At 39.3% G+C, this 144,179-nt stretch overlaps 4 protein-coding genes, 1 non-coding gene and 1 pseudogene across 10 annotated transcripts in view; 5 read left to right on the top strand and 1 right to left on the bottom strand.

Moving 5' to 3' along the window:
- The first annotated feature begins 7,982 nt into the window (after positions 1-7,982).
- LOC136837674 (uncharacterized) lies at positions 7,983-8,570 on the top strand. The gene has a single exon (XM_067102547.1). It carries the CDS (start codon positions 7,983-7,985, stop codon positions 8,568-8,570), a length of 588 nt encoding a protein of 195 aa, XP_066958648.1.
- Positions 8,571-33,828: 25,258 nt separating this feature from the next.
- On the bottom strand, positions 33,829-64,430 carry EloC (elongin C). Its single transcript, XM_067102616.1, has 3 exons — positions 63,035-64,430; positions 55,720-55,943; positions 33,829-35,230 (listed from the first exon to the last, which is right to left on the bottom strand). The coding sequence occupies exons 2-3, from the start codon at positions 55,926-55,928 to the stop codon at positions 35,089-35,091; spliced, it is 351 nt and encodes a 116-aa protein (XP_066958717.1). The 5' UTR covers positions 55,929-55,943; positions 63,035-64,430; the 3' UTR covers positions 33,829-35,088.
- Positions 64,431-65,857: 1,427 nt separating this feature from the next.
- Positions 65,858-91,904, top strand: LOC136837712 (G-protein coupled receptor Mth2-like). Of its 3 annotated transcripts, XM_067102614.1 has the most exons (10): positions 65,921-66,043; positions 74,707-74,787; positions 74,892-75,413; positions 76,655-76,982; positions 79,204-79,470; positions 82,553-82,631; positions 82,935-83,128; positions 85,547-85,730; positions 86,960-87,049; positions 87,494-91,904. In XM_067102614.1, the coding sequence occupies exons 3-10, from the start codon at positions 74,910-74,912 to the stop codon at positions 87,738-87,740; spliced, it is 1,893 nt and encodes a 630-aa protein (XP_066958715.1). In that variant the 5' UTR covers positions 65,921-66,043; positions 74,707-74,787; positions 74,892-74,909; the 3' UTR covers positions 87,741-91,904. The 3 variants fall into 3 exon arrangements, with proteins under 3 accessions (XP_066958714.1, XP_066958716.1, XP_066958715.1); XM_067102613.1 differs by lacking the exon at positions 74,707-74,787 and having other exon boundaries at positions 65,858-66,043; XM_067102615.1 differs by lacking the exons at positions 74,707-74,787; positions 79,204-79,470 and having other exon boundaries at positions 65,886-66,043.
- Positions 91,905-96,734: 4,830 nt separating this feature from the next.
- Positions 96,735-144,179, top strand: part of eco (Establishment of cohesion) — a 70,121-nt gene continuing 22,676 nt past the window's right edge. Inside the window, exons 1-8 of one of the 4 annotated variants that reach the window (XM_067102609.1) lie at positions 96,735-96,883; positions 115,030-115,206; positions 115,580-115,752; positions 121,426-121,542; positions 121,685-121,735; positions 133,655-133,749; positions 136,988-137,113; positions 143,444-143,681. In XM_067102609.1, coding sequence (XP_066958710.1) covers positions 115,044-115,206; positions 115,580-115,752; positions 121,426-121,542; positions 121,685-121,735; positions 133,655-133,749; positions 136,988-137,113; positions 143,444-143,681 — 963 coding nt within the window. In that variant the 5' untranslated portion in view covers positions 96,735-96,883; positions 115,030-115,043. Of the gene's footprint in view, positions 97,159-115,029; positions 115,207-115,579; positions 115,753-121,425; positions 121,543-121,684; positions 121,736-133,654; positions 133,750-136,987; positions 137,114-143,443; positions 143,682-144,179 lie in introns of all 4 variants that reach the window. The other 3 variants (XM_067102610.1, XM_067102611.1, XM_067102612.1) reach the window with 3 other exon arrangements.
- Positions 104,713-104,819, top strand: LOC136837782 (U6 spliceosomal RNA). Its single transcript, XR_010852768.1, has one exon. It is a non-coding gene; the product is annotated as a U6 spliceosomal RNA (small nuclear RNA).
- On the top strand, positions 106,328-106,443 carry LOC136837795 (5S ribosomal RNA; annotated as a pseudogene).

The raw sequence follows: 144,179 nt of genomic DNA, 5'->3' as shown, positions 1-144,179 counted from the left end.
AACTGGTTTCCTCAGTAACCGACAAATGATGTGCTAAGAATCTGTTGTCTTTTGGAATTCAAGAATCCAACTGAGCCAACTTCTCACAGTGTATAGTGTATATTGTTGTATTAATCCCAATCTTATCCATAACAACTGACTGCTCAGTTGCTTGTTTCATTCAAAGAAGATTTGCTTAATATTATTCTTTTTTATATACATTATTGTATTGTATCATAGTGCAGTACTTTTGTTGTTGCAATTGAAGGCCAGCCTCATGCATCCAGAAGTTTATTTGGGTGTTGAAGTTTGACAACCCAATAAGCTTCAGGTTATAGATCTAAATAATTTTCATTTTCTAGTCATTCATGTATTGTACAGTACTTCAGTGTGAATTCTTCTGATGGTTTAGGCCTTTCATCAAAGAAATGGAGTATATTATTTTCTATTAATCTGTTGTTCTTTATTATGCACGTGTAATAATATACAGTACAGTATGTACATTTTATGTGATAATGCTGAACTATTTTATTTTTATATTTCTTTTGGTAGTAGATTATGCTGTGTTGAGGTCTAATTTTTAACTACCAGATCTGTTGTTTAGTTGACAGAAAATTTAATTAAATACAAAATAGAAAGCTGAATGGACAAAAGACTGAAAATACCTTAGATTAAGTTCATGGCATTCTTATCTCTGTTCAGGAGAGTACATACAGTCGACCCCCTGGTTTTCGTGGGGGATAGGGACCACAACCCCCCAGCAAACAGCTAAAATCCGCAAATACTTGACACCCCCCTAAAAACTTTAATCGTTAAAACACTAAAAGATGCCCCATAAAAGTGCTTATAACTGCCTATTTCATTAGTTGAAACACCAAATGTACCTTAAACTATCATCCTCAGAAACTTTAATAGCTTTTTAATATAATTTCAATATTACTTAATATAATTTTATATTTCGATCACTGTAATTTCATTTCAATACGTATCATTTCTGAGCATCATAACAGGGTTCGCTATAACAAGGTCCCTTGGGTCCTATAAAGGGGTCCCTCCTGAACCTGTGGAGGGGACAGAACCAGTTTTTTACTAGTCAGAGCTAGTTATTTAATCTTATTATTACAGCAAAATCCTTGAGAAACCCTGCAGAAGTGGTTATGTTTATTTTTTTATGTAATTTATGTTTTCATGCTTTTGTGTGTAAAATTTGGATGAAAAATTTTATATTTTTATTTTTGTATGTACATAAATACTGTATGATCTAAAGTTACAAAACAGCTGTCAAAGTAAACATTCTGTCTGTCTGTCTCTGTCTCTCTCTCTCTCTCTCTCGCTCAGTACTTTAATGTTTGCTTTTATGGATAAGTTGTATTTTTGCTCTCTCTCTCTCTCTCTCTCTCTCTCTCTCTCTCTCTCTCTCTCTCTCTCTCTCTCTCTCTCTCTCTCTCTCTCTGTGTGTAGATAACTGTGACATTATTTTGTTATTAATTTTTTTTATATTTTCCATTCTATAATTACAATATTTATGCATTTCTGTGGCAGATTATGTAAAATTTTAAAAGAATACACATTGATTCCCAGTCTCCTCTGAAGCTTCAGAGCGAGGGGGGAATGTAACCTAACTGTCAGTTAACTTGACATTGACTGCGAAGGGTAGAAAATGTTGCCAATTCCATGGTCAAATAAATATCGCTACAAAGGATACAGAAAAATCTCTCTCTCTCTCTCCCTCTCGCTCTCCTTTATAATTCACGAATTTCCATCTTTTGATACCTAACACAAGCATAACCGCTCTCTCTCTCTTTCCAAAGTTATTCTCTCTTTTTCTGTTATAAATCATGAATAATTTACTCTTGATATTTAATAAGAACAAACTCCCCCTCTCTCTCACATGTCATTCTCTGTCTTCGTAATGGTTCATGAATAGTTTCAAGAGATATTTAACATAAGGGCAACCCCCCCCCTTCTCTCTCTCACCTTACATGAGGGATTCTGGAACCTTATATTACTGTACTTACTATTACCTGTATCATTAGAGGGACAGTATTATTATTATTATTATTATTATTATTATTATTATTATTATTATTATTGTTATTATTATTATTATAATATTTAATCCTTAAGGGACATGCTAAATATATACTAAACACACCCCAGACCAGGCAAACTTTAAGGTTGCCCAATTTAAGAAAAAACACATCATTGGAAAGAGGAAGATATGCAAATGCATATGTTGTAAGAAAAAAATTCTATAAATTTTTCCCTATCTTCCATGGGAAGTTGAAAGTAACTATTTACAACCCTGTGTGGGGCCTCTTTTACAAGGAATTCATAAAAATATGCTAATTTTACCAAGTTATAGATTTTTTTCTAATAATTTACTTTATTTTGTAAAATTATAATTACAGCTCACACAGTATTGTAACAGATAAGAACTAAAATCAGTAAAAAATTCTGAGTATATTTGTTGTAAAATATTTACAAGAGTTACTGAGATCGGGAGATGCAGTAACTTTTTGTGAGGTATTTTGTGGTGATCGATCCAGGGGTAGTAACCCTGGCATTATGGATAGCTTTTTTCTCTGGTATATTTAGCAATATTTATACCTACAGTAGAAATGTGTGCTATTGGAACCATTTCACTGGGTGACACAGGTCTTCCCCCAGAAATAGATTTTTCCTTTGTCAAAATCCCTTTTCTAATATTTCTTTTCCCTTTTCTTTGCAAAAATTATAGCTGATAAGAACTAAAACCAATAGCAGTCCCTGGGTATATTTATGAGCAAATAAATAAAAAGATGTCATGGGATACAGAGGGGCAATACATTCCCTCATCAAGTCTCAAGGCACACTAATCCCGCCTCTGTCCTGTGCTGAGCTACACAGTTGCCATAAGTCATTTATGGACCATTGAAGTGCTATGAACATCTTTCCCGCTAAATTCATCCAAATCATGCAGCGCATATTATTAATACTCATATAAGCTAGCCTGTCCATCACTCAAAACCTATTATAGATACTCATATAATGATGCCCATCCATTAAGGGTTAATCTTATTAATCCTGATATATTTGAAAATTAGTAAATAATTTTTTTATCGTACAAAAATGTATTTAGTCATGAAAATAACATCAGAATGCACTAATTATTGAATATTTCTCGACGACAAAGTTTGCAAATTGCCAAATTTTCGCGAATAACTTGGGAATAAGTTCCACAGAAAAATCCACGAATCAGTGAGTCTGCAAATTGCAAGACCGCAAATAGCGGGGATTGACTGTACTACCAAAGTAAAACCAATTAATGAAACACTGTTTCTGTATCTCATAATAGTGTATTTTCAAAAATTTACAGTAGAGTACTTTAATTATATGACACCTTATGTTGCTGTTCTTATATATTAACTTTGGTAATTGTGTTTTAGTCCAAATTTGATGACAGAAGATAATAAATACAGGCTTTTTGTTACTGGCAAATGTTAGAAATGGTAATTGTGTGTGACTGCATTTGATGGCATTAAAAATTGTAGCATTCCAATGTTGGAACCAAATTATGATGAGCTGGATAAAAATCTGACCCCCAAGGAGTCTAGGTAAACTGTATTATAACTGACCATAATATTTTGATGTTTTTAAAATGAAATAGGAAAGAACTTCTTGAAACACAAAGCCCCAATGAAGAGGGCAGGTAAATGAAGAAGACCAAAGTAACACTCGGCAACAGTAACTGAACAAACTGTCAAGGGTTAGGAGGGGGAAAGTCTTCTGTGCCTGTCAGGCTGGAGAAGATGGAGTTTGAAGAATTCAAGTGTTAGTGTAGAGATTTATGTCTGTGTGCATATTAAAGGAGGCTTGAACAATCTGGTAAACTTTTGTCAATAAAATGACATTGGCTTTCTATAGGGAATGGTACCTGAAATTGTGTAAACACTGTGGGAAAACAATGTACATACATGTAAAACCTCCCTCCTAAAAGAGAAAAATTCTAAAACTTCTTTGAAAAATAAAAATTGGGTGACTAGAACTTTCTTAACACTGAAATAACAGTTCTATCCATAAATCAAAAAGTTTAGTTTTAATTATAACACTTTCAGTTATTTTACATCAAAACTCTCGTATCTAGAGAAAATTGTCCTAAAAATCCCTTTTTCAACAAAAGTTTTCATTTCACAAATAATATATAGTATAAATGCTAAAATATTTTGGTTCCTGCATGGTAACTGTTAAAGGAAATGAAAATGCTGATAAAGCATCCAAGGTTGCAATTGCTGTGGCCAGAGCAAAAGTACCTCTTCCTCTCAATTTCTATCCCTAATACTCATCAATTTTAGTATATTGCAGGCATTGTGGAATAATGAATCTACCAATAACAATTAAACTAGTGATTAAAACAGGTTAAACTATTGGTAGTGGTGCTGTTCAGTCAAAATAAAGAACACCACATTGCAGTAATACTATCCCATCTTTGAATGGTCACTCTCATCTGACCCATACGTATCTGATAAATAACCAACGCACACACATTGCCCCCCTTCCCTGGCTTACTGCCATCATTGGAGGCCTTTGAGGAAGGCAGCTGAGAGGCACTGTTTCAGTGCTTTCAAGAGATTAGACATCAAGGCCCTAGAATCCTTGCACCTCACCTCTTGACCCAACAAATTTAACCACCTTTTTTTATAGTGTAGTTGCCCGTTTCGTCCTCAAGGAGTTACCTTCCATGGCCTACCAGAGCTCCATGGTGACCAAACTAATATCCGAGTATTCTCTTTCAGTTGGTCTTTTTGGCCAGGTATTGTGTTGTAATGATTAACATTATAACACTTGACGGAGCATATAATGGACTCATAGATAAGAGGGCACTTTCCCTTACCTTCAGCGAAACTGAACCCAGTTTTTCCAACATCAAAAAAACCTGCAAGAAAGAGAAATGACTATTGCGCATGCGCACCCGCCCTCTTGTTTACAACCGGGCCGTTAAAGACCAAGGATCCGTTACTCTCTTTGGTCTATAGCGAACGGTTCGTGTCATTACCAGCGCTCCAAAAAATTTCAATTTCTTTTCTCCGTTTTCATTATTGAGGATCATGGAAACATCAAAAATAAGCAAGATAAGTGCTTAATATTAAGTTCCAGTTAAAAGTTTTAGTTTTAAACCTTTGGAATTGATAATCTTATAAAAGCTGGAACCTGGCTCCTTGATTGCCAGCCTACCTAGTTTCGTAAAGCATTGATTGCTACCTAGTTCCGTAAAGTGAAAATTGTTTTAAATTCTGACTAAATGTTTTAACTAAAAGAAATGTTCCACAACTTCTTATTAATATAGAAAATCCTTTCAGGTTATATGATGCCTACAATAATCTAGGCAGTAAGTGAGAATAATTTAGACTAGATTAATAGTGGATGTTGTCTGTAGCCTATGTCCTAGGATTATGTATCCTTAAGTGGCCTAGCTCAGACCGAGGACCCTAGGATCAGATAATAATGATATCTGGGCAAAATAAATCGATAGTCTAACAATAAGGCTACATATACTAGTATAAGTTTTCTCCTTTTATATAAGCCTGTGCACTTCAGCATGAGCTAAATAACCCAGGACTGGCCTAGGCATTGCCTTATATCAAGTTAAGTGATAACTTTTTACGCAACATCCCATTTTGGACTAAATTGTTAGCCTAGACCATGTAACCGAAGACTAGATGAAATAGTAATGGCTACATACTAAGGTAGGCTAATTGTGTTTTATGTAAACCATACACTTAAGTGTGAATTAAATAACCCAGATTAGGCAGTAGCCTAGATTAGAGTAAGTAATAGCCTGGCTATAAGGTTACACATTAGTGAGTTAGCCGCTGCCTTCAAAACGTGTGGAACCTGGTGTTAGGGTCCTGGAAGTGTATTTTAAAGTAGGCTACCAAATAGTCTAGGGTTGGATATAAACAACAACCTGGGTTAGACAAAAAAAAATAGTAGAATAACTATACGGTACATAGTAAGTTTTGTGTTTTTATATAGCGTAGCCTATACATTTAAGAGTGATCTATAATAAACTGGATTAGGCAATACCATATACTAGGCTAAGAAAGAACAAATAAGCCTAGGATTATATATAAACAATATCCTAGGCTCAATAAATAACCTAGTTTTTATGACTCAGTAGCCTATCTGTAAGGCTACTTACTAGTAGGGTCTTGTGTAGCCTATATCCTTAAAGGTGACATAAACCTAGAAAAGGCAGTAGCCTAACCAGATTAAATAGGAATCCCTTTTTAAGGAATATCCTACTATTAGCCTAAAACAGCGAGGGCCAAATATCAGATAAATGGGTAGTCTCAGCCACATAAAACAGAAAATCATATTATAAGAGGATTATTTTCTGTCAAGTTGATACCCTTGAGTTTTAAATAAGCCTAGAATAAGTTAAGCAAGAACCTTCTAAGAAATCCTCTATTCTTAGCTTAATGTAGATTATACAGTACTAGAAGCATTAACCTAAACTATACAGTATAAAACAGTAGCTTGGGTCAGTTAAACAAATTAGTTCATAGCAGTTAGTCTGAATGGCATGACAATTGGAATTAAAAATTTCACTTAGCCATTGCAAAAGGACTAACAGTGTATAAGTAATACAGGTATGAAAACTAACCTAAACCTTACGGGGCTCAAGTTAACATAGATATTTAATTAAATGTATTACAACTGCGCACCTGTAATCAAGTTAACCTGTAATATGGAAACTACATGAGGAACTACAAAAGTGTCCCTCACTTGAAAACAATTAATACTAACTAGCTCCTAATAACAACTTGCTTTATATCACTACAGGGTCGGCATTAGGCAGGATCCTCAGTTCAAGTGTTCTGTAGCAAATTGCTCATTTCACTTTCTGACTGTGGGTATGAACCATACCACCTGCCATGAGCATGGTCCTCGTAAAAACAAGAAAAATTTGCGGGCGAGATTTGTAGTATGCCCCTGGCAGCAAGTTTTAAGGACGAAACAGCTCCTTTTACACTGTCTCAATGGGTCCTAGGGCTCAGTAGGGGTGAGGAAGGGGGAGATTATATCTTTCCGGCAGAACTCTGGCAGCAGATATTTAACCCTTTCTCTGAACAACATCAATGCTTGGGCCAAAACCCAGTAACATCATTTCCCAATACCTCCCTGGTTAACCCCACGGAGGAAGCAGAGGAATCTTTACATGGGGTTGACATTCTTACTAAAGAATATGAAGTGGACATTGCCACTGAAATGGCCCTGCTGAACCCAGAAGGCTCAGGGACACAAATTTTAGCTAGCCATGGGAGAAACCTTCCAGAAGGAATTCCATTCCCCATGCAGCTGTCACTGGTGAATTGGATCCTTCCCCCAAAAGGGATACTAGGATCCACCTAACTCCGACTAAAATGACGACATTTTCGGAGGGGTATAGTAACTTATCCAGGAATCTGCCCCTTGACTAACAGGCAGTTACAGTTCAGTTGCTGAAGTTCAGTTAGACCTAATAACATATAGGAGTGGGGGAAGATGCTCCCAAATAGACTACTTCCTATATAAAAGGATAAAGCTGGGGGAGGTCAAGAACTGCAAAGTTATCCCAGGCGACCATGTAGCCCCCAACACAGACTGCTATGCATGGATTTGAAGCTAAAAAGGGAAAGAAAAACCAAAGCTAAAGGGATAAGGAAAATTAAATGGTACAAATTAGTGAGGAGGAGGATAAGAAGAGAGAGTTTAAGAGGAGGGTTTTGGAGGACATTGATATAGGAATTGAAGATGTTCAAGAATGGTGGGCACGAAATGCAGCAGTAATTAGAAGACATGGAAAGGAGCTGCTGGGAGAGACATCGGGGATCATATGGGAGGAAAGGGAGAGTTGGTGGTAGGAGGAAGACATTGGGAAAGTAGTAAAAGATAAGAAGGAGGCAAAGAAGAGATGGGAAGAGTCACAGTCAGTGGAAGACAGAGATCGGTTCAGAAAGAAAAACAAGGTGGTGAAAAAGATGGTAGCCCAAGCTAAAGCAAAGTCGTATGATGATGTGTATAATGAGCTGGGGACGAAGGAAGGATTAAATAAGATGATCAAGCTATCAAAGGCTAGAAATAAGAGCACCAAAGATATTAAACATATCAAACAAATAAAAGATCAAGATGGGGTAGTACTTAGAAAGGAAGAAGACATCGTGAAGAGATGGAAAGAATATTTCGAACAGCTGTTAAATGAAGAAAATAATAGACTAATAAGAGGGGATGGGCAGGTGAACATTGGCATGGTGATGAGGTTTTCTAAGCAAGAGGTGCTGGATGCACTGAAGAAGATGAAGAATGGGAAGGCAACCAGACCAGACATGATACCTGTGGAGGCATGGAAGGCATTAGGGGATGAAGGAGTGGATATACTTTACGATCTTATGATAAAGATCCTTGAGCAGGAAAAGACACCAAATGAGTGGCATGGGAGTATACTGATCCCAATTTTCAAAGGGAGAGGAGATGTCCAAGAGTGTGGTAATTATAGGGGTATTAAACTAATGTCCCACACTTTGAAGATACTGGAAAGGATGATAGATGCCAGACTAGGGAAGAAGTAGAAATGGGTAAAGAGCAGATGGGATTTATGAAGGAAGAGGAACAACAGATGGTATATTTTGTCTGAGACAACTAATGGAGAAATTCGGGGAAAAACAAAGGGACCTACATATGGTATTCATTGACCTTGAAAAGGCTTGACCGAGTCCCCAGACAAGAGGTATGGAGGAGCCTGAGGGAGAGGATGGTGCCAGAGAAGTGCGTGCGATTGATACAGATGTACCGGAATGTATTTACCAGAGTGAGGAGCAGTGTTGGGAGACGGAGGGTTTTGAGGTGAGAGTAGGATTACACCAGGGGTCGGCTCTTAGCCCATTTATTTTTAACATAGTGATGGACGTTATCATAGAGGAAGTAAGGGAGGCAGTACCGTGGAACATATTGTATGCGGATGATATTGTCCTGTGTGCAGAGAGCAGGGAAGATCTGGAAATGAAACTGGAAAGATGGAGACAAGTACTGGAGGACAGAGGAATGAGAATAAGTAGATCTAAGACAGAATATATGTGTACCACCAATGATGGGGTGATACAGGCAGGCTGGAACAACTGGAGAGCGGCCTCGGAGTTCTTTGTGACAAAAGAGGCTGAGGTTAAAGGAAAAATAAGGGTAAGAGGGCATGGAAACAGCAAGTGAGAAAGACAGAGAAGAAGAAGATGGATGTGGCAGAAATGAGAATGCTGCTCCTTCATGGCATCAAAGGTATTCCATCAAACTCACGTTGTATGGTATATGAAGGCAGCATAAGTTATACAACACAAATATAATTGGTTGCTAATCAAGTTTTGCCAATTATTAAAGGCCCTCGTAATTTTCTAGCATTTAACAACAGTAAAACAACACGTTTATTCTTAAACGTGACAAAAAAAATTTCCAGCGCTGCCAGTTCTTCTCTTACCTGTTAAGCTGACCTCAGGGCATAAAGATGTCAAACAGCCCGTGCCTCCACAAGGGAAGCTCAGTCAAAACACTCACTGACTCATTAAGGAGTCTGTCGCCTTACAAACAACATGGAACGATGGAAGGAAGTCCTCGTTCCGCATTAATCTTCATCCACAGGCTCGAGAAATCGTTCATAGGGTCGTTAAGTACTTTTCTAAAGAAAAGGCAAACCGTGGACCCATTGCGGATATCAGAAAAACACTGCAACGCGCCTCAGAAGCAACAATGATATCGGAGAGAACAATCAGCAGGATTTGCAAAGAAGGCAAAGATATGGAAGAGAGATGCGGCACAGCAATTTTCCTGGAACGGGAGAAGCATCAACCGAGAACCGTGACAGATGTCAAAATCGACATGAGCGTTTTACTAGAACTGTTTTAGACTTTTATGTAAGGCAGGAAGTACCAACGCTTGATATAATCAAAGACGCGTTAAAACACAATAGATATTTTTCATCGGGTATGGGCATTCATGCAAAGGTATCTTGTATGTTATAACGATAAAAACTGATACAAAAACAAAGAAAAAAAACAATGAAATATTCGAGTAAATAAATGGCAAAGCTGGAGCTAAGTCTGTAAGGAAAAGAAGATATATGAATAGAAAAATGTTATGAATACTCTTACTGGAAAGAAACGAAGGACCATATTATGAATAGATGATAAATTAAATAGCTGCCGATAATCTTATTTGTGTAACCTATGTATATTTATGCTGCGCTCTCTTATCTGTCTACACACACAATCCTTTTCAAATGCCAATAGCTCTCTCTCTCTCTCTCTCTCTCTCTCTCTCTCTCTCTCTCTCTATATATATATATATATATATATATATATATATATATATATATATATATATATATATATATATATATATATATATATATATATATATATATATATATATATATATATATATATATATATACACATACATATACACAGTAAATTGACACAAAAACAAGTAAATTAAAAGTGGGGAAGTCCAGTAGCGTGAGATAATCACAAGGAAGGTCCAAAAGAGATTCAATGAGGCCTGTATGAAAAACAGAGACCTGGAAGAATGGAAATATTTTCGAAGGAGTGTCGAGGCAATGGGGAACACCCAGAAGTATACTGCTCCCAGGAGACATTAACAAACGCCAAGGAGGTTAAACCTCCTTGACAGAAGCACAGATTAAAAGGGGTAAATGGGAAGGGTAGGCCTTTAAAAACTCGAGAGAAATACATTTTTGGCAACGCCTAAATCGCCATGAAGGGACGAAGGGTATAGATGGATCGCCAGGAGATGGAAACGGCTCATCCAAAAGGCGACCCCATATAAAAATGGGAACAAGCTGGGAAGAAGAAGTGTTGCCCTTGGAAAATATTTCTGACTAAATTCTTTATACCTTTGTAAAAAAAAAAAAAAAACTGATTTCACTTTTAATTAAATTTGGGTGAATCCTAGAAACCTTAATTTAATTCCAATTTTTTCATATAGCATAGTATATTTTAACCTAAAACAATCCTTGGCTGAAACAGCAGTAGTACAAGCAGTCCCTGGTTATCGGCGATCCAAATTTACAGCACTTGTCTAGTGATGAAAATCTGTGATTTTCTGCGCCGATGTGCGCCACTATCCACTTATCAGCGCCGATAATAGCAACTACAATCTGGTATTTGCACCAGTACATACCTAACAGGGGCACCGATCTCCGGTTATTTGCACCGAAAATCACTGATAACCCCCGAAAATTGCCAATTTTCCATTATCTGCGATTTTCGCTTATCATCATTCTGTCAAAACGGAACCCCTGCCGATAACCAGGGACTGCCTGTACATACTTTTAAAGATGTGTTTGGTGACATAAATAGGCTCAGTAACCTAACTTAAAAGTTCATGGTATATATACTACTGATGCATATAATTCAGAATACCATATATTGATACAAGAAAAAAATATTGTACTGTACTTGAATATGTCAAGTCTACAGTACAGTAACTGTATGCAGAGACACAGTAAGTAGCTGTCTTTACTTATGCCGAACTTGACTGCAGTATTTAGCAATGCACATTTAGATTGGAAAATGTAACACTTACATAATGTAATTATATACTTTAAGACTTGAACACTTTTCACTTATTGTGATGAAATTAATTGCAACTATGTATTTGGCAATGTGTGTCCCATATTTGGTCAGTGACTTTCCTTCAGATTTAATTGTATATATTTTTTTATAGATTATTAAATACATTTAACTGAATTGGGCCTTTAACATTTGTCTACAAAAGTCTTTTGACAGGAGTTACAGTCTTGGTTCTAAAGAAATCTTTGAACTACTGAAAGTTTTGTTACAGAAATTTATCGACAGAAAAGGTAATTCAGTATAACCTATATTCAGAAATCTAATTTACAATATACATCCAGTCATACATCATTTAAGTGAAAAGCTTTTTATTTGATCTGGCTGACCTAATGATTATTAATGATGACGGTAAATTGTGCATTTTTAATCACTTGTCACATAAAATATGGTATTACTGGAGCTATATTATTAGTGAATCTTATTTCTGTAACTGCAAAATGAAAGTACTAGTGTACTTTACAGTTTTTAAAGTAGAGATATATCTGTATTATAGTTTACTGCTGATGATGGTAGGAATGAATGAATCAGTAATTGTACAGTAATAGTGTGCTTGAAAGAAGCTGATCATGTGAGTTTTTGCCATTTGTGCAGCAGGCAATATTATAGTTCATGATTCTATCAATTCTAACAATAAAATGGTTGAAGAATACAATATTTTTCCTCCCAACCTTTACCTTATCAAAACATCGCTCCAAATTCCAAGACAAGAATGTCATTCAGTGTGACAAGACAACAAAAATAGCTGCTGTTTTCATTTAATATGGCCATATTATTTTAAGTTATCAGATATCCTGCCAATTCATGTTAATTTTCTATTTATAGTCTGATATTTAGATGTAAACTGATTACTGCCATATTTTATCACCACAGCAATATAGTAGAAGTTGCAAGAAAACTACTGAAGCCAATGTCAGATCTTACACATTTATGAGATGCCATAAGAAGCAAGGTTATAGCAGCACCATGCAAAAATCCAAAGTTTTACTTAAAACAGGGATTTTTGATAACTGGAAAACTGTCTTTGCACAAACTGAAAAATATATAGCAAATCATTATTCAATATCCTTCACAAGTTCAAATCATTATTCACTATCCTTCACAAGTTAAGAATATCATCAACCATCACAGCTGTATTCATGAAAACATAAGCTGGCAAGATTGGCTTCTCACTGAAGCCTACAGATTTTCCTTAAAACTCTATCTATCTCATTAGCTCTTAGCCTGCTGCTTCATTTAATGATAGGTCACTATTCCAAAAATCTTTAGTCAAGGAAATAGGATGCATCAAGTGTGAAAAGTGGATGTAAATTTTACAGATAAAACTGGCTACTGTCAGTTTCGCTTTATGCTAAAGAAATAACAATATGTCAATTTTCAAAATGAGGTATCTATAAGAGATGACCTAAGCTTAAAGGAAGTTGTACAATTTTTTATTGATTTCAAGAAGGTATATGATAACATGCCAAGGCGAGCAATTACTTGGAAATTTCAAAAGCACACAGATAGTATTATTGGTTACCTGTAGCATCCTTGTAACCCTTGTTGCAATTTACTGCTTTCTGTATTTTCTGTCCATACATTCCCTTTGGTCTTTTCTCATCTAGCTATCCAAATTCCTCAACTTTTATCTTCCCCCCGATTTTTTATTCCATTTCCATTATTAAGGGGTTTGGATGAGTTGCCCAATACAGATGCTCTATCCCCACCAAGGAAATGAAAGAGACAGCCAAAAGCTTGAGAGAAAACCAGGAAATCACAATAAGAAGAGCAGACAAGGCTGCTGCCCTAGTGCTCATCTAGACCTCTGAATATTACCAGAAACTGGACCAAATACTGGCTGACAAATGTAAATTCCAAAAAACCAACAAGAGCCCCGCTGAGGACATCTGACAAGACAGCAACAGAATGGTTGAGAGGATCCATGCCTAAAGAAATGCCCCTAGGCTCCCCCTTGCCCAGGGTGACTTTAACCCAGGGTATATTTACAGCACCGTAAAAACCCACATGCCTGGTAAACATCTATGACCGATTATAAGCCACATACCAATTCCAACATACAACATGGCAAAGAGACTCAATGATCTCCTAACTCCATACATCCTGGACATACTGTCTCCAGTTGTCTACTGACTTTTTACGCAAACTTCGAGACTCCATCTATAGGTATCTGTGCCTCTCTGGACATAGAGAGCCTCTTCACAATGTTCCATTCGACGAGACACTTGAGCACGTCCTTAATAGAAGCCCTGAAAGCCCTTCTTGAAACATGCACTAAGAAGGCGCCACCCACAGAGGGCATCTTTACTGCCAGATTGACTGCGTGGCAATGGGATCCCCTTTAGGGGTTCTATTCACCAATCTCTACGTAAGTGTCGTAGAGGGAAGGGTTTTCAGTAAGATTCCTACCCTACTCAATACCAACGTTACATAGATGACACCTTATAAGAGTTGAAAAAGAAGAGGAACTTGAAACTTAAGAAGGACTTTCAAAGAATGTTCCGTCCTCAGCTTCACACATGAATGCAGTGTTGACGGTGCCCTCCCCTTCCTGAATATTTGGGTACAGCAGATTCCAGCAGGTTATACCATCAAGGTTTATAAAAAGCCTATGAACCTGGATATATGCCTTCATGGGTCCAGTGAATGCCCAGACAGGTATAAAAGGTCTGTGATGGATGCCTGCATTCGTCGCACCCTCACACATTGCTCCATGTGGAGAGAAACCATAAAGGAGATCGAAAGGTATCCATTTAAATTCTCACATATAACAATTTTGCTAACCGTATGGTCAAACGACAAACCCAAGATCCCATAAATAACTGGCACGCAGAAAGTACAACGGACACCAATAACGACCAAAGTGGGATCATAAAACTTACTTCAAGATTAACCTCATAATTTATTATAAGAATATGAAAACTAGCCAGCTACTTCTTAAAAACAACCCACTGTCCCAAGAGGCATCTTTAAAAAGAATTAGTGCCATCTACTAATTTTACATATATTGTGGAAAGATGCCACCACTCATATCAGGATGACCACTACCAGACCTCCAAGCATCTCTACTGCCACCTTCAAGAAGGGGCCATCTTCAATCACTATACACAAAATCATAACATAAGACCAGAAAGAGCTGAGCTTATAAAGAATACAGAAATTATAGACCAAACACCAGACCGGTGATGCCTACCGTTTCTTGAGATACTCCATATATTAAAAAAAAAGCTGAGCATTAAGTTGGTGAAGGAAACTGAATTTCTCCCCACCATCATAGAAATATAAAAAATCAGCCAGAAACAAACACTGTCATGAGAGAGAGAGAGAGAGAGAGAGAGAGAGAGAGAGAGAGAGAGAGAGAGAGCACCAGACACTGACAGCATGTCACCTGGGCGACCTATAATACCAACCACACCAGCGGGGGTTACCCCAGCCAACACCCGCCTCCAGCCAGTATCACTGGTTAGGCCTAGAAGATCACAGTGCCTCCAAGACAGGTTTTGTCATCAACCCATGTTCAATCAAAATCCAGCCCACTAACCAACCCACCAATTGTAAACCAACCTACCTGCTCTTATTATTAATGTATAATTATTATTATCATTATTTGGTAGTTTAACCAAACCACTGAGATAATTTATTTAGCTCTCACAGGGCTGGTCTGAAGGATGACTTTATTAATGATAAGGTTTAGATTTTTTTATTATATTTCAGCTCTTTAAAAATTTATAATTATGATAAATGAATAGAATAAAGATTTGGACAATTTCTTTTAACTATTTGTTTCCAAACCTTGACTTTTGTTGGCAATTATGTCTTGGGCACTCATGTAAAATGTCTAACTATTACTGTAACACTACAGTGTAAATATAGGGACTGGATCACTATTCATCAAAAATCCTTGAGTCATAGAAGAGTGATCAATGCTAAGATGTAACAAAACTACTTGTGTTTGTCCTTTTAATATGATGAATCCCATTGGTTTTAATTTCTTTCTATTCATGTTCATTGTTCCAGATATTCTACAATTCATTAATTCATTGATTACGATGGATACAAATGTTATATAATCACTAATTACGAGTATCTATGCGCGATCTTGTCACAGTTGAAGGTTTGGCTAATTTTTCCACTTCTTCATTTCCTTTAATGCCTACATGAGCAGGAATCCAAAATACAGTATTTCTATATTGCTCGTTTGTTGAGCAATTCTGTTACGTAATCCTGTAGGATTGATGTGGGTGGCTGGTAAAATCTGGTTAGAGGAGGAGGGTTCTTGATCCAGCTCCACCCTAGTCCTTTGGACACAATGCTGTGTGCCCAAGGGCTGAAGGTCCATTGGTCCCTGAACCAATACAGGCGACCGCCTACCTGTGTTCTCTCAGTGGGAGGGGCGGGTTTATTCCCCTACCACGTCCAGGCCTTCCCCTTGGGGTGGTGTTGGGCTTTCCTCTATGGGGGACTTTGCCTCTTCCTCCCCCTTGCAACCCCTATTGAGGCCGTGAAAGAACCCACGGCCCTCATATGTGGGGTTATATGCTGGTGAAGTCATATAAGAGGGTGCAGCTGGTTGGACCAGCACGTATTGTTGGGGTGAGCCTTGGAAGTAGACGGCTGGGCTACTGCCGAGACTGGGGCGGCTTGGACTACCGCCTGATGGGGCCTCTTATGCCTCCTGGGCGTTTGCCTCCTCTCGTCTGGGGCGGTCGATTCTGGGGTCTTGCGCTTATAAGCGGAAATGCCCCAGCGAGCGAGACTCTGATTGGCCCGTGTAGCCTCGGTCATAACGCTTGTAACCTCGTCTTCAGGGAAGAGGTTAGGTCCCCAGATCGAGCTTTTAACGAGCTTGTTAGGCTCGTGGCGGATGGTAGCATCGGCAAAGATGAACTTCCTGCATTCCAGTCTGGCCGTGATGAACTCATACAAGTCCGACTGGAAGCTCGCCAGGAAGGACTTAGCCAGAACCTGAAAAAGGGCTCGTCCGAGCAGGAGGCGGCAGTAGCTTCTGTAAGGCAGCCGGAGCTCAGGACCGGGCTAACTTAGTCCGGGCCTCAAACTCCGCCTTCAATAAGGATTCCGGCAGCTTAGGGAGCTGCTCACTAAATTGCGTGGAAGCGCAGAGGGGGTCCAGCTTCCCAACAGTGCTAGAAAATGGAATGAAGTAGGTGGCGCTGGTGTCGCCGTCCTGGCGGGTATTGAGTGTAGGGGCTGTAACGGCTCACCGCTCTATTCCGGGGGTTTTGATAAGGAGAGATCTTTCGAGTATATTTCCGTGGTAGTGGTATTTCACTCACCCTTCTATATACCGACGTCTTCCTAGAAGACGCTCGACTGGGGGTAGTAACCCCAGCTTTCCTGAAAGCTCTTTTTCTCTGGTATATCTAGCATTATTATACCTAGAAATTCGTGCTGTAATGGAATTTCACCGGCTGACACGGGACTGGACTCAGAAATAGATTTTTCCTCTTTCAAAATCCCTTTTTTACAATTTTCATATACTGTAATTTATGAAGTGAAAATTTTATTTGTTGTCCATGGGTATTTTTTGGACTATTATTCCAAAAAGCTGTTAAAGTATTTCTAGTCGCTAAAAATCACAAAGAGGCAATGTCCTAGTGGTATGATAATATCAGAGGTTTAGGACGATATTGGGCATCAAGGCCCTAGAAGCCTTGCACCTCACCTGCTGACCTAAAAATTATGGTCAGGCTTTCTTTTCTTTGGTAAGTTCCATTTTTCTTTCCTTCTATCAAAACAGACTTTAAGGTGAAGATCCTATAATGTTTTGGATTATAGAAAACTCTACTCTTGAAACTTTGATGGAGGGTAGAACTAAATGGCATGCCCCTCCACCCATAAAACTAGATTACCTGACATGGCCAAGCAATAGGATACATTCTGTTAAACATCAGTGCTGGATTTAATTTCAACAGACTAATACCTCTTAAGCCACTGAAGGTAAAGTGTTTATTCAGATGGGTCTCCCTTGGCAGTTGCCTTTTTTAAAGGCAGCAATATTGCTCCTACCCTTTTAGGAGCCACCTGGATGAGGAGAAGCCATCCTGAATGAAAGTTAACAGGAATACTATTACAGACCTTCTGGCATGCCCTTGATTCTCCCTTTGGAGTCTTCAAATCAAATAAAAAATAGAGAAACTGAAATAAGTTCAAAACTTTTTGAAGTAACAAGAACAAAAAGAAAAACTAAATTCAAGCAGGATCCAACCCTGACCCATTTTGAGTCTCTTTTTGGAAATGAGAACTGGTCAAGGTTCTTAATACTGAAAAGTGAAAACATAATATCATCACAAAGACTTGAAGACTAAGTTTCAAATTGACAGTCAACAGTATAACTATAACTAACTCAAAAGATAAAGTGAAGAAACATGACACAATGAATGGTGTGCCAGGAACAATCATTTTGACCAAGAATGAAGATGAACCAAATAAAAAAAAAGCCTCTCTTTATAAGATAAAATAATGTGCAAGACTGGAATTTTATAACATTCCAAGAATGAAATATAAAGAAACTTGGCAAGATCTTTCCCTGAAGATTCAAATTGTAGGTCAAAATAGAGAAGAAAGTTCTAAACCCTATGATGCAAAATTTGCTGTAAATATGGTCACAACTAAAAAATACTATATCATCTCCATATGTACATACTGTGGATCAAATGATCAAACAACAAAGTGGAACTGTGGTGAACCAACTTGCATAAATTGTGGTCAGAATCACCTTACAAGATCTAAAATGTGCACACTACACTTCCAAAAAACTAAAAATACTTTCAAGATATAGCTTGGGAGAAACATGAAAGGGCTGAGAAGTCTCCCTGCCCCTCTGATAGGATGAAGAGTAGGCTACCTGTCTAGATTTCAGAGCAAGATTTCTTTGCATCCCCATACCTTGCAGGATTTGCTGCACTCGAAAGGTTTAGCTGCCGTTGCCTAGCCCCCCCGCCCACCCCCCAGGGGGGTTTGAACAGCACCATACAGTTGATGAGGGAGTCTCTGGGATCCAACCTCTGAAGCCCAGCCACTGCCTCCACACTATTCAGTAAGAACACTAACGAGCTGACACCACACTGTTCCTTAGCAAGAGGTTGCTCTTATGAGAAACCTTTCAAGAGAAGAGAGAGGTAACCATGTGTCTCCCCTCTGAAGAACCAGAAAATCACTTTCACATCATAAGATGAAATAATTGTAATGGTGAAGCCTTTCAATGTGTTTACCAAAGCCGGAGCCACAAGGTAGCCTAGAGAGAAGCCATGGTGATGGATCCCATGGCATTCATATCTGAGGAAGAGGATGAAAGATCTTCCAGATGGAGTCTCTCCAGGGGAAGGTCATTTGTCAGCCTGCCAGCTGACAAATCCAACTGTAGGGAATAACTTGTGCATGCTTGATCTGCTGGAAGCAGTGTAACAACCCAACCCACAGATCAGGGCAATTCTCTCCTCCAAAATACCACAAGCTAGCTGTGATCAAGGTAAGTTGACTGAAGGTCACGTCCCAGGAGTACTGTATTTCCTTCAGAAACCTCTAGCAGAGAATGTCAGCAGGTATAAAACTGAGGTCGCTTCACCAAGACTATTAGGCTCATGAACGAGCATGATCATATCTCAAAAGAATTACTCCAGCTCTACCTGCAGAGGTTCCTGAGAAGAGGAGATCCTCAGGACCCATCAGATCCCCTGAGGCACAAGTTGGGGCTCCCCTTTTGCTGGTAATTTACAGGTCACAGTCTGATGGATACAAGGGCAAGGCAGTTGCTGAAGGAGCATTTCCATCAGCAGCCACTTCATCCTCTGAGGAGAAGTCATGGGCAGATCTCTTATAAACTCAAGTAATCTCTCTCCTACAAGGAGTAGCACTATTGGGTGATGGGACAGGAATGGAAGAAAGCAGGAAAAAGAAGCTAGAAAGATTCAGTGGAATACCCCTCCTCCATAGAAGCTAGCCAATGCATCTTGTCCTTCCTCCATCTGCCAAACTTCTCCCACTGCAGAGAAGACCAACCAACCCGCTCCTTGCAAGGGGGAAGAACAGTTGCATGCCTTCGCCCTACAAAAAAAAAAAAAAAAAAAAAAAAAAAAAAACTACTTGAGTCTGCCACTGTAGGAGACATGAAGTGCCCACAAGGAAGCCTACATCCCTCACAACGTTGCTGATGATGTTTTTCTCCATGATGAAAAAAAAAGACAAACATATCAACAATAAATGCAAAGCAAAAATGGTACGAGGCCACTAATACAATTATCCAATGATCACTTGGGGCAGACAGCAAGTAAAGCATGTCTGCTCTATGTAGCAACTGAAGAATACACCTATATAAAAGGCAATGGTTTGAATTCCTGTAGGAACAAACAAGAATATAACAAAAGACAGCCTAATTAACACAGTAAATCTTTAAAAAATATAGAAATCAAGAAACAACTGACACATAAGCTCACAAAAAAGGATCTGCGGACAGCAACCATTTGATATGTTAAGAAAAACATATACAGAAAATGTAATAGATAAAATACTTAAAAAAATCCAAATGATAGAAAAAAAATAGTAATGATTGATTGATTATGTGTATTAAAACTGGCGTCACAACATCTAGGTTACTGACGTGGTTAAGCCTAAGACCACTGAACTAATTACAAAATATTCAATAAAAAAAAACTGGCCATAACAAGGTAAATAATAAAGCATCAACTTTTGTAAACCATGAAAACCTCACTAATTACTTAACAAACCTATTAATTAAATATTCCAGTAGAATGTAAATGATCTTATAACCAGCCTATACTGGGGGAAATACAGCATCTCCTCAAAGACTATACCAATAGCATTGTTTACATTACGCAAACAATGCAGTACCATCAAAATAAAAATTCACTGGTAACAGCATTACAAGAAGAAAGCAACTTAGGAACTGCAATATATACACAGTAACATTATTTACAAGAAAATAATTTTTAATGCTGTAGTACTAATTTTCAATTCTCATCAATTGTACTACAAACAGAAAACAATACCTATACCACCAGCAACTGAAAAAACTATAATTTAAACAATTTACAAGTATTAATGAATAATCTCCATGCAACCCTTCTAATAAACAACTTTAATGCCCATAACCCTATTTGAGATTACAACTGTAACATCACAGAATCTTGCAAGAAAGATAAAACATACCAAGACATTAAATAATATGCTTTCTCAGTGACTATGAAGCAAAATACATGTTTCTTAGAAACAGATGGGACTTTTTCACTTTGCATCCAAGACAGTACACAGATTTGAATAGATCAAAACAGTGGATATAATATGATCCTAGTGATCATCTTTCAATTCTAATTTCACTTTTACAAAATAATCCCACTTATCTTATTCTTCATTATAATACTGTATTCATAAAGCTGACTGGGAAATCTATCAGTTGCACAAATGACAAATATGACATTTTTATAATAAAATAAGATTTTATATCATACTTACCTGTTGTTTACATATAGCTGTAATTCTCGATCTCGACAGAAAATTCAAAACTGGCGGTCCCGCTAATATATGGTCAGGTGATACGACTACCCCGCCCTCTACCGGGGTACCTGGATCCATTTCCATCAACAACTAATCATATTTTCTATGTCCCCTTGTCCCTTGCGGGGAGGCGGGTGGGAATGTTTTATATGTAAACAACAGGTAAGTATGATATAAAATCTTATTTTATTATAAAAATGTCATTTTTATACATGAACTTACCTGTTGTTTACATATAGCTGATTGCCACATTGAGGCGGTGGGCATGGACAGCTGTAAGTGTTAAATGGAAAAAACCTGAGATCATCAGGCTAAGAAAAAACGTCTTAACTTTGGATCCTTACCTGCTAAGGAAGCTGTTTTCTCGGTTACTGCCTCTGTAACCTGCTATCCTTAGTGCAACTGCGGGGCCTAGTAGCTCAGACGCAGGTTGCTATATGGAGAAAGGTCTGTTGGCCCAGCCGTCTTCGACACAATCAACCAAAGCATATAATGCCCCTGCTCAGGGCGCAGTACTCAAAGCATCCACCATCATATCACCCAACCATAAAAAAACTCACACCAACCTATTAAAATTAGACCTACTAGGCCATCTAACCTCTTAGGCTCTAGTAGTCGACCAAAAGAAAACTTCTGCACCCAAGGAAACTAAGGAGAGGATCTAGAGCCTCTGGTTTCCTTGCCCATCACCGTGTCAGACGCAATAAAGGGGGCCCAACGTACTGCAGTCTTCATATGTGGTTTGGATCTGTCTCAGATAATGCGAGGCAAAAACAGACGAACATCTCCAATAAGTTGAACTTAGAATGTCCTTTAAAGCCATGTTCTTCTTGAAGGCTAAAGAAGTTGCAATAGCCCTAATTTCATGAGGCCTCACTTTAACTAAGGGGAAATCCACATCCCTTAATTCCTTGTGTGCCTCCTGAATCAGTTCTTTCAAAAGGAAAGCAATCCCATTTTTAGATAGAGGGTTCTTGGGGTTCTTAGTTGAGCACCATAAAAATCATGAGTTCCTCTTACACTTCTGGTCCTGTCCAGATAGAATTTCAATGCTCTGACCGGACAGAGAAGTCTCTCCGTTCTCTTCCACCCAAGGAGGATAGGCTAGCAATGGGAAATTCCCTTGGCCATGGATTACTAGGGTTTTCGTTCTTAGCTAGGAAACCCAAGGTGAAGGAAACTACAGCCTTATCTGCACAAAAACCAACTCTTTTGTCCAGAGCATGAATCTCACTTACTCTCTTTGCCGAGGCCAGTGCCAAGAGAAAGAGTTTTCTTAGTTAGATTCCTAACGGAGCAGGAACTCAAAGGCTCAAAAGATTTGGAGGTAAGCCACTTTAGCACCACATCCAAATTCCAATGCGGTACACGAAGAGATTTGCCTTTAGTGGTAGCAAAGGATTTAAGGAGTTCTGCAATATCTTTGTCCGAGGAAAGGTCTATACCTCTATTCCTGAAAACTGCCGCCAGCATACTTCTATACCCCTTAATCGTGCTGACAGCCAATTTCTTCTCCTTGTGCAGAAACAAAAGAAAATCCGCCACCTGGCTTAGAGTCGTAGAAGTGGAAGACACTCCAGACTCGGAGCACCACTCCCTGAAGCGCTTCCACTTCGCTTGATAGACCTTTCAGAGCGAGGGCCTGGTTGATCTAGCCATTGCCTGCGCCACTCTTCTAGAGAAGCCTCTCCTCCTGTAGAGTCGCGAGAGTCTGAACCCTGTCAGATTTAGATCTGACGGGTTCCTGTGGAACTTTCTGCTGTGCAACTGGCACAGAAGGTCTGGTCTGAATGGCAACCTCCTTGGCCAATCCACTACTTTCTCCAGTAGCTCTGGAAACCATGATCTTCCTGGCCACCATGGAGCTATAAGGATCATTGACACACCTTTGTGTGCTCGAAACTTTTTCAGGACTTCTCCCAGCATCCTGAAGGGAGGGAATGCATAAAGGAAGAGACCCGACCAGTCCAGGAGCATGGCATCCACCGCTAATGCTTCTGGGTCTGGAACAGGAGAGCAAAAGAGAGGTAGTCTGCGGTTTTCCCTCGTTGCGAACAGGTCTAGCATGGGAGTTCCCCAAACCTTCCACAGGCCTTGGCAGACTTTCTGGTGGAGGGTCCATTCCGTCGGAATGACCTGAAGTGACCTGCTGAGGATATCCGCTCTTACGTTGAGAGCTCCCGGGATGAAGCGAGTTACTAGCTCTATGTTCTTGGTTGCCGCCCACAAAAGCAGGTCTTTTGCGATCTCGAACAGAGAGAAGGAGTGAGTGCCTCCTTGTTTCTTCACGTACGCCAGAGCTGTGGAGTTGTCCGAGTGCACTACTATCTTTTTGTTTTCCACCAGAAGCACGAAATGTTCCAAGGCTAGATGTATTGCCTTCAACTCTTTCGCATTTATGTGCCAGTCCCCAGTCCCGTTGGGATGAAGACCAATTGCCTGACACTTGAAGATCCCCCAATGTTGCTCCCCAACCCTCGTCTGAAGCGTCGGAGAACAACATCAGGTCTGGGTCCCTCTGTCTCAGTGACAAACCTCGATCTAGTTTGCTCCTGTCGTTCCACCATGACAGGTCTTGCTTTACTTGAGTGGATAGAGGAAAAACAAACGAATCCGTGTCTTTCTTCCTGTTCCAGATCTGCTGTAGGAAGAACTGAAGAGGTCTCATGTGTAGCCTCCCCAGACTGACGAACATCTCTAGCGATGAGAGGGTGCCTAAAAGGCTCATCCATTCCTTGGCAGAACAAGTCTTGGCTGCCATCAGGTATCTCACTTTCAGCAGGCATTTCTCGATCCTTTGAGACGTCAGAAAAACCTGAAAAAGAACTGAGTTCATCCGAACTCCCAAATAAGTCAAGTCTTGAGATGGAGAGAGTTGTGACTTTGGAAGATTTACTATGAGTCCCAATTGTCGGTAAGAGAAAGGGTCCTTTGTAGGTCCTTCATGCATTGGCCTTTTGACGGAGACCGGATCAGCCAGTCGTCGAGGTAAAGGGAAATGTGAATTCCCTCTAAGTGAAGCCATTTCGCAATTGGAGCCATCGTCCTTGTGAAAACTTGTGGGGCTGTTGATAGGCCGAAGCAAAGAGCCCTGAATTGAAAAGCCCTGCCTCTGAACACAAACCGTAGGAATTTCCTTGATCTCGGATGGATAGGTACATGAAAGTATGCGTCCTGGAGATCGAGGACACCATCCAGTCTCCTTCCTTCAGGGAATTGATAACCGACTGTGTGGTTTCCATCTTGAATGGTGTTTGAAGCACAAATTTGTTCAGGGCGCTTACGTCGAGGACTGGTCTCCATCCTCCTGACGATTTTGGAACCAGAAACAGACGGTTGTAGAACCCCGGAGATGAAGGTTCGAGGACTGCTTCTATGGCTCCCTTTTGAAGGAGGGAAGTAACTTCCTCCTCCAACACCACAAGTTTCTCTGAGTCCCTGGATGATACGTTGAAGTCTACTGGCGAAGACTTAAAAGGAGGAGCAAAAAGAAGAGCAGATTTCTGGTTCCTGGAGACTCCTCTCGCGACAAACGAAATCCAATGTGCTCTCTTCTTCAAAATGCCGGTAGCAGTCTCTGAGGCAATTTCTGACGCGTTCGTCCGTGATGGCCTTGTCCAGGCAGGCCAAAATAGCATCAAGATCTGTAGCAGTCTTGGGGAAGATCACAGACTTTCACTATCCTGCTCAAGGCTCCTATAGACCAGTCAATAAAAGAAAAGATCTCCAAGATCCTATAGGAACTCTTCACCAGATGGTCAATTTCGAAGACGAAGCCGACTTTGGACGAAGAAAAAGCTGAGCGACGGGCAGAATCCACAAGGCTGGAGAAATCCCCTTGAGAGGAGGCAGAGTCTCCCAAGGAAAAGACTTCCCCAGTCTCATACCACGAACGAGACTTAAAGACAGTTGAGAGGGGAAAACAGAAAGATGTTTTACCCTGAGATCTTTTCTTGCTCAACCATCCTTCTTGCCTTGGGAGAGCTCTTTTTTTCCGAAACAGACAGGACCAGCTTCAGAAATCTAGAGGAAGGAGGTTTAAAATCCTTGGCAAACTGCGTAGTTGGAGACGAAGGGAAGCTGGAGCAAAGTCTTCTTGAAAATGTTCTTCAAAAAGTTGTAAGAGATGCTTAAAGTTGGACGAAAGAGCAGACGGAACATCATCTACTTCCGAAACATCGGAAACTGGGGAGAGAATCTATGAAGCAGTTGGAGCACCGCGGATAGAAACGTCTCCGGGAGCCAAACTTGCGTTATCCTCTTGAGTATCGCCGAACGTCACCGAGGCGCCAAGAGCCCGACCCGCGTCAAGCGTATCCGAAACATGAGCTTGAGAGGAGTCAGGAGCCTTAGAAGATCCGAGAGCCAAAGAGGCGCCAAAAACCACGGTAGCACTAGAAGCGCAAACATTGTGCGCCTTGGAACGCGTGTTTTGGAGGCGCGCAAGCGCCAAAGTAGCGTCGTGAGTGCGGCGGTGCGGGCGGAAGTGGCGCCAGGAGCGCAAACGGAAGCGGAGCCAGGCGCGCGAAGCGAAGCGAGCCAGCCAGGCGAAGCGAGCCAGGCGCGCGGAAGCGGCGCCAGGTGCGTGAGCGGGAGCAGAGACCGGAGCCTCAGTTGCAGAAGGAACCTGAAGTGCTGGAGCTTTAAAACCTTCGAAAAGTCTCAAAATCTTGTCCAATTTGTCCTCTTGCGAAAGGGGGCAGGAACCGGAGGCATAAAAGCCGACTTGGGATCCAACGGGAAGGAAGCCGCTACTTGCATGCTAACAGGAGGATCCGGCGCGCCGCTACGATCCGTAGAACGTACATCCGGACTGCCTGAAGAAGAAGAGATCTCTGGGCTATCCCAAAAGCTACAAGACGGAAGAGGAGAACATGTGCGAAAGTTTCTTGATAGGAACTTGACTTGGAGAGGAAGCTCTGCGTCTCTTCAGCGGCCTACTAGACTCTGGCTGCTTCCAACTCCTCCTCGACGAAACAGAAGCACAAGAAGACACTTCATCGCTTTTACTATAGCGAGCTGCAACAGCCTGGGACGCAACAGGACTGTTAGAGGGAGCAACTGCTCGTGAGCAGACCCCACTCGCCTCCCTTCGGCTTTCGGCATGTCTTCTCCCTGAGCCCTGGGAGCCGGACAGAGGCCTCGACCTAGGAGAGCGAGGGGGACGAACAGTCACCTCCTCCACAACACTATCACTCGCAACACTTCGATGTCTAGACATCGCACTCACATCCTGGCCAATCTTCTCTATCGCAGAGAAAAGAGCCGAAATCTTACCATCAAATTCTGCCCGAAGGTCTGACACGGTAGTGGGTTCGGAAACAACAGGTTCGGGGCAGGAATAGGAACAGGAGGGTAACAGGAACAGAACAAGAGGCAATACTACTCCTACTCTGGGAGGAACTTCTGGCCGAAGCCTTACGTGCCCTATCTTTACTTAATTTTGCCTGATATTTAGCCAACTTTTGCCAATCAAGCACAGACAAAGACGAACATTCATCACATCTATCCAGATTCGTGCACAATTTCCCTCTACAGTTAGAGCAAGAAGAGTGAGGGTCTATGTTAGACCGAGACATTCGAGTTTTACAACCCCCCCGCAATATCTAATTTGAGATCCTGAATCAGACATAACTAGAAAAAAATCTCAACCAAAGCCAAAAACAAGCCAGAACCGTCAACAAAAGTGGGTACTTCACCAAAGAAGAAACGAAAAAGTACCGATGAATTTCCTGAAGAGGAGCAGACGACTAGTCGCCGGCCCCGACAGAGAAAATATGATTAGTTGTTGATGGAAATGGATCCAGGTACCCCGGTAGAGGGCGGGGTAGTCGTATCACCTGACCATATATTAGCGGGACCGCCAGTTTTGAATTTTCTGTCGAGATCGAGAATTACAGCTATATGTAAACAACAGGTAAGTTCATGTATAAAACCCTCCATTTGAACATCCAAGAGACTATAGTGAAACTAATAATTTTATTATGAAATTTATGAAAAAATGCTACAGATGAAGTTATAATTCATTCTAAACCACATCCTACTAAACATAAAGTGCCTTGGTGGTATGATACTCTTTCAGAATTAATATAACAAAAACATTCGATATGAAGATTAGACAACCTAAACAAAAGGTTCATCGAAGTTGGTCAATGGAAATTGATAAAATAAAATCAATACATAACAAACTCTCTGCAAAGATCAGCAAAGAAGTTACGCAGGGAAGAATTCCATGGAAACATTAAGCATCAGGCAACTCAAGCAATACTATACAAAAAAGTATGGTAAAATTTGGGAAAGCAAATGGGACATTTGTCAGATCACTAAAACACATTGTATTAAAAATGGAAACAAGATTCTTGACCCTTAAGAAAAAAATACAGGTAAAAATTTACCAAACAAAAAACCTAGATAAAAATTTTCATAAAATAAAATTTTTTTTTAAGCAATTTCTATTTTTCCTAGGTATATAAACCAGAAACTTTTATATGGAAGCATCCTCAGTGTGAGCTTGGATGGTCACTGAACTTAGTTACAAGGTTGTTAACTAGTAGTTAAGGGGGGTGAGTAGGGGAATATCCCTCTCACCTATGTCACTTGTAACTTTTTCTTTGGCCAAAGGCAAAACAGAGTGGTTGAGGTGGGATTACGATGAAAGGGTCTTGTCTGTATACCAATGAAAAATACAAATTACTTTAAAAAATTTGGCGTTTGCTCCTACAGAAATATGAACCACTACCTTTTATATAGACTTACTCTTTAGGTGGGAGGTCATCCCCTAAAACTAACTAGAGTTGAATCTTAACTGGAATTGTCATGCTCATGGTTGCACATGCAAGCACTGGATGCTATAACAACTGTAACCTCTTACCCAGTCTGGCAAAGAAATAGGCCCTTGGGTGTGACAGAGCCTCTGGTCCAGGAACAGGATTAAATCAAGTAAGGAAAACATTAGGAGAACCACATAATCCGCTGCATAGGAATTCAAGTCAGCAGACAGCCAATACTGGCTAGTGCCAAGTAATGGGTTCAGAATAAGCCCTACCTCCCCCACTTGTTAAAAGGGAGGATGCAAGGACATGCATCTTACTATCTAAACTACGACTCCAGCAGACACTTCAGCATAGATGCTGCTCCAGGAGAAAAAAGGGAAGGTGAATCCAGTCACTCCACATTCACATTCCCAGACTTAGTCTAAGATAAAGAGCTCGCGCAAGATTTTTTTTTTTTTTTCCTGTCTGGACGGAGCTAGGTTCCAACGCCTTGTTGAGCTGTCATCAAAGGTCCCAAAGAGAAGGTATCCAAGGACTTCTGGATGACATCCTTCAGATAGAATGAGGTAAAAGTTGTTTGACCATACTAGGCACCCACCCTCATTACCTGATGTATCAAAGTTTTTTGAAAGGCTTAGGGACAGTCCCACACCCCTGACTTTGTGGGTTCCCAAACAAGTGGGGAAACTGATGTCCCTCCTCAGAGGACTCATAAGCTCGTTTAATCACTTCTCGAAGCCAGAAAGAAAGGGTACAGTATACCCCGACACCTCCTTCTTGTGCTTGTCTGTACTAACAAAAATGTACCAACACACACCTCAGAGAGCAGATCCTTATCAAGCAGATATAAGAGCATCTCATCCAGGTAACATAAAGTCGAGTGAGCCCAATCCCCCCAAAAAATGAAAACCTGGGTGAACACCTGTGGGCTGTTGCCAGTCTGAAGCACAACCCCTTGAACTGGCGACAAAGTGGGGAACTTGAAAATATGCAACCAGATTTATCAAAAGCATGAAGTCACCTTGTCTGATGAACTCCAGTGCCTAACATGCTGTTTCCATCTTGAAACAAGTGTGCAGGATGAACTCATTTAATATATAGAGAAGTCAACCACCAGTCTCCAACAGCCACCTGCTTTCTCTGCCAAGGAAAAACCATTATAGAAAACCCTGGAGTTGCTTTCCACAAATGGTGCAGGAGAATTGTCGAGAGAGGGATTCCAGTCATTGCAGGGGTACAGGCTGTAACTGATACTGCAAGGATATCTCCCACCAGCATGAAGACCACTTAGCATGAACATGAAGTGGTGAAGCAGCAAGAGTCCTCTAATGATGATGATTTAGCTGTAGTTAGGTGACTGAGGAATGTGGCAAAAGATGGGCTCCCCTAGGTACTGAGGGAAGGCCACATCTACAAGTACTCATTAGGCATTTATCTCGGGAGCAGTCAACAAACCAGGAGTAGAGGGTGGCAAGATATGTGCATGGGATGGGGTCTCACCTGGTGAGTGCTTATTGCCCTGATAATATGTTGCAAAATCATCCCTGTAAATATACAGGGTGTTTCAAAGTTAGAAACCCCCCCCCACAGCATAAACTAAAATTGATATGGACAAAAACTAAAGTAATTCAGAACAGGTATTTATTTAAGTTTCTCTCTGAGTATTTAATATTTTGTGTGGCCTCCATCTGACTGTACCACAGCCTGCATTCTTGAGGGGTATGATTTTATCAAATCGCAAAAAAGCTGAGACTCAAACTCCATTTCCCTGAGCACTTCGGTCACCTCTCTTCGCAGGTCGTCAAGGCTTGGTATACCATCATAGCTCACTGTGCGCGCTTCAACACGATCCTTTAAGATACTACCAATGTTTTCACACACATTAAGGTCAGGGGAGCTACCTGGAAATTCACTTGACGAGAAGAAATCTATACCACTGTTTTGAAGCAGCTTCTGTGTCTGAAGAGCCTTGAAACATGGTGCCTTATCATGCAAAAATGTGACTTCTTCAACAGATAACACATTTTCAGGATCTTTGAGGAAAGGAAATACTCCACCAGTAAGCACAGTTTCTCTGAAGTATTCGCCATTCCATGACTGTCCTTTTTCTTTGATGATCCACATTAATTGTCTGGCTGTGAAACAGAGAAAAATTCCCAAACATTCAGGAAATTTCACAACTTGGCGATAGAGCACGTCATCGCTGATATCATCCAACTTTGCTGCCCAAATGATGTCCTTTTTATGATTTGGCTTCCTGACTGTAAATGAAGAATTCATCTGATGCGGCTGGATGGTGAAAGTCAGCTTCATCCCAGTCTTTAAGAAATGAACCACAAAACCATGCACAGTCTTCTCTCTGTTGCTCAGTGATGTTGGGCTTGCTGATAACAAATAAATGGCTTGATACCAGATTTTTTCAACTCACAATATACAGCACTATAACTTCTCTTCTTTCCCCTTTTTGTTTCTAGGTCAAGCGCCAATTTATGTAAAGACTTTCTTGGTCTACCCACTGCCTCAGCCATGATGTCTTTTGACTCCTGAGAAAGGACTCCAGGCCTTCCAGGATTCTCACTCTTTTTGCGATGACAGTCATATGGATTTTTGTTCCAGTTTCTTTTAACAAAGGATTCATCTCTTTTAATGTATTTAGCTATCCAGGAACATGAAATGAAGGATGCACCAGCATCCCTGGCCTCTCTGAAGGTTATAGCCTGGATTCGGTCAATCCATCTGATTTTCTCCGAGTCATTAGCCATGGCTGTATCTAACTCTGTCACTCAGTCTGAAAATACAAGAAATGTAAAATGAAAAATAGCTTAATAGAAACTTAAATTAATGTACTTGGAGATAGGCTATAGCAGAAAACTTTATAACTTTCCATTTGTTCTGTGGAAGGGGGGGCTCTAATTTCGAAACACCCGGTAATACTTATATCATTGTTGATTTGTTCAGCATGTCATGACTGACACTAGTTCATTGCAAAATTGTCCCTGTAAATATAATTTTTATGCTCTGTATGGAAACTGACTGCTGTTGCTGCTGGTTTACAGCGGGTGACACCAAGATCACTTCCCAATGGAACTCCCATTTTATTTTGGGGTAGGGATTTCTGTTCATTGGTATATTATTTGAGATAGTGGAGTAATTTTTTTTCTTATATCAGTTGTTTTTTAACTTTTTATTTTGGTTTGATAGATAGATTAGTTTGGTTATGGTCATTTATTTATTGTTTCTTACTTTTAGGGGAGTGTCTTCCAATTGTCTTTTCTCATTATTTGAAGTTCAGAAACATTATTTTCTTTGTTTTCATCTCCATCCTTTTTGAAGGTTTTGAAGGTTAATCTCTGTAAATTCCATTTGTGACAGTACATCATATGGGTTTGAGTTTCATGCTGTATTCTTCTTGGATTGTATTTTCTTCATCTGTGTTTTGATGTTTTTTACTTTTGTATGTTGCTTGTTCTATTTGATTTATTTTGATTCCGATTACTTTTTTGGGTTATGGTTTTTGTACACAGGTCTTTTTGCCAGATCATTAAACTCCTCCTTACTTTCCGTTACCATTTAGTTTTTCTTAATGATATTCCAGTTCTATTTTGAAACATTTCTAATTCTGCGTTGTATACAAGAGAACTCTGGATCTTGCATGGTGATTCCTATGACAGTCTATGCAAGTTGGATCACCAGAGTTCTTTGTAGTGTGATCATTTGATTCACAATATGGACAATTGGTGCAACAACATTTTTTGCTGTTTAAATATTTATTGAAATTTTTGCATTTTAAGTTTTAGAAAATGATTTTGCTTCTCTATTATAGCCTACAATTTGAATTTTCTTGGATGATCTTTGAAGACTGATTTTTTATACTTCTAAAGAGGTTTCTTGATTTTTCTTGCTTGGAACATTATAGATTTTACAACTGCAAATTATTGCATCTGTTCTTATGGGTCAAATACTCTTTTTCTTATGCCAACTGGTTCATTACCACCTTTGGGTAATATGATTGTTCCTTCTACATTATTCATTGAGTCAAGTATCGTTACTTTAACTTTGGAGTTATCTACAGATAGCATTGCAAGATGACTCTGGTTTTTGGCAGTTGCTTCAACCACGTTTTGTTTTTCATTTGTCTAAAAGTCATTTCAGTTGCTGAACGCCTATTTAACAGGCAGTTTTCAAGTCCTAGTGAAGATACGTATTTAGTTCTCACTTTCTAGTGTTTGGATCCAAGCTGAACTTAGCTTTTTATTTATTTTTTGTTAACTCAAAAAAGAATCCACAGGTCAATAAGGCTGTGAAAGCTGCAGTTACTACTTCTACATCAGGTATCCCTGATACTGCCAATTTTTTTGCTATTGTCTCTAGATACTCGTTACCTTTCATAAATGGCAGGGATTGTGGAATAATGAATCTGAAAATAAATAAAAACTACTTACACTAACTGCTGGGTTGTGGTGTTTATTGTTCTGAAAGGAACTCAACATTGGTCACAATCATCATACCCATGGATATTTGATGAATAACATGATGCAATCCCTGAATGTTGAACAACTTGAAATGAAATAAATAATGACTGACTGTAAAACTTTCAACTAAGAACACATCAAGTATCAGAACCAAAAATCCTTGCAAGAAATTTTTCAGAATCATCAATTTTTAGTTTATAATTAAATTTCCATAGAAACATAAAAAATTTAAGAATGTTAGGTAAACAATTTATTAATAATAAAACAGTATTTTGACTTTTAATGTTATTCCCACTCTCCTCCTTTTTGATTCTTACTTTCCTTAATAATCACTAGTCCCTAACACTGCACTGTTGTACTGTAGTTCATTGCTTTTGTCATTGTTGTGGAATGATTTATGTATCTCTGGAATTTTTTTGCAGCTAAAAAAAAATGGGACTTTGATTCATAAGACTGGGTGTGAAAATACTATTTCATTATATGACTTGTCATGTTTCGTTATTGTTGTCACTCTGTTGGTATTTTCAAACTCATGTTGCAACTGAGTGGAAATGGGAATCATTAGGATGTGACTGAGTACGTCAATGATAAACAGTTTGCATTACTTTCTTAGTACTAGTTCATTGTTACATACCTAATAAGGGTTTTGGAGTCCATTTTGACTACCTTAGTTATCAGGTGCAAATGGTAATAATTCCGACTGAATACCCTCTTAAATTATTATGAAAATGCTGTACAAGAAAAATTACTTATTTTCTACCTCAAGGCTTTGTGACAGTGAGAACACATAACAAGCACATGTCACATTCACAGCACTTATTTCTCATTTAAGGAAGGACCTTATTAGTGCTCTCACCAGCATTTATATGGCACTAACTCACTCCTGTGTGTTGTATTCATGTCAAAGATAAGCCAGATAGCACACAGATTGCACCTAAAGGTCACCAGTACACATCTCAATCGTAAATGGAATCACAAAAGCGCGGGTATGCTGGGAAAGTGAGGGCATTATGTCCTAGATCTACCTACATATTCTTTGTTCTCTCAGTCAGTACACAGCCATCTGTGAATACACATGTAGGATGACTCCACATGTGAAAAGTAAAGTTTGTATCCCCAGAGGAACAAACATTATTACAATAAAGGCTGAGATGGAATCTCTAGTTTTGAAAAAAATACAAACCATCTTCTCAGATCACTGTACAGAAGGTACTGTTTCACATAAAACCAAAAATTTGTTTACATTGCTGTGGTTTATGGCAGCTGAAGGTGAACTGTAAATCATATGTTTATTCACACACCAAAAAATAAATAATTAGTTTATTGCACCTAACTTTAAATCCCCATCCTAAGCAGAATGTAACAAAAACAAATTTCAGCCAACCTATTCATAGGAATTCAATTTATAAGGCTGCAAACTATACCAATTCTTTATTTGAACATTCACAGAAGGAATTTTTAAACAAATTTTCAGATGACAAATGATATGAGAAATCTATGAATCAGCAAAATTTGAAAGTATCTTAGGACTAAAATGTTCAATTATAAACTTTGAGAATAAAAAAACTTAGATTAACCATTTCTTTACAGTTTTAGTTAATGAACTATCAACTGCAATGATATTTGGCTAATATTTACAGAAAAAAAAAAGTATGTGGACAAGAATGCCTTATAGCTCAAATGAGAAGTGAACAAACATCATGGACCAGATATACACATGTGTAATACAACAAATATTGTAAATAGCTTTACACAATGTGGATTAAATAGCAGAAGAGTAGACAGATGTGATAGATAAAGATTATTAAAAATGACAACATTTACAACGTAAATGAGCTGCTTCAACAAATCAAATTTTAACTTATATAACAACACAATATGTTGCAAACCATGCCTTATAGGTGCATCTCTTATAACTAAATGCACTCAGTAACACTACAGGAAAGATTTTGACATACTGATAACCTACCAGTAATGGGAAAACCCTACTTAGCCCTCCCAAAAAAAAGTACAGGAACTGAGCTAAAAATTCAAACTGCACAGCACCTACATAATTCATGCTTTCACAAACAAACTTCAGCACTTTAGGGGAAAAAATAGTACAAAAGCATTAACAATAAAGTACTGTACAGGATCACTGTAGCTTGCTGAAAGTGAATCTCTGGATTCAACCTAATAACTACATGATAACTTTCACTCAAAATAAAGATATTAATAAGAAAGCTTTATTAAAAACAGCATCACTTTCAATTGTATTATAAGAAAAGGTTTAAGACCTAAAGCAGATGTATCCAACGTTCTTCCTTTGACTTTCTTCCTTAAATACTGCAGCTTCACATACTACTGAGAACCTTTCCAGGTAATCACAAATATAATTACAAAGATGTAATATCATTAATTAGGGCACTTGGGATAAATATTCAAAATCTTGGTAACCAACCACAAGATCTGCACCCGTCTGCATTGGGCAACTGCCAAAATTAAACTTTCATCTTGACAAGTTTCCCTGATTAGATCTGTTGTGTTAAATTTCAAGGATGACAAGTATTCCAATCTTCAAGAAAAATAATACCATGGATAAATTTTATTCTACTTACCAGTAACCATGAAAGATCACTTCCTCAAATTTCTACAACACAACAAGCACATCATTGTTATAAAAGTGAAACCTTCAGCTCAGCAATCAAGAAAGTTAGCAGCCATAAGCAATTCAAGGGCAATTTCCGGAGCAATAGGAAACTCGGGAATTTCAGTTGAGCTATTTGTGTAACGGACCTTATACGTGAAGTACATGCAGACCTTCTGGAGAACATGTGATCTGAAAAGAGAAGACAGATTTCAAAATTAACTTGAGAGAAAATCAAAATAAAAAAGACTAAGTGTTTCTCTTATACACAAGTCATGTGAAAATGGCAGTTATTACCATAAAAATTTTTATTTGCCACCCTTCAGGGTTGCCTCAATGCATTTTCTCCCACTAATGTCAATGATTTTTATTATTATAAAGTAGTTTAATCAGACCACTGAGCTGACTTTCAGCTCTCATAGGGCTGGCCTGAAGGATTAGATACATTTTGTCTTGGGATACTGCAGCATATCTCACTGCGTATTGCGACTTAAATCTGTCAGTGTATGTTGTGTAATCTGGACCTTTTCGGATTATATGTTCTACTGGATGTTGTCTATGGTGTTCTGGGGTATAAGAATAACTTTTTGATAAATATTTTAAGTGTGTACAAATTCTCATTTTATTCATTGTCCAAGGAGGAGGTAATTTTACTATTAAAGTTAATTGTATATTTATATTCAGCAACTAAATCTTCTACCTCTAACTGGGAAAGGAGGTGGATGTTTGTTTATAAACACATCTCTTAATCCAAATAATTTTTTGGTTGGAGAATCATTTGTCTGAATTCTCAGAGCCCTCTTCATTGTTACTAGCTCTTCACCACATTCAACTTGTAAAGATGGCTTTGGTGATGATCTAAAGGCTCCTGAACACATTCTGAGGACTTCATTATGAACTGGGCCTAACGTTTTCAGCATTGCGTCTGACGCCAACCCATACATTACGCTTCCATAATCAATGATAGACAGTACTGTTGCTTTATACAGTACAGTAAGGGTATGTCTATCAGCTCCCAAAGTAGTGTTCAATAGTTTTTTAATTAGGTTTAATGCTCTTTTACATTTTGATTTCATGTATGTTATGTGAGCTTTCCAGTTCAAGTGAGTTTCAAATACTAATCCCAAAAATTTTGCTGTTTGGCTAATTGGTATACTATGGCCCATTCATCTACTTTTATATTTGATTCGTTCTGCATGTTTTATTCGACATGCTGAATAATATATGCCAAAGTCATCCATATACAAGTTGCTTTTAATTCCAATCGGTAGATTTTTACCGATATCAATGTGGAACACCATTTTCAAGTGGAAATGTACTTAACAATACATCATCAATTCTCATTTGAAAAGTGCGATTCGTCAAAAAGTTTTGAACTTCGGTAAATGTCCATGGATGCTCTTTTTGTGTAACGTTTTTAATATTGCGTATCTCCTTGTAGTATCGTATGCCTTTTCAGTGTCAAAAAAGATGGCTATAGTGATTTGTTTTCGTTCAAATCCTCTTTGTACATGGTCTTCTAAGTTAGACAGAGAATCCAATGTAAATGTTACATTGTAACCCGAACTGAGTAGGAGTCAAAATTTTATTTTCTTGAATGTGCCATGTTAGTCAAGCATTTACCATTTTCTCTAGTAATTTGCATAAGCAACTTGCTAAGGAAATTGGTCTAATTGTTTACATTACTGGGATCCTTTCCAGGTTTGGGGATAGGAATAATTATAGCTTTATGCCATTCATCAGGAAATAAACTTTGAAACCACAAGTGATTATAAAATTGTAATAAGTATGATTTTGCCAAAGGTGCTAAATGGCAGATAATTTTTAAAAAAATACTGTCACCTCCAAGGGCATATTTATTGCTGTTCAAGAGAGAATATTCCTACTCTTCCATTTTCAATTTTCTATTATAACACATATCTTCTATTTTTTCAAAATTTATTGTTATTAATTCTACATTATTTTTCCTCTGTGCGGAAGTGTTCATCTAAATTATTATCACTACTTACATTTACCAAGTTTTCCCTTATTACATTAGTGTACTTATTTCTTTCAGATCAAGTATTCTTTTCCCATCTTCTAATATTGCATGTCTAGGTGGTTTAACAAGGTAACATTTATTTTCCTGAATTTTTCCGTACTTTTTGCATGGGAGTATTATTAGAGAGATCTGATACACATTTCCTCCATGAAATTATTCTTCCTTGAATTCTTTTTTAAATTCTGCAGATATTTCGTTATATAAAGGTTTTAATGTATCAATTTCTAATAATAATATAGTCAGTTTTTGTAAATTTTCTTCTAACATTGGTAATGTTTTATTCGTTTTGTAAAATTTTTTATTTAAATTATCTAGTCATCTCCCTACTGAGTGTTTACATTAATTAATTCTGTTAGCTTATCAGACCACCAAGGAACTCTGTGTTCTGCTGGATGAGGCTCTGACTTGGTATTGCTTTATCACCAGCATTTTTAATGAAACCAACAAGAAAATGATATTTTCATAATAAAATTAAGTTTCAAATATACTCACCAAGTAATTACATAGCTATACTTCCCACTCGTGCAGCAGCCTCAATTTTAAAACCTGTGGTAGCACGCTGATTGTTTAGGAATGACTTAGCAGACAGCCTAATTCTGTTTCTGCCCTTATGTCCATCAGAGGGGAGGAGGGTGGGCTCTGATTCTGTAATTACTGTACTTGCTAAGTATGTATGAAACTTGATTTTATTATGAAAATATTTTCATATAAGTGACTTACCAAGTAATTACATAGATGAATCCCACATCGACAGGAGGTGGGATACATGGACATATTCCATTCCAAAACATCATGTAATGAATTTGAAATAGACAAAGTTACTAGCACTGGAAAACAATGCTTGTCATTCCTTATCAGGTAAGAGAGTTATTGCAGGAGAATACTGCCTTTGGTTGGTGCCCATCTTAACTTGTAGTAGCGTGGCAGTATAGCTGAGGATTGCCTCTACTTAAGAGGGGGCTTTGCATTGAAGGAGTATTCTGCTGGCTGGCAAAGCATCATCAAGTGCCCTTGCCCTGGACGCAGTACCAAAAAAATTAAAAACAACCAAACAATTTTGTCACCTGCACTGAAAATAAACAACTACCCATCCACTGAGAGTGATGGGTGCTCCAGGTACATTGTACCAGCTGGCTCCCCAAAAACTTTGGCACCTTACTACAAGGTGAAGAGATAGGAGAAAATCCTCTGCTTCCTCCCTCAGTTCCATGCCAATTACTGATAATCGTCCCAAGGTACTGCAATATTTTTTTTTAACACTGTTTTGCCTTCAAGAAAAAATTTAGAAGTCAAGAACTAATACACTTCCAGTGGGCCAATTGCCAAACAGAAGCGAGTGACATAATGAGCCTGAAAGCCAATGAGGTAGAGGCAATTCTGTTGTCTTAGCCTTCTCTTAACAGGTAGGCAAATCATTCTCCTGAATCTGAGAGTGCGTCTTAAAAACAATGTTCACATTCTCCTGAATCTGAGAGTGCGTCTTAAAAACAATGTTCACTGGAGATGGAAGACAATGCGTTCATAGACAGATGATGAGACAGGATCTTGTCAGGACACCCCAGGTATGAATGGCCGTCTGATTACAAGGCTTGCTCAGGTAAAACCTGAAGGCTCAAACTAGACATTTCGCTCACTCTCCCAAAGCCAGGAATGTCTGTCAATTACTCAAGGGAGAAAGCACAGATCCTGTTTCTTTCTTAGCCAAGAAAATATAGTGTTAAAGCACAGACTGTCTCCTTGAACATAATCTGCTCACTTGTCTACAGTCTGAAGCTCACTAACTCGTTTGGCATTTGCTAGGGCTACAAGGAACAGAGTTTTCTAGGTAAGTTGGGAGACATGGAATGGAGAGGCTCGAAAGAACGGCCCATTAACCACTTGAGAGCTACGTCCGAATTCCAAGATATGGAATCAATTCTTCTTCTGCCTTGGAAGTCTCGAAAGACTTAATAGGTTGCTAAGATCTTAGTGGTATCTTTTGAAGTGAAGTGAGGCTGTCTGGGTAGATATGGATTGTGGAAGGTGTCATGGAGAGTCCACCAACAACCATATCTGGTTTAGGAACCATTATCCATGGTTCAGAACGGGCTAAGAGGATCATCGTCACGTTGTGATGAGCCTGAAAACTTGTTCAGCCCTTCCTTGACCAAGTTGGAATGCAGAAGGGCGTAAAGGTCCAGGTTGGGCCTAACTTGTAGCAAGCCGTAAGTTGCCTGTGCAAGAGGGTCTAGGATTGGATAACGAAAAGAGGAAGGCAAAGCTTCCTTGAGGTGGGAAACCAGGCCCAAATCAGCCTGTCCCATAGATTCTACAGATTCTGCCAGACCAGGGGCACCAAGGTCCACTTGGTGGGAAGGACATGCTTCTGACGGTTCAGTGCATCCGCCGGAACTAATTAGTTTGCCTTGAAAAAGTCGAGTGACTGGAAAACTTGATTTGATATGCCCATCGTAGGAGTTCTCTGTAAGTCTAGGCGTGAAATAGGGTCAATAAGCTGAGAAGCCTTAAGTGAAAAGCTTCCGGCTATCTGACAGAAATGAAAATATACTCAGGACTGTGGTCTTGTAACAAAATTACCACAGTCTAGGAGTGAAATAAGGTCGATAAGTGCTGAAGCCATAAGTGAAAAGCTTTCGGCTATCTGACAGAGACGAGAATATTAAGTTCTTCAAGGGGACATGTCCTGGAACTACCTGGTTCCCCAAGCAGGCTCCTCAACTCAGGTCCAAACACTAGGTCTGGGCTCGTGGTATGAAGGAACTTCCCTTCCAAAGGTTTACGTTTGGAAGCCATCACTGTGGGTTTGGCCTAATTCGGGGCTAAGGGGATACACAAAAGTGTCCAGCTGCGTTTCCCTGTCCCAAATGTTAAAAACCTCCGCAAACTTTCCTTCGAAGGCAATCAAAGAAGTCAGTCATCCAGGTAAAGGCTGATGTTCCAGAACATGAAGTCAAATGCTAGAGTGAGGACTTGAGAGAAGGCTTGCCGTAGAGAGGACGAAATGCAGATCCTCGCACTAGAGGACCCTGTCCTGCCAAACAGATGTGAGATACAGTAAACCCCCCCTATTCGCGTTCTCATGGTTTGCGGACTCACGCATTCGCGGGTTTCTCTCTGGAACATATCTAGCCATTTTTCGCGGAAAATTCGCCCATTCGCTGTGTTTTTCACTGAGAAATATTCACTAATTACTGTATTTTCATATAATTTTCATGAATAACTGCACTTTTTGTGATAAAACTTTTAAAATACTCAGGTATAAGCATTTTTACAGGGTTTTTCTTAGTTTAAGCTTTCAAAATGGGCAGTTCTAGGTGTTTTTAGAGGGGTTTTAAGCATTCGCAGATCTGACCTATTCGCGGGGGTGTGGGGGACACATCCCCCGCGAATACGGGGGGTTCACTGTACTCCCAGAGTCCGGCGGGGACATGGAAGGATGCTTCCTGCATAACCCAGGTCTTCATCCAAATGCCCTTGGAGATTAGATGACAGGATTGTCTGGTTCATCTCTATTCTGAACTTCGTCTTCCATTCTAAGAGGAAAAAGGGGTGTTGCGGGCTGTACAGAATTGCTGACAACTGTACGGACTCACAGACAACCGAGGGAACTTGCAGATCCTCGTCCCAACTCGCAGACAACCACGTGGACTAGCTGCCTACACTGTGGAGACTGACAGTCAGCGGACACTTGGACATTTGAGCGGACTTGATTATAACGGACTCGCTCACACCACGTACAGGCTGAAGACATATGCAGAAAACACAATAGTCTAGGCACAGGCATAACTGTGGGTTTGTCAAACTGGGACAAATCCTTCTACAGAACAGACACAATTATCTCAACTGTCCCCTGAGGGAAGAGGTGCTGTAGGCCTGGAGGAGAAAATAACAGGGCTGAATGCGATTGTGTGACTCCCTCAGTAATAAAAAAGCACCCGAGTTTTCTGTTTTTGAGAATTCAAAGCAAAGAGTGGGAATCTAAAAAAAAATCTCAATTGTCCTTACCCACACAGGACAGGACTCTGAGACAAAACCGAGGCAATGTCTCTCGACAAAAAACTGGAAGTCTTCTATCTTCTTAGCCAATGCTCCTACTGCCTAAGAGGAGGGGACTTTCTTCAAGAAGCTCAAAAACACTGGCCATAAATGTCTTCGTCTGCAAAGGACACGATTCCCAGACACTAACTGTCATGAAGGTGGTGCATGGTACTGAAAGGGGGACCTCTCTATATGCAGAAGAATGCTCTCTGTATGGTGCTCAGATGTGGGAGACTGATACTGAAGAATTGGTGCCAGGTTATCGGGGACTGGCGCTGGTTACTTGAAAAAAAAAACTGGAGCCAGGTGCTCAATCTGGAACTGGTGCTCAAGAAGGAACCACAGCGTGTTCTAAAAACGGTAATTGTTGTGCACTGAAGAGCCAAGCACTCGGGAATTTGTGCAGAGTGCTCAAGAATTGGCACTGAGTGCACAGGGACTGGCTCCAGGCACTGGAAGGCTGGACTGGTGCTTGGCAGCTGGCGCTGAGCGTGCACAGTTAGCCCATGGGTGCTCGGAGACTGTGACTGATGTATGTCGCCCGGGCGAGCACACTGGGAGCTCTTGTGGGCGCTTAAGATGACAATGAGGAGCGTTTCTTATTAGATGGGTGCCTGGGGCCAAAAACTAGCACTCTGGCAAAAAGTGCAACCTGGTTGAGGACACAGAGGGATCTTGTTTAGGGGACAGGACATGCTGAGAAGACATCTAGAACGCCTCGCGTCAAGGTTCCAGGAATTCGAAGACAACTGGTGGACGCTAACAGAGACGCCCTTCCAACGGCAGTCTGAGGGTCTTCCACTAAGCGAACTGTGAGCAACAGGTTCTACTGAGGAGGAGACTGCCCGTGGGTAAACGCCACCAACCTCCTTGGACCTTCAGTAAATCTTCTCCCTTCCATTTAGGAGCATTGGGGGGGTGCTCAGGAGCCACTGAATGCTCAGCTGGAAGTGTTTTGGCACAAAATGCTGGCGCTCTACAACTGGAAGTTCAGGGGACAAGCTCTATGGGCGTCCAAACCAGAATCCAAATCACTACAGGAGAACTAAAGCACATCCTTTTTGAACGCCTTTTCAACAGTTGTCTGCTGAGGCCTGGGACCCGACAACAGGCTCGAGTGAGGGGACAACTACCCAGGGGCAAACCCCCTCGGACTCCTTTGGATCGCCAATGTCTCTCCTCCCAGGTTCAGGGGAGCATGACAGGGACTTTAGGTCTATGAGATCTGCCAGGCCTGATAGCTGCCTCCTCCCATACACCTCTGGGAAGAAGCCTTTTCAGTGGTTGTCCGTCGCAACCTGGGAATGTACAACAGGAGAACTTCCCATCAGCCTCCATTGGACTTTCAGTATGTCTCCTCCCAGGTTTGGGGAGTATGACAGTGACTTAGGTCTAGGAGAACTGACAGGCCAGATAATCACCTCCTCCACTGCACAACACTTCACTATCACAAGGTTAACTTCTGTTAACCCAGACACAAGAATGGCAAAGGCACGGGAAGGAAGCGAGGGAGCCAGGCGTGGGAGAAGATAAGAGGGCTAGTACCAGGAACCAAAAATTAATGGGGGGGAGAGTTGGCGCCAGACGATCGGCAGCTGGCACAGGGTGCTGAGTGCTCCCAGGTTGTATCTGCCACCAGGCTAGCTAGTAGCTCGGGTAGCTAGTGAGTGCTCCTGGGTGCTTGGCGCTGATTCTCGGCTGTCAAGAAGATCTATTTATCCAAAAGCCCATCGCTACCAAAATAATTAATTTCTCTCCTTACTACGTTCTTTTCAGTTCTCTGCAAAGGAAAGTGTAATAAGGTGTTCTAATCAATTCCTTACCAGCAATTGTTTTGAAGTACACAAGTACCACTACACAACAAATATCTCAATTCCTACCAAACATTATTTGAAACTTGCCGTTATGTATTCGCCTGCGAAAACATGGGTTTGTTAGCGAACATGATATTTCCGTTAAAATATGCTACTTGTAAAGGAGAATTAATCAAATGATTGCAAAATAGCTGTAGCGAAATATGATAAACTTGAAACAGATCTTAACAACAAAACAATAAAATACTGATCCTGAAAGCTGCAGGCTTGAAGGCTACTCGAAATCGTTGACAATATTTCACCAAAATACGGTTATCCACCCAGCGAATAATAAACAAAGCTGCTCCGAATACCTGATGTTTACACCAAGGGCGGCAGAAAGAGAATGAAATTGTCTGCTAAGTCGTTCATTGCAATCCCGTTAGTGGGCGGGTCTGGTCACCTACACTAAACAATCGGAGCACTACCGTGGAATTTAAAATTTAAGCTGGCGCACAAGTGGGAACTATAGGCATGTAATTACTTGGTAAGTTACTTATATGTAGTTTGTTTCGTTATGGTCTTTTAAATATTCAAATGTTGGGATATTCCTAGTGTGCATTTCATATCGCTCCCAATCTGCTTTATAAATGTTATAATGAAGGAAATGTTTTGCAAGAAGGAAATTAATATTGGGAAATTATCACTGGTGCACAAGTCTCAACTGTATTCCAATCCAATCTGTCCACTACACTTGAGGCACAGAGTCAAGTCTACTGAGTAAAATGTTCCATGTATTTTTTTAAAAACATGTGCTGATTTTGTCATCATTTACACAGCACATCTCATTTGAATCCATAAATTCTTCTACTTTACTTCCTGCTCTATTCAAGTTTGTACAACTATAGTCCCACAATGGGTTGTGAGTATTAAAACCACCTACTATTAATGTAGGTTCTTTGTCATTGTTAGGTAATTCTTTAATTTTATCAATGTTGTAATTTTTATTAGGTTGGTTGTATAAGCTATAAATTACATAATTATAATTTTTTACTCAGATTTTAATACCTGATATTTGCAAATCAGTAAAATTTACAGGTACTTTGTCATTGCCATAAGCTACTTTGCTATGTACCTAAACTTCCTTCTTCCTCTCTGGATGTAGACGCTAAGGTGTATTTACCTACTGTTGACAGTTTTGTTGACATGTTCTAAACATATCAGTGGTTCATATTCTTTTAGTAATCGTTGTATTTCTCCTAGGTGTAATCTGGTCTGTATACCATTTTTTGTATTAACAACTTGGATTTTTTTCTAATAGCTTACTCATGACATTCATTTGTTTTTCTTTATAACATATTAAGTGCCAAATGCACATGCAACCTTTTTCATGAGTGCTCAAATCAGTGTTGTCTTTATTTCTATATTTCGTAAAATTTTCTTATAATTTTTGTTAAACCATCTTTTGTTGTGTTTTTGTTATTATTGCACAATTCACTGAAATAATCATTACATCCATGTGTTATCAAGCATACTGTACTTCTTGTTTCATTCGCTCTTTTTGTACCAATTATTGGTGATGGAGTAATCTCTTCTCCCTTGACATAATCACTCTTATCTATGGTATGGTTCTCTTCCACTTCTTCGGTGTTTTGAATATCTGCTTCCATAGGTTTTACTATTATTTTAGTAGATAAAGGTATATTCTTAGCTTGTTTTTCTTGTGTTCTTTCTTCATATCCTTTATTTTTGGTTTAACCAATATTTCTCTAGTAATAGTTGGTTTTTTGTTTTGGGTGGTGTTCTCTCCAAAGGTTGCTTTTTATCTTTAATTTCTGGTCCATCACAACTTTCCTCTTCTACTTCTGTGGTAGTATCTTCTTGTGCACCAATCTGCATTATTTCAAATGAATTTGATAAAAAGTTACCCATATCCTTTGTACCTGTTTCTTGATTCTTTAGCATTTTTGTTTTTTCTGTAAAGCATAATTTCTTAAGGTTTATTTTGCTGCGTTTTGTTACTTCTATGTGTTTTCGTTTCATTATTGGTTCTTGTTATTGAAGAATATGTAAGTTCCTTAGCAGGGTCTTGAATTCCTCTCACTTTCAATTCTAATTTAGCCTCTTTTATATACATCCGTGGTCTTCCTTGTAGCATTTTTAATCCCGTGTTGTATATGTAATACGTACATTCTTTGGATCTTGCACGATGATTCTGCCCACGGTTTACACACTTTGGTTCACTGCACTTCCACTGTGTAGTACTGTTCAGCAGATCCAAAACAAGTGCATACTGGCTAATGTCTACAATTTTTTTTTGTGCCCCCATACTTACTGCAATTTTGAAACTAGTGCTTTGGGACATAGGGTCTTAACTCTCTGTTTTGGCCTAAAATTTATATTTTTTGAGGTAGATCTTCACACTCAAATTTTATTTTTGTTATTTTTAATATTCATTTATCACTTTGCTTGATACAACATATACCTCACAATCCTGGACTTTGGGTTATCTCTTCTTAAGAGTCTAATAGTATTTTGTTTTCGATTGGTTCGTTGTTATTTTCGGGAAGCACAATGGTACCCCTGAGTGCTATTCATAGTATCTTGTTTTTCCACTCTTACATTAATGTTATCTATATTTTTCAAAGACAAACAGTCTTTGGACTGACTTTTTGTTGTGGCTTCTACAAGCCAAGTTTTCTTCATTTGTCTGAATGACATTTCTGCCATTGGATGTCTATTTAATAAATAATTTTCTACTGAAATATTTTGGTCAGCTTCCATGGTTAGAAACCTTGACCAACTTCCACTCCCAAAGAAGGAGTCGAAGTGAGTCAAGGTTGGGTCAAGATGACATTTACTTCTTTTGGGTTTGTTCTGTACTGGAGCACAGGGTTCCAGTGGAATTACACTAGTACGTTTCTTGGATTTTTTCCAGACAAAGGTTGTCAGCAGAGGTTCCAGTGGTCGTCAACTGTGCCGAGACAGTACCACCAAAGGCCTAGGGGTACCTGAATCTTTAATAAAGATTAAAGTATAAAAAAAAGGAAAATTAAACCTGAAAACCTTAAAAAGATATCATCAGTCTTTCATGGAGTTTATTCTTCCACCAATGGCACAAGTGAGAACTGACTCCCAAATGTCTGCATCTCTACCCTAACCCCCAGGGGATGGCACACCATGATTAAAGTGGCCCAAGTGTAAGCCAAACCCGCTTGCTAGGACTGAGAGTATTACATGAATACAATCATCCCCACCCTAATCTTATTATGGGCGAACCGGATAGAATGCTGTGAGTCCTATCCCCAAAACCAGAACTCCCTGGAATCCATGGCCCAGCCCTAAAGAATAGTTCCGCCTTTGAGTTATCAATCTGATATCTCTCAGGTCCGAATATTATTGGGCAGTTGATGGTCCTACCACAGTTCCCAATATTTAGCTTTGGATATAAACCCAATCCCAGCTATGATATTTTTTCCTATTTATCAGGTCCAATAAATTTTAGCAAAAGCGAAAAATTCCACAAAATTAATCCAATGAAATATATGATGACATATGGGACTCTTGGACTCAAGCCTGGGAACAATTTCCTGGGGTTCAAGAGCCCCCCCTCACCACATCAAGGTGGTCCCAGTCAAGGGGGAACTACTACTGTCAAAAGCAACTTCCTCTGCTAAACCCATCTGCTCCAAATCTTCCTCACTTTAGCACACTATCTAATCCTTTGCCTCCCTCTTGACCTCCATCCTAAAAAGTTCTATCAACGTCCTCTAAACTCCTGTCTCCTCACTATCTTTACAACATACTCAAACCATCTCTTTCTCAACTTAACATATCAGATATCTTTACTATACTATACTACTCCTGCATCCTAATTTCTTAATTTTCTATCATCTTCATAACTAATGTCATTCCTTAATGTGCCTTGGATTGCAGGTGTGTCAGCCACGGTTACTGGCAGTGACCCTAGACTTTGACTAAAAAGTCTATCTGCAAGATATCAGTTGTCCTTTTAATTATCTTTACAACAAGCTTAACAGCAATGATAGTAAGCTCTACTACCACCTCCCACCCTTTTTAAAAGGAAGAGCAGAGAGAGTGCTTGAATGAGTAGCTGCTGGTCTAGCACATACTTGAGGTGAGCTGCTGCTCTGCAGAGGGAGGATGAACGAAATATGGAGAGAAGTCAGCCACTCTACCGCTTGACACAGGCCTTATGCTCTCAAAGTACCTTACACAAAATGTGCTCTGTCTGAAAGGAACCAGGTGCTTACACCACCAGCTAAGCAGCCACCACACACTAATTACACTGGTATGTTTCTTGGATTTTTCCAAACAAAGGTTGTCAGCGGAGGTTCCAGCGGTCGTCAACTGTGCCGAGACAGTACTATCAAAGGCCCAGGGGTACTTGAATCTTTATTTTTACCTGTCAAAGATTAAAGTATAAAAAAAAGAAAATTAAACCTGAAAACCTTAAACCAATATCATCAGTCTTTCATGGCGTTTATTCTTCCACCAACAGCACAAGTGAGAACAGACTCCCAAATGTCCGTGCCTCTACCCTACGACCCCGGGGATGGCACAACATGATTAAAGTGGTCCAAGTGTAAGCCAAACCACAGGTCCAAGAGAACAGGAGACTGAGAAACAACAGATAGAGTCCTTGGGTAGGATGAGGTAAAGGTGGTCTAATACTTCAGACACTTGCCCTCATCACCTATGTTAATGAAAAGTTATTCCAAAATGCCAGAAATGGGTCCATAGCCTTGGCTTTGTGGTTTTTTGCTCGATCTGTCACACACCTGAGACCAACGACCCACTCAGATGTGTGCCTTGATCTCCCTCCAATGTGGCTGTGAGCAGACACATTTCAGGAAGTGGAGTTCAGGGAACTCAAGCAAGGAGGTACTTGTCATCCAGCAACCATCAGAGATCCTTTTTGTTCTCCCTACTAACTGAAAGAGAAAGGACGGAATATCACTTGGAACTGACTAGTGGCACTTCAGGTCACCAAATGGGCACAGAAGGAATCAACTATGTGGGACAAGTTCCTTAATTACAAAGGGGCTGAGGTGACCGGCCAAAACAAAGCCAGTTGAAAGAAAGACCTTCTAGGAGCTTTGTCTGCTGCTTGGGAGCAAGACTCAACTCCTCTTAGTCTACCAAGATTCCCAGGTCATGAAAAAATGCGAGTAGGCAATCTCTTTTCCCAAGTAACTGCGCCTGAAGATACCAAAACTAACTTCCCAACTAAGTAATGCAGCATGCACATATCACTCAGACAGGTCAAAGCTGAAAGCAGGTTGGATGCTCTCATGAACTCCATAAGGCTGTTTGCTAGCCTAAAGCATAGAGCATTGAACCAGTAGGCAGTCTCACTTGACTGCAGACAAAACTGTTGTATTTCCTGGGTCCTACACCAGCTACCCCAGTAGCTAATGCACCCAGGTTGCAAAAGCCCTGTACCCAGAAAGGAGTTCCAGGCGGCTCTCACTGATTCATACGACCACCAAACCATGTGAATACAGGTCAGACGGGGAGAAGCACAATCGTAGGCAAGCAGATCGTCCTAGTAACAGCCAGTACCACGCAGAAATTTGCCGCATGCACACTTGCACACACTGTCCGGGGACTGTACACACACCAAACTAGAGCAGTTTTGACTCAGCCAGGTGTTTCAGGTGACACACAGGAGGAAGAGCCAGGGGCCAAATCTCTTGTCCAAGAGAGCAGGATGGGACAGGGTACCGAGTACATAGTAAGAACCATGCCAGCCCTACTGTCAGTGTTCGTTACCCTCAGGCATACTAACACCACTGCTTCTCAGAGTTTAGGAAGGCACTCATGCAGTCTTGCAGGATTACTTCTGAGAGGTTTGTTTCGACTTCTTCCTCTCAAGGAGAAAGTTGAAGGAGAAGAGGAGCAGGGTGGGAAGCACTTGATTAAGATGAGGAGGATAACTGGAAAGTGCTTAACAATGATGGGGTAAAGGCGTAAGGAAAAGACTTGCTATTTCCTCCCTGCCCCTGGCTCAAGTCTTGCTTCCCCTGTAGCAAGAGAATTGGTCTAGGCTAGTTTTGTTATTGCTACCATCATAGGAGCCATGACTGATGGTGCTAGGGCATCTCTCACAGTGGCAGGAAGTAGTGTGCTTGACTGATGGATGACACGGAACCCTCTGATCTGCAGATCAAACTGCTAATCTGATCCAAAGCACCCCAAGTAAGCCACAACCACAGCAGTCACAGAGAAGTTAAAGAAAGCTCCACTGATAATAGGGTTCAACAAAGGGGCCATGGTTACTTTCCTGGGATCATTATGCTCACAAAGAAAAGCTGACAAACATTAATAAGTTCTCATTCAGATTTTGAACGTAAACGATTGACCCAAAGGGGCTGGTCAAAAACAGAAAAATGTGAAGGAGCGTAACAACTTGATATCACAGTCCACTAACCCTGTAACCTTTCAAATGGTAATGATTTTCAAGTGAACTCGTAACCTCTCACAATTGTGGTTGAAAATCCACAGGTACCTGTGATGCTCTTGAAGACTTGACATGCCATTTGCAAGGGAACCTTGATATGGGTCTTGAGCGCAGAGTAATTCAGACAGATTTTAGTGCTGCTTTAAATTTAGTAATTCACAAGGCACTCATTTATAAACTTCAGAATCTTGGGGTAGGTGGATATGTTTTATTATTACTTAGATATCCTTAAAGGTAGGCAGCAGCAAGTTGCTGTGGACAAGATTTTTAGAGAACCAAGACCTATTGCATCTGGAGTTCTACAGGGTAGTGTTCTTGGTCCACTTTATTTTTAGTGTATATAAGTGGCATGGTTGTTGGCCTGGACAACAAGATTGTTCAGTATGCTGATGATTTAACATTTGTGGGTGTAGTAAAGTCTCCACTCTTGAGAAACGGAGCTGCCCTCAGCCTCAATTGGGACATGGACCGGATCAGGGAATGGTGTAGTCGGTAGGGTATGAGGTTGAACTCCAGTAAAACGAAAACACTATTGATTAACAGATCTCATACAAATTTCCCACCCCGTCAGGTGGATGAAACTTTGCTGAATGAATATGAAGCTTCAACTATTCTAAGTGTAACCTTTGACTCACGTCGAACTTTTAAGAAACATCTACTGAAAGTTTCAGCAAATGCCGCTAGAAAGCTAGGTATTGTTCGTAAGGCCTCATACATTTATAACGGTGATAAAATCAATGCAACCTGTTTTAGGTCATTTGTACTCCCTTTACTTGAATACTGTTCTCTGGTGTGGATGTTTGCTGCTGCCAGAGATTTATTTCTTTTAGAGAGAGTGGTTCGTGGTGGTAGGTTTGTTTCCTAATAGTAGTAGTTATGCCTTGGACCATCTCGTTTGTCACTTTTTCATAAGTTGTATTTCAACAGAGATCTTTCACATTCACAATTGATCCCTGATCCCCTTTATCTGACGAGAGCAACCAGATTCGCTGAACAGCAGCACCAATATGCAGTAAATGTGCCTCGCTGTTGAACTTCTCAGTTCCAGACGTCCTTTATTTCTCACACCGTTAGACTGGAACAGCCTCCCAGAGGAAGTTGTGCAACTGGAACTTCAGAAGTTCAAGCAAAGGTGCTCTACATTACTACCCTAATACTATACTTACATTTTAAATCATTTTTATCTACTTGCTACTTTATTAATTTTTTTTTTTAATAAGTAGGGTCTTCTTTCTGTATTTCCCTTTACCTCATCTTACCCCTTCCTAATGAATACCATATTCTTTGGAAGCTTGAATTTCAAGTGAATGGTCTCTGTGGGCTTGTTCCATATGAATAATATAATAATAATAATAATAACAATAATAAATAAATATAACACAACAACAACAACAACAACAACAACAACAACAACAACAATAATAATAATAATAATAATAATAATAATAATAATAATAGACTTCTGCATGATCGGCTGAAACCCAACTTAGTGCTGTAAACATGTTTGTGTGCACTAGCATGTAAATACTATATTAGTACTGTTGTATGACACTTGTGTATCATAAAACAAGAGAAAATGGGGTACAAATATCCTGTTTGTATGAGCATGTTCAGCACGGTTCAAAACTGAATGAGACGCTTAGTGTGACATAACTACAAGCTTCAAAAGAGTAGCCTCAGTATGGTTGCTCGAGGAGTGGGTATAGCACTATCATGTGAAAAACTCTAGGTCTGTGCTGAGCCATTAGCAGACCTAGGCAAACACAAGAGAACACAAAGTACTTTGCAAAGAATGTGTCCCAGCCATCTCCATCTCCCTTCCATCAATATATCATCTATGTACAAGAACTATAAATTGGAATACAAACCAAAGATATTTATATGAGTATCCTTCAGCACTAGCTGCAAATGGTTATTTTTTTCTTTGGCCACAGGGACAAAACAAGGTGGTTGTGATGGGAGTATGTGAAAAGGCTCTGGTTTGTATACCTAGGAAGAATACCAAAAACTTTCAAAATTTTTTTATTCCTAGGATATACCATCACCTTTTCTATATGCTCACTCCTAAGGCAGGAGATGCATCTGTGAATAGCTGCATTTTAACAGGATGAGTACATAAAACTCTCGCTAAGGATTTCCGTTGTCCTGTCACCACTATAGAACCTCCCTGTTTTATGGCTCAATGGCATGAGTTGAAAGGAGAGGTCACATGGAACTGCTCAGTGGTACTTCAGCAATCACAGAAGTGAGAATATGTGAATCTGCCTATGCAAAATGAGCTTATCTCACATGACAAGTGGCCAAACTGGTTGTTCCTGCCATGACTGGAACCAGCACTAATACCTGCCTGGGTCTGCTCATGCAAGCCTGACAGAAAGACCTTTGCAGAAGTCGCATCTACAAGCATACTCAAGTGCTTTACCTGCAGCTTGGGCATGAGATCCAACCTCTCCCAGTTTATCAAGATTCTGCATCATGGCAAAAACAGAGTACGAGTTCTTTGTCCTGGAGCAAAAACATTTCTGAGGCAGACAGGATTAACCTATCGTCCAGTTAATGCAGCAAGTGTAAACCTTGTAAAGCTCAGGAAACACCTCTGGGGTTGCCATCAGTTCAAAATGGAGCTTCAAATTAGTAAATAGATCCACTACAGACAAAGAGGGGGTACTTCAGGGAGTTCTGATTGACAAGTACTTGGAAGTGCTTATCCCTAAGATCTATTGATGAAATACAGCATGTGCTGTTCTTTTCTAAATGCAAGTCTGCTGCCCTCTCTACTAAGAGGAGATTGTGAAAATACCCTGGAGGTTGGTTCTCTAAAATTTTTAGTACCTTTCTCAAACAGTGCCTGATGAGGCTAGAGATTTTTGAGAATCTGGTTAGAAAGACCAGAGCAGTATCGGTGACTGACAGAAGGGAGGGCCCACTGGCTAAATGGGCATCCCTCTACTCATGGCACCAGAGGAGTGGGATCACTACTCTCAGACAACCACTCCTTTCTTTTTTTCCCTTCTCTCCCTTCCCAACAGCATGGGAAGAAGGGCAAAAAGGCTGGAAAGAATTCCCAGCCTTCCTAGAGGAAGATGACTGATTTACTGGTCTGGGTTTGGAGGAGCAAATTTCTTCTCAACCCCAAAGCCTGAAGGCCTAACCACACCTGGTTACAGATGTGTTTGTCCTGCTCAGGGTTTGAAAGACACAGCATGGTGGATTAGTGAGTCTTGGGACCTGGACTTCCTCGTCTCCACTGCCTCCAAAATAACCTTCGAAAGGAGTAATGGGGGCCCCACACCAACCTGTTTTTGAGAGCTGTTCTGAAGCTGCTCCTGCTTCTTTCCCAAGGAAAAAGATGAAGGATAGGAGGATGGAGAAGTGTTCAACAACAGGAATGATCTAGGCTGTTTGCCATTGCTGTTCTAAAAGGAGCTAAGACGAATGCTTCTACGGCATCTCTTGTGATAGCAAGGAAATGGGCTGTTTGGTTGCTAAATGGCATGGAACCTTCTTGTCTGTAGATAAGATTAATATACCACTTGCAACCAAAACCACAACACTCAGAACAACTGGTCTGCCTCCTGAGTCGACCCTAAAGAAAACTACATTGACAACCGGGTTCAAAAGCAAGACCTAATTATCTTCCCCAAGATCATTAGGCTTACAAAAGAGCCATGCATGAGATCTATGCACCAAAATTGGTAAGGCAAGCACTGTAATTCCCTGAAAAAAGCAATAAAATCTCCCACAATGGAGCTTAAAAATCAATAGCCTTCAATTCTCCTTTGGATTGTGGAGATGAACAACCAGACTAAATGATGCTGATCACCAAAACTGAATGACTATGATGTAAAAGCTCAAATTGTGGTCCATCACCTCGTACACTTTCACATAATAATTTTAAGCTAACCTCTTGAAACCTTAGTAGAAAATCTGTAGATTTTTGCATGTGATGAAACCAAACTACTGCTGCAAATATGCTCACATGCATTAGAATGCAAGTATTAGTAAATAAACTAGAGTATCTCTCAAGTGTCACACCAAACAACTGTAGCACAAACAACCTGTTTGTATACACACAGGAAAGCAATGCGTGCACACTTTTAGAAAAAAACCCAGCATGACTCAACAACAAGAGCTTCGGGAAATGCATAACCTGAGTATGGCCGCTCGAGAGTGCAAGTAAAGGTCGGCAACAAATCGCCACTAGACCTGGATAACACAATTGCATAAGCACAGACTCTCCTGGCACTCATAAGTTCTAAAAAGGAGGTCGGTTGCAAGTAAACCCCTGGTCCACATGCATACAGACTTTATACACACTAGCAAGAGGGAAGAAGTAGCACTGTCTCAACCACAGATGCCTAGAGAAGCCCTGGTGAGGAGTAACTGTGCATGCACTGAGCAACTGAGGTGAAGATCATTCCACTTATCCCACACATTGGGAGAGCAATCTACAATACCAGGGGAATAGAGGCCTGGCTCACCCAAGTATTCTTCAAGGGAAGTATAGGGAAAATGCCTATCCCATTTCCTGCATGCTAAGGTCTATAAACCAAGTAGAAGCAGGGTTGCATGGGCTCTGCCAGAGGAAGAGCTAACTTCCCTGCTTCCATGCACCCAATCCAGGGGCCGAGAATGCACTGACTGTACGCTGTGCTGGCTCAATCAGGTGTAATTCCAAGGAAGCACAGGGGGAAGAGCCTACTGGCACATAATGGTCCCTAGTCCAGGTATGTGCAGGGTTGCATGGGCTCTGCTCAGTCTGTTTAGAAGGAATTAGTGAGGAAGAGCTGACCCAACTACTTGGACGCACTGAGGCCACAGACCAGGAATGTGAAGTCAGTAGACTACGCAAGTTTAACCAGGTTTGCTTCTAGGGGAGCACAAGAGGAAGAGCCTACCCTGCTATCTGCTTGTGGCAGCTTGGGCAGTCTTCCTGTCCAGTTGAGCCAAGAGAGGGTACTGAATACACTAAGTCAATTGCATCATTGGCATTTTAGTTCCTCCATTATTCCTTGACCATTCTATTGGGGCTAGCACTGGAAAATGGACCAACAGTAGGCCTTGAATGTCAGAGGATCCCTTGGTCCATGAGCTACAAGAGGGTGGTAGGTTGTGCTACAAAACATGTAACTGTTGTGACACCAGTCATCCATGGTCTCAGGATGAACTTAATTATCAGTGAGGAGGAGACACTTCTTATGGATGTTATTCCGCCAGGTGTACAGTTCAAGGGCTCAAAAAACAACCAGCTATGGCTGAAAGCAATTGTTATTCATACCTCGAATATGGGTTCCCATATTAATCAGTGCTCCTTTATATTTCACAGTTGGATAGCAGTGTAGAAGTTCTATGGTCCTGGAAAGACCATAGCACTTATTAAGGTTCGGTCTTGCCTGACACTGTAACTACTGAACTGCTGTCATGAATCCACTGCTTCATGATCTCCAGGAACCTCCTGGCAGCCACTTTGTCACCACTTTCAAAATCAGATTGTGGTCAACCTTAAAAAGAACATGGCAACTGGCTCCTCAAGCCCTTGTACAGTACAGTATTAACACCTTGACTTTCAGCAAAAATCCATTCATAATCTGATCCTCCAACCAGTTTCTTGAGGTAATCTGTCAGCCTCTGGTTTATTTCCTGAATCCAGATGAACAGCAACATCACCATCTCCTCCAAGACTATGTCCCATGTCTTGGTGATCCTCCTGGCAGCCAACAATGACCAGCAACAACAATGGTACCCTTCTTCTGAAGGACTAACACAATTGATTTGGCAACACTAAGTGTAAAGCTCCTCAAAAGCCAAGCTCTTGCATACCTGCTTACGCTAGAAAGCCTTGCCACATACACAAAATTGTGTAATGCATTCAATCACCTTTCGTTGCAGCGCAAAAAGAAGTCAGAATACAATACAGTGAGGCACATGTGTCATCTCTCTGATCACTGGCTAGTCTAATGCCCAGGCAGAGACTTAGAGTGATTTTTGTGCAGTCATACAAATGGTACTGTATATTATTGGGTTCAACAATTCAGCAGCTCTGCAGGCTGAATAACACTTCTGATTGTAAGCACACAGTTTTCAAGAATGCAATCGGGGAGAACTTTAAAAATAATCGAGTTTTATATTTAAATGGAATGCAGAGATAAAAATTGTTCATCAAATAATCACATATGCCCACTTCTAACCTATGTGTAAGGCAATGGTTTGTTTAAGAGAAAAACATATGATATCCTACTTTTACACATGACATGCACTACACAAAAAAAAGCTAGATTAGTTAATCTGTACAACATAATAATGATGCAAAATGTTCTTCACTTACGGAATTTCTCTAAAGTTTACTTCATTGGTTTCATTTTCTGAAAACTGTCCTGGACCAGACAACATGGCTTTGATAGTTCCTGAGGTTAAAGCATGGTCTCTCTTGACTATAAACTCATGTCCATCCGAAGAAATAAGTTTGACATACATCGCATCTGGACCTTCACAGCCACCATACACACGCTCCTCATCCTTGTTGTCGTCACCCATTGTGAAGTAATTTTACTATGGAAAAAAAAGTTAATGATTATGCATTATCTGAGAGTTAGCCAATGAAAAGGAACCCAAGGGTTCTTTGGTAATGTAGCCTAAAATCATTTCAGTACTTTACTGCAATGTTGTCATTTAGTACCTAAAGAAACAAAGTGATTAGGATTAACAACTTAACCAACATTAAGTATGTTTTTACACAAACCACTTACCTGTGTATATTCTGCAGCTAACAAATCCCTTTAACCTGTAACTGACACTACGGTTAACCATCCCTGAATATTATTGGCACCCAAAATGAACGAAACTAAATTTTGCAGAAAAAAGTTAGCTAATGTGAAATATCAAAATTCTTTGGATGGAAGACGAGCATTTTTACATTATTATTTGACAAATTTCTTTGCCAAATATCATTGTAGCCCATGTCATCTTGAATGAGCTTTCCAGAGAACTAAAGCTGTACAAGTACCAGTAAAAAATTTTTCTACAGAGTAGATGGGCCAAGAACTAAAACTATGAACAAATATACTGAAATATAACTTATGTACCTTATATAAACACTTCAATGAACTCACACAACTTCCAAAAAACTTCAATTGTAAATTTACACCTACTTCAACATACAGTGAACCCCCCGTATTCGCGGGGGATGCGTCCCCCCCCCGCAAATAGCTAAAATCCGCGAATACTTAAAACCCCTCTAAAAACACTTAGAACTGCCTATTTTGATAGTTTAAACACAGAAAAACCCTGTAAAAATGCATATACCTAAGTATTTTAATAGTTTTATCACAAAAAGTGCATTTATTCATGAAAATTATATGAAAATACAGTAATTAGTGAATATTTTTCAGTAAAAAATACCGCGAATGGGCAAATTTTCCGCGAATAATGGCTAGATATGTTCCAAAAAGAAACCCGCGAATGCGCGAGTCCACGAATCATGAGAACGCGAATACGGGGGGTTTACTGTAATCAAATATTGTCTCTATGAAGATTACACTTCCCCTTAGAACAAAAAGGCAAGAATTTATGCCTTGTCAGGACTTTAAATAATCAGAGAACCTATTAATGGTACGGTGCATGTCTTGTCCTACAAGAAGGACAAGACATGCTTGCACCATACAATTAACACGACAAAACCTGTCACAATGGGAAAACAAGTAATGACGATAAGAAATCTAACCCTCTCATGATAAAATAACAGATTTTAAGGTAATTTGTATTTTTCCCAAGTATACAAAGAAGAGCATTTTAGTATAAAAGTATTCCTCAGCAAGAGATAGACTCTGTTGCTTGCAAACCATGTATAGGTTGACCATCACTAATCCGGCACCATTGGGACCTGGAGGGTGCCGGATTAGCCATTTTGCCGGATTAGCCATTTATTAGGCTAGAATACACGAAATCCAGTAGCTAAGCACCTTCATCTTAGAATTAGAATATCCTATAAATCAGTACAAGTTGGTTAATAAAGAAAAGACAATTATCAAATACAGGTAGTGCTCGAGTTACGATAATTTGACTTACGATATTTCGAGTTTACGATTACGATGGGGTTAGCAATTAATACCGGTACGAAAATATTTAGGAAATATGTTTAGAATTCGCGCAGACGCAGGCAGCAGGTACAGTCAGTCAGCGAGAGAGACGAACTTACAATAGAATAACTTCTTTTCCTCCATCTCTTTATTCCATCTGCTAGTTAAAAAAGTAAAAGAGAATGATAAAAGTATTGTTAGTAATGTTATACTCTTGCATAAATGCGTACAGCCATAAACATCTGAACGGGAAACTGTTGTTTTGCTAATAATCGTATTGGATAACAACTGTTTTGCTTGTATTTCAACCATCGTACGATAATACACAATTACCGTATTTATGTTACAAATGACGTTAAGTACTGTACAATAGAACTGATATAATTTTTACACTATACCCTTATTCGCTTTGGAGAAAAGATCGGCAGGGAAATATACTGCTACAGTAACTTAAAGCTGTAAGTTGTAGCTGAAGCTGAGAAAACAATGTTCAAGCTGCTAATGACTATAAATTATCGTGCATCGGCAACATGGATGAAACTCGACCGTAAATAGAACTGGAGAGAATGTATTTTAATCAAAACCACTGGGCATGAAAGAATACAAATTACTACTGTTTTCACGCCGAAAAAAGATAAGTACGTAAAGCTCGTGTTATGATGAAATCAAGAGAAAGTAGCGAATGGAATCTTGATTTTTTTTTGCACAAAACAAACATGCCCCCAAACAGCCAGCCACGATTCCCGCGAACGTCATATATTAAAAAAAAAAATAGCTAAATTAATTTCACAATGAAACGTATTTAAGTTATATTTCGACTTAAAAACACTTCGTATAACGAAAAACATCCGTGTCCCAAATAAATAAAGTATCCATATTCATTTACGCTAACTAGAAGCAAGAAAAGCGCTTTGAACTTGTTAAATGCGGCGAAATAAACACCGCGATATCATTTCCAAAACAAAACATTGATCGCAATTTATAATACAAAAGCAATATGAGAATATACACAATTGAAAACAATGTAGTAAAGCATAACTTTTTAAAAGATCTATGAAAAAGATGCACATTCGTTATGTTGATGTTTGTATAATACTGTTAATATGTGAATACAGTTCAGTATAATGTAGGCTAGGCTACCAGTTTGTTGATGCAGCACACTGCGCCACCAAATCGAAGCGGCCGGCGAGCGAGTTAGCGCAGCGATCCGGGAAATTTGAAAATTAGTGCGGAAACATTGGAAATTACTCTAGCCGAAATTTGTGCCGGATTACTGATTGTTCCGGACTACTGATTGCCGGATTAGTGATGGTCAACCTGTATATAAATGCACCCAGCAAACTTGCATGACCATGAGTGCAGGTGGAAGAGCCAGGAGCAGTCCTCTTGCCCAACAGAGAACAGGTTGGCACAAGGTACTAAGCAATCTCAGTCCAAACACCACCACCTCCCCAAGCTGAGAAGGGCACTCACTCGAAGTACTACCGGGCTTCTTCCTACAGATATCAACCTTAGCCTACACATCTGAAAGACATGACCCCCTCACCCTCAGGTGTGTACTTTGAATTTCCTCCACTGCAATTGTGAGCAGATGCATTTTGGGAGGTGGAGAATTCAGAACTCCTGCAAAGAAATTCCCATCTTCCAGCAATCCTCTCTGATTTAACTATGACAGGTGGCTTAGGAGGCACACATAAACCAAGGTGGTTGACAAGAAAAAGCGTAGAAGCTGGCTCCCCCATGTCCTGGTGAAACTAGGGTGAAGGAGGGATCCTACACATTGCCAAAGTACACATGGTCTGAAGACCTTGCATGTGGCGAAAGAACAGGTTGCACATGCCCTTTCCAGTATGTCTCTTTGGAGGCATGAGGGAAGGGGCTGTCCTGAACAACCATGAACACAATCATGAGACTGGACAAAATGCTCTGACTCATCTAGCAGTGATCCCAAAAGGTCACCTTAGAATGAGGCAAGAGCAGCTCTCTTGTCTAAGTGCGTAGGTACAGGAGCACACACCCTGCCAGAGGCTCAACATTCACATGCCTGTGACCAAGAACCTAAGCTCCCGGCCCCAATTTGAAGGAGACTCACATGCATGTAGTCCACAAGGACATCTTGAGTGAGGGCTCTGATTTCCCATTTATCTTCTCCCTCCTGTGCAGGGGAAGAGAAGCTGAGGACAAGGATGAGCTTGATGACAAGGAAGAACAACAAGAGCATTTCTTCCCTTTCCTCTCCCAAGCCTAATCTTATCTTGACATTCCAGGTAAAAATATAAAACCACTAAAGGATCAGCTACTGGAAGCATTACTGTGACACGCTCCCCCCACCCCCAAGTGCTTCATGGTGCTTGAAGCAGCCAAAGGAACTTCTGACACAGAAGCTGGTGAAGGTGAGATGGAATACTAGGAATGTTCAACGCTAGCCAAGCCTTTCACAGGTAGTCCAAGGAAGATGTCTTAGTCTTACCTGGAATGTTGAGGTCAGATAGGTGAAGGTGAGGCAACTGTTGGTGGTGCAACATCCAACAGCAGCATCATCGGCTGAACAGACAGCATAGCCAGACTCCTTCACAGCTCAAGTACTACACCACTTAAGGGAGGCAGCATTACCAGCAGACAGAAGAACAGGAATAGAGGACACAGAGAGAAATGAACCAGAAGGATACAGCAAAGTCACTGGAGGCATGTTACTTTCCTTCCTCCTCATACCAAACTTCTACCACTTGCAGCTCAACCAACACACTCCTTGCCAGAGGAAGAGTGAGTCCTTGCCCTTCCCTACAAAAAGTACAGCACCTGTGGGGTCAACTATTACAGGAGACAAGAAGCACCCACAAGGATGCCTACTCCAAAGGGCATAATCTATTTACTCATCCACAACCATTCAACGGCATGGAAAAGAGTAGTAAGACATCCACTCTTCATGGCAGCCAAGAAAAAACTAAACAGTGGCATAAGACAAACGAGGGGGGTATTATGCCACTTATCCCCACAACTAACAGTTAACGACCTTGTTATTAAGTTCAATGACCTTTCCAGCTTGCCCTAGGGATACTCTTCTATAAAAAGGTTATGTCTACATTTCCACAAGAACAAATGTGGTTTCAAAGTATGATTTTGTGCTGACTGAGATGGAAGCATAGGCTGATGGACACATTTGAAGAGTCTGGAGAAAGTTAGCACCACCATGCTGGTCTGGGGAGTCTTGCACTGTTGTGAGAAGAAACAGGCAATAAAACACTAAACATCAATGTGCTTCATTTTATTTGCTCATTAACCCTTATGCCCCAAAATGCCATAATCGATACTCTAACGACCGAAGTAAAATTGCTATGATCATGGCAATTCAACTTCTGCCAGCTTTTTACTTAATGTTTACATCTGGTAGAGATGTGTTTTTAGAACAGAAGTACAGAGGTGTCATTGGCTAACAGGTTTCTATGGCAACAGCCAGCCAATCACATTTCAATTTTCTTCTTGACGAGAAGGAAGCAGCCTTTTCTTCATGTAAATCTGCAGACGTGTGATGAATGTTCATGTGTTATTTTTAATGCTACTTTGTTAATAAAGAGGTTTGAATGTGTAATTAATATGCTTCATGTATGTTAAAAAATATGTGAAGAGACTGAGTGGATTCACTGCATTGATATTTCATTTCTTCAAGGGTAAAAATTGATGTTTTGTTTTCAGTTCCAGCCTAGGCTACACTTGCTTAAGTTTGTCAGGGGAAAGAAAACAACCTTTGAAAGTTTATTTTTCCCTCGTGTTCTAACAAAACGTGATGTAATCATATCACAAGTTTTTGTTTTCCAGTGTGAGAACATCATAAAATGAGGTCATATATACCTTTGTTTATTTATTTCCTAGTAGGGCTTGTTTTTTATTTTCAGATAAAGGTTAGACTACATCGAAGAGGGGATGGGAAGATTTTGCTTTTGATGCTAGTAAAATATAAGTGCAAACAAAGTCTATTCCAATAATAATTTACACGGTTGAGTAAGACCATTTTTGTCAAATAAAATTATTTCAGATAATTTGGGGCACAGTGAAAAGTAAGCCCATGTCCATTTTTTCATTGTTTACTTTTTTAAACTTTTTACTTAATAAACATGGTCTTATTTCTGAAGAATTCTTGAGTTTCAATACTCCACCATATGGCCTACTTCAGGTCTTTAGCTTTATTTTGAGATGTAATTATACAGTTTTACTATGAAAAATAATTCCTCAAGAAAAGCTAAAAAAAATTTTTCCCTGATATTTACTATTTTACCTTTGCTCTCTAACTACAGCAAATAATCACTACCTCCCAAACTGGCAGTGTTGCATAACAAAGTTTGCCCATATCATCCGGGTAAAATGAGCATACCCCGAAACACTTGTTTTTGATCAATGGAAATACATAGAATAAAATATTCGCTAGTAGTGATTTGTTACCTTTTCTTCTCCAAACAACACTTGGCCATCGGTATACGCATAAGCCCATGGTAACTGCCCTTTGCAGGGTGGCTGACCACACATTCTACCATAACCCCCCCTTTTTCCTCAGTAAGGAGTCCGCCTGTGTACCAAAGGCTCCCCTATAAGAGTGGGCATGCGTGGCAGCATTTGAAATAGCAGACGCAGTAGTGAAAGTTTTTGTCTTTGTAATAGCTACCTTTGTCATCTTGTTCCTCCTGTGTTTGTGTAAGGGTTTTTCTTCTCTGTAATGCCGTCTACAGTAAAGTTTAGTCGCCTTCTAACCCACCATGGTCTACTCCACCCATAATCCCACTTTCCCTAGGGGTCCCCTAAATTGTAGGTTAGTAACAAGTGGGGGAGCCAATCACCCTGTCCCAGAGGTATACCCCACCCATAACCCTGGCTTGTTGGATGAAGTTCTGTTGTTAATTACAATTCTGCGACAAAAATTGAAGGTAAATCCATAATTAGCAACCTAAAAACTGTAGAAAAAGTTAAGTTAGAAGGAAATTGCCGCCGCGGAGCTACTACTTAGATCTACTAATGCACTTTGCACCTTTATTGGAAAAACTTCTAAAAGCTGGCCTTAGCCTAATTTTCCAAATCATCCAAAGGGCAGAATGAGGGGTCACAACCTACTTGGGGTGACCTGTGGGACTACAATAGCTTTGACCCCTCTCTCTGCATTCGCTCTCTAAAATAGTCCATTATAATCTTAACTAGCCGATCCCTGGCCTAGCCTACATCTACGGCAGGCCTGGCCCGCAAGAGCCTAGCCTAGGTGTGTTACGTATAACCTAGCCAAAATGAAGGGCGGTCGGGCCTTATAAAATCGTATCACTCTTGATCATAAACATACTTTAAAAATCTGGGCAAATTCTGCGTTCTGTAAGGCTTAGCCGATGGCAGAACCTTCCCACCAAAGCGTGGATAGGGTAGCCCCTAACCTCGATGACAAAGCTTTTTCTGAATCTACGCAACATATCTCTACGCACATGTTCAAAATACATGCTGCAACGCTCCATCGTTAACAAAATCCAATTATAATACCAAAAGTCGAATGATGCAATAACGAAAATGGGAATTCTATCATCATGAACTCACCTTAAGTGATACCAATCAAAAGGTAAACAGCTTCTTCTTCATGACCCGGAGCTCCGAACAGATGACCGAAGCAGCGTGATCGAAGTCTCGAAACATATGAACATCACACATACAGTGTCATACACAGACACTGGACGATTTAGTAATGTACCTCATCATGAAAAGTTGAACGCCTCTTTTACAAAAATTGGCGATAATTTGTCTTTATCAACCGACCCATAATTCTATGATCCCTAAATACCTTTAGAAAATATTAATAAATAATAATTTGTACATGATCTTACAGTTTTCATCTCTTGGTTTTATCGTCTCGCAGACATTAAGTTGCGCTTTAACTGCATTATTTACGTATGGGGTAAAACAAGATACTTGAATCTAATATCTTGTAGGCAAAAAGACTGTGAATTCCCAACTATCCAGGTCTATCTTTGCATCAGATACAAGGGTGCAAAAATCGCCCCCGTTTAGTTTATCCGGCGGGATTAACAGTTTTCATGAACAATTTATTCTTCTGTGTCAAAACTGTTTTTAACTAGAAGGCTGCACAAAGATTTTTCCCAGTCATTTGAGTTGCATCTTGGTACCATGAATCTCTATATGTCCCTGCTCCTGTGAGTATTCATGCTGTCAGGGGTATATTTTTTGTAAGGGATCTTTTACGTGATTGGTTTTATTATTGTTTATCGCAATGTGCGTAAAAAAACATTTTAAGTTTAATTCTCGCTTCAATAGGTAGCCATTGGAGCTCAGTCCGGTCTTGTGAATACGTATAATTTTGTTTACATGTTTACTTGAAGCTGCTCTGTAGGGCTACATTTCGAAAAACAAACACATACTCTACAAGAGCGATTAACTGTTTCCACCGGTGTTGCAGTCGCTAAGTAGGAACTCTTTGCTCTCTTGTTGAGTATGATAGTATTCACTCTGCTCGTCTAAGCATTTCTGTATATAAGAAAAATGTTCATCAGGTTATACCACGCCACTTTCACAATTTTGTTGATTTGATTATTCAGATGCAACTTACTGTCTAGTAGGCTATCACGGTAAATCTTGTATTGAATTCGGCACATTAAATATAGTACTGAAGATGCTCGGGTTCGACACTCTCCCAGCCTTCTAAGATCGCCTGTTTAAATGTTGTATACTGAAGTAAGAGGTCGTTCCCTGGACCAGAGGAAACAGGAACACATTGCAGCCTGCTGTTTGGGTAACGTTTAAAGCGCCATGGCCAGGCACACTTGGGATTCGAATCATGCCATTGATTTAAAAAAAGGCAAAATTATTTATAAAAGTACTGACAGGACCACTAGTGAAGAGATTTGCCAAAATTAAGAACCAAAATTAAGAACTTCAATCTGGAAATGTGGATAGCTGCCTTCTTCAGATCAAACGACTAACGACCCTCAAGATATCGTTCAGGAAGCAGACCAACGTTTTGTCCCACCTCGCAGACCACCTAGAATTCTAGGAAGCAATACTACCCAATAACTTGTTCGCTTATTTTGACCTTGTTTATCAGTTTCAGTTTGTTTATATTTATTTTTCTCTTTCTACACCATCGTTGTATGTCTCTTTTTAGTTTAGTGATCAAGTCCACAGAACGGCGGACGAAAGCTTCAAGCTCCGTAAATAATTTTACAAATACATTTCGCCATTATACACAAGGGTATTACTATGGATCCTTTTATTATATATATATATATATATATATATATATATATATATATATATATATATATATATATATATATATATATACACGTGTGTGTGCTTACAGGTATTACACTGGTTAATTCCTGGCAAAATGTACAGGAAATGCTGAGACCTCAATGATATATTTTGTTATATTTATTTTACCATTTTATTACACACATTGTTTATTGATTCTTATAGTGCTAAATTCATTATAATATATTCTAAAATTTATTTACTGCTCCTGCAGACCCTTGCATTAAGCCCTCATACATATCAGCCCTGAATATTTGGCCCCCTCCCCAAAGACTCATTTAGGGAGGGGCTGGGGAACCCCCAAAGACTCAACATGCGCCCCTCAACCCCACACAAGCCCCAAGAAGTAACAGCAGCCGGTTTTCCTTCATTCCTACCGAAATTCAAATGTGTCATCACATTGTTATATCTATTTTATGTGCTTCAAAAAGCACATAAAATAGCTCAAAATAAAAAAAACCCAGCCGATTAGGCTCGCTGAGCTCGCCAACCGTCATTGCGCCCCCCCCCAACAAAAATCTGAAATGACGCCCCTGCCCCTCCCCCTAAAAAATGAAATTCCTAGCAATGTCCTTGCAATGATCACATAAGTACTAAAAACCAGAACATTGCCTATGTTTCTTTTAGAATTTGAGGACTGATCTTGTAGTTTATCCTTTAGAACATTATTTATCAAGCAATTCATCTTTTAACTTCCATTTACAAAATTATTCTGTGGTTAACTTTATTTTCATTTATATATGCAACTCGGTATTGCAACGACTATGATCACTTTCGCCGAGTTGTTTAGTTTTCAAGTCATTTTTTGTATTTAGCAATGTATATGAAAAATTATTCAATGCAACTTTCCTCTTTTTTGCAGGTGGGAACTTAAAGCCATGTGGTCGTGTTGTAGGTGTGATACTTTGTCAATATTTAATTTTCGATAAATAAAAACACTGAGAATTTTAGTCACCCAGGATCACACCCCAAAGTATTCTTTTAATGGAAGCAGTAAGTATTGTTAACTTATACAGGAGCCCTTCTACCACACACACACACTCACGCACGTTCGAACTCTCCTAAATAAAACGTAGAAAAAAAATCCCCGCCCTTAGTCCGGAAGACGGTCTGAATCTACAGCAGTCCCGACCACGGTCTAGGACAGTGCGTGACTGAAGGCGACTTCAGTTCAGTCTTACGTGAGCTGTGGTGGTGTTGGCCTAAGGAAAGAGCGCTTACAAAACACTGCCCATATTTGTCAAGGGTTTCAGTGCAAAAGGGAGACTGTTCATTTTGAAGGTTAGTTTGTAGTCTTTGATAAATCACTGACGTCAGGTGCACAGTTTTCAATTATTTCTAAGATTTTTTTTAACTGTTATTTAAAATTTTGGTATTTATTTCTATAAGAACACTCGCCATAACAGTGCTTTGTCCTAAATATATTATATTAATTCATAATGCTCATTACAGGTATTATCGTTGATGAAATTCAAGTTTTAATTTTTCCATTTACCAATTAATGTATTCAATGTCATTAATGTTGGCGCTTGAGAATGATATGCGTTTCCATTCAGGACTGTGAAGCATTTCTTTTTCATCGGATAGATAATTGATCTCTCTCTCTCTCTCTCTCTCTCTCTCTCTCTCTCTCTCTCTCTCTCTCTCTAGATGTTGTAACGCCAGTTATAGCAACCATAAATCAATCTCTCTCTCTTTTTCTCTAGATGTTGTGACACCAGTTTTAGTAACCATAAATCCATCTCTCTCTCTCTCTCTCTCTCTCTCTCTCTCTCTCTCTCTCTCTCTCTCTCTCTCTCTTTATAAATTATAGATGTTGTGACGCCAGTTTTAGTGACCAAAGATCAGTCTCTCTCTCTCTCTCTCTCTCTCTCTCTCTCTCTCTCTCTCTCTCTCTCTCTCTCTCTCTCTCTAGATGCTGTAACGCCAGTTTTAGTAGCCATAAATCAGTCTCTCTCTCTCTCTCTCTCTCTCTCTCTCTCTCTCTCTCTCTCTCTCTCTCTCTCTCACACACACACACAAAAGTTCTTACGAATAGATATTCATGTTGATTTTGCTACCTCTCTTCCCCCCTTGCCGAACACCCAAAAAAAAAAAAAAAGTGGTACGGTACTGGTTTGGACATTCGGTACTTCAAGAATTTGAAAAGAAAGTTTATTACCCATTCCCCATTTCAGAATCGTGCTTAAGCACGGAATATGGTGTCTTCAGAGTATATTACTCCATATGCATAAGCATACATTTATACCTGTGGTAAATGCGTGGCGAAAAAGTTTTAAATGCCGTGCGTCGGTAATGCGCAGTTGAAATAATATCGGAAATTAATACAAAGCTCCTTAATTGTCTGTAGTCCTATTCTTTTGTGGTGAATAGAGTCTGTTGCAATTCTGTTATTTCCGCATTTATTGTACGTTTCAAGGGGTATTTCCCCATTTCATAGTTATGCTTCCTACTTTGTTACGTGGACTATATGGAGTTTTCATGTGAGCGTTCCCCTTTTGTTGAATCTGCCGTTGTGTTATGCTGTCAACGGTAACCTTTTTACCGTGTATGCCTTCACTGCGGTATTTACGTATTCCATGGTTATTTTTCCTCATTCATTTTCATAAATAGAATATTTTCACTTGATCAGGTACGTGAATATCCTTCCGGGAATAGGGAATAACATAACAGTAGGTAAACGACGAAGGATGGCTGTACGAAGTGTAGGGGGTATTCCGGAAATGGTACCGAGTTATCACATTCACCTCGTGGACTATTTCCGGTCAACAGCTCACTGTTATCACTTTACTCCTTAGAATTACTTTAATGTGTTAACTGAGATGCATGACACACACTTGTCATTTGTTTGAATGTGAATTATGTCGCTGATGGATGGCCGTGCTTTTGAAGAATAGTGTGACCAAGTTTTTCCAGTGTCCAATAAAATGTTCTCTGTAAATACGCCATTAGCACAACTGCAAGCTACCAGAGAGCACGAGGTCCCTCTTTACATATATATATATATATATATATATATATATATATATATATATATATATATATATATATATATATATATATATATATATAAACTGGGAGCTTTATCCGCTTTGGCTATTGTGATAATTTTGGGAGGGCGGGCCTATCGTCTCCTAGTTGGTCCATCCAGTGACCCTTTTTAGTTTATGGTTTATAGTTTTCTTCAAGAACTTGCTCTTCAGTGTCATAGCTATTACTTTAAAGGGGGATATGGCTTGATATGGCTTTAGTTTTTCTAGAGTATCCCTCCAAATTCTGACGTCGTTTCAGTTTCTGAGGCAACTTTATCCATAGGTAACTGGGTGCTGTTGTCCTTAATTATCCCCCTTCCAGTAAGTATTAGATCACGGCTTCATTCGTTCAGATTCATCCATTATTGTAGTGCTATTAGCCTTATTATGGTACACAACTAGAATAGATGTCTTGAATATTTCAGTACATTACTGTTTACCGGAGTTAAGGTCAAATCCTAGTTACTATATTGTTCTTGCTTTAATTGGTAACCAACGGAACTCAGTTAAGATAAACGTGACCCTACCGTGCATGGATTTATTCAGTATTGATTTAGGTTCATTATTAGATACACCTTCCAGTGCCCAGTTAGTCTGTGGGGCACTTGTAGGGGTTGATATGTTGGGGGCCTCTCCCCCCCGTCCTCCTCCAAAAATGAGAAAACTAATAATTCAACAACCCATCATTCTTATTAAATTGGCAATGTTCCCATCCATTCTGGATAATTCTGTCCCCTACCCACAATAGTCCTTTCCCATCTAATTTGATGCAATTTTTCTTGATGAAGCTACTATATGTTTCAATTTTTTCTTGTTCTTTGTTCGGGGGACTGTTTTCCATTGTAGTCTTAGGTCGCAACTCTCAACTCCAACTCTTAGATAGTTGTCACCATCAGCAGGTTTATTTTGCCAACTATGGTTGCTGATATGTTGAATAGACGTGGAGTGAGTTATTATGTGTTCACATAAAATGCACTACAACGACAAACATCCTCTGCATCCTGCTTTATCTGACCTAGATATTTTTGCTCGCGACGCTAGGTTTAATACGATTAAGCTGCTAGGAGTTTATCTTGGCTACGACTAGAATGTTGAATAGTTGCCCGTTGCTGTTGTGGAATCTTCTGGTCTATCAAATGTTCAAGCGAGGGGCAAGTTCATTTCTGCTTTCTGCTGATGTCTCCAGAATTCAGGTGTACCGGTTTTAGTCTTTATTCTCTTATATTTAATTATCTATCACCTTTCCTTTAACTTGGCTGCCCTTGCAGGCCGATTTCCCTTGAGAGCCCTATAGTCTATATGGATTTTCAAACGAAGATTTAAAGTAAGAATGGAAAAGAATAGTATCACCCACGAAAAATCACATTCAGACTTGCCAAGTATATTTTTCTGTATTATTAGTGTTGACCGTACATTGACGTTTCATCGCATAGGTGTAGGAAATCAAGTATATTTCTGTATTTGAAGTGCTGACTGTACATTTACTTTTTTTATCACATTGGTGTAGGAAATCAAGTATATTTCTGTATTTGAAGTGCTGACTGTACATTCACTTTTTTTTTATCACACTGGTGTAGGAAATCAAGTATATTTCTGTATTTGAAGTGCTGACTGTACATTTACTTTTTTTATCACATAGGTGTAAGAAATTACAAGTGATTGAGTTGCAATAAGAAACATGAGGGACCATCAACACCTGGCATTCCAGAGAAGCAAAAATAAGACGAGAAAACAAAAATGATCATTTGTGTGCCCCACAGTTCGAAAGTAGGGCAGAATGAATTCACAATGAGCAGGGGCTTCCCTAGTCTTTTGCCTTGAAAAAATCCTCAGCAAGGTTGCTGAAATCCGGCGTGCCTTTTATCGTTAGCCTATTTGGTCATTAACGCGGTATACTTGTTCGTAGTCTATCTTACTGTGGGTGAACTTCATTTTACTAAATGATCTTTCACTGCTCCAACTGGTTACCATCAAAATAAAATTCTACTTGTAGTTGTCAACTACAATATCTGTTCCTTGGCCCGTGTCATCTGTTGTAGTCTGTAGATGTTTTCAGATGGAGTGGAAATCCAAAATGTGTAGACAGATCCCTCGATCAGGTCAAGAACATGGAATTGTTATGTTGCCGCTGGTCTTCGCCCATATTCTTGGGAGTCATGTAATAATTTTTTATTTGCTAGAGTTTTTATTAGTTACTGGTAGAGTGTTATTCTCACATCACCATCACCATCACCATCATCATCGTCCTTGATTTTTTATTTTAGATGCCTCTCCTTCGGCACTTCTTGTTCATCCGGTGGTTGACTGTTCGTCAGTTAAAGTTGACAGTTTCAGGGAATAAATATTTCTTCCTTATCATAACTGCTGAATGTGTAAGTTTCTTTATAAGCGTCCCTAAGTTTTCCCCTATTTTTAGTTCTAGGGGCAAGTATTTGAACTGCCTGGGTGTCTACGATTCAAACTGGCTTTTTTGAATATCGTTGCATTTTTGCTTTAATCTGTTTTTGACAATGCACTTACTTGCGTTTATGCTTTTTATTCTTTATCGCAAAATAAGTCAAAACGCACATTCATTGTTCAGTTCTTTATTAACAAGCAGCCCGTGAAGCCCAATAAACATGAAAGTAGTCTTACCCCGTGGGGATTCATTGATTATTAATTTTCCAGCTGTGTTAATACAACTGCAATATCTTCAATTAATGATTGGGTAGGCCCTTACAAAGACACAGAACCTGATCTTTGTTATTACCAGGTTATCCACAAGCATTTTTAACATGTATTAATTTATTCCTTTATAAAAACTAAATTTCTTTAGTTGATGATAGTGTCACATTTTCACTACATTTAATATTTGTTCTGTTATACTTAAATACTCATCATTTAGAACTCATAAGCTCTCACTGTCTTTATCAATATTTCTGTATTGTGTATACTTACTATTCTGATGTACTGTAATTATTTAATTTATTTTAGGCCCCACTGATATGCATTTTATTTTGTCTTATTTTGGTTTCACTATTTTTTCTTTTCATCAGACTCTCTTAATGTACCAATCTGGACATATTATCTTCTGTGTTATTCATTATAAGTAAAATGTTGCACCAACTGAGGTAACATTCTTAACTTATTATTTCAATAATGTGTGTGCTAAGTGAGGAAGGTCGTAGGACACTGCCTTGCGTTACTCCTCTTGGCGGAGTTTTGAGACAAATTTAGTCTGCACTCTCCGAGTGAGATAGCTCTTGAACCATTCAAGAATATCGATTTTAACGTCTATCCAAAGTGAGTCTTTGTACTGTTGAATCAAAAATCGCCCTTAGATATAGTAGCATTAGTATTGCTCACTTATCATTAGCTATACCGTATATTTATGTCATTTATCACAGATAAAATACTGTTAAAGAGGAGTGCTTTTCCAAATGCTGACTGGTTTTCTGCTAAAATATTGCACCTTTCAAGATATTCAGCTAATCTGGTGCACCACGGTTTCATTATATGTTGATTGAAAAGACAGGTTTGAAATTTGTCGAAAAGTTTATTTCCAGAATACCATTTACTCACTATCTGGGAGGAAATGCTGCTCTAGGCTCTTGTTTATCGTTTTATGACATAACACGAATAACTTCTAGAAACCACTTTCAACGTATGTTGTGGAAAATGGATCGACATCAAAATGTTTTTTGGCTAACTCAGTTTTTTTTTTCTTTTTATTGGTTTCCTCTCACCCAATCCCTCTGAAACTTTGTTTTTCTGTAGGGATTCTGGCAGACAGATACGTCGCAGTGTCACCAATTCGAAATCTGTTATGAACTTTTTACTGTTTCATCAGAGAAATTTGAGAACTGATGTGCAGATTTTTCCCTGTTTTGACTTGTAGGCGGATTATTTTCTTGCCTTTTCTATCAAACCACTTACAAATTGCCACACAGCTTTGCCATGGCTGTTCTTATTTCTTGTGCGCTTCAGTTGCACTTCTGAATTGTATTTTCTTATAAAGTCAGCCACTTCATTACCCAGCGTTTTCAGCATTGCTTTTCGTCATGAAATATATATTTTTTTCTGTTAACCGTCTCTGTTTCTTGGTTTGTCATATTTCATCATTAACTGTGGTGAGTTCCATTAATTTCAACTTCTCTACCAATGGTCAGAAAATATCGACCGTATTTGGAGTTAAACGCTGAAATATAAAACTGAAAACAATACCATTAACTATATTCTTACTTTGTATTACTACGGTAAAAATAGAGTTCCGAATACTTTGAAAATCACTGGCGCATTCTTATATAAATGAAAATGTGCCAAAATTTTTTCATGAGATAATTTAAAAAAAAAAAATTAATATATCACACGTAATCACAATCACATTCATCTACCCACAGTCAAAATCTTCACATAAGCGTTGGTCTTATTATCAAATGCATTTAGAGGGAATATCTCATTGCTGGATACATTTTTTTGTGAACGATGTAGCACTTCTTGTTCTTGTGCTAGGTGTCCATGTGTCATTCATATTCTTTTATTTGTCTTACGTTTTTGTAACTTCTTGGAAAAACAACTCAGACCCTCCCGCCACTTTTCCTGCTATTTCGTATGTAGTTAGTATCTTTTCCTTTCCGTATTTTATGTTGTTTCTTGGCCAAGATTCTGTTAGCAGAGGCAGCATCCTTTATTTTTGCTTCTTTGTTCTGTTGGCATGATTTGTAGCCTGCAATGCGCTGACTGGTAAAGTATATCGATTATCTGTTTAGAATTACAGTCTTTCTACTCGTGGTCCTTCCCACACTTTGGGCACACAAGTTCTCCTGTACATGTTTCCGGCTTTCGTCCAAATCTCGGTATTCAGAACACTAATATAAATTGTTTCTGGGAAATATCATAATTGTACCAAAATATAGATAAAAATTGCTGTAGCATTTGCAAGGGGAATGTACGTCAACTGCTTGTGTTGATTTGAATATCATCTGAATTAAGCAAATGATATAGATACAATGTCCAAAAGTTATCGATTCTTTTACATGCTTTTATTTAACTTGACTTCTGCATCTGTGGGTCTGTCTGCTTGTCTGTCCACAAACCTCGTAACTCAATTCTTGACCTGTTCCCATCGTCTGATGTACTTGAAATTTTGCATGGTTACTCAATCCCGGTGACAATACAAGCTTACATGATCAGTAGGTCAGCAGTGACCTCTAGTGACCCTACAGTGACCTCTCCCAGTACCTCAGTATTTGTGTGAAACTCTTCGGATTTTTCACAACTTCTTTGACTTGGTAGAATATATCTTCTATATAAACTCTCCCCCTTCCCCTCCCCAGCACACAATCAAGTGTTAATTTAGCTATGTCCTCCCCCTCCCCTTCCCTCTTCCATCCCCCTCCCCCTTCTGGAGCATGCGATCAAATGTTAATTTAGCTGTGTCCTCCTCCTCCCCTTCCCTCTTCCATCCCCTCCCTTCCCTCTTCCATCCCCTCCCCTTCTGGAGCACACAATGAAGAGTTAATTTAGTTGTGTCCTCCCCTTCCCTCCCCTCCCCTTCCCTCTTCCCCCTTCCATCCCATCCACGTCCACCTCCCTCCCTTCCTCCTCTCCTCCCCTCCCCTACCCATTCCCCCTCCCCTTCCACTCTCCCCTCCCCATTCCCCTACCCTCCCATCTCCCCTTCCCCATTCTCCTTACCCTCCCCTCTCCCCCCCCCCTCCCCTTCCAAAGCACATGATCAAGTGTTGATTTAGCTGTGTCCTCCCCTCCCCTTCCCTCTTTCATCCCCTCCACTTCCCCTCCCCACCCTCCCACTTCCACCTTCCCCCCCCTCCCCTCCTCCTTCCTCCTCCACCCCCCCCCCTCCTCTTTCCCCTTCATCCCCTCTCATTTTCCTCCCCTCCTCCCCTTTCCCCTTCCCTTTCTCCTCCTCTCCCCTTCCCCTCACCTTCCATCTTCCTTCCTCTCCTCCTCCCCCCTCACCTTCCATCTTCCCTTCCTCTCCTCCTCCCCTCACCTTCCATCTTCCCTTCCTCTCCTCCTCCCCCTCACCTTCCATCTTCCCTTCCTCTCCCCCTCCCCTTCCCCTTCTCCCTCCCAAGGTTTTAAGAAGGCAAGTGGCACTTCCTTACTCTCTTCCTGCCCTACTTTGCTTCATATCTTTTCTTTTAAACTATTACGAACCTGTCACTTGACTGAGCGATTGGTTCGGCTCTCTTCCGCTTGGAGAGGCTCAGCTTAGTTACCCACGCCCACACGAAGATGAACTAAAATAACAATTTGATAATGCGTTGTTTTTTTCCCCCATATCATATGCTTACTGCAGATGACATTTACATCATCAAAAGAAGTTGACGTGCATGTATCGGAGACGGTATTCCCCTTTTCATTATCAAAGGGAAATGACGTTTAGATAACAGGAAGAAATGGCCTTTGGAATTCGAGAGACTGATGTTCATTTACCCATAGAGAGATGGGGGAGGAGGTAAGGGGTCAAAGAGGGGAGCCCGCGAGGGGGAAGGGCGAGGGGTCCAAGAGAAAAGGGTGGAGGAGAAGGTCCAAGGGAGGGAGAAAGACGTTTTCTGAGAAATGAGAGACATATATAGAGTTAGTCGAATAAGTAAGCTGAGAATATTGAAAAAAATTCTCCCTCCCTCTTTATATCCGTTAATTTGCTTTAGTATTTGAAGTATGATTGTTTTTCCTTATGAATATAGGCTATGTCCATGAACACTACTGTACAATTGTGGCTCATTTCTTATCTCCCCGACTTTATTATCGTCCAATATCCTATTTGTTTTCCCACTATACACGTTTCTTTTTATGTTAAGGATGAAGTCTCTCTTTCAACGAGAATTTTGGTCACGGGATAAGTGAGTGAGAAAGGAATGCATACAAATTAAAATGTAATTTTCTTCCTTTTATGAATACCAGGGTAATGATGTTTCATCAGTCTTTTCAAGTAGCAGAAATCCTGAATTACCATAATAAGGGAATTCAAATATTACACTAGCAGTAAGTTATTTACTATTTACTCGTCAGACAATATGCACTACACGTTATGCTGATACCTTTCTTTATTTTAAAGACTTATTGTTATCCTACATCATTCATTTCAGATCCATCTATTCTCCATAATGAGGCTAAGGAAACCTCATGTGGGATATTCGTTAAATTCTAACGGAAACTTTGGTTCATCTCGGGCCCCTCGTTTCATAGCCAAGCTTTTCCTATTCCTTTTGATAAATGAGATTTGTTACGCCGAGGAAGATCTCAGCAGTTCTTACATTTACCAAGAAGACCTGAACCATTCACGAACCGAGGATTCCTATCACGGCGAACTCTGCTGCCCTGAAGATCAGTATTTTGAGGAAGGCAGTTGTGTTTCTTTCAACAATTCGGAGAAATTCCAACCTCCAGTTCTTTCTAGTAATGTGTTGTGGACGTATCAAGGGTTCCAGTGCCCACCGGGATACGATCCCATGCTCATCGACTACGGGAACAACAGTTTAATCCTAGACAAAGGCTCTGTCTCACTGAAGTGGCGCGAATTGTTGGGAAAAACAGCAAAACAATTCTGTTTGAGTCTTCTTCCTACTGGTGTTTATATTGGCGTTATTTGTCGTCCAAATATCGAGAAGGTAAGCCTAAATATATATATATATATATATATATATATATATATATATATATATATATATATATATATATATATATATATATATATATATATATATATATATAAATATATATATATATATATATATATACATATACATAAATTTTTATGCATCATTCCCCACTTCAATGAGGAGTCGATGTATATACCTAAATATAATGTGTGTATATATATGTATATATATATATATATATATATATATATATATATATATATATATATATATATATATATGGTATGTGTGTGTGTTTGTATGTCTGTATAGTGGGTCTGTGACTTGCTTTTGAGAGTGAATGACCAATACCCACTCTCACGCTGACTGCTTAGATCAAGTCTAGTTTCTACGATAACATATAAAGTTTAAAACTGCGTCCCATTTTAGCATCAACTGGTCTGAATACAGAACCCTGAAACCGTTGTTATATCAAATATCGGGTCCTGCCTATAGAAGTTATTTAACCTGTTTTTAAAACTATTTAATTATGGCGCCTTGACCACCAATCCCGGTAGACTGTAACATCCACAACTTTACCGCTCGAAAGCTATAGTTTCCTCTGATTTGCTTCTCTGTTTCCCATGATAAAACCCGTGGTCGTGGCACTGGGCCACTGTCCAGTCATTAGAGGCAGAGCACTTGAAATTTCTTTATTGTACACCTCGAAGAGCATTTCATAGAATTCTATATCTCTTGTTCTGTATGCTAGTGTGTTGGAAGCTGCAATTTTCCCAATTTCTGTAGTGAGAAAGATTCCCTATGAAGGTAGCAAGCATGCCAGTAGCCTTCCGTTGTAGTCCTTTTTTTTTTTTTTTAATGAGTCTGGATGCACCATACCCTTGCTCAAGATGAGGTCTCACTAATAACTTGCAGATTAGGACGAAACATATCAAATGTGGATGCTGAGAACATCTTAATTTCAAGATTAAATATATATTAGCTTATTTTCCTGATATATATATATATATATATATATATATATATATATATATATATATATATATATATATATATATATATATATATATATAATCTCGAAGTCCAGTTCACTTTCCATAAGAATGCCAATACCTTTCCATTCATTATCGTGTTACTTGATCATATACGCTTAACTTCGGTAGTTTGCAGAACTCTAGAATGTGGCGAATCTTTCAAGCATTGATAAGAAAGTCAGCATTAATATTTTCCATATTTCCAACTACTTCCAGCTGTGCGCAGGCGCAACATGCATTCAGAAATGCTGCGACATCGGGGAAGTCACATCCTTGGGCACGGGAGAATGTTCGCCAAATGCCGACAGGAATTTCAGCCTGACATTCCAGTCCGTGAGCGGTCTCAGTGTGCAACCACCCACAAATCTCCATCTGCTACATCGTGTCCCTGACTGCATGCCTCTTGTGCTTTTGAATCCGGAGAAAAATGCCCATGAACACTTTTTCCTGACAGTTGATGGTTATCTGTACCAGCCTGCTAAAGAGAATACTTTTCACGAAAATCGATTTTGTCTGGATTATTTCATGTTGGGAGAAGTTACAGGTAATTTGGCGTCGCTCATGATTTTTGAATGCTGTAAGTGCTCTATTGTAATTTCTCTCTCTCTCTCTCTCTCTCTCTCTCTCTCTCTCTCTCTCTCTCTCTCTCTCTCTCTCTCAGTGACTAGTGGCTTTTTAAGAAGTTAACTAGGTCATACTGAGAAGATATTTTTCTGTATAAAGAAGGTTGATATGGTGGGCGATATGACTGAAACGGAGCAGGGCGAAGGAGTTAGTCCTAATTAAAGAGTGAGCGAAACAGTACACCGGTCTCAAAAAAAGACTGCTGGTTAAGGGAACGGATGAAAACTAATAACTTCTTTCGTGATCGTTGATGAAGTAACCGACATCATTCCTTGTCATAGGACGGATAGACCTAGACTCACCAAAATAATCTTTGGTCTCGTTAGTTGCATTATAATGAGAAATGTTGCCGCAAACTTCGTGAAATGCAGAATAGTTAATTAATCATCTCACGGGGTGCACTGTAGGCATTACTAAAGGTTCTTTGCAGCGTCCCTTCGGCCCCTATAGCTGCTACCCCTTTCATTCCTTTTACTGTACCTACATTCATATTATTTTTCTTCCATGTTGTTATCCACCCACTCCCAACAATTGATTCATAGTGCAACTGCGAGGTTTTCCTCCCGTTACATCTTTCAAACATTTTTAACTCTCAGTTTCCTTTCCAGCGCTGAATGACCTCATAGGTCCCAGTGCATGGCCTTTGGCCTAAACTCTATATTCAGTTCCATTCCATTAATTAAACATGTCTTCCTTTTTCTTTTCTTTGAGTACGTTATCGATTTTTCTTTGACATATTTATTTCATTCACTAAAATACTATAATTTTCTCCATCAGTAACACTCGTGAAAAATGACGGACAACGATCCTTGCTTTTATCTCCCTTCCGGGACTGGCGCCATCAGCTCGGTGCACCTCACGTACGTCACTGTCGTTATTACAAAAGGGTGTTCAGGCTATGGCTCGGCCCAGAGTTGCATCCAGTTTTTCGCCTTTTTCTGTGAGACTCTCTCCCAGCTTTACACTTACATCTCTTTACTCCATTTCCTTTATTTTCTGGATCTCTTAATCTTGGTGTCCAACCCCTCCAACTCCCTCTTGTCACTGTCTTCAGCGCTGGATGGCAGGGGGTGCCATAGTGCTTGGTTTGAAAGTCTAAGTGTCTTAAATCCGTCAATCAACCTTGCATTTTTCGATTCTGAGGCTGTACTTTCCTCGTGCCGTCAAGCTTTCAATGACTCTTAGAGCCTCCTTTCTTGAAAGAAGCGAGCCTCTATCGCTTTCTGTAGAGTAATCTTCTGCTCTTTCTCACGGCGGCACATAACCTTTCCTTATAAAAGCAAAATAAGTGGTTAGAGATGTGTCTGTAATCAGCCCGTGAAGGGTTTTGAGAACAAATCGACCTCATTTTTTCCCGTTCATTTTACCCTTCCTGTTACTGAGATATGATGACCTTTTCAGCTTTAAAAGATGAAATCGTTTCCGAAGGAATTTACCAAAACTCGTAATTGGGTTTTGTGTAATGGCCTGAACCTAGATTTTGGCATATGACTATCACTAAATGTTCAGGCTTTGTAAAGGAAATTATCATCACAAAGTAGAATTCTTTGTTAGACGTTTCATTCTTTTTTTAATGACCCTCCATTAAAAATTTTATTCTTCAATAAAAAAAAAACATTCAAGGACTTTCGAGAAACTTCAATTTGTTTTTCTTCTTTTCGAGATTTTTCTATCCCTCTTTCTGTGATTTGTCTGCCTTGTAACAGCTTTAATAGGTTCTAGCTCCCGCAGGGATTACTTAATGTTTTTTGCAGCGTCCGTTCGGGTCTTAGCTGCAACCCCTTTCATTCCTTTTACTGTACCTCCGTTTATATTTTCTTTCTTCCATTTTATTTTCCACCCTTTCCTAACAATTGAATCATAGTGCAACTGCAAAGTTTTCCTCGAGTTACACCTTGGAAGCCATTTTACTGTCATTTTCCGTTTCGGGGTGAGCGCTTGGCCTTTGGCCTAAATTCTGTATTCTGTATATTCTAAGAGGTTTTAGCTCATTGAGTGAGTTGCGGATTTTACGTTTTATTTTTGTCTCACTTAATTGTTTTAATCTTCCCTAAAGTGATTAAACCAACAAACTTTAACCTCCCCGTGAACGCGTTCTTGCTCACTCATTTGTGCATGACTTTGTTATTGTCTCGCGACAGGAGAGCGAATAGGAGCGTTCGTTTGCTCAGGGCCAGGACTGTCGACGGAGCCTTCCCTGAGGTTCCACTTTTATGCAGCGGGGTTGATGATCTCGGCTCTTTCCCTCACGGTGATTATTCTCTGCAACAACCTCATTGCCAAGTTGAGAGCTGTGCAGGATCTTAATCAGCTGTGCCACATGATCGCGCTCCTCGTCGGAGAGATCGCGCTGTTCACCGGATACGTGTTCACCAACGAAATCCACAGTGATCATTGTGTTATCAATAGTAAGTACTGCTTGGAAATCCAGATTATTTATTGGAGATCTCCAACACACACACACATATATATATAAGTGTATATATATATATATATATATATATATATATATATATATATATATATATATATATATATATATATATATATATGTGTGTGTGTGTGTGTGTGTGTGTGTGTGTGTGTAGAATCTACTGGTCACTTTTACCAGATACATATGTAATTGTAATAGCCACAATTCGAGAAGTTAAGAGCATCGTGGCTATTACAATTCATATATATGTATATTATATATATATATATATATATATATATATATATATATATATATATATATATATATATATATATATATATATATATACATATATATATATATATATATATATATATACACACACACACACACACACACACACACACACACACACACACACACACACATATATATATATATATATATATATATATATATATATATATATATATATATATATATATATAAACTTCCATAGAGGACCTCAGTGATACGGAAGGTTAAAAAAAAGATTATTTCAAAGCTTCCAGAGGTCAGTCTACCTCTAACTTCAAGGAACCACAGTATGAAAAACACGTGCGCGGTTGGATGTATCAGGACTCGGTGTACAAACAAAAGCCCATGATGGTCAACGGCTTCCTAATCCAGGCCCGTGACTAAGACCTCCTAAAGAGGTGAACTCGTGATTGGAGTACTGGGTCTCTTGCCCCGTGTGTCGCCTCTGTGTGTGTGACCTTTGTAGCTGCATCCTTTCTCCTTCGGGGTGTTAATTGCCCAGGTTAATCCTTTCCACGTGTTTATGTAACCTATTCTTCACGACTTCGTAAACTAACTTCTACAGTTCCATCCATGGTCGTCTTGGAACATGCTGAGAGCGTTTTCTACGAGGCGTCTGGTTTTGTCCGTGCTGCGAAATATGAAATGAACTTTTCCTCGGTCTATTCTGCGATTGTTTTTCCAGCAATGTTTCACCATAGCTATGGCCTAATTGAAATATTCGATGTCCTGTCTGTGTTGTTTGGCTCTTTCTTTGCATGTTTTGCCGGTCTGTCTGTAATGTGTCTCCTCAAATTCGTTACATGGTGCAACCTATATCCCACCCCCCTTTTTCTACCCTCTTCCGGAGTGTGGCTTTTTATTTACCAGTTCGTTCTTTGTGGTATTTTTTATAGTTCCCTACTGATAAATATTTTAACCTCGTGTTTAGCCGTTTAATCTACTGTTGTTTGGAATTACCATAGTTTTCTGTCCTTCGTTTTATCCGCTTTTTGTTTTTCCCCGTGAGATAGAATACAGGGTCCATACGAAAGCTTCTCTGTTAACTCACCCATACATGTGTTTTCAACCCATAGCTCAGAAAAGAAAACAATGGGAATGATGATGGGTCTTATTTTCAGGGCTTACAGAATCTGCAGTCCGGCATTTAGAAGGGAAACTGGTATAACTAAAGGGTCTTTTCCAGATTTTAGGCTACCCAGATCACTGGTGGGACAAGGCCCATAGCCAGGCCTGAAGGCACCATAAAGGGGAAAAAGCAAAAGATGGGAAAAACGGACAGAAAACCAATAAAAATTCCAAACAACAGTATGATTAAACCGGCCAACAAGAGGTAGGGAGGTAGGGAACTTTAAAAGTACCGTAACGAACAAAATGATAAAAACTGTTTGTCTGGAAGGAAAGAAAGGGTGGCGGGGAGGGTGGGTAAGAGAACTATAGTTTGCACGTATAACGGACAAATCAACAAAACATGCAATGAAAGAGCCAAACAACACAGACAGAACGTCAGCTTTTTCAATTAGGCTTTAGTTATGGCAAAACATTCTTGGGAAAACAATCGCAAAATGGTTTGGGATTAAAATTCATTTAATATTTCGCAGCGCAGACAAAACAACTCTTATAGTTGAAAACACTTTCATCGCGTGTCCTAAGACGGCCATGAAGTTAAGTATATCTTAGTTTAACCAGACCACTGAGCTGATTAACAGCTCTCCTAGGGCTGGCCCGATGGATTAGACTTATTTTACGCTGCTAAGAACCAATTGGTTACCTAGCAACGGGACATGCAGCTTATTGCGGAATCCGAACCACATTTTACCGAGAAATGAATTTCTGTCACCAGAAATAAATTCCTCTAATTCTTCATTGGCCGGCCGGAGAATCGAACGCGGGCCCAGCGAAGTGCTAGCCGTGAACGATATCGACCCGTCCAACGAGGAACTTAGTGGAAGGAATTGAAGGATCAACTCTGAGTGAGGTTTGTACCATTCTCTAGACCTTGGTTTGTACCACTTGGCAGGTAGCTTACGATGTCGAGGAGAGAGAGGAAAAAAAAAAGTTAAACACGTGGTAAGGCAACGATCACCCCTGGATTAGGAGAGGAAGCCGTTGACCGTTTTGGGCATATACAACCATGAACGCGTTTTTATTATTATTTTTTTTTTTTTCAAATTTTGTCCCTTTGAAGATGGAGGCAGGACTGGCCTACGAAAACAGAATTAATGTCATATTTTTAATTTGCTGGATCATCGATGTCCTCTATGGAAGTAATAACTTTTTGCGCAGTTAATTTGTGTCTTCTGGAGTGTACATATATATATATATATATATATATATATATATATATATATATATATATATATATATAGTATATACGTGTGTGTCATTAAATCTCTTAATCCTACCATATAAAATGCAGTGTCCAGGTGTCTCTGTTCTGTTTCTAACACACACAGTCTATAGGCAATGACATCACATAATCTTAATCCTGAAAACGAAGAGCAAAATGATGTACTTGATATATTGCATGGATGATGCAGGTGCACAGTTAATTCAATGGTCTCCTCGCTTTTACATACCACAACGTGAATTTTAAATCCTAATTAAGTATCTCACGGGAAAACGCTGTATTTCCCATTTATAGGGCTAATATGTTTTCTATGCAATTTAAAAATTTAGTTATATATATATATATATATATATATATATATATATATATATATATATATATATATATATATATATATATATATATATATATATTTTTTTTCTTTCAGGTATCATTGGACAGTTTGCGCTTTTGTCAGCGTTTTTCTGGCTCAATGTTATGTGCTTTGACATTCATCAGTACGTCAGGTTAGACACTGCCTCCAAATTATGTGTGATTTTTGTCATCTCTGGACAACACCTTTGATATCAGTATTCCGCAGATGTTAATCTCTCGTTATAAATATTGAGTATCCTTTCTTTGTTGTAGACCACAAAATCTGAGTAAAAGACGCTTGATTTGTGTATATAAAATGACAGTAATTTTCCTCTTCCATTAAATCCGTAACACACTACAATAAATTGACAACTGTAGAACCCCAGAAGTTGGTAATCGTGACGGCGCTGGTTTCGTAACAGAGCAGCTGCAAATAACACATCCTTTTCCTGCAGGGCAACCCTGCAACTCATCCCAAGAAGTACCATACAAGGACGACGAGGACTGAGGTTCAAGTGTTATTCGGCCTACGCCTGGGGAATACCCTTTCTCATCACGTTGGCGACAACTATCCTTCATTATTACCCAGACTATCCCGACCACGTCATCTTAAGACCGGGTTTCGGGGTGAAGAGCTGCTGGTTTTATGGTAAGCTGGTACTAATGGTGTCACCATGTTACTGAGATTATGAACAGTTATGGAAACCCTCAGATTTTACACTGATACTTTCATGTGGCAGACGGAAACCTGGTTTAGGCGTAGAAAGTTCCGGGTATTACGTTTAGACCTCCTTAACGTAATTAACACCTTCGGCACTTGGATAGAATCCCTTAGTACGAACAAGAAAATCTTCGGACTGTAGTTAGATAACACTGCTTCGTAGATGGAAATATATCAACATTAGCATAGGAACCAATCGCATTCTCGTATGTGCATGAAGGCTTTTTGATAGTTATTTGGAAAAACGTGTTGGCTATGCAAGTAGGTACTGCCTTGTACATAGCTGGAAAACTTGCGGGTCTGAGGACGGCAAGGGCAGAGGTGAAAATGAAAGCGTTTTAATAGTAAGTGCGTGAAGTCTTGTGGAAGTTTCTAGAAGCCGTCTGATATGTAGATGGAAAGTCTAAAGAATAGAATAGAATAGAATACAGCATTTAGGCCAAAGGCCAAGCGCTGGGACCTATGAGGTCATTCAGCGCTGAAAGGGAAATTGACTGTAAGAAGGTTTGAAAGGTGTGACGGGGGGAAAATCTCGCAGTTGCACCATGAAATAATTGTTAGGGAGGTATATGAACAGTGATACAGTAAAAGGAATGAAAGAGGCTGCAGCTAGGGTTCGAAGGGACGCTGCAAAGACCCGTAAGTAATGCCTACAGCGGACCACGTGAGGTGCACTAACGGCACTGTCCCCTACGGTGGAAGGTCTAAAGGAATGGAAACTATTATAATATCGCTTTGGGTAAGGAATTCGTGCTTAGTCAAACGTCTCATTGTTATGATTAAATGTTTTGCCTTGTTAGAGCCTGCACGAGTGAAATTTGTAAAAGATATTTTCATTCATTTCAAGTCAATATCGAAAACATGTTTGTCTTCACATATTTTCACTACAAGCCTAATTTTCGGAAAAAACAAAGATATGGTATAATTTTTGCCCCCCGCCCTGCCCAGGATGAATAAAGTGCCCCTGCCCAGCCTCGGTTTCGCTGACGTGCATTTAAAAGGCCAGCTGGACCAAGAACAACAGCAAAGGCGGTTACCTCAAGCAGCCAGTGTCACTGGACTGTATGGATCATGGCATGGGTGGCCAAAGTGGAAACAGATCTCCCCACTGCGCCGCTAACGTCTTCACTCTCAGGTCAAGGAAATTGTTTATAACGGTTTAAAATACTTCATTTTAGAGAAACACCTAGTGGCATTGTCTTCTCCTTTTAACGTGCTTTTTCCCCTTTTTTGGGATGGGGTAAGCACGATGCCTTCTTTGAAGGACTTTGATTTGGCTTTAGGGTAGACCGCAGTCTCGATCGGCTGCCCTGCCTGACATCGCTTAGACCCCGGTAGCGCATGTACTGTACATGTATCGTGCCAAATCACCAGTTCTCTTTCTCCCAGCAGCAAATGTTAAATTATTTTTCTCTCCCATATGATGAGGCACTGACAAAATGCAATCAAGGAAACAATAAATAACTGCTAAAATGGGATCTGGAAAATCAGATTGCTTGAAAAGCAGCTCCTGCCGAACCACCCAAAAATTTCAAGCGAGTTAATGCATTAAACACATCATGAGATTAATATAAGAATTATGATTATTATTTCCCAAAAAGCACAGCAAAAACAGAAAAATCAGCAAGAACGGTCCAAATATACTTAACGCTGTTTGTTTAGAAAACGAAGGACACAGCAAAAGACAAATCTCAGGTAAAGCCATAAACGAAGGATTACCCTCAAGGGTGAGATTTAAAGGGATTAATAGATCTGGCGGCTCAGTTCCTTTCTTGGCCACACCCTAGCGATCTTAGTGTTTGAAAGATTATAAGCAAGTAAAAAATGTATTTTGGTATGTTAAAGGAAACCGCCTAATGTACACGAGAAAACATTTCATGTGCGTGGGAATAATTATGTACGTTCTGGCATGTTTCATCACGTTTCCGGAAGTTGGAAAGATATTGTGCAAGATCTAGAATTGTGTACCGGTAATAGCCCTCAAGACATGTGTCCGTGTGGCTGCATCAATTATGATCTGATGGAATCCAACTATTAGAAAAAGTAATGGACTTTACTTAAGCAGAATAGAATGTTTAAATTATAACATCGTAGTTGGCATCTCTTAAGAATATAAAAAAATTGAAATGTTATTAATGTCGTTATTACATAAGCACGCACTTCTCCTCCATGGTTTTATTAGACTCACTTAACATCTTCCGTATCGTGATACCCGGCATCAAGCATTTAACGACCGTCTTTTCCCAAAGCTATGAATTAAGCAGTAAAGGGCATAATTACAGTAATTCTTAACAGCAAGTTCTGCCTATCCAAAAAGCACCAAATTTACTTTTCTTCTTATTTTAGGTGACATTGAACGACTTACTTTCTTCTACGTCTGGGTTGGCGTCCTTTTCATCGGGAATATTTTCCTGCTAGCACACACTGCCTATATGCTGCACAAGAATGGCGTCACTCTAAGCTGTCGTAGGAAAAAGTCCATTTTTGAAGGAGGGGAGAACCATGTAAGCAACAGAAGAAATGTTGAAAAGTAAGTGTTAACGCTAACAGCGATCGTTGGTTATTATTACTGCGATTGGAAGCAGACCCTCTTTAGGGCAAAGTTCATTGTGAAGAATGGCACTATGTATGTTGTTGAGCTTATATTGCGCCTTCTCAACTTGGCGCATGCGTGTCTTCGTTTCAGCAGGTAAATCATAAACCAGCTGTCCGTCGGAATAATAAATGAGCTTCAGACAGCTGCTTTATAATTTACCTGCTGAAACGAAGACACTTATACGCCAAGTTGGGAAAGTACAGTGTTAGGCTCAACGGCATACAAGGGCGCCATTCTGTTGTCATTATTATTATTATTATTATTATTATTATTATTATTATTATTATTCTACATACAAAGTTTCTTGTCTGCATATTCTTCTTAGTCTGAATATTTTCAGGATACATGCACTTTCCCTCCAGGGGATTGAGGGTGGTATCTTTCTCAGTGGCCACGGTGGTAGCCCCATACCGTTTCCCTCACATAGTTCGCTGCTTAGGTCACTAGATACAATGGATTTTTCGGGAAACGGGCCCAAGTGATTTTTATTTACATTTCCTAACTGACCACATCATTTGATTTCAGTGGGAATAGCCTTTAACTGCATTTTCAAGTTCGCTTGCTAGTTTTATGCCGAAATACAGGAAGACTCATCATCAAACAACTTTTTTGTATTTATTTTTTTGTGGGGAGGAGCTCCCTCTTATGCTAAGACATAAGGTCAGACCTTTTATGATTTCGAAGTTACCTTAATGTTGTTCGAAAAGGACGTTCTGAAAATCGTTTGATGAAAAATTTACGTATTTCGTCCACTCATCCTCTCAAAATTCATTGGCGATACGGTTCGATAAGCCTGTGGAGTAACATCTTCAGAAGGCACAATAAATTTGGTTCAGGTTTGAAAAGCGCATATTCGAGTTGTTTCATTATACGTATTTTAGTTTAAAAAATAGTTGGTTGTGTGGATAGACTAATATAGGTTTTATTCTCATTTTCATTACTGAGTGTGTTAAGATTAAATACAACGTCAAATTAATGTCAAAAGCTACAACCTGTGTGAAAAAAATCACGTACCAAAAATATGTCCAAGTTCAATAATGTTCTATACTTGCGAGAACGAAATGTGAATATTATTATGGTGAAGATTTAAGGCCAGGCGGGTTGACTTTGATGTGTTTTCCTGTGTCTTCAATAGTTAATTTTGCATTTATTTTTCGTTCTAGGTTTTGGCAAAGCTTCAATTTATTTGCATTAATGGCACTCTGCTGGGTCACTGAAATCCTCTCGTGGCAAATACCCCCAGAACAATTATGGTAAGATTTCGTTTACTTTGCTGAGATGAAATATCATAATTAATACTTTTGAATAATTGAAAAACTTAAGTGAAAATAGGAGAGACATAAAAATTTGCACATTCGATTAGACACATAGATGAAATATTTTTGATGTCCACTGCCTGTGTTCTTGACCACCAAAACGATGGAAATAACGATCTATGTCTATGAAATGCATGGGCGTTAGAGAAATGTTTTGTTGTAAGTATGATTCATCAATGTACAGGAAGTTGGAATTTCCCTTATACAGTATATATGTTCATTTCATTACCTAATCTATCTGCAGATCTGTTCATTTATATATAGCCTACTCCCTTTTCCCTTCAAATTAAGTGGTCTGTGTATTTTTAACTTGTTCCTGTTTTCTATTTTCTCGTTTTACTAAGCATTATATTCCCCATAACGACTGATTTCTTTCTTCAGGATCCCGACCGACATCATGAACACACTTCAGGGATTCTTCATCTTCCTGTTTTTCTTGAGAATCAAAACAAAGAGAGAAATTGTGAGAGAGGCCATTTTGAGTTTCTCTGAAAAGGCGCGAAAACTTTCTCGGTCAGAGGGAAACAGCAACAATTTTTGGCACTGCAACAGATCCACAACCGTCGTTACCGAATGTGAGAGACAGCATACAGAGGTTGATAAGGATTCTAGCGATCAGCAGTTGTAGTCAAACGACAGTACAAACTAAAACTAAGTATGAAGACCAACTTGACTACGGACTGAACTTGACGAGCAACACTTATCAGTGCAACGCACGTGACGACCGATATTTATACCTGAGACAAAGCCTAAGTTTCAGCAGTTATATCCAAGGTCCTTTAAATATAGTCTGAGCATGTTTAAAGGAGTCGGTTATACCCATTATTTAAAAGAAGATAGATACTCAACCGTAAGACAGTCCTCAGCCTGATGACCAAAAGTTTAAGGTAAAACTAAAAGTAACCGAATTAATAATAGTTCTGGGTAAAATTAACTTGGTGTACAGCCAAATAAGCAGTAAATAAACCAGATGCTCAAAAGAATGAAAGAAAAATATAGTTGACGAATAACAGTTACATGTCAAACTAAGTCTGACGATCAACAGTTAGCCTATAGATAAAACAGAACTGATGCCAAACAGGCTTTGGTCAATTGGCAATTTCTTTACGCCAATCTGTTTTCCAAGTGATTACTAGTACAATATTTGATTTAACGGGTATTTAAAAGTGTTCAGCATATCGTTTTCCTTCATTCTCCATATACTATCTCAAGACTCACGCTTACTTAAGCGAAAGGGCGCTGAGTAGGTCGGGTGAACTGCAATTTTACTTTCCATTTTTTTTACTGAACTTATATTTTTAAAATTTAGTATTCCTCTGATCCTGCAGGAAGTTAGTCACTGACAACCCAACTTCATGACGAAGTCAATAATCATTCGGACTATCTTCCAAATACAAAGTATTGTGTTGATACCTATATTTCATTCAGTCATAGGCAGTTCCACACTTCAGGTATCCTGAAAGTTTTACTGCTGCAGAGTCAATTAGGCTACAAGTGTTTATCAGTAATACGAGTTTCAGATTTAGTCACCATCTCATTAAAATATCTAGTCTTGGAGTGCATTTATCAGGGAGAGAGGTTTATATTTTGGTTATTGCAATTACATTCGTATCTATAAAACGTGAACAGTAGGTTCTATATATTTATACATATATATACACTTAGAGAGATTTGTGTGTTTGAAATGTTACTGTTTAAGAAAAACCTTCAACTGACTGCAAACAAACAAGAACTGTTGGTCGCGAAAAGGCGGTACTTTAAAGCTTTGCTAGCTTAGCTACTGAAATCTGGCTCAGAAACCAGAGTTACGCCGCTTTTCCTTCTGCAATGCCCGGTCAAAAGAGGTCGGTTTCTGAGAATAAATCAGCTATTACGAGTTCCTGTGCCTCATGTGCCAAACAAGCAAAGTAATTGCCACTGAGGCCAGCATCGGCGATTTTCCACAAGCACGGCGTCGTTTAGACCATCTCCAAGTCCACACAGTGGGCCATCTACCCCCATTCCACGACTCCAAATACATTTTCACGGCAACGGAACGCTCTACGTGATGGTCAGAAGCAGTGCCAAGGCACTCCTCAATAGCTGGGTCAGCCGTTTGATCGTATACCCGCCGTTCCAACCTCCGATTGAGAACCAGCCTTTATCTTCGAGATATGGATCATTCTGGGCAAATTAAAGGGGTCAAGAATTCGTCACACCACCGCCTACAATCTCGCTGCCAACGCCATGGCAGACAGTTCCCACTGCTCCTTTGGGCCCTCCTCGACCTGTGCTCCTCTACAAAGGAAGACATCAACGCCTCTCCTGCTGAAATATTCAGCAAAACACTGTGTTCCAGGCAAGCTTCTAACCCCCTCCACATCCCAAGCCCAAAGCCGACGTCCAGCCCAAAGAAGAACTCTCACTACCGCAGGGACATCGGAAGGTGCCTGCCCTGGAGTGCACATTTCCTGGAACACGAAGGAGCAGTACTCACCGAGAAGCCTCCACGTGTGTCGCTTCGTATTCCTATGCTCACAAGCCTCCACTAATGTCGCCTTACAGGGACCCTACCTCGTTCTCGAACGCAAGAAAAAAAGCATCCAAGTTTTAGTTTCACAGACAATGGAGCCGAGTTTCCACTGATAGGCTATCTGAAGCCCTCTCACCTGGAAGTTATTGCTTAAAGCTTCCAGAGACACAAAATGAGACAATGGCAGTTTGCTTAGTGATCGTATTCCATCTCTGAGCAATTCCATTGGACTGGTTTGCACGGTGGTCGGTAATAAAGTCACAGGAAAAAGTCACAATTTTGGCTAGAAAAAAGTCACAGGAAAAAAATGTTACATTAATTTATGGTGGCCGGTAATAACGTCGCAGGGGAAAAACTTAGAATATTTCTTGGGGGTCATTATGATATTTATAGTCTTTTGTGTATGTTTATAAGGAAATCCCCAACGGACTTGTACTAAACACGCCGCAAAAGTGGATACATAAATCATGATCATGATCATGATCCTGGATTTGGTTTGCACATCCTTGCTACCTATGATTTTTTATTCGCTATTTAGGTCTTTAGACCCCACGGAAGTTTAGATATATAAAATATCCTGTTATTATTTATAAATATAAGTGATAACCTAGTCCTGATTAATAGTAAAGTCCGTAAACTGGACGTGGTGCTAGACTGTAATTTGCCTTTGTAACGTTGTCAGAGTTACTGGACATCATCTCAGAAATGCTCTTGTTAGAAAATATCTTGATGAGTGTTCTGTTCAGCAACTTGTGATTATTGACACAAGGCATGGACTGCTGCAACGTTTTCTATCATAACCTACCTAGGATACTACTAAGGAAATTGCAAAATATACCAAGTAGATCTGCAAGAATAATAGTGTATCGTACCTCTGGATAGCATTACCCCTGTAGCCTATTGTTTGAGTTACACTGGTTCCCTACCAAAGCTTGTATAATGACTAGTCAAGTTTGCAAGACTGGATGCCCAAAATGTCTGAAAGATTTGCAGTTCATCATACAGCCAATGGAAGGAGTCTGCACAAGAACAGCTAAAGGTGGTTTTAAGTCATCAGAGCCAAGATGCACTTTAAATGTTGGCATGGGCCTTCAAATTTGCCGCTCCGAGATTGCACAGTAAGTTCCCTCTCGACATCTTGAGGACTAACAATGCTAACTTTTTCAAGCAAAAATAAAGATTTCTTATTTTCTTATTGCTATGAACTTGCGGATCCCATAGTGTCTTCGGTAGGGTGCCTACTGAAAGTAAATAATTATGGTGATGTAAAGCAGGCTTGTAATTAACCGATTTTTGCTTATCATTACATAGCATAGTATTTGTATAACTGATTCACGAAGATATGGAAGGTGATGAATGTATAAATAAAGGCAAATGCCACGAAGGAAAAAAAGAAACAACGGAGTGGTTGCTAGGCCTTTAGACACAACCGTCCTTTACTAGTACAGTATTTACTGAATACAAGTACAACTGAAGAGTAAGCATTGCTTATTAGCGTTAACTCACCCACCTGACAGTTTTTCACACCCGATGGCTATGTCAAGTAGGCCTATATTGAATCTGATTGTGGCTGAGGTTTTTACTACTTGTCAATATTTACCAGTGAAGAATGCATTAGGAAAGAAGCCTGCAAAAACTGTATAAACTGTTGCTACAGTGTTTTGCTTAAATGCAGCTTCTGCAAAAAAAAGGAGTTTTAAAACTTTCTTACACTTGAATTACTGTAATTTTATCCCCTGTTTGTTATGTGCCTAATGATACTTTTAAGACATCACTATAAATTCCATGAAGTAGGCCAAGGGTAAGGATCTGCTGTATAAACGCAAATACATAGCTACTGCTCAAATCTTTAAGAGGGATGAATATAAGCCTACAGCCATCAAGTATTGCTATAACGCATTACTTTGCGTTTTACGAATAAAGTTCATAGCATTCTAATTCATATTTATAATGTTTTTCTTAATTTATTCCTTCATTTGAAACCACTGTGATTAAATTGCGCAGCTTTATTTCACAATCCACAAAAACTTTTTTTTTCTCACACCAAATTCGTCATGCAAAGGCTTATATGGGGTAAAGCGTTAACTTAAGGTTTTTGTACATAAATTCAGTTTTGGGTGGGTGACATGTCATCAAGAAAAGTCCAAATGCCTTTGATTTTTGTGAGGTAGTGTGTACTTTGACCAACAATTACTGAATGTCAGAGCAACTGTTATAGCCAAGTACAGTACAGTACGCTCACTGTATTCCATTATTTGTATTAAATTTAAGTTAAATAAACCGCGTTTCATTTACTTCCCATTTTCCTTCCATTTTCAAATTGTGACAAGTTGCAATTGATCCACAAGGAAGTGTGTGGCAATCCATGCTATTTATGTTTACAATCGTGCTTTCATATAAATTAATCCTGCGTTTCCTTTTCAGGGAGTTGCAACTTTTTACAGGCAGGCCTTTTTTCTTTTTCTTTTTTTATCAGTTTTAGATAATGAAAACGGGTTTGTGTTCTTCACCATTAGTGATAATTTGAATACTGGTTATTAGTTACGTTTTGGATTCTGGGCCCTATTCTGCCATAAAAAGATGCTTTTCAGGAAACTCAAAAGGTAAATCACGTTAGTTTATTTTGTTTCTGCTGCTGTAGCAGTTACTAAATATAGATATTTTCAATACCTTCTAGAAACAATATTGGGGTTGATTTTTCTAAGGTCCTAAAGTATTGTGCCAGAATCTTTGGAGCATCTTGATTATAGTGCCACAGGCGCTGAGGCTCGAAACGTCCCTTAGCCTCCTAGGATCACCATTTTTCTGTACAACCAAACCTCCAGTCCTATTTTCATTCATTTTCAACTTTCCTATTTCCATCCAGTGTCTGAACAATCACATTTTATTCGTAAGTCTTCAGAATCATTATCCTCCTCTCTTTCTTAAGACTTTATGCTGTCCTCCTCTCTCTCTCAATGCTTTATGCTGTCCTCCTCTCTCTCTCTCAAGACTTTATGCTGTCCTCCTCTCTCTCTCTCTCTCTCTCTTTCTCAAGACTTTATGCTGTCCTCTCTCTCTCTCTCTCTCTCTCTTTCTCAAGAATTTATGCTGTCCTCCTCTCTCTCTCAAGACTTTATGCTGTCCTCCTCTCTCTCTCAAGACTTTATGCTGTCCTCCTCTCTCTCTCTCTCTCTCTCTCTTTCTCAAGACTTTATGCTGTCCTCCTCTCTCTCTCTCTCTCTCTCTTTCTCAAGACTTTATGCTGTCCTCCTCTCTCTCTCAAGACTTTATGCTGTCCTCCTCTCTCTCTCAAGACTTTATGCTGTCCTCCTCTCTCTCTCAAGACTTTATGCTGTCCTCTCTCTCTCTCTCTCTTTCTCAAGACTTTATGCTGTCCTCCTCTCTCTTTCAAGACTTTATGCTGTCCTCCTCTCTCTCAAGACTTTATGCTGTCCTCCTCTCTCTCTCAAGACTTTATGCTGTCCTCCTCTCTCTCTCTCAAGACTTTATGCTGTCCTCCTCTCTCTCTCTCAAGACTTTATGCTGTCCTCCTCTCTCTCTCTCTCTCTTTCTCAAGACTTTATGCTGTCCTCCTCTCTCTCTCAAGACTTTATGCTGTCCTCCTCTCTCTCTCAAGACTTTATGCTGTCCTCCTCTCTCTCTCAAGACTTTATGCTGTCCTCCCTCTCTCTCTCAAGACTTTATGCTGTCCTCTCTCTCTCTCAAGACTTTATGCTGTCCTCTCTCTCTCTCAAGACTTTATGCTGTCCTCCTCTCTCTCTCAAGACTTTATGCTGTCCTCTCTCTCTCTCTCAAGACTTTATGCTGTCCTCTCTCTCTCTCTCTTTCTCAAGACTCTCTCTCTCTCTCTCAAGACTTTATGCTGTCCTCCTCTCTCTCTCAAGACTTTATGCTGTCCTCCTCTCTCTCTCAAGACTTTATGCTGTCCTCCTCTCTCTCTCAAGACTTTATGCTGTCCTCCTCTCTCTCTCAAGACTTTATGCTGTCCTCTCTCTCTCTCTCTCTCTCAAGACTTTATGCTGTCCTCCTCTCTCTCTCAAGACTCTGTCCTCTCTCTCTCTCAAGACTTTATGCTGTCCTCCTCTCTCTCAAGACTCTCCCTCTCTCTCTCTCAAGACTTTATGCTGTCCCTCCTCTCTCTCTCTCTCTCAAGAGTTTATGCTGTCCTCTCTCTCTCTCTCTCAAGACTTTATGCTGTCCTCTCTCTCTCTCTCTCTTTCTCAAGACTTTCTCAATAGTTGTCCTCTTCTCTCTCTCTCAAGACTTTATGTTGTCCTCCTCTCTCTCTCTCTCTTTCTCAAGACTTTATGTTGTCCTCTCTCTCTCTCTCTCTCTCTCTCTCTCTCTCTCTCTCTCTCTCTCTCTCTCTCTCTCTCTCAAGACAAGACTTTCTCTCTGTCCTCTCTCTCTCTCTCTCTCTCTCTCTCTCTCTCTCTCAAGACTTTATGCTGTCCTCCTCTGTCTCTCAAGACTTTTATGTCCTCTCTCTCTCAATAGTTTATGCTGTCCTCTTCTCTCTCTCTATGATTTTATGTCCTCTCTCTCTCTCTCTTTCTCAATTATTTTATCTCTCTCTCTCTCTCTCAAGACTTTATGTTGTCTCCTCTCTCTTCTCTCAAGACTTTATGTTGTCCTCCTCTCTCTCTCTCTCAAGACTTTATGCTGTCCTCTCTCTCTCTCAATACTTTATGCTGTCCTCCTCTCTCACTTTCTCAAGATTTTATGCTGTCGTCCTCTCTCTCTCTCTGCCTCTCTCAAGACTTTATTCTGTCCTCCTCTCTCCGTCTCTCGCGTCTGTCGAACAAAGAACAGACAGACAAAGGCAACTGGGGAAGAATTTATTAATGTGTCTTTATGGAGGCATAAAATTCGGAAAGGGGGAGGGAGGAGGAAGGGGGGGGATGTTCCTTCAAGTCCTGCAAGGACCCTTGCGGCAAATCTTACGAATGGCCCAATGGTTTCTTTTGTCACTGCCCCTATTTCTTGGTATTTCTTTTTCTTCCGACTCATACCCTAAACCAATCTATGTGATTGGGTCGACAAGTCTTTACTATGGATTTTCTCTCTCTCTCTCTCTCTCTCTCTCTCTCTCTCTCTCTCTCTCTCTCTCTCTCTCTCTCTCTCTCTCCGCTTTTGATAAAAGGGGAGGCAAGTGTCTGTAAGAAAATTGCACTCGTCTTTTGTCGACTACAATAATAATAATATGTTGTAGTCATATAAAGAAAAATTATATAGGGAAGCATAAGAAAAAGAATAAAGAGAGAGACAGAGAGAGAAACAATAAAGAGAGGAGAGAGAGAGAGAGAACAACAATTAAGCCTTGGTTGTTATGCATTGCGAGGCTAGAAGTGTCAAGTAAGCTAACCGCAGGAAACCGTCTTACACGAACTCAAAACAGTGAGCGAGTGTATCGCGCTCGGGACCATAAAACCGATCATAAAATCTTGAACCTGTGCCCTCGCAAGAGAGCTGACCAAGCGCCTCGTCAGAAGTTAACGTTCCAGCCATATCTGTAACCCCGCCTTCAATAGGAGGCGTTTACATGAAATTCCATGAAAAGGGGCTGGACAAAGTGAAGTAGCTCACCATTTCTTCAATTAAACATTCTAGGGAGGAGTCATTTACACCTCCTCTTGAAGTCATTTCCAGTCAAATCCTATAAGGAGAGATTTAAACAAATCCTTGACCTGGCATTTGTTTATAAAACAAAAAGCGTCCATACAGAATTTGTATTTTCTGACAAGCATGAAAATACATACAATAATCGTTACATGGCATATAAAAGGTAGATATACGAGTACATATCGGCGGAAAGGCCGTACCATGATGATGCATAAGATGAGGTACATAAAGAATCTGAAATAAAGACAGGTAATATACATGACGTAATTTATGTACATCTGAAGGGAGAAACTTAAGAAAGGGGAGGCGCGATTTGTCGCCCTCACAGTAGAACAAATTTCTTTAATTAAAATTTCGTACCATATTATGTGTGTATATAGCCTACCATTGTAAACTGCGTAAGAAAAATTATTTAAATTTTCATTTATGTATAATTTTAAATAGAATCAATGTCAGTCTTGCATTAAATTACAAGATAATTTATTCTGCTGAAATAATTCCCAAGAACATGTGCGAATGTAAAATTCTTCTGAGGATAATGAAACTGAAGTGATAATTTTACCTTTATTTTTTTATTATTTTCTATGAACATAATAAAATTACTGAACCACAAAGAAACCAATACAATTAATGATTCTCACTTGCGCTAAGCTACTAAGATTAGTCTACGAGAGATAAATAAAAAATACTTAAAACCTTGTATTTGTCATTTTTCATCACTCCGAATATACATAGCATTTAGTAGTCAATACTGACCTTTGTTTACCTTATGAAGAAAACGGCGGCATTTTTGAAACGGAAAACGAGCAGCACTGATAATGAGAATAGTACGATACTAAGGGCCGTACACACGATCAGTATTACTGTTATTATTTTGTGTACTGTCAGTGATACTGATGGTGTGTGTGTCATACTGAAGTACCAAAATGGTGGTTACTGACTTCAAAATACAGTCATCAGTATTTGCTCGGGCCTTATATTACTGATGGTGTGTTCGGTGTACTGTCATTTCCCATCAATACTATCCAAGCTGCTGTGGTAGTTACAATGGCAGGAAAGGAAGAAAGGAAAATGGATTTTCAGGATTTTATTCTATCATATCGTCGCTTACCAGAGATGTGGGATATTCGGAGTGAAAATTATATGAAAAGAGACATGCTTTCTCTTTATTCCCCATTTTACTAGAACGCAATAGCGACAACCTCTCGGTGTCGGTCACCAAATGTACTGACATTTCACTCAGTAACAAATACTGAACGTGTGTTTAGTGTACTGACAGTACCAAAATAATGACAGTATTTTTAATGACAGTAATAGGCTACTGGTCGTGTGTACGGCCCTTGACGCTGTTTTAGCAAGTGAAATTATTCCTCAATTAATAATTGCTGTAGGTGTCACAACCGCCATAAAAGCTAAAAAAATAATTCTAAAATAAAAACTAACTTGTGTGGTCACATGATTATTACTCATAAAAATAAAATATTTAAGAATTCGCCTTACAGAAACGAACCACAGCCCCAGCTCTTATGTTGTTGGTAGGGCGCTCTCTCTCGGGATTACGCGCGGAAACTGGACGAAATTTAAACATTGCAGCGACATCAGTGTTCCGTGATAATTCCTCTTACTGGATTACCGTAAGTGCATTACGCTGGTGTGTATGCTGATGTGCTGTTGCTTTTCTTTTCCTCAGTTGAGGCGCGGGTTCTAGTCGTTGTTATTTGTTCTATGCAACAAGTATGCCTGTTTTAGTTCATTCCCCGTAGGCCTAGGCAAAACTGGTACCCTTTGCTTATAGGCTTACCGGTACCCGTGTGCCCAATTCCATTCACCTATCTTATGTGATGAGAGGTCGTGGTATCCTGTTGTTGACCAAGCCTGTAATTGGATAGGCTATGCTACGTTGTTTAGTGTAAGCAAGCAATGTAGGCCTAGTTGATTCAACGATGTATAGGGGCTAAATTAGGTAGCTTGGTATTTGTCTCGTCTAAGCTAGCCAGCTTAGGTTACAGAGGTAGCCTGAATAGGATAACTCAGTCTTGGGTCACTTGCAATATCCTAGCTGTACTGAAGTAGGCTATAGGTGTTAGGCCCAGTCCTGGTACACTATGCCAAGACTGAATAGGCCTAGGCTGCCATAGGGTGGATAGGTCAGCGACAGTGTAGCCTAACTTGTTATTGTAATGAGTTGACAGATCATAGCCTAAAGAAATGACAAAAGTAGTCACTGAAGGGAAACAAAAATTGCCTAGTTAGGATAAGTGGCTAGGCGCCTTAGGCCTATGTAGAAAGAGGTACAGGTTGAGGCTCATTTATAAAATTGTTGAAAAACGGTATTATTTTATAAGTTGCCCATACATGATATGAAATTGTAACCTACATTTTGAAAAGAGCTCTTCGTTCTCGTTTTTTCGAACTCCGTAAACACTAGGCTAAGCGAAAATGATAAAAAATTAATCAAATTACGACTTATAAGGTAAGACAAAACCCCCTCCCCCTCATGGCTAATACGGGAAAATTGTAACCATAAACACCCCTAGGTTATGTTGGGTTGTTATTTTTAGGTGCTTTTAGTGCCTTGTCATTTCCTAGCCATTTTGCCTAAAAAACCCAACACGGTTTTTCGTGCAAAAATGTCTGGCTGGATTCTTACTGGAAACTTATAAAATTTGGTAAAATTTTATAAGTTGTCAATACAAAATACCACATAAACTACAGGTAGGCCTGTTTACTGGTTACAGTTTGGCCATATTAGCTATGGGGTGGGGGCAGTATTGTCTTACTTTATAAGTCCTAATTAGATGACGAGCTCTTTTCAAAATTGTAGGTTATAATTTCATATCATGTATTGGCAACTTATAAAACAATACCTAAACTTTCACCAAAAACAGATTGAGAAAAGATGGTTCAAGTATATGCTTATAGCCAAGCCTATTGGCCATGTAGGTAATCAGTAACCATTGCAAGGAGGAAACAGTTTTCATGGAAAATTTGACACAGGTATTTAGCCTATATGTGTACTGTACGTAGAGTATTACCCAATGTCTAGGCCTATGTGAACCCTAAACTAGGACATACAGTCCTAAAAGAAAGACTGGTAGAACTATAGGGTAGCTCCGCGTCGCCAACGGCACAATAACTTGACTTTTTCTACAGTTTTTTGGTTGCCAATTATGAATTTACCTTTCATTTTTGGCGCTCAAGTCTAATTAACCTGTAATTAACCCCCGAAGTCCATCCAACAAGGGGTTTCCATACTCGATCTTCACAAGACAGAGACGGCGAAGGGACATCCCATTTGGCCGACAACAAACAGATGCACCGCCAGTATCAGAATCCCTAAAAGTGTAGAAAAAACCAGTTGAAAAGGTAAAAACAGGTGCGGAGCTAATATATAGAATTACCGAAAGACTGGTAATTTAAGGTGGTTAATTAGTAGTAGGAAGGTCTATAGGCTGCAACTTAATCCTGTAGTTTTAAAGTTTAGGTAAAAATGTAGAGAATTTCCAAGGCTGAACGAGAAAATATATCCTAATATTGGTGCTTACCACCAACTTGAACTTAATACCAAAATGGGGAGTAGGCCTAAATGAATGGTGACAAGGTGTGTGAGGGGTATTCCTCCACTCACCCTTGTACTGTAATTGTGAGGAATACACGTAAAGGCACTGGTTTGTATACCTTGGAAAAATACAAATTAGCTTGCTTTAAAAATTTATTTGGAGTGAATGCAGATAGGGGGTCAGGTCTACTGTAGGCTTAGTAGGCAATTCAGAAGGAATGTAGCCTAACCTAACCAGACTTACCTTTACCTTACCTAACCCCTACTCTGCATACTACCCATTTATTTCGTTCTTGGTTTTGTTATTCTATACTATCTTGGGTAAATGGCATTGCTCCTTGAACCCTTGAAGTTATTGGACAGTTTGTGGCAGATTGGACAGTGTTGCTTGTACATTTTCATTATGGAATCTGGTGATAATACTCAAGACAAACTGTGCAGGAGCATTTAAGATAAACATCAAGTACAGGCAGTCCTGCTTACCTGCGGCATCGGTTAATGGCGACCCTGTTTTACGGTGCTTGTCTAGCGACGCTATTAACTGGATTTTTGGCGCCAATCTCTGGTTACAGCACTGTTAAGCAAGTTATTAGTGCTATTATCGCCAATTTTCAGTTAGCGATGCTCGGCCGGGAACAGAACCCCTGCTGTTAACCGGGGATTTCCTGTACTGAATTATTTGGAGTTTTAATGACATGAAAATGTTACACCAGGTGAACAAAATTAAATAGAGCCATTTTGTTGCATATGGGTCATATGTGCCTAAGAGTTCAAGAAGAGTAATCCAAGAGGCTATGAAGGTTGTTGGAAACATTGTGCGGACTTTCAAAATTCTTGAAGCCTTCATACGTTGATTGGAAATTAGTGTTGTTATTAACCTATGCCTCACATCCTATTAAAGAAAAATTAATAAAGGTGTCATTTGATTATTGGTGTTACTAGCTCTTTACTGACAAAGTAAAGATGATAAAATTTTTCCCATGGTCCTTTTGTCATGCCAATCATAGGTGCCTACCTTGGTATGACTATCCCTGTATGATTGATGAGATTTCAGTCAGTCTTGGCACAAGCTACACCATCATGCATAGATGTATTTGGAGATTGTCCATCAGAGTTGAAGGGACTCCAGTCAAACTTGTCATGTGGCAGTCTGTCATATATTGTTCGTGAAATGACAGCGACCTCTCTGTCCATCAGTATCTGTCATACTTACCATGTCATCACAACACCACCACTGTTGAATTTATCAAACTTTACGAAGAGTATCATGCATGGATCGGTTTGTTTGTCAGCATGTCTGTTACTTTTACCTAGTCTTTGTAACTCCTACATGGTCAAAGGGGATTTTAGTCAAACTTACTACAAGGGTAGACCATCATGAATAGATGTGTGTGAAGGAAGATTGCCTTGTTTGTAACTCTTGCCAGGTTAAACATCAACATCTTGAAGCATTTTCGTTCAAATTTAGTAAAAAATTAGACCATCATATGAAGATGTGATTGAGGTTATGTCACTGTGTTTGTCACACTTACCTTGTGGGTGCATCTGGAACATGGTTAAAGGATCCTACAAAAGGTATTTGCTCATACTATACAGAACAAACCTTTGGTCTTAACATAAGGAATAAATTCTCTAGTGCCTGCTGGAGTCCAGTTAAAAATATCACGAGGAATTGGTGGCAGTGGGAGTCGGCCAATGGGGGAGAAGGAGGAAGCAGTGCGACCTGCCTTACCCAAACTACACACCATCATCCCAGTTTCTCTCTAACCGCCTTTGTAGCAATATGATGCTCTGCCCTCTCTTGCAAGAAGCTGGTTATTTTGCACTACCTGCCTGCATTACGCCCTGGCGTTCTGGTTTTTTCTTTCTGTTTCGTGTGATTTCTGTGTGATATTGTGCTATCTCTGTGTTTCTTTGCATTTACTGAAATTGAAACCCATACACCCTGTATCAGCTAAGCCTTCCAGGCATCAGAGACATTGCCCTGGATTTGGTGGGAACACTTGTTCTCATTACTTGTCCTCTTTGGGTACAGACCCCCATTCCACTTGCAGTAGGCGCAGGCCTAACGCTTGCAGTAAGTAACCCATGTTCCAAGTGTTGTAGTTGGTCTCCTGAGCAGTGGAAGAGATTTGATAAAAAGAGGAAGTACAAGAGGAAATCTATGGGGCTATCTGGGGAGGGTTTTACTCCTCCCTTGTTGGTAGGCGTATCAGTTGTTCTTGTTCTGCTTCTTCTTTACCAAAACCTCCTCTCGCTGCTTCTCAGGAAGATTATCCCCCCTCCCCGTGTCTTATTTCCAGAACAACAGTCTCCGTGATGTCATCTCATCTGTCATTGGCTTTCCCAGCTCCTTACTGTCTGCCATGTCCATTGACTGCCTTCCCAAACCTGCCTATGTCTGAGCCCTCTGACTCATCCAGATTCTCTTTTGAGAGAGTCGAAGATGTCGAAGATGAGTAGTTGAAATCCAAGAAGAGATGTCGCTTATCGCCTTTCTCGTCTTTGTCTTCATCTGCTTCTTCCTCTTCATCTTCTGTTCTGCCCATTCCTGTCAGACGGAGAAAGAGGGATTTTATCAAACCTGGCAAGAAGTGTTGCAAGCTATCATCTAACTATTGATCCTCCTCTGCAGCTGTTACACATCTGTTCAAGCTCATCTATGTCGTTCCAGTTCCTTCTTCTACTCACAGCTGTACTTCCCTCAAGACCCATGGTCGTGCCTCTCATGTCTTAGAACCAGATTCAGGTCCAGTCCAGGTTTCTTGTGACACAGAACACAACTCCAGATAGGAGACCTCTGGGTACTCTAAGCCTATGGATCGGACTTCTCCACACGAAATTGGTTGTGATTTCTGCTCCAACTCCTTGTCACATTCATGAAGCGAATGTCCCTGAAGTCCGTAGAAAAGATGAGGCTCCATCAAGAAGTCGATTGTGAAGGAACGTTCTCAGGACAGACCGTCCCCATATTACTTGTTCTCATTCACATTCACGTTCTCTTAGGAGGGATCGTGATTGGCGCTCTCGCTCACGTGGCCGTGCATGTAACTCATGTTCTTGTTCACATGGCCATGACCGCTCTTCGCTTAACAACAGCCCTCCACAGCCACACAACCAACCAAGACATTCATCTGCTCATCATAGTTCTTGCTTCCGTTCTCATGGGCGGGATTGGGATCAGGACAAGATTCCTCCTCTTTCTCCTGATCTGCAGGCCCCCTAGAAAATCCTGGGACCCAAATGAGCCTACAGTCCAATGGTTAACAGTGATGTTCTGTCTTCCTTCGACTCAGTTGACAGACCAGATTGTGATTCCTGTGGCTTGGAAGTAGAAGATACAGATCATCAGGAGTTTATGACCACTTAACTGAGGTTGTTGAGCTAATTTGTGGGTGTAATGACATAGTTGAAGAGATTGTGGCTACTTTATCCAATCACACTTCAGAAATTGAGGCTCTACTTCGACCTAAGAAAGAAGTTGAGCTTCCCTTAGAATTACCATGCTCTAAGCATGCTGATTTCATCCTTAGTCAAGTGAATTCTCTTTTTCGGACAGGATAATTCACTCCGCTCTAGTAGTTCCTTCCTCCACCAGTACCTCGACATAGACGTTTCTGTGCAACCTCCAAGGTTGCCTTGCAGCCAAGACAAGTTGATCCAGACCTGGTTCGCTTAGGCTCAAATATTTCATTAGACCAAATTAAAGCAGAGGGCCCGTCCTTCAGTCATCAAAGGCAACTACCTCAAGGGCCCCATACACTATCAATCATGATTGTACAAATTAGTGATTGTGCATTCATTGGTATTGTCCACTCATTAGAGGCAGGGTTGTACAATCATCAGTTGTCTGTTAAAACCCGAGTAGTGAGGATGAGCAAAGAGGCTGCATGTGATGCCATTCTTTTTTGTGTGAAAAGAAAGTTGTGGATGAAAGAATGGTATGGAAAAAGAAATAAATTTATGCATGGAAGCCTACTGCAGGGATTTATCATTTCGTCCCCTGCAGACTACAAGAATTTTCTGCTCTCTTCGGTAGTTTGAACGCAATGAATTTATTTTCCTTGCTACTGAAGCCCTTGTAGCAATGAGGTCTATTTCCTTTAATTCCTCAGTCATTTTTGTGTAACATTTGTTCTTTAAATTTCTGTTTGTTCATGAGACTTACCCATCAGATATATATATAGCTGTATTCTCCGAAGTCCGACAGAATTTCAAAATTCGCGGCACACGCAGTGGCCGGGCAGGTGGTTAGTACCCATTCCCACCGCTGGGAGGCGGGTATCAGGAACCATTCCCATTTTCTATTCAGATTTTCTCTGTCGCCGGACTGTCAACACCTGTTGTCAGTTCCTCCGCCATTTGGATTTCGAATTTTGTTGTCACTTAGTATTTTGGTTGTTTTTTGGTATACGACTGGATCTGTGACTTGGCATACGCTCTTTGTGGACCGTTTTTGATTTTGCTTTTGACTTTTCTTATAATTAAGATGTCTTACCTCTAGCTATCGAGTCTGTAGCTTGGGTGAATGTAAGGTGAGGCTATCGAAGACTTCGATAGTTCCTCACACTTTATGTATGATATGTAAGGATGTTCAATGCTCTATGATAATCGGTATAATGAATGTGAGGGATTATCTGAGGGTGAGTGGAAGAAATATGAAGCCTATATGCTTAAATTGGAGCGTGATAGGTTGAGGAGATCTTCCTCCTTGGGTGCATCCTTAGATGGACAGTCAGGGTTTTCTCCTACTAGTAACCCTGTAGTTAATTTTAGTACTAACCCTGTAGTTTGTTGCTGCAGAAGGTAATACCCTGGCTCTCGTGTTGGAGTCAATGCGTGCTCTTGAAACTAAAGTGAATGCAATTCAAACTCAAAGTGTTAGTGCTAGTGCCCCTAATGTTGTGGAGGGGGCGTCAGATCGGCTCTATAATGCCTCTAGGCCTGGACCTCTGTCGAACTCCCAGGACCAGGGAGGGGGCATGTCGAAAGCCGCATGAGGGTTACGGGGGCTTCCCACTGATCTGGCGTCCCTTCGGCAGGTCCTGATGACGCTACCCAGGCTGCCAGGGATCGTGCACAGGCACGCATCCTGAAGGATTACTTCTCGTCCTCCGACACGTCCTCCCTGCCTCGGGGTTGGAACTCTCGGTTGGACTCTCGCCCTCTTAAGAGAAGCTTAGAGGAGAGGACGCCCACGCCCTCTTCCTCTAGACGTTTGTGCTCTTTCCCGAAAGTTGCGTGGATATTCCTCCGCAGAAGAGAATAAAGTGTTTTTCGGATGATGACGCTACTCGACCCCCCTGTCGCGCTAAGGCAAGGGCTAGAGCTTCCCCTGTGAGAAGGAAGTATATGTCTCTCGCCCCTTTCCTTCTCTCAGGTTCAGCCCTTCTCCCGAGAGAGTTGCTTCTCCTACGCGTAAGATTTTGTTGGGTTTGCAACAACAACTGGATGTTCTCATGAACCTTTCAAGTTTCGAAACTGCCTGTTAAGAGGTACAGACTTTCACCTTCGTCTCCTGCTTCGTCTTCCCGTCTGCTAGATGTTTTGGAGCTTCGTCTGTCGTCTAGAGAGAGTGTTTAGTGGCTTCCTAATCGTCTTCCCGATTTGAGGTGTTGGACTTTCTCTTGACTCGTGCCAGGAGCGCGTGTCTTGCTCTTCGTGCGCTTCTCACGCTTCACGCGCCTCACCTTGACGCTTTCGGCGGCGCCTAGCCGTGACGCGTCGCGCGCCACGCTGTGACTCTCTTCTAGTTCTTGCCATGGAGCCTCTCGCGCGTCACGCCATGACGCTCCGCGCTCGCTTCGCCGTATAGCTTCAAATCTTGTGTTGACGCCGCTCCAGTTGTACATCATGTCGCACAACTACCCGCTTCAACTTCTGATGTCCTTCTTAATTTAGCCAGTACTTGCTTCGGCAGTACATATACTAAAATTGGAACGATACAGAGAAGATTAGCATGGCCCCTGCGCAAGGATGACACGCAAAATCGTGAAGCGTTCCGCATTTTTTACGTTTACTATACGTACTCTAGTTGACGACTTCTTCGTTCGTGGGAGTTCCCGCCACGATCGCTTAATCGGAACTACTTTCACCACTCACTCAAGACCTGCCAGCTGGGGTAGAACATCCTCTTCGTCACAGCCTTTGGATGAAGAGAAATATCTTTCGTCTTCTTCTTCCTCTGATTATCAGACTTTGGCTTTTTTCTTAAGGATCTGTTTCCTGAGACTTTTCAACCTTCGGCTCCTCTCTCTCCACCTTCGCAGTTGTCTTTGTCTTAAGGGGAGCGTTTGACGAAAAATTGGAAAATCAAAATTTTCTGGGATTTTTTTTTATATGGCATCATACATATCCTGACTATCTTCTCAGAAAGTTTTATTTAAAAATTCGCCATAGTTAGGAGTTATAAACAAAAACAGTAACCCTATCATAGACAAAATTACATTTTTCGTATAATGTAATAATATTGTCAGTATATCGGTGGTAATTTCCTTTTAGCTATGAAATAATAATATCTAATGCGTTATCTGGCAACCCTGTGGACCTAGTACGCATCAGCAAAAGACAGGAATGCCGCAGGGCAGTCAGTAGCAGCTCAGAGCCTGACCAAGTAAGACGTCGCGCTGCCCAACCTGACCCATGTTTTGACACTCGCTTCATTTAGCTTCATTTAGCGAAGTTATATTACTTTGCAAGTCTATTGTTATATTTTTTGGCTTTTCAATATGTCATAAAAATATCAAACTGTGTAACAGCAAGCAAATAAATACACAGAGAAGCAAAAAATATCGTATTTCTCAAAACTAAAGTTATCGACATTCAAACTGAATCTCCTTCATAACGAATGCACCGATCTCATTGATACAAAAAGTAAACGAAAGCTAAATAAATTGCCTACAAACAAAGGGGCTTCCATGGGAAGCAACATGAGACCCGCACCACGAGAGAGAGTTTTTTCCCGAAGGAATGTCACTTCCAAGAGAGGTAGCAAGTGACTCCTTTCATCTCCAGGCTCCATTAGCAACCAGGCTTCATTTTGCACAAGCCTGGAAAGAGTGAGGGCAGACGTTTGGTCCCTCCTACTGTTAGAGAGAGGTTACTTGATTCCCTTCCTGTCTCCTCCTCCTTTGTTTTTTGTTTCCCAATTGCCATCCTGTCAAACAGAAAATTCTGTTTGACCTGCTCGAACAGATGTTCGAGCAGACAGCAGTGGAACAGGTCTTGGACTCGCTGTTCCCCGGGATTTTACTACAGATTGTTTCTAGTCCCAAAACTTTCAGTAGGCTGGAGACCCGTCTTGGACGTCAACAGGTCGAACAACTTGGTCCGGAAGGAAAAGTTCAAGATGGAGACCTCGCAGTCAATACTAGGAGCCCTTCATCCCAGGGATTGGATGGTATCTTTGGATCTCCAAGATACTTATCTTCACGCCCCAATTCATCCACGTTCGATGAAGTATCTCAGGTTGTCTTGGGGACTAGACGTACCAGTTCAGGGCTCTCTGCTTTGGACTCTGCACAACGCCATACCACGTTGAGCACCGCTTCTCGTCCGATCAGCGAAGTTAAGCAACGTTGGGTCTGGTCAGTACTTGGATGGGTGACCGCTTGGGAACACCAGATGCTGTTGGCGTCACATTTTGCTCCGAGGGTGTTTACACTTCTCATGAAAAACGTTGCGATGCAGTTGCACCTGTCGCATGTCAGGATCTCACTCTACTTGGACGACTGGTTGATTCGAGCGCCGTCGGCGAAGGTATCTGGAGGACCTTCAGTTGACTCTGCAACTCGTGAAGTCCCTGGGACTTCTGGTCTGTGGAAAAGTCGCAGCTGATCCCCTCACTGTCCATTGTGTCTGGGAATTCAGATGTATTCAGCGGCTTTTATAGCGTCTCCGTCGCAAGAACGGCAACTTCTATGTACGAAAAAGTCTCGGCCTTCTTGGAAAAGGAAACATGCTCGGTGAGGGAATGAATGAGTCTGCTAGGGACCATTTCCTCGCTGGAGAAGTTTGTTTCACTGGGGAGTCTGCATCTCAGGCCTCTTCAGTTCTTTCTGTTGGAGAACTGGCAAAGCAAGGAAGACTTGAAAGAGGAATTGAGAATTCTTCCTTCTATAAAGAGGATCTGTAGTGGTGGCTTGATCCAACGAAATTGCAGGAAGGGATCTCCCTCAAGCTTCTGAACCCCGACCTAGTGTTGTTTTTCTGATGGGTCGTCAACAGGTTGGGGGGCAACACTAGAGGGAGAGGAAGTGTTAGGAACCTGGAGAGAGGAACAGGTGTCCTGGCACATCAACTTCAAAGATTTGGCGGCTATCTTTTAGCTCTCCAATTCTTGAGGTCCAAGTTTGCAATCGTGTAGTTCTAGCAAACTCGGACAATACTACTTGTTCCCTGTTCAGCCTTGCAAGAGAGATTATTCTTTGAGCCTATGCTCGCAACATTTCGATTCTCACAAGTTTTGTTGCAGGGGTCGAAAATGTTCGAGCAGACCTGCTCAGTTGGCGCCATCAACTCCTGCCGAAGGAATGGACCCTTCATCAGGAGGTTTGCCAAGATTTTTGAAATTTTGGGGTCGCCATCTTGTGGATCTTTTCAAGACCTCAAGAACAGCGAGGCTCCTCTATAAAGCTCATCTGTACTCGACCCGGGGCAGTTGCGATAGATGCTCTTCTCTGGGATTGAACGGGAATAGATGTTTACGCCTTTTCCCCCGTTCTAAATTCTGGGAGAAGTCATACGCAAGTTCGCGGCCTCACAAGGGACGAGGATGTCTCTCATCCCCACGTTTTGGCCTTCGAACCACTGGTTCACGGAGTTTCTCTTCTGGTTGGTAGACGTTCCGAGGACCCTTCCTATGAGAGCAGACCTGCTCATACAAACCCACTTCGCAAGATATCTTCGAATCTCCCCGCTCTGAACCTGACTGCTTTCAGACTATCGAAACTTGGTCAGAGCGAAGGGGTTTTTCTGGCCAGGTGGCACGGGCCATCGCTAGAGCCAGAAGTTCTTCATCTAAAGGATATATCTAGCGAAGTGAGCAACCTTCAAAGGTTGGTGTAGAAAGAAGGGCTTTTCCTCTTCCTCTATCACTGTGAGCCAGGTTGCGGATTTTCTCCTTTACTTAAGAGAAAAACTCGGTATAGCAGTTCCGACTATCAATTGTTATCGAAGCATGCTTTCGATTGTTTTCAGACACAGAGGATTAGATTTGTCTGACAATAAGGACCTCCACGATATTACGAGCTCTTTCAAGACGTCCAAGGTTCCTCAGCTAATTCCCCCTGCTTGGAACTTGGACGTAGTGCTCAAGTTTTTGATGTTTAGTCCTTTTGAGCCTCTCCACTCTGCATCTCTTAAGGATGTTACTCGAAAACGGCATTCCTCACGGCTCTGGCGACGGCGAAGAGAGTGAGCGAAGTTCGAGGCCGTCATGTGGGCTTCAAGGAACACAATGCTGTCTATTCTTTAAGCCCTAAGTTCTTGGCTAAGAATGATAGGTCTTCTAACCCTTGGCCTAGACACTTTGAAATTAAAGGTTTAGCAGACCTTATTGGACAGAAACCTGAGGGAGTTCTATGTCCAGTTAGAGCTCTCAAGTACTACCCTAAAAAAAAAAAAAAAAACACAGGACACTCGTGGTCCCTCGGATAATTTATGGTGTTCTGTGAGGCAACCAGTTAAACTTATGTCGAAGAATGCACTGGCATTCTTCATTAGGGACGTCATTAAGGACGCACACTCTAGTTGTGACGACTCCAACTTCAAGTTGTTGAGAGTTAACGCTCACGAGGTGAGGGCAGTTGCTACCTCCATGGCGTTCAAGAAAAATATGGTACTCAGTGACATTCTCAGTGCCACATTTTGGCGAAGTCAATTCGGTGTTTGCCTCACACTCTTGGCAAGATGTTTAGGTAGCATACGAAAATTGCTTTTCGCTGGGACCATACATTGCTGCTTCAGCAACCTTGGGGACAGGGGTAACTCTGATCCTATCCCCTTTTAATTGTGTTTTTATGGTTGTTGGGTCGACTACTGGAGGCAGTCTTCCCAATCCTTTGCAAACTAACGCTTTAGGTGTTGGTTAGGTGGTTAGTAATGCTCTTTTGTCCTCTTTGTATGGTCTATGATCTAGTCACATTGTGGTCACGCCCGTTGACAGATCATCTAGAAGTCGCCAGCTATATAGGTCACTACCTCGCTGGGGTCTCTAGTAAAGCAGAAGCAGACTAGAGTGACAGTAACCACTCAGTCAGCTACGCTATCAGATAAGGAACCAAAATAATTTTACCAATAATTGGTTTTTTTCCTAATTCTTGGCTGTCTCTACCCCCTCCAAAGGTGGTATTCAGCCATATATATATCTGACGGGTAAGTCTCATGAACAAAATGATATTTTAATGATAAAATAAAGTTTGTTCATACTTACCTGGCAGATATATATATTCATATTGCCCTCCCTCCTCCCCTCAGGAGTCAGTGGCATTAGAAAATCTGAATAGAAAATGGGAATGGTTCCTGATACCGCCTCCCAGCGGGAATGGGTACTAACCACCTGCCCGGCCACTGCGTGTGCCGCGAATTTTGAAGTTCTGTCGGACTTCGGAGAATACAGCTATATATATATCTGCCAGGTAAGTATGAACAAACTTTATTTTATCATTAAAATATCATTTTCTATATTTGTCTCTCTTTATTTTCCAAAGCAGGAAATCCATGATAAAGTGCTGGGAGCCCAGTGTACTCGCCATGGTGACAGAGGAAAGACTGAGCTGTTTGCGTGGTTACTACCACTAAGTATCACTCAAGACTGAGCTAAAAATATCAAACTATGTTAGAACTTACTCAGTAATTTGCGCAAACTATGAATCATACCCATTCAGTTGGGAATGCTCGTGCCATCAAGGATTTTGTGCAGTCGTGATTGATAGTGTATGGGGCCCTTAAGAGACAGCCCTTAAGAGCTTTCCAGGCTGCTTCATGACTTGATTGATGGGCAACAGCAATGGATAAGATCGCTTCCACTACCAAAGGAAACTCGGAAGAGAGTACCCCCTTTAGGATGTTGCAGTTTGGTGGTAAGACGATTTCTTACATGGCTCACTTAATGGCTAATGTGTGGGCCAATTAATTGTTAAAACGAAGGGATGCCACCCTCTGCAAAGTCTCAAAATTTGTCAATACAGATTCCATACTAGCTTTACAGAATGGAGATATCTTAAGCTCATCATCTCTCTTCCACAAGGACCAGCTTGGCAGTGCAGTCGATATGCGTAGAGTGGACAACAACGACCGTCTTGTACACCAAGCTTTCTTGAAATCGTCTGGTCCTCCTCATGCTGTCACTTCCAAACCAAGACCACAGTCTACTTTTTACATGTCACCTAAGAGACCTCAAGGCACTACAGTACCTTGTAAAGGTCTTCAACCTTCGCCAGGTCAAACCAAGAAAGCCACTCGGCAGTGGCCCTTTCAGCCACACTCTTCCAGGCCCAGGGTCCTCCAGGTCCTTATGTCTAACAACACTACATCTCCCATTCAGTTGATCTCTCAGCCAGATACACTGTGGCGGACAAGTTGAGCCTTCGGAGTCAGGTTCTGGGGACAGAATGGTCACTACATCAGGTGGTGGCAGAAAGGCTTTTCCATCTGTGGGGAAGGCCAACAGTAGATCTTTTTGCAACAAGGTTCAACATAAAAATAGAGGTTTTTATAGTTAGGTCAGTTCCAGATCCATGGGCCGTAGCAGAGGACGCTCTACAATATCCCTGGCACAACCTGGAAGCTTACGCCTTTTCCCCCTTTCGCCTAATCCGTCAAGTGATCAACAGTGATGATCTCCCAGAATCTCTGGTTGACCCTAGTGGCTCCCTTTAGGCCACATGCAGAATGGTTTCCCGATCTTCTAACCTTTTCCGACGCTCTGAGGGAGATTCCCCCATGGCAGAACCTTCTATGGCAACCACACATTGAGAGATTTCACTGATCTATAGGGTCCCTATCGCTTCACAGCTGGTGGCTATCCAGTATCATGCGAGCGAGAGGATTTCCTCGCAGAGCAGCAACAAAGATGTCAGGTTATCTCAGAAGATCATCCACAGCCGTGTATCAGGGAAAATGGGCAGTTTACTGTGATTGGTGTCATCAATGGGGTTTCTCTCCTGTCAGAGCTTCTATTCAGCAAGTAATGGACTTCCTCATCTCTCTTCATAGGGAGAAACGATTTTCAGTTTCAGCCATCAAAGGCTATAGAGCTGCTCTAGGATTGGTTCTACATTTAAAAGATGTGAACCTCTCTTCATCGTGGGAAGTTTCTATGCTCCTCAAGAGTTTCAAGCAGTTCTGTTCCCCAAGAGATCTCAAACCTCCTGACTGTGGCGCTTAGCAGTCTCACTCGTCCTCCATATGAACCCTTACTCAGTTTAACAGACAGGAACTTACCCCTCAAAACAGTTTTCTTACTGGCCTTGGCTTCATCAAAGAGAGTTGGTGAATTACATGGACTCTCTTTTAATGTTAAAAATACGAGGGGTTGGCGGTCCGTAGCTTTCGAATTTATCCTGGAATTCTTAGCTAAGACTCAGAATCCCTCTGTTCATGATGACAGATTCGAATCTTTCTCGATCCCCTCTTGGAGATTTTGTTGTTGGCGACCCACATGAATTACCGTCATGCCCTGTCAGGGCACGTCGTAGCTATCTAAAAAGGATCCGTCATCTCAGACCTGTTTGCTGAAGACTTTTTGTTGGCACAGGCTGAAACAAGAAAGAAGTGTTCAAGAATACTACTGTATCTCCTTTTGGTTATGAGAAGTGATTCGACAAGCTTACAGTTCTGCTTTGCATTCAGATGCCGACAGTGCATGCAAGAGCACATGATGTTAGGAGTCTAGGCCCTACCATCGCTTTCAAGAAGAACATGTCAGCTCACAGGATTTTGAAGGTAGGTACCTGGCTTTGCCAAACCACCTTCACATCCTTTGATATGCGGGACGTTGCCCACAGGTCCTTGGACACTTTTTCCTTGGGCCTGGTGGTGGCTGCTCAACAAGTTGTGTAGCTCATCCAGTGCCCCTTGAAGGATAGTTTTTATCTTACTAAGATGTTGGTTATGAAAGTGAGAGTGAGTGAGATGACTGGTCTTCTTCCTTTCTCTTTCTTTTTTCTCTTCTACTGGCAGGCAGTAGAGAGAATAATTCCATAGTATGTTAGAACTGGTTAGATGCAGGTGAGCAAGCTGCCATTTTATTTCGTATTTGTTGTTCCTATACAGTACAAATTCTTTATAGAAGCAAATCCTTTTCCTCTCACTTACAAAGGGAGAGAGGAACTAGCAACAAACAAATTGGTGGCTAACGTAAGTTTTGTTGTCTTTGACAATTGTGCACCATCCTCCAAGACACAATGTAGATATGTATTTACAAGTCTATTAGCCCAGATATCTGGCTGTTCAGTACACTTGTGCTTAACTGATCAGAGGCTATTGACTCCTTCATATGTCCTGCATTTGGCCAAAGGTTTGTTCTGTATATGAAAAATGACAAATTTTAAATCAGTTTGTATTTTTCATAACTAACAAACCTGTGATCTTAATGCATACGGCCCACCTCAAGCCACCCCTCATTCTTTTCCTGGGCTGGAAGGAAATGGGGATGAGGGTGTGTAGTTGGGGTAAGGTAGGTCGTGCTTCCTCCTTGTCCCCTATCGGCTGACTCCCTTTGCCACCAGTTCCTTGTGATATTTTTAACTGGGCCCCAGGAGGCGCTAGGGAATTTATTCCTTACATTAAGACTGCAGGTATGTTATGAGAAATACAAATTGATTTAAAATTTGTCGTTTTTGGTCTGCCAGGTATACCTTCCCTTGTAACTGCCCACACATTCGAATGGGTTTCAGCCATATATGGTACAAAGGTACCATATATGCCGGTGTATAAGGCGACCTTTTAACCTTAAAAAATCCCCAAAATGAGGGGTTGTCTTATACACCAAGTATAAAGAGCAAACATTAAATCCTGCCGAGATTATCAATGAAAGGCTACCCTCTGAAGTGTCGATAGTGTCAATAGTTAACTACTGTCACAACTGTCGACACTAAACAGAACTTCTGTAATAACGGTAAAAACTGTAGGTAATTCAAGTGAATCACTAGTGACACAGCTCTCGATACTGTAAACAGAACAACTGTAATTACAAATGCAGTTACAGTAAGTAATTACAGCGTGTCACCGACTTATGGCTGATTCGATCTTACAGCGCTTTTTCAGTGCCGTTAATGCCGTTTTACAGCGCCGTAACTTAATGTTGCGCCAAGTTACGGCGTTAACAGCAAGGATAGGCATCAAGTAAATGGTGCTTATCGCGCTGTAACTTGGTGCATCATCAAAGAAACAATAACTGCACTGCAGCATGCCAATATTGTGTAACAGAAAAGATGATCCGAGACTGGAGATAAAGAGAAGACCATTGCAAACCCACATTTTCGTATGAAAAATGGGGGGGTTGTCTTATATGCTGAATCACCTTATACTGTGGCACATACGGTATGTCTGTTGCATTTACTTTGTCGTTGCAACACCTATGGGATTAATAGGATTGCAGTCAAACTTGGTGTAAAGATAGACCATTATGGATAGATTTACATGAGGATAGTTTGTCTGTCTGGGTGTCCATACTTTGTCATTGCAACCACTACTTGGTTGAAGGGATTTCAATCAAACCTGGTACACAAACAGACCATCATGCATAGTTGCACTTTAATTGTGATTGTCAACAAAAGTAGATCATCACGCACGGATTGTCCTTCAGTGTGTGTATCTTTCATGCTTTGTCGTGCCAACCAAGGAATCTTACTTAAACTTGGTACAAAGGCAGACCATCATGCTTAGTCATGCAGATGAGATTTTGTCTGTCTGTCTGTCAGTCAGTGTTTGTTTCTCTTAACCTTGTCATTGAAGCAGTGGTTGGAAGGATTTCAGTTGATCTTACATAATTATGCTTGAATGTTTTCATTAATGTTTACTTTGTCATAGTAACTCCCTACATTGTTGGAGGGACTTGAAGTGTTATTAGGGATTTAAAATGCTATTAGGGAGAAATGTATTGTCAAGCAATTACAGTACTCAAGTATATTTGTTTAATTTAATGAATCTTTTGTGCAGGATAACATGTTACAATATAGAGAAAGGGGGTGCTAGATACTAAGGGGAGTTATTCATTGTGAATAGGAACGTGCAATTTGTTTGTTAGATATGAGCCTAATTGATAAAAGTGTCAGGGCTAGGAGAAGTCGGACCATATTGTTCAAAATTCTTGTGGAAACTATCTGAACTTCAGTTTTGAGGTTAAACAATATTCTGTGATGTAGACATGATCCAACAAGCTGTTGTCTTCTCAGTATGATTCTGATTCCATCCATCCAAGTCCACATCCTCTTAAAGGAGCTCATACATGGGCTACGATAAAAATTATAGATTGTGCATGTGATACAGTATTGTTGTGATCCAGTGTTCCATTTTTAGAAAAAGCAGTCTTTTTAAGTTTCAGTGGGCTGTGATTTCATTGCAGACTTGGTTTGCATGATTTTACCTGGTCTGCATGGTCTTGCATATCCTGGTGCTCTTTGTTTTGAATTTAATAGCTAGTGAAGAGCTATTGTCATACCACGGGCATCCTTGATCCCATGGATTGTTATGAAAGCAGTATAATTCTCCTTACGTTACAGTCTAACAGTTTTAGTTTAGTGTAATTATTATACTATATATATAGGTAACCATTTGTCCCTGGGGTGCATCCAGAGGTAGCATTGGTGGTGTCTAATGTATTGATGAGGTGTATAATTATTTTATGAGGTCAGCATTAAGAGCAGCGGCAGCAGCATCCTACATTAAGTGGAAATTAATTACTTGACAAAAGGTAATAAATGTGTCCTATTCATTACCTGCAGAAATCTGTGTGGATAAGGTTTATATAGTATTACTTTATGAAGGAGACACTAAAAAAGACATGACTGGTATCCTTGCAGCAGGGATTGTTCATCTGACTCACAAAATTAATATACTGTATCCTGTTCTTTGGTATAATATGTGAAGCAAATACTTATACTGCATTTTCAAGGGCAAATAAATGAAAACTGTAAGAAATTGGAAAATATGTACATTGTAAAGTTAATAGTGTAAAGATTCTGCTCTAACATATTTTTCCTTCTGTATATATTAAAGGTAGAAAGACAAAAATGAGTCCCATGATCCCAGATTGTGGAGTATTGACTACTCCCCGCCGGTCACCACCAGTCAGATTGAGCTTGAATGGGGAACTTGCTTCCCCAAAATTGGGAACATTACCATATAAATCTCCTCCATATTCATCAGAGGCAGCCAACGTAACGCTCAGTACAGGTTAGTGTGGTACCCACTTGATATTTTTACTACAACTGTCAAGGTCATTAGTAGAGTTGGTATGCGCAAAGTTATTGTAAATAGGGAAGAGAATTATGGGATGTGAATATTATATTTCAAGTACAGTATGAGGCTGATTTATATATTAAAAAAATTATCCATAATCTAAAGATGGGACCAGGTTCTGGAACTTTTCAGGTAGTCTGCACATAATTTTGACAATTTTATCCTTTTAAGTAATGTACAGAACAAAATCTTTGTGGTGACCTTGTTTGGGCAAAGTATGATACATGAATTCTGTAAATCAAATGTGACATAAGTAAGGAAGAGAAATAGGTATAATTTATTTTAATGAATAATGTAATCCTCTCAGGATACAGCTTTGGATTCTACAAGTCTGCAAAGTCACCTGTTACCCCAGTGAGACGAGTGAGCAACCCAGAGCCAGTAAAACGCCGTCTCAATAAATATCACAAGGACAATATCAATAAAGGAGTAAGCCATAAGATAAAGAAGCCCAAAATCAAGTCTAAAGAGATGAAAAAGGTAAGTTAGTTGTTTAACAAGATTTTGATATTAAAAATATGAGTATCTAATGACTGCATTTTTCTACTTGTATACTGTAGTAAAGACTTGGGGCTACCAATTTGTGGGAGAATCTACAGCTTTTATTGGACTTTTAAAAAATATAATTTCCAATTTTTTTTTATTAGAAATAAATTTTATATTTTACCAAAACCCAGTTTGTGTTTTAAAAAATATTTGTTCCTCTGAGGTTATAAACTTGGTTATACCTTTGGCCGATTTGGTAATTGAAGCTTGGTAACAAAATAGGTAACTGTTGGTAAGGTAGGTTGAGGTGCGGGTACCACCTTCTCACCTGACGGTCTGCTCCACTTTTCTTTAGGTTGTCCTTGAGTCAGGACTTCTCCATTACTGGTGTGGTCATGGAGCTGGACTTGGTTGTGAAGCATGCTATTTTTGGAAGGTGTATGATCCATTCTTCCTTGTGGATTTCATAACCAAATACTTTGGGTCTTGCTTTGAGGGGAATCTTTCTAAGATCCAGAGAAGGTGAACGCAGAAATACAGCACTGTCATTACCTCTTTCCATTCTTAAAACTTTTTCTCATTACCCGTGGGAAGGAAGTGCTTATGCACTCAACCCTCCATTTTCATAAGTAGCTTTGCTTTTCTCTCCTTTCTTAGGGCTTTGGGAATGTAGCATTTTTGAGGTCTTTTATGGGTAACAAAGAATGATGTTTGAAGGAGAAACTGGCTTTTTCATCCTACATAAAGGGTGATCTCATAGTCACCCTGCATGGCATAGACTCCTGGGTGACATGTTAATTCTAAAAATTGAACATTCCCCCAGGTGGGTTTTTCTTCCAGACATGCTAAAAAATCTGATTAAGCATTTAGTCATACAATCCTGTGATTCTGCACAAGTTATATTTTAGTAATTTCCCACTCAGTTGTATCAGTTCTACTTCAGAGTTGAATGTTCTTTAGTTCATCCTTTCATTTGGCCATGACTTTGTGAGGGTTAGAGCAGGTTTCGGTTACCTCTACTTAGTGAAGATTATACCCTGTGAGCTGTGCATTTCCCCTCCTTTCTTAAACTAGGAGGTGTGCAGTTGTTCACCTTGGGATGATAGTGTTGCTGCATTCTTGATTTCCCTTTCTTTAAATGGGAAAGACTGGACTCCCTGAAGCTTTCCCAAAGTTTAGGTCAAGGTGATGAAGAGGGGGCCCTATGAGCCTCTTACATGGGATGCCAGGTTGTATTGAAAATTTCATGTGTCAGTGTTTCCCTGTTCATACATTTGCCTAGGGAGCTGGTATTTTTGATGGCAATTAACAGCCCCTCCAGTCTTTTGCTCAAGGATTGTGTACGTAAGCAATGAAAATTTATATCCCCATTGGTACTGTAGTTACCCAGCCCACTGAGCTAATTAATTTATCTCTCACTGGGCTGGTTGGGAGATTTGTGTATTAATGATAATGTTTAGATTTTATTAAATTATATGGCCCTAAGAATTTTTATAATTGGTTAATTGAATATGATGTAGACTCTGATTATTCCTTCAACATTCTTTTTCCAAAACTTGACATTTGTTGTCGATTGTGTTTTGGACATTCACATAAAAAATGATTAACTTACTGTTACTCTGGTCGGTACATAGAGTGATTGGATCATGTTGGCTGTTTCTCAGATATTCATGGAACAGGCAAGAGTGACTAATTCTAAGACATGTAAAAATTACTGTCTTTCCTTTTGATATATAGAGTGCCATATTCCAATGTTGGGGTTGATTTGTTACTCATGTTTTATATTCCATACAGTTTCCATTTATTAATTACTGTATAATGGGTTTAAAGATATATAATCATTAATAGGAATATCTATGTGTGATTTGGTCATAGTTATTGGCTTCTTGTCCTTTAATGCCTACAGGGGCAGGAATCCAACATATTTCTACATTTTTATCATCTTTTATAATTCATGAAGTGAAAGTTTTATTTGTTATTCAGTGGTATTTTTTTATTATAATTTTGAAGTATCTTCGTAGGAGCAAAGTGCAAATTGTTGAAGATGATTTGTAATTTTGTTTTAAGTATCCTACCTCTAACCATTCTGACATCAGCATCTGCTGCCAGTCTTATGTAAATTAAAAATAACTCAATGGTCTGGTTAACTATTATTTTATAATGGTGTATCTGGTTGTTGAAGGAAAAATGGGGATGACCATCAGGTGTGTAGGCAGTACCCCCATCACCTCTCCTCCCTGTGGTAGTTAACTACCTTGGTACGTACCCATTTCAATGATTGAATCAGTTTATGCTTAGGGATATCCTTGAACCATCCTATTCCTAGGGATATCCATATAAATTACCTTAAGGTTTGTTTATGAAAAATGCAAATCATCTTCAAAATTTGTGATTAGAATTTTTCCTGAGTCATTTTTCCCTTGTAGCTATTTTAAGTATTTTAATAGGCCATTAAGGTACGATTCTTTGATAAAGTTAATTTTGAAGTTATTATTTATTAAAAATTCAAGTCCAGTGTATCCAGTTTGTGTGCATTTTTAGGACTGAAGTATATACTGTATGTTCCAGTGTTTAAAGGTATGTATGTTTGTTAGTTACTCTGGATTTCATTTTTGGTTTTGTACATTATTGTTTGACATCTACTAAAAGAATTAATACTGGAGCCAACTGTCACATTTGGCATTATGAATGGAAAAACAGAAAAGTAACATGTCTTATGAATAAGTTGCAAATTCTTATAATGCTACTGCATATTAAAAATTTATTTCATGTAAGTAACTTACCAAATCATTACATAGCTATACTTTTCCCCTGTGCAGCAGCTTAAATTTGAAATTCGCGGTAGCGCTAGTATCGTTTTCGTGTAGGTGACTGCCCCGCCCTCTATCAGGGAACAGTAGGAACAAGAAACCAGAGGAGCTCACTTTTTTGCCGGCTTTCAGTGTAACATCGGAGTTTTTCAGTAGCTTGGTTTGAATTATTCATCGCTTTTTCGGGACTCTCATTCCAGGATTTGGTGATGTATTAACTTCTCTTGTAGCTTATAGCTTAGTTCAGACAGTTTATTTTGATTTGTGACGATTAACGATGTCAGACTCTAGCTCTTCCAGCATTAGACATTGTGGGGAGGGTTGTAAAACCTGCTTGACTAAAGCAACTTACGACCCCATACTATTTGCTCTAACTGCAGAGGAAAAGTGTGTTCAAAGGACTTGATGTGTGACAAATGTAAGGATTGGGACAAAAGGCATTGGAAGGTATTAGTCTCATTTAGAAAAGCTAGATAGAGGTAGGAAAAGGAAGGTGGCCTCTAGAGCCGAGATTAGGGCTCATGGTCTAGAACCGGCTCCTAACCTGAGTGTAGATGATGGAGCCATTCCTTCCCCTGCTTTAGCCTTGTCCTCCATCCTTAGTCCTCCTAATATTGTTAATATTGCATCATCTACTGTACTCCTGTGCCTAGCTTCCGAACCCGATGCCATTGCCAGCCTTGAGTGTGTGTTTGAATGTGGATTTGACCTTGTAGTGAACACTGTGACCGAATGAGGGGCGTCCCTAAAAGTCCTGATGGACAAAGTGAATAGTGTTGTGCCAGTGCCAGTGGAGGGGGTGGTTGTCCATCCCGTCGACTCCCAGACAAAGGTCCCTGTCACACTCCCTTGAACCTGGGAGAAGACATACCGGAGGTCCAAAGGAGGTCAGGGGACTTGCCCACGGGCAGTCACTCCCTCAGTAGAACCTGTTGCTAGCGATTCGTGCAGTGGAAGACCCTCAGACTGCTGTTGAAGGGACATCTCTGTTGGTGTCCACCAGTTGTCGTCGGACTTGGAGAGCCCTAACATGAGGCATTCCAGGTGTCTTCTCGGCGTGTCCCGTTATCGGTATTTGGCATGGTATTGGTGGAAGAAGCATAGGAAGCATTCCTTCCTTGATGTCTTCACCCTGAAATTAGGGTTTTTGGTGAACCTGGGGTTACATTGTACCCGAGTACCCACCAATCTGTTGGTAGGGTGATGGTTTTGAATTATTTTACAGTGTAGGTGACTGTGTTGTCTGGCTTTTTGTCTTTTGGTACTGTGCCCAGAGCAAGGGCAACTAATCTTATGCTTTGCGGGTTTTCGGAATACTCCTTTACTCCAAAGCTCCCTCTTGCAGCTATTCCACTAAGTCACTACAGGTCAAGATGAGCACCGACCAGAGGCAGTAATCACCTGATGTAGCTCTCTTACCAGGTAAGGAAACAACAAGCATTTTACCAATGCTAACAGATTTCATGTTTCAAATTCGTCTTCATACCCGACTGTTTTTGGAACAGAAAATGTCCATATATCCCACCTCCTATCAATATGGGATTCAGCTTTGTAATTACTTGGTAAGTTACTTATATGAAAATGGTATTTTCATAATAAAATTAGGTTTCATATATACTTACCAAGTAATTAGAGATTGGAGCCTGCCCTCCCTCCCCTCTCATGGACATAAAAAACAAAAGTCAGCTCCTCTGTTTTGTTGCTCCTATTGTTCCCTGATAGAGGGCAGGGTAGTCACCTATATGAAAACGATATTAGTGCTACCTTGAATTTCAAATTTAAGCTGCTGCAAGAGTGGAAAAGTATAGCTATGTGATTACTTGGTAAGTATATATGAAAATTAATTTTATGAAAATAAAATTTTTAAGAGCCAGTCCTCACATATCAACGTGGTTAGGTTCCAAAAACCAGGTCATTACCCTAAGTAGTCAGCATTAACCAAATTTAGGGTAGCTTAAGATTGTGTTTGAGAGTTTACTTTAGATTACCATATTAAATTTCTTATATCCTTTAAGAGGTAGATTTTTATAACATCATGCAGTATATAATATTGTAAAGTTCTCTTTACTCTATCATATTTGTAATAATAATTCTTACCATTCAAGCCTTATCATAGCTCTGTTGAAAATTTGAAAATGTTTTGCTGTTCACAAGCCTTGTCTTGTAGAACTCAATTGTATTTACAGACATTTTACTGTAAATATCTGTGTAGGATGTTTTTGTATTCTTCTGTAACTGGTGATCAAGTGAATGTCTTATGCACACTTGATATATGTATACATTGAATGTTGGTATTTTTTATGTTTCTATGCTTAGAATTCCCACTGTATAACAGTTGTGTGCTCACCTTTTAAGAAAGATTAAAGTTTTTTTTTTTTTTTTTTGTACTGTTAAATTTTTTGTACTTGTATTGTAAACTGATTTCTGTTCATGTACAGTAGATGTTTTTAAAATTAATTTGTATGTAATTGCAAATTATTTTTTAATTACAACATTGCACAGGCTAGGCTCTAAAAAATGCATCTCAGTATCCAGATTGTTTGGTTATACTGAATTCTGGATGGATAATGTTAATCTTTACTTTGATTGATTTTTACAGACAGGAAATAGTATTGTATTGAGTATTTTTTATGTGTATGCAAATTATTTATGGCTGTGACCTTGGAATTGCATGTCTAATTTTAGATTTTTTAGATAAACTTGGATTCTGGTTGGATGTGGATATATTGTGAATCAGTGGCTTACACAATAAAGAGTACATCATTTAATTAGTTTTATTACTGTAGAGTGACTGATGCTACTAAAAATTTTCATCTAAAGTAAAGCATCTAAATATTACCAACTATTATCTTTTCAGAAAAGACGTAGTATGAAGACATTGATGAAGAATCTTAAGGATGGAAACTTCACTCCTTCACACTGGACACCTGCAAACAGAAGTCCTGTGAAGAAGACCCCTAACACAAGTGGAAAGGTTGGTAAATAATGTTAAGATCTCCTATAGTTTGTATTATATTTAATTGATATAGTTATGTAGCAGGTTTTGATACATTGTTGATCACTACAAGCATTTGTTTTTGTTTTATAATCAAATAATGGAACTATGTATTTTGCAGAAAAAACGACATGTTCTAGCATCCCCTGGTGTGTCATTTCTAGATGAAGAGGTAAGATGGAGGCTTGCATATTGAAAGTGTGCTTTTGAGAATTGTGTTTGACTTTTAGCTTTTGTTATTTTAGTGTTTGGTATTTTAAAAATGGGAAGAAAGAATACTTCCATATGTTTCATGAGTGTATGGAAAATATGGTTTTGTGTCGTAGAAGCATAGCTTGTTCATTACAGCCCATTAATCATAAGATGCTTGAATTGCTATGTAGGGAGAAAGAGAGGGATGAAGCCCCCCCCTAGAATTAGCAACCCTGTGGTCCAGGGAGGGTGGCGATGTGGTCCAAGTGGACACATGAAGTGTGATCATTTCCAGGTTTGTGGCCTCCAAGAGGCCTTGGTAGTCACAAAAGCAATGGTCTGTAATCATTAGGGTGGGGATCTGTAAGCCCAAGTACTTGCCTTGATGGTTTGGTTGACTTAGCCTTCTGCATTCCAACAGTGTCAGAGAGGGAAAAGGCTATGGGGAAAGAGAAGTGGCAGGCACTCTCATGCTAGTTTATACAATCCCCCTCTGAATTATAGGGCCTAAAGAAAAATGTTAAGAGTATTTGTGAGTTAATCTGAGAAGATAGAACCTAGAGAAAATAAGAGTTCAATTCCATATATCTGCTCTTCTGATGGCAGTCACATCTTAATTCATAGCTGAACTCAATCCTCTGGGTACATCCAAATACATCCTGGATATGTTCTGCCTGAGCAAGAAAGATGCCTTTTTTTTTTTTTTTTAAGACGTCTTGTTGTTCATTTTTGTGTTCATGAACAGCCTCGACACATAGGGGTATGTTCTCTTTGTCCTCAGAAGGTTGCTCACTAGGGACAAAACAGATAGAGCTCATTGTCAGATGTCTCACAAAGGGCAGGTCTAACATTATTTGGGTCTGCCTGCTGTCTTTACCAAAGTTGTGACTTGTGAGCAAAGAAAAAGCTGGTAAAGGATCAGTTCTCTAAATAGGTCCTGATGTCTTACTGGACATGTAGCTCACTAACTATTTTCAGCAAAGGTTACTTAGTTCTGTGTCCAAGTTCAGTTGGAAGTGGCTAGACATGCCAATCTTCCAGGTGATGATGGGTGAATACCCATCTTGTGAGTCCAAATTACCACTGGTGCCATTGCAAGTCAGATGCATGTAACCTTGACTTGGTGTACCTTGCCAAATCAGATGAAATGTAGCTATTTCCTGGAAGCTTGATGGATTAGGATGCAGACATATGCATGAATGAGGTCCAGTGATGCTAAGAAACTGCCATTCTTGATGGATGTTCTCATTTAGTCCACAGTTTCCATCCAGAAGAGTATGAGACATGAACTTGTTCAGGAGAGCTAGGTCTTTCACTGGCCTTCAGCCTCTCAAGGGTTCTGAACCTTGGATAGCTTGCTGTAGAAGGCCAGTGATGCTGGGTGATCTCCTTTGATAGTTTCCTTTCTCAACATGAATTGTACCTTCATGTCCAATGCCCTGAACTTCTCAAATTCTTTCAGTAGGACTCAGACTCTACCAGCAGTGCAGAGAAGGGAGGGGTTGTATCCAGGAAAAGATGGCAAAAATCCTTTTACAGGACCTCCACCAACCATGGTTCGAACAGGGTGACCTGGCAAGCCTCCCATTTCTGTAGAAAACAACCCTTCCCAATAGATCAGGTTTTTATTCCACAAATTATATGAAGGTCATGTAAATGTTGAATTATGTCCAGTTCCTGCACTTGTAGGCAACAAAGGCTGTAGTTAAATTGCAGTCATTGTTGATTGTGTATGTGATAATTTACAAATTAAAGCAGATAAAACCAACTGTTGAATGGTGGTAGAACTCATTGAAATCCTTTTATTTGGTCTTCAAATAGGTTGCATTCCTCTGTCCTTAGGAATTGAATGAGTATCCCACATGACAGAGTCCCTTAATGCAGAGACATAGAATAACACTTGCTTTCATATATATATATATATCTTTAGTGGTTGTCAAATTTTCAACTGGTATTTTATATCAGGTGTGAGAAACAAAGTCTAAAGAAATTCTGTAAGAATTCAACAGTTTATGTTTTATTCAATTATTAGATGTTAATATATTCAGTAAGAACAAACCCTTTTGTCCAGCCCCTTGGGAGTTAAAAGTGGTAACCCAGTGGGCTGAGTTTAATTCAACGTAAGTACTCTTATTAACCTTATATGTGGTAGCAGGTTTCTTTTGATGCCCTAGAAGACTACCTTTGTACTTTTTTTTTTATCATCATCATCATCCTTGGGAACCCTTCATTGAAAATGCATTTTTCTGCATGTTTGTTGCTTGAATATCTGCTGTAGTGTTCCTTCAAAATTTGTTATTGTCTTCATCATAATAATTTAAAATAAATTTTCCCAGACCATAATTCTTGCATTGTTCTGTTGTATTGTTTGGTAGTCGTAATAAAACTTAATGTCTAATTTTGCCCTCATTGTTTGTTTTACTGGTTGGCAATGCTGTGCAGGTGGAAAGAGGAGTTGGTAATGCTGCTTACAGTCAAATGAATCAATGCAACTTGTTTTAGGTCATTTGTCCTTCCTACACCAGAATACTGTTCTCTGGTGTGGATGTCAGCCTCTGCCAGAGATTTATTTCTTTTAGAGTGGCTCATGGTGGTAGGTTTCTGTTTCTTAACATTAGCAGTTCTGATGTGGACCATCAATGTATGGTCTCTTGTTTGTCAAGTTTTCATAAATGTATTTTAACAGATCTTTCGCATTCACAATTGCTCCCTGATCCTCTTTTCCTGCCAAGAGTGACCAAATTTGCTGAACAGCAACACCAAGATGCAGTAAATGTGCCTCGCTGTTGAACTCAGTTTCAGAGGTCCTTTATTCCTCACACTGTTGGACTGTGGAACAGTCTTCCTGAGGATGTTGTGCAGTTCGGTCTCAAAAGTTCAAGCGAAGATGGATTTAATTTCTAACCTAAAGCAATTAATTTACTTAAATTTGTATGTATTTATTTATTGATTTCTTAATTTATTTTTCTTTTCTTGTAATGTATCTTCTTTCTGTGTTTCCTATTGTCTTATGTTTCCTCTTTCAAATGGACATCATGTTCTTTGGAAATTTGAATTTCAAGTCAATGGCCCCTGACTTGTTCCATATGAATAGGGTTCATCTGAATGATAAAAATAATAAGCAAACTGAGGAAGGGTTACTGTGGAGGTGGTAGGCCAGGGAAAGAGTCAGGGGGTGGGGGATTTTGCAACTGATATTGGCTTAAAAGTGCTACTGTTTATCACTTTTAATTGGCTGAGAAAGATACGTCATTAATATAATAATGCTTGGTGGGTGGGTAAGTTGTTGTTGTTGTTGTTGTGGTTCCCCAGACTCTGTTATGCCAGGAAGCCTGCACCGCGCAAGAAGGACACCACGCTTACTGGATCTGACCATAACTGTGTGGTAGTGTGGATGTTGTGTTGTTGTCTAAGGGCTGCCAAGTTAGGGCAATCTACTAAGAGATGTGTAATTGTGTGGGGACTAACTTGGCAGAGTAGACATATGTCTGTTTGGGTGTTGTCTATGCGGTGTTTGTAGGTGTTTAGTGATTGGTGATGACCACAGTGAAGTCGAGTCAGGTGTACTCTCCAATCTTGAGAGCTGTGTTTCTGTGCTGCTTATGTTGGGTGGGGGGGTGCCGAGTATTTTGTTGTTGGGAAGGTTATTAAGTGCTTGTCTGGTGAGGTGAGTATGGATGTGCTTTTTGTTTTGTGTGATGTTTGTGGGTGGTGGTATAGAATTCAAGATATTTGTATAGTGTCTGTGTGGTGTATTCGCTATTTGCCTGTGTGTTGGAGGGTGGTCGTGAAGGTAATAGCATGGGCTGTTTGTGTTGTTTATGACCGATGCCAAGAATTGTGTGCCTCTCATGTCTAAGTGTTGCCTGATGGTGAGAATCTTGGTTTCGGCATGTAAGTGTTCTGTTGGTGTGGATTGTGTACTGCCAAGGATGATTATAAGAGCTGTGTTTTTGTATTATTTTGTAGTTTTAGTTGTGTGTTGGATATGGCAGGGTGCCAGGCTGGGCTGGCGTAGTTTATTATGGAGCGGATGTATTGTTTGTATACTGTGATGAGCGTTTCTTTTGTTGTCCAAATGTTGTGCCTGTTAGTGATCTTAGTGCATTTAGTCTAGGTCTGCATTTCTTGATGATGTTACTGACATGTGGAGCAAATGACATTGAAGTGTTGTATGTGACTCCTAGGATTTTTGTTTAGGTGTGTGTGTGGAATTGTGGTGTTGTTCAGCGTTGCTGTGGGTCTGTACTGATGTTCTTTGTTGTGACTAGTGAGTAGTGTACTTGTGGATTTTGTTGGTGCTACCTGTAATCTGTTTTGTGTGAGCCAGTTTTCAAGTTGTGTTATGTAAGTCTGTACTTGTGTGGAGCATACGTTTTTGTCTGCATGTATTGATATGATTGTTAGATCGTCTGCATATGAGGAGATGTATATGTTATTAGGTGGTGTTGGTATGTCATGCATGAATAGGTTAAAAAGTGTTGGGCTTAGGACGGAGCCTTGTGGGACGCCGTTCAGGAAGTTTCTGATTTTGGATGACTCGCCATTGTAGTGTACAAATGCTTGTCTGTCTGTTGAGTAATTGGCGAGCCAGCGTTTGGTGTTGTTGTGTAGTGTGGTGTTGTAAACTTTGTTGATGAGAAGTGGTCTAGAGATGGCGTCAAAGGCTTTACTTATGTCTATTGTGATTAGCAGTGTTCTTTGTGGTGGGCGTCTGCAGTTAATGCCATCTTGTATTTTTTGTGTAAGGTTGGTGAGTAGTGTTGTTGTGGAGTGGTGTGGTCTGTAGCCATGTTGAGTGGGTGACAGTGGTATGTGTGGTGTGGTTTTGCGTAAGATGAGGTGTTCTACTACTTTTGATGGTGTGCAGAGTATGAAGCTGCTTGTGTAGGTGTTTTGTTTGGTTTTAGAAGTGCTATTATTTTGGGTGGGTAAGTACTTGTGTAGTGTAATCATAAACTTCTGCTGTTAGTGCAAACACATAGTACATCATTACATGTAATTTTTTTTTTTTTTTTTTTTTTTTTTTTTTTTTTTTTGAATGGCTGATTAGAGATATGCATCCTGATAACATCTTAAAAGTTTCTTTCTCTCATTGGCTGCATTTGAAGAGTACCAATGCACTTTGAAGTAAAGTACACTTCGCTCCTCAGTTCATTTGCGTGTTATTTCTCAGTATTGCCATATGAGATGGTTGCTGTGTGACTGTGCACTGTTCCCTTAATCTAGTGGCTTTTGTTGCAGTACCTGCAGCATTGCAGGTGCCGCTTTTTTGCTGTGTGTTATGTGCATGGTCCCATCACCACCTGAGAGGGCCAGGAAGGTACTGACCCTTCACGAAAGGGAGCATTGAGAGTGGCTGGTTGATGGCATGCATCATTGAGGAGTGTACCGTACTATGTCCAGTCTACCCTGCAGTACATCAAGGCTGCCAAAGACAAGCTGAAAAATAATGTGATAGAGTTTGGGAAGACAAACAGAAGTGAGGCAAGGTGATGGTTAAGCCATGCTGTGAGGAAATTTAACAGTCAACCATGGTCTGGTTTTGTCAGCAAAGGGTGGCTGGCATTCATGTACGTGGTGCAGTTCATTCATGTACATGGTGCTGAACTGAAATCTTAAGCCATAAAGTTTGCAGGTCTGTATGGGGTTACAGACTTTAAGGCATCTAGAAGATTGGCTGTTTAGGTTCAAGATTTGACATAGGCTTTCCAATAAGAAGACTCATGGTGAAGCTTTAGATGCTTCCGAGAAGGGAGTAGAGGCATTTTGGCAGATGTTTAAAGACTTGATAAAAAAAGGAAGGCCTTGTTTTAAGTTAGATTTACAACACTGGTGACACTGATCCATTCTGTCGCTGCTTGTCCACAAAGACCTCATAAGAGCTGTCACAAGCCTTCCTTCACTTCAGCTGTTTCACTTGTTCCTGCAAGCTGCCTTCTTGTCCTATCTGATGCTGCATTTGGTGTTGGAGCAGGGGCAGTACTTTCATGTTGACTTGTAGGATTTAAGGTAAATTTTGCTGGAATGTTTATTGCAGTCTTGAGCTGGGGTGGAAGAGTCTTATGATCCAAAAATACTGGTTTGATGAAAGTGCATAGGATCTCATCCTAGGGTACTAAGGACTCAAAAGAGGCTTATTACCTTTCATTTCTGGGAGCAAATTCATTTAACTTTGCTTAGGAGGGTATCAGATAGGTTCCTCACTCGTAAATACTTTTAATTCACCTCAGGTGGATACCAACAGGTTCTGTGCATCATTCTATATGAAAGGGTGTCTTTCTTGCATAAATTAACTTGCTGAGTACTCTCTGGTAACAATTCATTCTTCATTAAGAAAATCTCGTAGGCTTTCGTAGCAAGGAAAGTTCAGGGCTCTCTTCAGCATAGCTGTGGCCCCCCTCAGGATTTCTTGTTGGTATTAGCCCTTTTTGTTTCCTGATCCCACACAACAAATCAGGTTGGTAAGATACAGAAACATCATTTCAGTCATTTTAACCTGTCTACATTTGGCCATTATCAACTGGGCAGTATCAGACGTGCCACCTTCCAGGACAGCCATTTATTTGACATTGATAATGGAAACCTTGACCCTTTTCTTTTCTTTATATCTTTAGCTGAAAACCTTTATAGTCAACAGACTATACATCAAAATAGGCTCCAAAGAGAAATCACCCAGCAGAAAGATAAAAGCTATAGGAAAAGTTGATAAATAAATATAAATGTGAGGGAATAGAAGATACAACTGGTACACCTGAATTCAATTGGGTCAGTTTATGTGCCTGTTTCCATAGCAAAAACTCAGTCAGTTTCCTTTCTCCCCTATCGAGCTACTAACTTATTCCTGCTTAGCCTGTGCAATTGTCTAACAAGGAGGGTCTTGCTCTATGCTCTGTCAGAGCACAGGATGTTATTAACCCGTAAGGGACAGGCTAATTATATATCATGCAACCCCTCAGACTGGGCAAACTTTAAGGTTGGCCAATTTAAGAAAAAGCATGTCAATGGAAAATGCAAGATATGTAAATGCACATGGTGTAAAAAAAAAAAAATTCTAAAAAATTTTCCCTACCTTCTACGGGAAGTAGAAAGTGACTACAACCCTGTGTGGGGCCTCTTTTACAAAACACTTGTAAATTTTACCAAGTTATGTATGTTTTTTCTAATTTATTTTATTTTATTTTGTTAAATTATAATTACAGCTCACACAATATCATAACAGTTAAGAACTAAAATCTAACAAATTCTGAGTATATATTTGTTGTAAAATATTTACATAAATTTACTGAGATCGGGAGATGCAGTAACTTTTTTGGAGGTACACATGTTTTTTCTAATATTTCTTTGCACTTTTCTTTGCAAAATTACAATTATAACTGACATCATATCATAAAAGATAAGAACTAAAACCAACAGCAATCCCTGGGTATATTTATGAATAAATAAATAAAAAAGATGTCATGGGAGAGAGGAGAGCAAGACACCCCCCATGATGTCAAGAACAGTACTGATCTCCCTGAGGTGCCCATTGATTGAGCTGAGCTGAATTCTAAAGTTGCCACAATTCATTTATGGGCCATTGAAGTGATGGAAACTCCTGCTCGATGCAGCCAAATTGTATGGCGCGTAATAACACTCCTCAGAGGGGATCCATCCACCACCCAAAACCTGTTTTAGATCCTCACATGAGGGAATCCGTCCACTAGATCTTATGTTTTAAGTAAATGGCAAGAAAGGTGGACTTCTCTTCTTGCCAATAATGAAAAATGTAGAAATATTAGAGATAATATACTGCCGTGGTCTTCGTCATTCCAAGCCCTTTGTTGGCCGAGTCGGTTGAGCTTCAGACCGTCATTCGATGGGCCGGAGTTCAATTCCCGCCGCCGGCTGATGAAGAGTTAGAGGAATTTATTTCTGGTGATAGAAATTCATTTCTCTCTATAATGTGGTTCGGATTCCACAATAAGCTGTAGGTCCCGTTGCTAAGTAACCAATTGGTTCTTAGCCACGTAAAAGAAGTCTAATCCTTCGGGCCAGCCCTAGGAGAGCTGTTAATCAGCTCAGTGGTCTGGTAAAACTAAGGTATACTTAACTTTTTAACTTCGTCATTCCAGCTTGACAGAAGAACAGAGGTTATTTTAACCAGATTAAGGATTGGACACTCGTTTAATCCCATCAGTTTATTTTAGAAGGAAGCAGCCCTCCAGAGTGTGCTTACTGTGACAAGACACTAAGTATGGAGCACATTCTGGTGGTCTGCCCCAGGTATTTTAACCAAAGAGAGAGATATTTCCAGGGTAAATCCCTCTCTGATATTTTGGGAGATGGAGCAGATATTTCTGCTATCATCTCTTTTAAAGTGTATAAAAATTTTTAATGATATTTAATTTTTTTCCTAATATATTTATTACATCACAGAATTTTAATGACATTAAATTTTTTATGTATATATCACATCATTCATTAAACTTCATATCTTTATTTATTGGTCACATCACTTCCTTTCATTTATTAAGAATTGCCTTCATTAATTCATAAAGTCATTTACCTCAACATAATTTATTTTCTCTTCATTACAGCACTGAATGGCCTTCTTGACCCCAGTGCCTGGGCTTTTGCCCTAAACATCATACATCCATCCATCCATCCATCCACTAAGGGTTAAAAATCCGACTGTCTCCTTATGGTTGAAAAAGCTTATTTTGTCTACTTCCTGCTCCACCTCTAATCTCAAGTATCCAACCTGAAAGCCAGAGGTCATAATGCAGGATCATATTAACCCTTAGACGCCGAGCCTCTATTTACAAAAACGTCTCCCGTATGCCGGCGGCGTTCGGGAGCTAGCGCCGAAGTGGAAAAAAAGTTTTTTTCAAAAAATCACAGCACACTTAGTTTTTAAGATTAAGAGTTCATTTTTGGCTCCTTTTTTCTCATTGCCTGAAGTTTAGTATGAAACCATCAGAAATGAAAAAAAATATCATTATCATATATAAATATTGGAATATATGACAGCGAAAAAAAAAACATATAATTGTATACAAATCGCGCTGTAAGCAAAACGGTTAAAGCTAATGAGTTACTTTTTTTTAGTTGTATTGTACACTAAATTGCGATGATTTTGGTATATAACAGATTGTAAAACGATCAAAGCAACACAGAGAAAACTTTATCACAATATGGTGCATGAATTCGTAACGCGCGGACGTAAAAAAATGTTTTTTTCAAAAATTCACCATAAATCGAAATATTGTGCTAGAGACTTCCCCTTTGTTGAAAAATGAAGCTAATTGATTGAATATTACTAGACTGTACGTTTTTTAGCTTACAATTGCAGTTTTTGACCATTTCGGTCGAGTTAAATTTGACCGAAAGTCGAATTTTTTCTATTTATCGTGATTTATATGAAAATATTTCAAAACTGATAAAAGCTACAACCATGAGTTATTTTTTGTTGTATTGTACATGAAATTGTGCATATTTTCATATATAAAACTTTATGTAACGACTAATATAAAACGGTGCAAATATTACGACAACGTGACGAAAGAATTTCTGAGATGTTCGGCCAAGTTACCGCTCGGACGAAGGGAATTTTTTTTTTTTTTTTTTTTTTTTTTTTTTTTTTTTTTTTTTCCAAAAATTGACCATAAATCGAAATATTGTGCTAGAGACTTCCAACTTATTGCAAAATGAAGGTAATTGATTGAATATTACTAGAATGTAAGAGTTTTAGCTTACAATTGCATTTTTCGACCATTTCGGTCGAGTTAAAGTTGACCAAAGGTTGAAATTTTGGCAGGTATCGTGATTTATGTGAAAATATTTCAAAACTGATAAAAGCTACAACCATGAACTATTTTCTGTTGTATTCTACATGAAATTGCGCACATTTTCATATATAAAAGTTTATGTAACGACTAATGTAAAACGATGCAAACATTACGACAACGTGATGTGAAAAGAATTTCTGAGATGTTTGGCGAGTTATCATCCGCAGACGTAAGGAAAAATTTTTTTTTTTTTTTTTTTTTTTTTTTCCAGAAATTCACCATAAATCGAAATATTGTGCTAGAGACTTCCAGTTTGTTGCAAAATGAAGGTACATGATTGAATATTAGTAGAATGTAAGAGTTTTAGCTTACAATTGCGTTTTTTTACCATTTTGGTCGAGTTAAAGTTGACCGAAGGTTGAAATTTTGGCAGTTATCATGGTTTATATGAAAATATTTCAAAACTGATAAAAGCTACAACCATGAGTTATTTTCTGTTGTATTCTACATGAAATTGCGCACATTTCCATATATAAAACTTTATGTAACGACTAATATAAAACGGTGCAAACATTACGACAACGTGATGAAAGAATTTCTGGCGGACGTAAGGGAAAAGTTTTTTCCAAAAAATTCACCATAAATCGAAATATTGTGCTAGAGACTTCCAATTTGTTGCAAAATGAAGGTAAATGATTGAATATTACTAGAATGTAAGAGTTTTAGCTTACAATTGCATTTTTTTGACCATTTCGGTCGAGTCAAAGTTGACCGAAGGTTGAAATTTTGGCAGTTATCGTGGTTTATATGAAAATATTTCCAAACTGATAAAAGCTACAACCATGGGTTGTATTTTGCTATATTTTACATGAAATTGTGCACATTTTCATATATAAAACTTTATGTAATGGCTAATATAAAACAGTGCAAAAATTACGACAAAATGACGAAAGAATTTCTGAAATTTTCGGCAGAGTTACCGCGCGGGCGTAAGGAAAAAGTTTTCTTCAAAAATTCACCATAAATCGAAATATTGTGCTAGAGACTTCCAATTTGTTGCAAAATGAAGGTACATGATTGAATATTACTAGAATGTAAGAGTTTTAGCTTACAACTGCGTTTTTCGACCATTTCGGTCGAGTCAAAGTTGACCGAAGGTTGAAATTTTTTGTAGTCGGCGTGACGGTACGCCCACTTGGCACCCAACAGACAATTTTAGTCGACGTATGATACGTCCAGTAGGCGTTTAAGGGTTAAGTTCAGTTTTTAATTTAATACAGATGTGAAATATATCTGTATTATATCTACATGGAAGTTCCTTCCATTTTTTTTTTTAGGCTTTATTTAATGGGCATTTAGACACTTACTCAATCAGCTGTATGGTGTCAGCTTCAAGTTTGCCCTGATCTTAAGAGGGGAGGGGGGGATATGTTTATCCTACACTTCATGCTCATTATGCATCCTTTGACCCTTGGGCACAGATATCTTTAGCACCTGCTCCTCTGTCTTACAAGAATGTAAAGTATTTCTTCTGCCATTCTGTGTCTTCATACAGGATTGGAGACTGTGCAACCCATGACGGTACTAACATGGTTTAATCTGTATCAGACCTCATGTTAGCTTTTAGGTGCATTTTCTATCAATTACCATTCTGTCCAACAGGATCCTTTGGTACAGCATCCCTTCAGGTTCTTAAACTTAATAATCTGGTAATGAGGTCCTGCCTAAGCAGCTACATATATTCCCACATAAAGTAATGGGTGTATATGGAAAATTTTTATTTTTCCACATTCAACCCCATTATTTTGCATTAGAAATATTAACCTTCCTCTTAATCCCTCCAAGCTGTAGTTGGTTTAAACTACCATAGATAGGGCTAATCTTAAGCAGTGGGTTTGTTTGTGAAAAAATTAACTTTAGTGTAAAAATTACACTTTATCAAGATTTCAGACCTGCTGTAAGCATTGCTTTAACTTTGGTGGGAGAAAAGCAGCAAAAACTAGTACTGTAAAAGAGTAATTGAATGAAAAGAAACTACCATACAAGATTTCATTGTACTGTTATATATTTAGTAATTAGAGTGCATTTTTTTATTTGAAGACATGTTATTGACTTGGTTGGCTTTACAGGTATCTCAGGATGAGACAGAAGATGCTGGAGGAAAAAAGTTTTTCACCAGTCGTTCCAGAGCAGCTGCTACTGTTAATATATCAAAAAATGTCATGTGAGTACTGTAGTTTCTCAGTTGAAAAATTATGGATATATGTTTTCCATTCATCATTATTGTTTCCAGTGCTATGTGACTCAAAGGGGTTATTTGATATCCTCAAATCTCCACTTCCAGCCTCCCATCTTACAGTTCTCATTCAAGTAGGTCTGGTTCTGCCAGCTCACTGGAACCCAGTTGATATTATCACCCTAGGGTTATGCAAAGGTTATGTCTGAGCTATTTTCATCTCTTGAGTATTGTCTCAACTGTTTATGGAACTTCTTTAATTTCCTTAATGGTATCCTTTCTCACTCTGTTATGCTATCTATTCTTAATGTTGTAGTCTTAAAGCTTATTCTCGAATAAAAAAAATTTCAATTATAGTTTCATTGTCATACCATGTTTCATGTTAGTTCAGCAATACAGATTGTACTAATATATAATCTTAATGATGCATGCACTTTCAGTCTTTTTATATTTCCCAGTCTTGTTCAGCCTATCCATAGTTTGGCTTTCCTCTTTTAAATGATTAAATTCCAAGTCAGAGAACCTGAATTGGATATTGTTGTTCCTAAGTAACTGAAAGACAACCTCCTTAACCTTTTTTTCCATCTAGTGTAATTTCATACTTTTGTCTATAATTTGTCTGTATTCCTGTTTTTTCATATCTATTAAGGAAGCTTGGTAAATCTTGTGTTTCCCTAATAAATACAGCATCATCTGCTATTTTAAGCCTCAGCTTTCTATCATGATTCCAGTCTAAACTGTCTCTTCCATTTCCAATTACTATTCACTAAAAAATGCATGAGAAGGGCATTCAGCAAAGGTTACACATTTCCTTGTAACAGTACTACATTATTCACTACAAATTCACGTAGCAAGCCTCAGTTAACATTAACTTTGCACCTACTTTCTTTTATAGATAGTTTCACTTGGCTTAACACAATGGAAATACCACTGTGACTTACAACCTACCATAGTATTTGTCTGTGGGCATTGTCAAAGGCTTCATAATCAACAAAAACATTGGAAGTAGATTTCCGGGTTCCATACATTGCTACATGTTGTCCCAGCACAAATACTGTATTTGATCTGTGCAGATCGTGCTTTCTTCTGAAAGCCAGATTGTTCATCTCGGTATTTTATTTCATATAAATTTTTTTTATCCTAGCTTATTTATGATGAACATACTGCATTGAATATTTTCATCACAACAGATGCAAGTTGAGTGCCCCTATAGTTACCACAATCAGTAAGGTAACTTTTTTCATCTTCACTGATTTCCTGTTCATCAGACCTTGTTTTCTTTTATTCCACATTTTGCAAAAGAGTCTAGCTTGTACATGAGTGTATATTCAACTAAAATCATCTCTGCATTGATTCATCACAACCCAATGCTTTCTATCTCCTAAGTTTCTCTATTGATGATTCCACTTCAAAATCTGTGTTTTTAGTAAAATTGAGTTTATCACAAACCCATTCATTATCAAATAGTTTGAATTGCCATTGATAAGGAAGGACAAGGAGATGAATCCAAGGAGGAAGGTGTTGCTGCCAGGAGCCCATCAGCAGATTGGGAGTTGGCAAGGGCAAGCTCAGATCATATATCAAGCTCTGAGAGTTAAAAATAATTCTATTGTCTCTTAAAGGGGTACCCAAAAATCATAAACTTAATGAAATAGGGTTTTGGTTAACTATATTCTGTGACAGTTTGTCTAGATGAACATATTCTTTGTTAGGTTTATAGAAAATTTCATGAACTTATTTTGTAGCCCCATCAACAGTTGTGACACTAGCTAGTGTTGAATTGCATAAGAGTTAACAAAATCTCAACCAAGATTTCACACAGATGAGTTTTATGTGGCAACTGTAACCAGATAATAGAAAAAGAAATATGAAAGTATTGATTAATAGTTATCACAGTATCTTATTTCATAATATGTAAATATATAATTCGGCTTTTAAAATATATTTTATAATCATATAAATTGATAAACTAAAAAAAAATAGCCACTAATGACTTCAGGACTAGATCCATTTTTTGTTAATTATTAAAATGTGGAGAAATCATATTAATTTTTATTTGATCAAATTAACTTCATAGCTCCCATAATACTGGACTCTTGCCTTTTCCCTAAAAGTTATATTTTGATAAATAAAAAATGATTTCCTAATAGGAAAGTGAATGAAATTCAGTAAAACTTTAGTTATTTAATAGATCTTTCAAAGGTAATGAAAAAAGAAAAAAATTTTTGGAATGACAGTAGGTATTTATAAATTGACATTACTCTGTAACATTTCTAGGCTCATTAAGCTCTCATAAAGGATTTATATTTACATTTGAATTTAAGTGGTGCAAAGTAAAGTTAGAAAAGTTAGACAGCTAAGTAGAAAGAGACCAAAGGGAATGATTGATAAGTACAAGACTGCTGTGCACCTTAGGTATATTGACAGTGTGTCACATCAGCCATAAATCAGTGTTACTAACATAACATTTCATTATTTCTTTTTAGTTAAAGTTTCTCCTCATTTATTTTTATGAAGTTTGCTGATTATATGTCTTTTCCATCATTCCCCATCCACCTTGCTGCTCCAAATATTTTCTTTCTTCGTTAGCCAGATTTTCGGCGCCGGTAAGCTGTTTATCAGTGCCAGTAATTGGTTAACAGCGCTGTTAAGCAGTTTATTGGTGCTTACAGTGTCGTAAATGCCATTTATTACCATAATTGTTGTGATGTTCCAGTTGACGATTCTCGGTTATTGGCACTCTGCCGGGAATGGAACCCCCGCCGGTAACTGGGGACTGCCTGTATTTTCCCTTGTCACCTGCCTCTTAGCCTCCTATATACCTCTGTCATCTTCTAGCTTATCTTCTACATATATCATTCAAAATAAAGAAAAAACCCATGACAAGGTGTACTCTGACACAAATTTATATGAATATGATTTATTGATTTTTATTTCTTGCCACTCTTGTTATATCCCTAGTCTGAAGTGATTTGTTTTATAGTTGTGGTGTCCTTGAATTGTAGAATTTTGAACAATTATAGTCTTTATTTTCTCATATTTTATAATTTTTTAAATTCCTTCATAGAAATTATGTGTGTTGCAGCCAATGAGAAATATTCCCATAACATGCAAAGGAAGGAGGTTAGTTGCATTAGTTAAGTTATAACAGCTGTTTTTGATATTAAATAATTAAGCTAATATATCAGATCAATTTCGTAAGGCTTGTTATTATATTTTCCCATAGGTTGGCAGCCAAGAATGGTGATATTTCTCTCAAGCAACGAGATGTCCTTTTTGAGAAGAAGAATGTGGGACGTGTCGTCGAAGAGCAGCTTGATAAGTTCATTCAGAGTTCTTCAGTGACAGAAAAGTAAGTTTCTCTCTCTCTCTCTCTGTCATTCTCATATATTCAAATACAGTACCATACTTTATAATATAGTATTCATATATGGTATAAGCATAAATTTTCCCATATAACCCTGCTCAAGTATGACACTGAATTTTTAATTATACTTGGTGTTGCCTTACTAACTAATTCTTAGAATATATATTAAAAAACTGGTACTGGAATGATGAAGGCAGTATTTTAAAAACTATCTGATTGAAGAAAGTGGACATGAAGTGTAGGAGTTCTGAATAACAGAGGGACCATTATAGAACAGTTTTAAGAGGTGTAAAGGCCCCCAGGAAGATGGAAAGTGGAAAATCCCTAGGACCATCCAGAGTTAAATTTATAAATGACTTGTCAAAGTAGATTATCAGGATGTATGGAAATTTTATACAGGGAGAGAGGCCAAAAAAGTTGTAAAAGTTTTGCAAAATTGGTATACAAAGGAAAAAGGGATACATTCTAATGGGGACATTGCAGAGGAATATGACTACTTGAGCTTGCTAAGAAAATAGTAGAAAAGATACATGGGGAAAGGCCAAGAAAAATGTGAAAATTGATAATGGTTAGTTTGGCTTTATGCCAGAGAAATTCACAACAGGAGTAGTTTTTACATAAGGCAAATATAGGAAAAAGTACAGGCGCATATTTGTGTACCTGGAAAAGACATTTGACAGCCCTAAGACAAATAACTGGATGGGCATTACGAAGGCAGAGGGTACCAGAACTCATCAAGCTTGTGATGTTACTCTACCATAACAATAGAACTAGAAAGAAGACTGGCTGAGGACTAAGCTCTGCTGTGTATCATAGTAATTGAGTAAGCTATACAGGAGTGTCCTTGAATGAGTTTAGTTCATGAAATGAGGTATAACTATACTACCATTCTGAAAATCAAACCGTGAATTCTGAGTAATGTTTATCGGTAGGCTAGCCTCGGCCTTGGTGTGATAACCACCAACATACATGAAAATACTCACACAATGAAATAAACTGATAATAAAGGTAATAAAACCATTTTTAACTCATATATTATTGGCATATCTTCATAATAAATAGCCTATTCAAGAAATAATTCCATATCAATGAAATCGACTTTTATCTATGCAAGCCTAGCTGAGAAAATGTAAACATCAAATTATGGTTGTGGTCACAGCAACCTTAATCTTTCGGTAACCTTTCAGAAATTTTAATGGTAGTGTAATTACGGTAGTAATAACATTTAGGATAACATAATATTCATTTTTACATTAATATACCAGGCTGTTTATGACTGTTTAGAACAGTTCAGTCATACGAACGATAATTATCGTACATTATTGTATTGAATTGAATGTTAGGGGTTTGTGATTGGTGATGAAACGTAAAGAAAACAGTGGTTTCCGTTTTAGGTGACGTGTAGGAAAACCATGATATAGAATCAGCTTGGTTATTTTGTTTATTTTGAATTTCTAAGGATACAGTAAGTAAAACGGCATTTGTAATAACATCATATTTACCTACCGTATATACTGTACTCGTGTAAAGCGCGATCTCGCGACCCCCAAATTTTCACAGATAAAAAATTTTGTCATGTACCTCCTGTATCATGCGAGTTCCTTTTTTGAGAGATCATATTACAATAGACTAACCCTTTTCCTCCGTCTCTTTATCCCATCTTCTAGTTAAATAAGTTAAAAAAGTAAAAGAATGATAAAAGTGTCATTAGTAACATTATACTCGTTGAGCAAACGCGTACAGCCATAAACAACCGAACGAGAAACAGCTGTTTTGCTATGAACAACCGAATCGGATAACAACAGTTGTTTGCTGGCATTTCAACCATGGTACGATGGTAAACAATTACCGCAGTTATGTTACAAATGACATGAAGTAGTATAGGACTGATATATTTTTACATTATACCCTTATTTGCCATGAGAAAAGATTGGTAAGGAAATATACTATTAAATTTAAGCTGCAAGTTGTAGCTGAAGCTGAAAAAACAATGTTCAAGCTGCTAATGACTATAAATTATCGTGTATCGGCAACATGGGTGAAACCCCTAAACTTTGATATGCCATCAGACTCAACCATAAATAAAATTGGAAATAAAAGAATTTTAATCAAAACTACTGCGCATGAATGAACATGTTTTACGGTTGTTTTAACCCTTTAACACCGACTGGACGTATTTTACATCGACAAAAGTTGTCTGTCGGGTGCCGAGTGGATGTAAAATATGTCGACTAAAAAAAGTTTTTTTAAATATTCGCGGAAAAATACTTATAGGCCTCGTTTGCGTAAAAATTTTAAATCGCGCCTTGAGGGATGCTGGGAGTTCAAAGATCACGCTGTTGTTTTGTTTACAAGAGTGACCCAGCTGCGCATACGCGAATTTCTTTCTTCTCCCAAAAGAAAGCATCAGCTAACTCTGCTGAAAATCTCAGAAATTCTTTAGTCACTTTGTTGTAATTTTTGCACCATTTTCTATTAGCTGTTACATAAAGTTTTATATGTGAAAATGTGTGCAATTTCATTTAGAATACAACAAAAAATAACTCATGGTTGTAGCTTTTATCAATTTTAACATATTTTCATATAAATCACGATAAGTGCCAAAATTTCAACCTTTGGTCAACTTTGACTCGACTGAAATGGTAGAAAAATGCAACATTCTGGTAATATTCAATCACTTACCTTCATTTTGCAACAAACGAGAAGTCTCTAGTACAATATTTCGATTTATGGTGAATTTTTGAAAAAAACTTTTTCCTTACGTTCGCTCTAACTATGCTGAAAATCTCAGAAATTTTTTAGTCACTTTGTCGTAATTTTTGCACCGTTTTCTGTTAGCTGTTACATAAAGTTTTATATATGAAAATGTGCGCAATTTCATGTAGAATACAACAAAAATAACTCATGGTTGTAGCTTTTATCAGTTTTGACATTTTCATATAAATCACGATAAGTGCCAAAATTTCAACCTTCGGTCAACTTTGACTCGACCGAAATGGTCGAAAAATGCAATTGTAAGCTAAAACTCTTACATTCTAGTAATATTCAATCATTTACCTTCATTTTGCAACAAACGGGAAGTCTCTAGCACAATATTTTGATTTATGGTGAATTTTTGAAAAATTTTTCCTTATGTCCATGCGTGCTAACTCTGCTGAGTTCACAGATCAGCTGTTGTTTCATTTACAGGCGTGACCCAGCTGCGCATGCGCGAATTTCTTTCTTCTACCAAAAGAAAGCATCAGCTAACTGCTGAAAATCTCAGAAATTCTTTAGTCACTTTGTCGTAATTTTTGCACCATTTTCTATTAGCCGTTACATAAATTTTTATATATGAAAATGTGTGCAATTTCATGTAGAATACAACAAAAAATAACTCTTGGTTGTAGCTTTTATCAGTTTTGAAATATTTTCATGTAAATCATGATAAATAGAGAAAATTCAACCTTTGGTCAACTTTTACTCGACCGAAATGGTCGAAAAATGCAATTGTAAGCTAAAACTCTTACATTCTAGTAATATTCAATCATTTACCTTCATTTTGCAACAAACGAGAAGTCTCTAGCACAATATTTCGATTTATGGTGAATTTTTGAAAAAACTTTTTCCTTACGTCCGAGCGCGCTAACTCTGCTGAAAATCTCAGAAATTCTTAGTCACATTTTTTGTAATTTTTGCACCATTTTCTGCTAGCCATTACATAAAGTTTATATATGAAAATGTGCACAATTTCATGTTGAATACAACAAAAAATAACTCATGGTTGTAGCTTTTATCAGTTTGAAATATTTTCATATAAATCACGGTAAGTGCCAAAATTTCAACCTTCGGTCAACTTTGACTCGACTGAAATGGTAAAAAAATGCAATTGTAAGCTGCAAATCTTACATTCTAGTAATATTCAATCATTTACCTTCATTTTGCAACAAACGAGAAGTCTCTAGCACAATATTTCGATTTATGGTGAATTTTTGAAAAAAAAAAAAAAAAAAAAACTTTTCCTTACCTCCTGGCGCGCTAACTCTGCTGAAAATCTCAGAATTTCTTTAGTCACTTTGTCATAATTTTTGCACCGTTTTCTATTAGCCGTTACATAAAGTTTTATACATGAAAATGTGCACAATTTCATGTAGAACACAACAAAAAATACCTCATGGTTGTAACTTCTATCAGTTTTGAAATATTTTCATATAAATCACGATAAATAGAAAAAATTCGACCTTCGGTCAAATTTAACTCGACCGAAATGGTCGAAAACTGCAATTGTAAGCTAAAACTCTTACATTCTAGTAATATCCAATCATTTACCTTCATTTTTGCAACACACGGGAAGTCTCTAGCATAATATTTCGATTTATGGTGAATTTTTGAAAAAAACTTTTTTTTACGTCCGCGCATTACGAATTCATGCATCATTTTGGGATAATATTTTCTCTGTGTTGCTTTGATCGTTTTACAATTTGTTATATACCAAAATCATCGCAATTTAGTGCACAATACAGTGAAATAAAAATAACTCATTAGCTTTAACAGTTTTGCTCACAGCGCGATTTGTATACAATTATATATGAAATTTTTTTTTGCTCTGTCATATATTCCAATATTTATATATGGTAATGATATTTTTTTTCATTTCTGATGGTTGCATACTAAACTTCAGGCAATGAGAAAAAAAGGAGCCAAAAATGAACTCTTAATCTTAAAAACTAAGCGTGCTGTGATTTTCTGAAAAAAACTTTTCTTTCCGCCTCGGTGCTAACTCGCAAACCCCGCCGGCATACTGCAGACGCTTTTGTAAATAGAGGCTCGGCGTTTAAGGGTTAACATGTATGGCAGATGGGATGAAACTTTCCCCCATGGTTATCTAAACGGAAATTGAATTGATGCCTAAACAAAAATTCCTGAATGGTATTGTCCGCATTCACGAAAACCTAAACAATGCAAGTGGCACATAATCGCAAGGATTGTATTTTATAATACAATAGTTATATGAGAATACATACATTATTATTGGATACAGTAAATTAAAGCATAAATTTTTAAAAGATCCATGGAAAATATGCATATTCATTATGTTTGTATTTTATAACACGATACTAATATAATATGGGAATATTACATATGCTAATTTTATATCTCGTGTGATCCAACCAGTGGTGTAGCTTGCATTACATGAGTGGGGGGTGTGGTGCCTAGGTGTGGCCAAGATTTTTTTGTGGGGGGCAAAGAAAATTACACAAAACTAATGTACCAATTTTGTAAGTAGTAAAATATACTATCCTTGAATGTATATCTAAGCGAATGAAGGAAAATAATAGTGTTTTAAATTACAGAGCTCAATTTTTTATTAATTTTCAACTGTTACTATTTGCAAATATATATATCAAATACTGTAAGGGCTAAAGTTTAGCTACAAAGGGGTTTTCAACTGAGGGGGCCCTGGGCCCCCATAGCGACACCACTGGATGCAACCCCCTTAAAATTAGCTTCAAAGCTAGGTCCTCAAAAGTCGCATGATACACGAGTTTATATGGTAACCAATATTTCATAAGATACTGTTGTTGCAAAGCTAGCCTATAAACAGATGGTTTTGTAATTTAGCAGTTGTCTTGTACAGGCAGTCCCCGCTTACCGGTGGCATCAGTTAATGGTGTTATGGCGCTTGGCTAATGACATCGTTAACCAGATTTTCGGCGTCGGTAGGCAGTTTATTAGCATTGGTAAGTGTTTTATTGGTACCAGTAACCGGTTAATGGCGCTGTTAAGCGGTTTATCGGCGCTTATGGCATCGTCAATGCCATTTATTACCATAATTGTTGTGATGTTCCAGTTAACAACAATTTTCGGTTATCATCGCTTGACCAGGAACAGAACCCCCACCGTTAACCAGGGACTGCCTGTACTACAGATACAAGATAAATTCATGAAAATTTGCCATAACTTTTGACCTCGTCTTATCTAAAGGGTGTCTTATACACGGAAATATACAGTATGTTTATGGAAGGCACAGATTCATTTCAACCTTCAGCATTGATTTGTGAAAATTTAGTCTGATGACCTGGCACTTGAACCATGTGATTATTCAATATTGTTGACCTGGCACTTGAACCATGTGATTATTCAATATTGTGATTTTTTTTTATTCCAGTGATGTTATCCTATTCTTCATCCTTGATATTCAGATGTCATCTACCAAAAATTTTATGGAAGCTGTTATATTATGTATTGCTCTTTCTTTTCCAGTTTTGAATTAGGATAATACAGTACAGGTATTGTTTAGAAATGCACTGTTATGAATTATAACTTCTATTTCAGCTTACCAACACCTTCGTTATTACCATCTGTGAAGGCTAACCCTCGACCTATGCCAACAAGAGTCCCTACTACTCCTTCCCCTCCAAAGCGTATGGTATCACCTAAAAAAGGAAAGAAGCTGTTCAATCCAAGATCATTAACGTTGTCATCCAAAGAACCACCTGAATTACAAGATCAGGAACATGGTTTTAATGATGAGAAAACTCTGGAGAAAGCTGAAATAGCTCATGAGAAACAAGTTAGTATTATAGATTTTAATATGGATTTATGCTTCTTTATTTTTTTAATTATATCCAGTGGAAATTGATAATGAAATTTGATGGAAACTCCAATGTAAGAACAATTGTTATGTTATTTGATTACTTGACTATTGTTTATGGCAGGTTTATTTTCTACTTTGCCCATGTATATTGTATTCTCTGCTGATGTTTGTTTCATCACAATCCCATCACTCATAATCAGGCTATATACGAAGTCTGAAATGTCCCAATTCTCTTTAGTCGTATATCTACTAAGCTGAAGATCATTAGTCCATGCATGTGCCATCAGAAACATTTTGTTCAGACCTAACCACCGTCTACGCCATTGTTGAGTTGGTAGTGATGTGACAAGCGCTACCGCTTGCATGTAGAATTCCTCCGGTGTGTACTGTACATGGCAAATTAACCAATTTTGATTGACCATTCATTTAAACTTTTTCTTTTTCAATATTGATTCATCACTATATTTCGGCCCG

The sequence above is a fragment of the Macrobrachium rosenbergii genome, chromosome 59, assembly GCF_040412425.1.
Source record: "Macrobrachium rosenbergii isolate ZJJX-2024 chromosome 59, ASM4041242v1, whole genome shotgun sequence".
In the NCBI taxonomy this organism is placed as follows: domain Eukaryota; kingdom Metazoa; phylum Arthropoda; class Malacostraca; order Decapoda; family Palaemonidae; genus Macrobrachium; species Macrobrachium rosenbergii.
The sequence above is the reverse complement of the archived record's forward strand: the minus strand, read 5'-3'. Positions and strand labels throughout refer to the sequence as shown.

Bases quoted from the DNA above. Each gene is read 5' to 3' on its own strand.
- EloC (XM_067102616.1), bottom strand. From the start codon at position 55,928: ATGGGTGACGACAACAAGGATGAGGAGCGTGTGTATGGTGGCTGTGAA. The intron at 35,231-55,719 runs GTAAGTGAAGAA...TTCTCTTTTCAG, and splicing joins GTAAACTTTAGAGAAATTCC to ATCACATGTTCTCCAGAAGG.
- LOC136837674 (XM_067102547.1), top strand. From the start codon at position 7,983: ATGGTAGCCCAAGCTAAAGCAAAGTCGTATGATGATGTGTATAATGAG.
- LOC136837712 (XM_067102613.1), top strand. From the start codon at position 74,910: ATGAGGCTAAGGAAACCTCATGTGGGATATTCGTTAAATTCTAACGGA. The intron at 79,471-82,552 runs GTAAGTACTGCT...TTTTTCTTTCAG, and splicing joins TGATCATTGTGTTATCAATA to GTATCATTGGACAGTTTGCG. The intron at 82,632-82,934 runs GTTAGACACTGC...CTTTTCCTGCAG, and splicing joins GACATTCATCAGTACGTCAG to GGCAACCCTGCAACTCATCC.